Source organism: Apis florea, unplaced genomic scaffold, assembly GCF_048593485.1.
Source record: "Apis florea isolate Af1SG1 unplaced genomic scaffold, ASM4859348v1 contig_3203_pilon, whole genome shotgun sequence".
Classification (NCBI taxonomy): domain Eukaryota; kingdom Metazoa; phylum Arthropoda; class Insecta; order Hymenoptera; family Apidae; genus Apis; species Apis florea.
Window position 1 is genome coordinate 3140336 of NW_028256723.1, and position 144179 is coordinate 3284514.

The following is a 144179-nucleotide window of genomic DNA, read 5'->3' on the forward strand; positions in this document are numbered from 1 at the left end:
TCTATGATAATTCATTATAAGTAGCTTGGTAAAAAATTGAATTAATCCGAATTGAAGTTATATATGGTACACGTACCAAACATAAATCCATGAATCTCTAATTATAACAACTACGTTAACATCTCGCTTTATTATGTTCTTCTTGATGATATTACGTCAGGTTAACCCAACACATTCCAGACCAGTGACTCTCTGTTCGAGGAATTTCGGAACGTTAAATTTCCCGCTCCTCGTAATGGAAACAGAACAATTTCCTGGAATAAGTTCAACATAATCAAACATTAAACATTGAAAAATTGCTAGAAATCTTATAAGATTAAATATCTCTTTTCTAAATATCTATTTTCCCGAATAAACTGTGTCTCACACACACACACATACAATTGAAAATATAATTTCCAAAAATTCAATAAATTATATTACAATATACCAAAGAAAAAGAATTATTACTACGCTTTAATTTTCTATTTTTCCAATATTCTTTTTCTAAATTGTTGATCAATAATTTCAAAACAATTCCCCTTCTCCATCCCCAGAAATATCCCTATTTAAAGATCGAAATTGAACACGAAATACACCTTTGCACCCTCTTTGACTCGAGGGAAGAAAGTCGTGAAAAGTCGCACCCTCGCAAGGTGGTTGGAGGAGTCACGTGAGAGCCGGTGGCACGTGCAAGTGTACCGTGGCTCGTTAGCGGGGTCAGGTGAGGGGGTGAGTTAGAGGATTAATAACGCCTGGCACGAGCCTAATCAGCCGGTGTAGGGTTCACGGGTGCCTGGTACATCGCACCCCCTCTCCGCAGCGCTCCAACCCCCCATAACAATATCATATTCGGCCCTCCCCTGAGTTATTAACCTCTAAGGTTACCGCAGCCACCCTCGCAACGCCGACATAAGCCGCACTTAATTACCAGAAAAGCTTAACCACCGTCTGTTAAGCCGCGTTCACAATGGAAACGAGCCGAGGGGGTCAGTTTTCGAGGTGGTCGGCCTTAGTGACGGACGATTGATCCTTACCTATTCGAATTCTTATACCGAAATTATACCGTGTGTCTCAAATATTATTTATATTTTTATCTAACAACAATTTGATGTAGAATATCATAGTTATCTTTCTGTTTTAAACGAATGTTTCTATTTAAGATATATATCGTTTACACGATGCGTTGAAGGTAATACGTATTTAGATTATATATATATATATAGCAAAAGAAGAAGGATGGCTCGGGTATGATCCATAACGGAAAATAAGGTCATGGTTGAAACGCAACAAAAGTAAGGAAGAGGCATGCCCCGTGAAAAATGAGAACGTAGACTTGTTGCGGCTGCCTTATGAGGCTCAATGAAAACTACGCTTTCAACGTGTTAGCCTCGTTTTTCTTCTTTAACAGCAAGGAAGGAACAGAAATACCTGCGGAGAATTATGAAACTGTAGATTGCACGACAAACTTTTTTTTCGCCTTCCTACAACACAACTTTTCTTACTTGTCGGCTTTCAGTGTACACGATTTCTCATATCTCTTTATTATCATTGGGTATAATGGCAGATGTAACGAATTATTAATATCGAATACCATACCGAACGACCCACTTTGCTCGAATCTCATAAATAAGTTACGAGCTCCCGTTCGTTTCCCATCGTTCGCCACGAAAAACTCGTTCTCTTACCAACTCACTCGTGTAATTGAAATTTCATTACATATAATGAATCGCAATAACTACTTTTATAAGCAATATCGAAACAATCTGAAACTCCTTCGATCGATCGAAATTCACATAGGATATTACGAATTTCGCAATTCTTCCTTCCATCGAATCCAGAATTCGCCATTTGTTTCGCCTTAAATTCAGAAAACCTCCTGAAAATATCGAAACCGATCTTTCCAACGCCCCTTCCAAAGTCCGTGTGTCGAGAGCTAAAAAGCAAAACTTGGAAAGCTATTCGGCCGGACAAACACAGGAAGAAGCTTTTCGAAAAGCAACGCGTTTCGGTGTCCAACGAGAGACGTCGTTCTGTATATATCTGAAACCCCGTTTGCCAAGTTTCGCGAAAGTTAATTAATAGCCGGTTGGGTGGTAGTTCGGAGGAGATTAGGGAGGGGAGGTTTACCTGTTGACAGTAACGACGCCCGGCGAAAAGGGGTTCGAAAGAAAAACGCCGATAGGACGTGTGTTTACGAAAGCTGAAATTCTAGCGGGTGGAAAAAGGGGGTGGAGGGGGGGGGCTGGTTGGACAAGGAAACCCCCACCCCGTCCCCTGCGCTCGTCGTCGTCGAGTGGCCGCAGCGGGGGCAACGTTGTCGAGCGCAATAAAGACACCCCCTCCCCTCTGTGCGGGGGTGTAGTTGCAGCGCGAAAGTCGGCCCGGAAGGAAACTTTAAATTGGAAAAGTTTCGGCCGGGCCGTCTCGGGGCAAAGCTGCAGAATGCTAAAAAATAAGCGCGCAACCCTCCTCCTTCTCCCCTCCCCTCGGCCATTATCCCCGGCGTTTTAAATTTTTTACCCGCATTATTTTTTTCACCGTTATCCTCTTCGATTCTTCGCGCCTTCTCGCGATTTCAAACGCGATTTGGATCGCTTCGACGCTCGATCGGAGTTTTAAAATTTTTTCTTTCGAAATTTTGTGGTTGCCTTCGCAGCGCGATCTATCGACGAGACGATAGAATTTTTAAGACGAGGAATTTCTTGAATTTTTTTCGTTCGAGATCACTCGGATAGAGATATTGTATCCGATTCCTGATTAACTTGTGAATTTTTTAATTTATTAGTTGGAATTTCTATTTAAATTTCGTACTAATTATTTCGTACGTATTTTGGCGCCGTTATTAATTCATTATATAATTAGGCTGATTCGAATAAAAATGATGAATGCTGGGAGAAACGAGTTAGATAAGTATCTCTGAAACCTATCTGTCTGCCAAATCTATCCGGCATGGCACACCGGTTTTGCTATTATTCACAGATCCAGTCTGTAAATTTAACGTTTTAATTTTACAAAATTTCACTTATTCACTTCCTAAACTCTCTCTCTCTCTCTCTCTCTCTCTCTCTCTCTCTCTCTCTCTCTCTCTCTCTCTCTCTCTCTCTCTCTCTTTCTTTAAAAGAATATAAAACTATTATTATTTTGTGATAATTAATATATATATATATAACAATATCCATTATTACACAATTTCTTTTTTTCAATCTTTGTAAAATATCGCGTGACAATTCTTGTCGGATTATCGGAAAGGAAACAACAATATATAGTGAACGTGGAATTTAATTCCCCCGTTTCGCAAGTCGGTATTCATCGAGTATCGGTATATCAGCCAGGTGAAAGTAATGAACATAAGTCATACACCGGACGATCATAAATAGCCGATATTAACGTTGATACGCGAATTAGCATAACCATGCGCCGGCAACCGATCGACGTCTAACCGGGAGCCAATCGTCAGATCGTTTATATCATTTTCTTCCATCGACTTTGTTGTTCATATGACTTCATGACTCTGTACGGGTTCGCAAATCAATCGTTTCCGTCTGCGATACCGGCTCTAAAGCTCGATCCACAACGAAAATATTTTCACTTTTCGTCTCGACACTTTGTTGAAAATAAAAAATTTAATTCACCAGGATTTTAAACGCGTAGAAAATTTGATTAAATTTTAGTATATATGATTAATGTAAAAAAAATATATATATATATATATATTAAAGAGAGAAGTAACATGTATGTATTATTTTGTTATTGTATCGTTATATATTGAATGAATTTATCTTGCAAGTTAAATATTTTTAATAATAGCGAAAATTGGAGATATTAACTTTTGGTTTGTTGAATACTGCCGCACAATACGAATTTATTCAGTTTAAATTCGGTTACGTAGTCGATACGCCATTTGAGTACAAACAAATGGCTCTATTATGTTCAAATGGCGATTGCTAAAATAACTTAATGTACAGGGTGTCGCAAAATTGTAGATACGAAAAATGTGAGACGAGCAATGAAATTTAAAAGGAAAAGGAAATGAAAATGCATGTTATAGATAATTAATCATCACGTATTAAATTATGTGTACACTTTCAGAAGAATATTTTGCAAAGCATAAATATTTCGATGATTTCAGCTCAGCTAATGATCAATTATTGTGCTCGATACGATTCTTGTAAATAATTGTAAATAATTGTAAGAAAAGAAAAAAGTATCAAGGATTTATATTTTATTAATCGATGCATAAAAATTACTCTTTCGAAAATTCAGCTAGAATCATATTGCAAAATTATTTGATAAAACTGTAACAAATCGATAATATATTATTCGAATGTTTTTACTAAATCATAGAAGGGAATAAAAATTCAGTCGGCGTCCTCGAAATGAAAAACAATTCTCCGCCAACATAATTTCCACCGTGGCTATTTATTACCGAATATATCATTTCGTAGCAGGCTTTATTTCCTCCGATTTAACTACGCCGCGGCTTAACAAAGTAGCTTACGGTTATAATAAACAAGATTTATAATAAAGCATTGACTCCTGGGGCTTGAATTCCATTAAAAAATATTGGTTTTTCTTTTTAAAGATCTCGTAATAAAGATTTTTGTTTCGACCAAAAAAAAATAAATTTAAATTATTGGAAATATATTTTTTCATAAATTAAATTACAAAAATTCAAATTTTATTTTCATTTAAAGCGTTTCTTTTTTTTTTTTTTTTTTTTATCTAAAAGTCAAATTGTAATTTAATTATTAGTATGTATACATATATATAATACATTTATAATGAGCAGAATATTAGTATTTATATTTTAATTTATGCATAAACAATTATCGTATCTAATATGCAATTTATTATATAAAAAAATTAGTTATATAAGTTCTTCTTCCTATCTGTATTAAATTATTATTCATATATAATTATGCTGTTTGTTTATTATAATAAGAACGGAAAAATTTTACATGATTATAAATTCATCTCGTTTCCTTTGTGACTATGATTATTCAAATCGTAAGTGGAATGAATTTTTTTTTTTTTTTATTACAAGAACTTTATATTCAATAGTATCGTAAGAAATTAAAAAAAAATACTTTTGGAATCAAATAAGAAGAAAAATTTAAGGCACGCATCATATATAAAATATTGAAAATATTTCTTCTTCGATTAAATTGAATAGTTTTCAAGATAATAGAATTTAAAAAATTAATATGTTTCTATATTTTAAAAAATTTTATATTTTGATATCTCTCTTTTTCTCCTATATTTCTTAAATATATTTTATAAATTGTGATACAAAATTTTAATGCAATTCAATGATAAAATAATAAAATATAATAATTGAACAATAATTTTTTAAATCAATTTATGATTGATTGAAAAATGAATTAATACAAAAAATGTATGTAATGTACGTAAGCTGAATGATGCATTAATCGATGTGCTTAATATACGCACAGTACATTAATCCATTATTACACGGATATTGAATCCATTCGTCACTTGGCACCTCACAGTAGCCAATTGTCAGCGAAATATCGATTATGATGGATTCATAATGCGTTAGGAATTTTCCTTCCTTAAGAACTAAATGATATCTAAGTACTTCTTCATACTATTATAAATAAACACCTCCTCTCGCGAATGATCAATTCTTCATACGTAACAACATGTTGTATTAATTCACATAACATATACATCATTGATAATCTAATTCTTCCGAGAATATCTTGCACAACATCATCGACAATAATATTATCACAATAATATTACTACGCCGTTCATTTTCAAATTCTTCGAACCAATGATCATTATATAATTTTTAAATTATATTTTATTAATCGAATTGCTGTTTGAATTTAATGATGATTACATTTTATTAAGTTACACCTACGTAAATCATTGTGATTTTTGCATAAAATTAAATAACAAATTTAAAAGGCAAATACAAAATTGAAAAATTAATACTTGAAGAAATTCGATATCGAGTCGACAAATGATTAAACGCTGATTGTCGCCGTAAATCATGTAACGTGATTTTCTTCAAAGAAAATAAATATGTATATACATAAAGAGATATATATATATATATAAAATACATTTGCAAAGTCTGATATATGAAAATGGGATAATATTAAAAAACGAAATATCAGCTATCTATAAAACCATTTAAACCTAAATTTTCCACATATATATCCTCTTCCATTATTATTTACCTCTGCACACGTATCATAAGTATATCTGATAAATATAATTTTTTCACCATCAATTATCCCGATTCGATAAATCACGGTGAGATTAGATCGGATTATTCATAAATCTTGCCCTTCTCTTTCACAATTTCATATCAAATCGTAAAAAAGAAAAAAAAAAAAAAAAGGAAAAAATTTACTTGTGAAACTTAATTCCTTTTATTACCAAACCTCACGCTCTTACGCAACTATCCAACAACTCTTGTAACTTGTCTACATATAGTACCTCGTAGTGATATTATTTATTAATCCCAGGATACGTAAAAAGAAAAAAAAAAAAATATTACACGGTTGATCTTTAGCCGACGATCCGAGAAGCGAAGTAAACGTGTCAAGTATATTCGCTGCGAGCATTTGATATTTTCACGTGTCACGTGATCGCCTCGCGTTATCAAGCGAGCTGCATCGAAACTATCGGGGATGCAGGGGCCCTCTCCGATACTTACAAAACGTTTAAAGCGGCAGACGTTCGCAATGCCGGCGACGCTCGGCCGGCCATTACGAAATCACGAACGATGGGATGATATATGTGTTTTCCGTCATAGTTTATGAAGCCGATAAACGCGTCCGATGCCGCATGAATTGCTAATGGAAAATGCTATTGACAAACGCGGCTGTGTAAATCACGAGGCCAGAGTGGAATTCGCGATGTGGGCTGTGCACGGTTGAAAACTTTCGTTCCTTCTCGGGTTCGGCGCGGCGTGCGGAGGCGGAGGTGCAGCAATAATTGTTGATGTTTCACTCCAACGCCACCGCGTTGGAAAATCTTCGTCACGCGAACCAATCTGACTCACGCCTCCTCCTCCTCCTCCTCCTCCTCTTCTCGTGCCTCTCGATCGGTTATTCGATCGATAATAATTGATTATTCGATTGTTTTGAATTTTCTTCTTTTTCACGTTAACGTTAATATGGCAACTAAGAAATTTATAAGTGTAGATTTGAGGCAGATTGTGAGATTGTTATGTAGTCGTATTAGCAAGTATTATAGGCTTTATAATTATACGATATACTTTTTCTGTACAATGGTACACGTGCTCTTGAGAAAGAAATACCGCTTTTAATTATAAATCTTTTTTATCCAGCATGAACGTTTTATCAATCTCTTTTTATTCCTTATATATATATATCGTGTTTATTATGACGGAAAGTATATCTTTTTACAATTCTAGCTTTTATCCCTGTTCTCATTTCTATCCATCAGTTCGATATTTCTCGTTCGCACAGAGACTCGTGTAGATTATAAATCTCACCCTCTTCTCTCCTAACTCAACGATTTTTATATATCTTTTCCCCCCTAGTTCTACTTCCAATTGAACGAATCGAGAAAAAAAACACCAGACTTCCTATCCTTTCCAAATTTTTCCAAAACCTTCGAATCAGACACAAGGAAGGGAGGGAGAATCGTCCGTCGTGCGGTCAAAAATCCCAAGAATCGTGATTTTTTTCCGGTGCAGAGTTGGAACCGGTGCAACACCTGCAGCATTCCTGCACGCCGCGCTACAACATAATTCGATAACACTCTATTAGACACGCGATAATTGCATATTTCCCGGGCTGCGCCCCATTCCCGCGACGACATAATAATTTCAGCTTACGCGCCGACTGTTAATCGCGTCGTTTATATTCCACGGTTTCGCGCGCACGGCCGCCGCTGCGTGTCTCACGAATATCGGTCAGGGCATCGGGCTGTGCACTCTCCCCCCGTTTCACCGGCCGATACGCATCGGGGGAAATAAAGAAAGCTCGATGGAGAAAGAGGGAGGGCCGTTATCGAGAGGCCGATACCACCGAGACCGGTCGAACGATAATTAAAAGTAGCGCTTTATACGCTTGTGCGTGATAAAGAGAAAAAAAGAAAAATAGCCGAACTTATCGTTCCGATAATCTCCCCTTTTTTTTTTTTTTTTTATAATACTCGCTCTCGATTATCCGATCCAAGTTGTGGAATGGAATCGAATTTAAATCTCTCGACCATGATTTTTCATTGAAAAATATGATGTATTGATCGAACGATAGCGATAGAAATATATCTCCTCGAGATATATTTTTCCAATCTCGTTCCAACCGATTCGCAAAAATTGAATCTCATCGAATTGTTTCTCTCATCGATTAGAGAGAAAGGTTAGAAATTCGTTCGAGAGAGAGAGAGAGAAGAAAGAAAGAAGAGAATGTTTCGAAAGATCGTTTATATAACGGAAAATAGACGCGATATTCCACGGACGATTGATTTAACTCGATATTCGAATGATCGGATATAGGTGATCCCCTAATTGGCTTGTGCGAGTAGGTATCATTGACGCATTCGCAGAGCGAGTCGAGCGGGTTTGCCCGACCCATCGGCATCGGCCGGTCAATTAATGCATCGGCAAATAAACGGATGATTCTTCAGTTCGAGTCGTTCCGCGGCCAGCTGTCTCAAGAGGCCTCATTAACTGCAAGTCCGCCAATTATATAATAATAAGCTAATAATAATTGCATTGCCGTTGCATCAGCCCACCGTCCCGGCCGGAGTGGTACGAATAAATTAAGGACTAACTTCCCTCTTACGACGCCCTCGTCCAGACTGCGCGTCAGGCTGCATCGAGGCCCGGTCTTAAGTGCATTTTTAAGCATCTCGGCGGCCGTCCCCGGCCGCCGGATATGACAAAATGCCACGAGAGCTTCTGGGGTGATTAAAAGCCCGCGCCCCCCGCGATTGATTCTGCAAACATTCGGGCTAATTCGGTAGTATCGGACGCCCCGGGTCACGCTGGGGGGCGCTCACAGATCCGTTTCGTTGTCACGTTTTCGACCGGATGTTCCAACAACGCCTTCTTTACGTGTCTCTTGTTTTTTTTTTTTTTTTTTTTTTTTTCAAACTCGCAGAAGAGGATCTATGAAATTATTTCGTGAACGAAAAAAATTCCTCTTCTTCCAATTCAGCTTGTGAGAAAGTTTGAATCCGGTGTTCGTAGTTTCGGGATTTTTATAATTTTCAATTTTTCAAGAGGGATTTAAAAAAAAAGAATTGAAAGATTGGATAAACTTCCGTCACGTTCAATGCATCCATAATCCATAAACGCTCGATAACCTTTAAGAAACGTCAACGCGTACCTTGATACACCTCGATAGGCAACAAATCACCGGGTGTCCTAAAAGAACGATCAAAGCCGGAACTGAGCCGCCAGAACACCCACCTTTTGCATCCATGGAACGACGTGCTCTCGTGATTGTCGCAACGTGTCTCCCCCTCTCCCCCCATTTTTTTACTCGCCGATTGTCGGCAGGATGAATATTTATTGGGAATTCAGATTTTTCCTCGAGATCTGGGGGACGGTGGAGGCCGTTGGAGTGCAACCAACGTTCAGATATTCCTCGGGTCTCTCTTATGAAACTCATAAACGTGGACGAGCGTGACCTTAAAGACTTGCGATCGATTCGATTGTGCCGCGGGATCGGTTGCATAAATAGACGCGGTTTGATTTACAGGTGTAACGCGGCGCGTTCCCGCGCATTGTGATTTTTAATGCGGCTGGCCGCGTTGATTTATCTGGCCGCCGATGGCATTTCCATAATTTATGGGAAAATACGACGGATTTATGGATTTCGATGAGCGCGCCTTCGATAAATAACACAACCGCGGCTTCAACTATGCGTGCAAGTATATTTCATCGTGGATAGATACGGCCGAGGACCCGAGCACCTTGTTAGACGGCTAATTATTTTTAACGATCGTCACCATGATCGATTTTCCCCTGTCCCACGTGAAATCTTTTCGCGTTCCGGGATACCATACCGTTTTCCTATTTTCTGTTCCATTTTCCATCTATTATTAAGAATTGTTAAGAACGTCGGTTAGAGCTCTATTAGGATTGTTTTTCTTTTTTTTTTTTTTGGAATTATTCTCTAGTAAATATCAAGCGAGTAATTGCTATCAATTTTACTCGTTAAATATACCATATACGAATATCTAATTCGAATTCTTTATAATTTGGCTATTTAACTTATTACACATTGATTAATATAAAGATACTCGAGCAGCCTTTCTCAAAATCAAAATTTATTACCTCTGATTTCTTTCGAAAAGAAAATTTTTCTCCAAAGATGTATCTCCACGTTGGTCTTGGCTTGGCTTGAATTCGGAAGATGTTAAAAAACGACGTTTAATAGTGTTTTCACTTTGTGCACCGCGCGTATATAAATGACATTATACACGGCAAAAGGAGGCTGCGCTCGTTCGAGAACGGTAACATTGAGAGTTTGCATATGAATAGGTGATTAAAATTTACCACGCATGATTTAATGTAGTAACTCATCGGACGTGATAGATCTTTCTATTGAATCTGACTATCGTGAAACGTGCCTCTCCTTCTCCCTATCATTTTATCTCTCCGCGTCTTTAACGTTTGCCAAACATTAACTTTTATAATTTATCGCGGGATAGACGCGGCTGCATTACACACACACACACACACACACACACACAGTTGACCTCGTAGCTTTTACGTATTAGTTATTTCGCTCCTTCTCGGAGTTTGCTTTCCCTCGATTCATATCGCACCGCTCGCGCTCACTTTCCAACACGGTATAACGTTCGAACACATGGTCCACATGCTCCCCGTGCAAGTAGTAACGTATAGTATACGTACACATGGCACAGTGCAACGACTCGAGATGTTCCCGATTTTACGATTTTGTCCATTCGTTTGCCGCCGATTAAATCGTTTATTTATCTTTACAGCGTGCAAAAATTGATGCAAGATGCATTCGAAATTTATATTAGGATGAAAACGAAGAGGGAAACGTACAAAGGTTACCCTGGATGGATCGAAGATGACGCGAGATTAAACGGAGATTAAACATTAATTGTTATATCTACATTTAATTATTCGTAATTATTCTTATTGATAAGGTTAAAGAAGTTTGAATAAAATGTGTAATCTGACCGCGGTGTAATCTTATTGCGAAACAAGATCGAGGAAATTGCCTACCCCTCTTCATCACCTCTCGCATCAAAGATCAGTTTCAAAAACCACGGTCACCGCCACCCGACCATTTGTCGATGGGACGAATACTCTCCGGCGAGCAAAAAGCGAACGGTGACGTTTTACGCATTTTACGAATCCCTCCCTCCCTCCCCCCCCCTTTTTTCGCGTTGTAAAAAGGAAGGGACGATCGAGGTTGATACGGCGACGGCGAGGTTTCGCGGGGACGAAATTTTTCCCCCGCGGTTTGCGCGCAGGTGCGCGCTCGAGGAGAAATATGACGGTGAATTTTTCCCGGATCCACCGGGCCGAGCGAATGGAATGCCCGTTTATTGTTAGCAAAAGGGCCGCGTCCACGGCAAAAACCGTGGACGAGGATTCCGTTTCTAAGGCCCAATTACTCGTGTCATTACACTTCTGGATTCCTGGAGCGCGCGCACTCGCTCCGCTCGCGGGTAAGCGTCGAGCCGCGCGACCTGCTGCCTGCCGGATTCGTGCCTCTCCTTTTCTTTTTCTTTTTTCCTCTCCTTTTTCCCTTTTTCTTCCTCCCTTTCTTTCGTCTCGTCTCGTTTCTTTTCTCCTCTCTTCTTTCCCCCCCCCCCCCTCCTTTTTCCTCCGTTTCAAGCACGTTGGCGCGCTTATGTAGAAGCGGTTTTCAAATCTGGTTAGGCTCGGGGCTGCAATTTTGTAATCCATAAACGTCCTCTCATACGGCGCGTGCTCCAGTTCCATGTATGGCGAAAAACCGCGGCTGCCCTTGTTGCCGCTTGATGCCTTCGCGAGCCGTTCAGCCGTTGCGACAGCCGCGTTTCTCCGGGTTTCTATCATATCTGCAACGCGCCGATTACCTTATACAACCGTGCTCGAACATTCGCAGAAAAGTGGCAATTAATAAGGGCAGGCGACCGACCGGTCGATCGATCTCTCCTGCGTGCCCGGCTATTCCGATCGATTCGGTTTCAGGTTAATTAGGGAGGGAAGGGAAATTATTTTAATTACGCGTTCGCTCTTTTACGTTACGTAACCCAAACGTTCTACGTTTTATAAGCCATTAGGAAGTAACTTTTGTCTTTTTGCGTTTATCAGCGACGTTGTACCGTCGAGACATTTTTTTTTTTTTTTTTTTTTTTTTAGAAATTCGAAGATATTCTTACGCTAGTGGAACGGAGCGCACAAATCTGCCCGCATATACAACGTGGAGGAGGAGGAGGAGGGAGGAGATAGTCGGTTCGATACATTCTAATTGTCATCTTTGTCTTCGATAGACGCGGATCCCTTGGCCGCTCCCCCTCCACCCTGTCCCTCCGAAATTCGGGCCAGCGGCATTCCTGCGGACCGAGGCGGACCCGCGGAATCCCTGCTCCGGGCCCCTGCTATTATTTTTAATGCCCCGACGTATCCCGCGGGGACGAAATAAAACGGAGGGAATGTCGGGTGTCGAAGCTGGCGCGGATTTACGGGGCGCTTTGTAACACCGCCTTCCTCAATTCACCAATATACTCTGTGGCCCCTCCACCTACCACACGACTCTCTCGCACGAGGCAGAGAGAGGGGGGGAGGGGACCAGGGGCCCGCGTGTAGGGACCTCTGAGAGCTACCTTCGTGCTCATTAACCCTCTGTGTCCTAAGGATTAAATACTTGCCGGAGAGGAGACCCAGGTGTCCTCGTGTTTTTCGTGAGAAATTGCTTCCACGGGGGTGGGAGATTTGACGAGGTTTATGCGGGGTTAACGAGAGAATTCGGGAGGAAGGGGATAACAAGGCTTTGGCCGTCCACGATTCAACCGATTTCGAATTGTGTGTATGTGTGTGTGTGTGTGTGTGTATGTCAGGATGTATAGGATGATTCTGATGATGATGCGTGAATGATGATGTTTGTATGAGATTTTGCTCTTGGAAAAAGTATTGGTTTGTTGATTCGTCAATTCTCGATGATAATTGTTTAGGATAACGTGGATGAATGTTGGAACATTTTTTTTTTTTTTAAGAAGTTGGGAAACGATAGTTTAGTCTAGTTTCTTATTCTCGTTGGAATGGATAAATTAGACTTGGATATTTGAAAAATACCAAGTATTTTATGTTCTTGAGAGAGAGAGAGAGAGAAAAAAGGGGAAAACTTCAAATATTATATTTGATAGAATATTTTAACGTGGGAAGGTAGTCCTTGAATTAGGATGAATTGATCAACTATTTTTCGCCGTTCAATTTCTCTTTTTCCGGTTGCAGGGCAACGTATATAAAACGTATAAAACACTCGGTGAACCGCGGTGGAACTAATTAACGGTGCGATTTCCGATGGAAGACGAAACAGCAAAACGTTTCGAGTGAATTTTATCGAACGAATCGATTGTTTTTGAATCGGGGATAATTGCAAAGATTCCAACTTTGAGCCAGTGATTACCGTGTAATTATTTGACACGTATGCAGGGGTGAGTCATTTGAATACCTTGACGAGATCAGATTACTTGGAAATTCATTGTCGCGTGGAAAAATTATTGAAACAATAGTTATTATTAAATTGAACGTGTAATGTGATCACTTGATACATTTGAGTAATCGTTGAATGATGAAATAGAGATGTTAAATATAAGCAACGTTGAATTTTTCTCAAAGTTTTTTTTTTTTTGAATGTTCGAAAAAATTTGAAAATGAATTCATAGAGGGTTTAATTAATATCAATTCATTTCTGAATTCCAACGTGAGGGAATAATATATTATATTCTGTGTAAAAATTATATACGAAAGAAAAAGAAAGATATTTAATTTTATAATTTCAATATACTACTTTTAATTTTAAATTTTGTCCCAATTGAAAATATTGTTTAAAAAAAATCGTCGATCGCATTATTTTTATAGATTTCTTTTTACATAAATTGTTATTTTTTTCTCGAGGCGATACGTTACGAACGAAATTAGTTCTCGCAAATATTACTTGGAATCTTTTGCAATAACAGATTTACGATTATACACATGGAACCCACGCTCTTTGAATAATAGTTTGTTCGACTGACAAAATGTTTGCATAATGACGTATTCAACTGCTGTTGATTCCATTGCTCAAAGTCCTACTGTGTACAGAAAGTAAAATTAAATATACTATGAGCAAAATTCCAAGACGATAAGAATATATATAACACAAAAGTACTTTGTAAGTAAATTACGACTTATAACGTTATATACAGAGACAGAGAGACAGAGAAAGAGAGAGAGAGAGATGAACAATGGCTCTAGATCGTTTCAGATTATTTATTAAAATAGCACAGGCTTGTATAAATTTTAAATACTATTTGAAGAAGCCTAACAATATCAAGCAAGATAGGCGAATGTGGAAACCTTATCATTGCTATTATGCTCGATCACATATGAAGTATCATCGTTAATCCATCGTGACGCATACATTTAAATAATTATCTCTTCTGAATAAAAACGAATAACCGTTAATACGATTAATTATATAAAAAGTTATTAAAACAAAATTCATTTCCCATTCAGATTAAAATGTTCCAATAAAATTTTCCTATTTAACTATAACATTTGAAACTATATAAATATTCTTTCCAATTTTTCTCTCAATAACGAAATACTCTTCTTTAACTTTTCTTTTTTATTTTACAATCCTTGTAAATTCACGATCGAGTAGTTGTCACGCGTACACGTGTAATTCTTCCAGCACAGATCGAGAGTTGGGATTTCGATAGGAATCGCGAAAAGAGCTGTCCGGATCCGCCAAGCGGAGGAGAAAAGTTTGCACTTAATTTGGTGCTACTGTTCGCCGGCAAATTGCATCGTCCGGTGGAGAACAGAGGAGGAATCCAACGGATGTGGCAGACGGCGCGCTAGAATTTCGCATTGTGCTCGCTACGTTATCACCCACTATGGCTTTCTGCCAAGTGGCCACGTGGGCTAACTTACAGGAGCACGCTATTTCCAACTTGGAGTGTAACACGCTAATAACTGCGCGTTGCGCCGTCGACGCGTGTCTCGAATCGATAGCTGCCAATGCGAATATATGGAATGCATATATTTGAAATAGAATTATATCTCCTTTCCTCCTTTCGATCGTGGAAACGCCCAAGAGAACAATAATAAATTATCCACATAATAAAAAGAATATTACGACTCTCGATAATGATTAAATTTATTCATTGGATAATTATCCGTGAGAGGACGTTAAAATAAGATTATTCCAACGAAAGATAATGATTCGCGGTAAGTGAAAAAAAGAGAAGAAAGAAAAAAAAGAGCAATCAATTTCGTGGAAAAAAAAAAAAAAACACAAAAAATCTCGACAAATCGACGCCGATTTCAACGCTCGAGCACCACCATCGAATAGCCCTCACCCCTCTAGCTTTTGCATTTTCCACTCACGAAACAATCTCTCCCCTTGTCACCATTATGCCTCATAGCTAGCCACAGGCGTCGCTATTATAAACATATACAAATTCGTCAGTAGGCCGTCGCGAACAATGGACCGTTTAACGGCGCGGAGATATATCATCCGTGCGGCGGATTCGTCGGTCGAATCCGGGGCCCCGAGAGCGGTAAAAGGAAGCGAAAACCGTGCGCAGAAAGGAGAGGAGAGAAGTCTAACCGCGGTTGGATTTACGGTGATCGCGTGCAACCGGTCGTTTTTTTATCCGCGGCCATACATCATCTTTACCAGGTGAGAGGATTAACCTTCGACCAAGTGGCCGTTTAATAGTCGCTACCGGCTTCTATGCCGCTCGCCTGCCCGACTCACGAGCCTCGATGAAAAGATACCCGAGGATTTCTCTTATAAACGTCCCGTTTCTATTACGAGACCTCGAAATAATGCCGCTTAACCTTCTCAAAACAGCCTCTTCTACGATCCATTCTCCAGAAATTCTGCTTACATCCGTTTAAACTTTATCAAATAGAAATTTAATCAAGATTCGAATTAGGATCGTGGAATGCTCATAATATCCCTAAACCGAAAATGAATAAATCAATGTCCGTTAGGTTTTCGAAAAAGCCTCGAAATATTTATAACTCTTCTTCTTTGGAATTAGATTCTTTGATCTCGGTTCGTCAATTCAAGTAATCGTCTCGAACAACGTCCAACGTCAAATCAAAAGCTTCGAGCAGCATGCTTACGAAACTTATTATAAATTAGATAACCCAACATATCTACACCTATCAAAAGCTTACAAATTAATAACCTATTCCTAAATACAAAATAATCGTCGCTCCAAAAGCTTATAGATGATCCAATCCACATTTTAAAAATTCCTAATAATCGTGATCGAAGGAAACGGTCGTCTCGACGATACGTCCGTCGACTTTCCTCGTCATCCCCTCTCCCCAACGACCGATCGATCGATCGATCGACGGGCAGGCGAAAAACTCGCGGCGGCCAATATGTCATCCCCGTGGCCGGGTTCTAGGCGAGCGTTGGGGGGAGGGGCGCGAAGAGGGGAGAGAGAAGAAAGGGTCTCGCGAGGAGAGGATCGGGAGCGTGGAACGGGTCGGGGAACCGGCGGCGAACTGGGCTGTCGCCGGATCGGGGATACAAATGGGCAAAACAGCGCTCTGTGCGGATGCCGCGGGCCCGGTTGCAGGTGGCGTGGCCGCCGATAAATATGTCAGCCGGCAACACCATGCCGCGGCATACCACGCCGCTCTCGCACCCTCCATCTCCGTCCGGTCCCTCCTCCTCCTCCTCCTCCCGCCGAATATATCTCTCTGTTCCCCACGGCACACACAGTTTCTCGCCTCTGTTTCACCCTCGCCGCGCATTTGAATATTATGGAAATGTCGACGCGAGATCGCCGCCCCGGGACTCCCCGAACACTCCGCATCTGTCATACACCCTAATGAGCAGCCGGGGGTTGGCTGAACACCTCGGCCTGCGTTCTCTACCTGCCGCAACAGGTGAACCTTGGGATCCTTCGGTCTTGGTGCTCTTTTGGGTGCTGCTGGTCACGATTTCTTTTTTCCCTCTCGAGAAGCGAATTCGAAATATATATATATTATATTTTTTTTTTTGTAATATTGGAATATTCGAAGATTAGGATTTTTGAAATTGATCGCAGTTTCATTGTCTCTTCGTGATGAACATTTTGTGAATCGAATTGAAGATGGAGGAGAGGGAAGAAGTGGAATTTATCCGACTCGATTTCTTTAATAAACAGTTCTAGCCGTAACCATAAGTATCACGCTGAGATTATATTATATAGGCTTATTGCACTTCTTACAGCAGCCGCTTGCTGCAAGTGAACGTGACCCAGACGGCAGGCCGGCCAATATCAAGGACTGACGTTCTCCTGTTTAAAAGTTCCATTACGTATATCTAATATGCTCGGTTATGATTTTTCTTCCTCGTACGAAGCGAGGTGAAACCGAGTAATTTCAATTTCCGCGCGATTACCGTGCGAAAGGAGAATAAATAATACTTAAAAGGGACGAACGAGTGTATCGAGGACTACTATTATTTTCATCAAATTTTCAAATTATCATGCACACGACGCGCTCCTTAACTAGCGTTTTCCGTCGCTAGAGAAGTAGGACAGAGCCCGGTTGGAATACCAACGACTGTCAACTCGCCATACTCGCGACTCGTATATGCGACACGTATATGTATCTACACTTTAATCGTGATGAAACGGCTTGATATGTGACAACGAAGCCGTATCTTATCTCTTTAAGACGGACTTAATTCTCTTTTTAAATAATTTTACCAAGATCTCTTTAAACTCTTATTATTATCAATTATTCAAAACTATATACATGTAATAAGACGGAAATTGAATAAATTCCGAAAAGTCTCAAAACATCTTGACATTCGTGTTGCAAATCTGCGTGTAATCGTCGGGGCAAAAGTAAATAGAATAGGCGTGTCGATCTCGAACCGATTCATAAGCACGATTCGATCGACGAGAGATGACAGAGTTGGTAAAAAGAGGGGGCGGGAATCGAACGAGGATCTCGTTCAAAGCGTCGCGGCGTCGAATTCACGGAGCGCTGGGGGTGAACAGGATCGTGTCCGGTCTCTCTGTTGGCACGGCCTTTGGTTCCATGGCTTGCAGGCCGTTGTTTTCACTCTGTTATGCAGCGACTGAAGCACCGTTGCACCGGAGTGCGGTCGGTTTATACACCGCGCGCGTTCCACGGCAATCGAGGCCAGGAGCCGTGCGATTCGACGTCGAGATGATTGTAGTTGCAAATGGGCAGTTTGCATCAAGAAGCGGCCGCCCCATGGCCGACAGGACATGCACGGCCAATGCAAACAAAGTTGACCCGGCTCTCCGCTCCCAACCCCCGCTTTCCGCCCTCCCCATTCTACACCCCTGATCCCCCCTCTCTCTCTCTCTCTCTCTTCCTATGGCTCTGTAGGGCCAAGGTACACACGGCTAAGGTATACAAATAGCCATCTTTGACGCAACTCCAGCCTGCCGCCCCAGGAACCGGCGTAATTGTCGGCCGTGCTCCATCACAAAAATTCGATTACGAACGAGAACTCTTCGAGCCAGCCGTTCGAAGCGTGACTATGGCAAGATGAGAATCGAAGTTGAATTGAATGGAATTTTGATGGAAATCCTCTCGTCGCGTTTTCTGTTGTTTAAATTCCGATCAATCCCCTTCGATCGATTGGATATAATATTTTAATCGAACGAGCGTATTACAATATTATCGATCTCTGTCGAATACAATTATTCTGATAATTCGCGATCCCTCCTCTCAATATAAATATTCTCGATGATAAGAGTGACGAAATACACTTGCAGATAGAATAAAACGTTAAAACAATTTCGAGCACAACGCTTTAGCCCCGAATCGAAATCATGCAGGGGTGTAAACTGAAAGACGGAAGCAGGGAAGGTGGAAAGGAAGTTGGAAGTTGGAGCGTATCGAGCGTTGTTTACACGGGAGCACATTTCGCAGCCGGTTGGCCAGCCTGGCCGCGCCAGTCGTCGCCGGATTGGAGTGCGGTGTATAAATAAAGCGGGAGTTCCGAGGCAGCCTTTTCTAACCGGTCCCTTTGCTGCACCGAGCGTTTCTGCACACTCTATTCCACAGGCCCACGATACAGAGCTCTTTGGTCAGTTAAACATGCGCATATTGCATGAAACTGGTACCCGGGAGTCGGGAGAGATCGACCTCTGTATTAACACCTCCGACGCTGTCCTCCACCCCCTCCCCTTCCAGCCGCCATCGACACCGCGAGGGCCTGCTCCTCCTCCTCCTCCTCCTCCTCCTCGTGCCTGTTCCCAGGCGTCGAATAGTTAAACCATTATTTTCGGCCGGACAGCCGGACAAAAGGAGAGAGGACGCGTTTCTTTTTTCCTTCTTTCTTTTGCTCGTGCTCCCTGCGACTCGACTCGTGACCGGTTCCCGCGGATGGAGCTTTCCGTCGCCCGGAAAATGTTGCTCCTTCGGGGATGGAGACGTTACTACTCGCGAGGAGGAACTTTTTCGATTGGAATAGAACGAGGCAAGGTGTAAGTATCTATGTATGGATGATATTGTATGTTAGAGGTCGTGAAACGGGTATAGTTTCGTGTAATTGGAATTAGAAAAGAGCGTGTTATTTAAACGCATGATTAAATTTGATAGCTGCTAAGAAAAAATAACTGGTCCAGAAATTTCAGACGACGTCTTTTCATAGAAGTATTAATAATTCTAAAATTGCCAATTGCTTTTTTAACATAATCGAAATGAAATTTTTAGTAAATAGAATCATATCCATCCAAAATTCTACGGTATAAGAGGGAAAGGGACAATGATTTAAAATTGCTATTATAACGGTTCAATCGAGAACATTTGTCGAAGATTAAATTGGAAATTGGAGAAAATGAAGTGAAACGGGCGTACGAAATTTCAATCCGTCGATGCGTGACGCGCGCGCGAGAGGAGAAAGGAAAGCGGAAATGTCCGGAAGCGGAGAGATGTTAATAAAAGCAAAGCTTGGCAAGCTACATCAGTAGCCGTAACCGATATCGCTGTAAACAATTATAAACACCGAGGCCCCGGCCTCATTATTGCGTTTAAAATCGCGAAACGTTTGTGTAGTCATTTACATAGGCGGTCGCCGATCGCCGGCCGCGATTATGCGTAAAATCGGCGGCCGATGCGCCGCGCAAATTTGTACCCATAATTCTTTCCTCGTCGAATCTGCGAACAGCGACGGCCTCGGTGCATTTAAGCCCGGCCACTGCACCCGCAGACACGCACACCACCTATACACACCGACACACGCCGTCAGCTCATACCAATTGCAACGACATGCCGCATCATTACGCCCCGCTAATTAATTGTGATTTATCGACTTCAAAATCCCCGATCGGACCTGCCTCGAGGAAATACAATGGCCGCCGCTCCGCCACGACGCCGCTGCGAACACGATGACGCTTCATACGATCCTCGACGCAGACCTCTTTCTTTTTATTTTTCATCCATTTGTTTATTTGTTTCTTCTTTCTTCGTTTCTTTCTTTCTTTCTTTCTTTCTTTCGCATCTCTGCGTTTTCGTTCACCGAAAGAATCGTTTCTTGTCGTCCTTCCTCTTTCTTCTTATTTCGTTTCGTTTCTTTTCTCTTCCCCCCTCCCCCCCCCCCCGCCCCCGTTTTGGTTGATGATGGAGAAGGGAAAGGAATTAAAAGGATTGATTGATGATTTTTGGATAATACGTAGTGTGGTATGTATATATATATATGTGTGTGTGTGTGTATAGATTTTAAAGAATTTAAATCAGAAAAGATGGGTTAATTTCTTTCTTTAAAATTCCAGTTATAGTGATGGCAAATTCTACATTTTTATTTATCGCGAATTGTATTTATTTCGAGTATTTCCAAATCTATTATACACCTTTCTATTCTTATACACGCTATGCATTTTTCACTGCTTCGAGCAAATTTGTATCGAGTCCTAAATTTAAAATTCAGCAAATTAAGAAATACTGACTTTTCAAATGTAAGAAATTAAGATTATTTTTACACTCTTCCAAAAAAACTTTTTAAAACCCAATGCAGTTCTATACCGAAGAAATTATCAAACTCCGTTTTAAAAATTCCTTCCAAATTCATACACGCACTCGTAATCAAAATTAACTCATCGATTCTCCTCGATTCGACTCTGCAAATATATCGACGTAGAGAGAAGAAGAGTCTCGAAGAAAATCTTCCACAACGTCGAGTCCCGTTGAAAGCGATTCCACTTAAAACGCGACCCCAGCCGGATTTGCGCGAGAACGAGCATCATCTACGGGGGCCACCACGATCATCCCTTGCGCGACAGATTATATTCACATCGGTTGAAACGTTACAGCTGCGCCTACGACAATTAACCGGTGGAGCGCCGCGAAGCATGAATTTTTGTCGTGCAACAAGTTGGCCCACAATGACGGTTGCCTCGCCGCGTGACGTCTTACAAGAGGGGGGAGGGTCTCGCCCCCGTAAGAATTACGGTAAACCGTTTACTAACGGATCGATGGATCGCTCAAAATATTTGTCGCGCTTGTCAGACCTTTGTCGAAACGACGAAAGCACACGGCCAAATCCGGTTGCCGCGTATACAACCGGATCATCTTCCGGGAACGAGCTTGTTGGGGACAGTTTTGGATTAGTCTCTCTCTCTCTCTCTCTGTCTTTCCTCTGGTTTTTCTTTTTTTTGTCGGGGTAGCAAGTGGTATATGGAACGTTTCTCGGTTTGATCTGCACGTGGAAAGGACAATTGTTGTTGAACATCGCTTGTTCGATTGCTTTTGAGAGGTCGCGGTTGAAATCTTCTTACATTCCTTCGAGATGTTTGACAAAGAGGAATCGATACGTAACACTGTGAATTGTGTATTCTGAATTAGTTAAGCGATATGTCGGGAATATTATTCTTTTTAATTTTATAAATTCGAAATAAAATTTCGAACGACACCCGAGAGGAAATTTCCCCTCTCGTTCTACAATTGCTTAAATCCAATCCGCATTGCGAATTGATTTTCTCGTTTTTCCTTTTTTTTTTTTTTTTTTTACAAATTATCCAAGTTTGAAGGATCGTTCGTTCCGGGTATCGACACGCGCCGCCTCGTTAAAAATCATTTCTCATGGCGGGGAACGCGTGCAGCCCTCCGGGTTAGATCTATTTACGGGAAGCGGAGACGTTGTTGCACCTGGCATGGCCGGTCCACGGATTAACCCCCTTATGCGGAATGGACGAGTCTCGATGAAACGTTGTTCGTCTATGTTATTAGAATAGCACCGCGTTTAATGAGTAATGAGACGATTTACTACGGGCATGCGGGAATGTTGCTCGCTTCGATGCTTGGTAATTTCGTAGCGAGCTCGGCGAATGCGGGACGTTTTACTCGTGGAGGGGAAAATGCTCGCTAAAAAAAAGAAGAAAAAAAGAACCGACTCTTCCTTTCTTTCGTTTCTTTGAATGTAAATATAATTACATTACATGTAGATTAATAAATTGGTATGTTCGTCTTTTTAGAGATAAAATTAATCAAGTTCGCTTAAAGTTTTTTCTTTTCGTTTCAGTGATATTTAATTTTCAATTTTCGTGGAAACGCGATAATATTATCGCTTGCTGCTAATTTCTGAAAGAAACTAGTTTAAGGCTACCAGCAGGCCGGTAAAATATATGTGCATTTAATTAAATAACGAATTCTGAATTGGTTTGGTCGAACTGGCAATTAAGAATTACGTAGGCAGGTATACTTTGCGTATATGGTTGGCAAAAAGTAATTGGAATCAAATTATCCGTAAAAACGGATATCTTTCGTTCTGCCAACACCTTTTCTTTCTTTCTTTCTTTCTTTCTTTCTTTCTTTCTTTTTTTTTATTACAAATACATTTTCCTCTCCTCGATTGAATAAAAATTTTCAATCCGATAATAAAAGCAAAATTTAATCGTGACGAAACGAAGGAAGAGAGTTAGAGAGTTATAACTTCTGCCCCGGCTCTATTATATTATATTATATAGCATTTTCCGATACTTCGCACGTAATACCCCGAATTTATCGATGCAATACATCGCGATTACGATGCAATTTGTAACAATAACGGTAGTGTTAATTACAGCCATTCTGATAATTGGTTTAAATTGCTCGAATGATCTTTCGTGGAAACCAATGAGCTATGAGAAAAAAATAAAAAAATGTGTACATGAAACGCCATATATATTATTATTATTATTCACTTATTTCCCACCCTCCATTTCAGAAAATATCGAGAGCAATACTCTACTCAACGAGAAGAATATTACTAACTACTCGGATCGATTAGTCGACTACTTTTCATTTTTCATCCATTAAGAAAAAAAGGGGGGGTAAAATGCATTCGTAAGGAAAAATGATGATCAATCGATACGATCATTCGTATAATCGATGAAATACGAGTTTCGACGAAAAATCGCTCCAGTCGAGGACGGATCGTTCGAAACGCGAGCTTGCCTCTTTCTTTTCGTTTTTTCGCGTCTGTGTACACTTGTTGCCCCCATTATCGAAGGCAGAGAGCAACAACATTTTCCCTGGATCCGCGCCGTCTCGTTTTCGATACGTATAGGAATGTTTTATCGCGTGCGCATCAAGCCTTCGCAGGGGCACGCAATTGCTAAACAACGAAATTGTCGATGAATTATTTATGTCAGCGGCGTTTTCAACGGCTTCTTGGAAACGGTGGTGGAACCGATCCCCATTAGAATCCCCATTAACAATTCAAATCGGATATATATATATAGAATATTTATTAAAAAAAGAAAAGAAACGATTCTCTCTCTGTTACATCTCACGGCGATATTTATCTTCTTCTTGGAAAAAATGATTTTGCAAATATCAGTTGTACGAAATTTAATAAATGATATACCCGAAAATTGTCACGAGTGAGTGCAAATATTCGTCGCATATCATTTTCGTATTTTACGAGCTAAACTTGGCGCGATGCCAATAAAAGTTCGACGAGAAAAGTAACGATTAGAAAAGAATTCGCCTAACCTAAAATTCAACCCTTCGAAACCGGCCATTTCATTAAAAAAAAAGCAGCATATATATGAAAAACATCGATCGATAATCTCGCGCGACAATTTCCATTCCCGGCGAAATGAGACTTCGGGAAAGATCTCGAACAACTAACGCGAGATATACGTCGAATCGGGATCGACACAACTTTCCCGTCCTGCGGGCCTCGCCAGCCGGACAAATTGCGTTGCACTCTAATTATACAACCCTGCACGCACGTACACACCCGGGGCCCCTACCACTTTTACCCGCCGGCATCCCGAGAAGACTCGTTCTCTCCAAGATTCCCTAAACGGCGCTCGTTCCCCTGAAAAATCCCCGCTGAATGGGCGGAATGGGAGAGGGTGAAGGAAAAACGCCACGCTCGGGACAAAGACGGAAAGACTCGTGCCCGTTTACGCATAAGCGTCCGCCTCTTTTTTGCCCCGTCTCACCTTGTCTCGACGGAAAAAGGCCGAGCCTCTGGAGGAGGGGGAGGAGGAGGAGGAGGAGGAGGAGGAGGAGGAGGCCGGTGCAAAAGGGGATACGAATCCCCCATAGGGCAGAAGCCGTTTCTCCACGTTTCTTCCGTCGTGTTTCCATCGAAAGGATTTTTCTCCCTTCGAGGGGAGGGGGGGAGGGAGAGGATACTCCAGAGGGGGAGGAGGAGACACGTGCGCGAGGCCATTCGTGGAAGAATAAATCGCTGCATGAGTTCCTCGAACGTCGTCACGGTTGGTCTTCATTAACCCTCGCGCGACGATCCTGTTTCGCTCGCCGGGGCTAATGAGTCCGGCGGGCCCCAGACGTTATTGTAACGCCAATCGCTGATTACTGCTGGATTACTTCTCCTCCTATGGCCCCCCGCCGATCGATTTTAGAACGGTCGAGGGAAGAAGGGGAGGGAGGGGATCCTTTCTTTCTCTGTCTCGCAAAATTTGTGATTTTGCTCGGATAAGAGTGAGGAACTGCGGCAGGAGTGAAAGATTTAAGTGAAAGCGTTAGAACGAGTGGAGAAAATCGTTTTGAAAATCAAAAAAGATAGTTTCGAGATAAGGAAGAAGAGAAAGATCGTTCGTTTTCGAGAAGGATATTATTATTTCGAGATGTACATTTTGAAGAGGGATATTTCTACGTCCCATCGTAAATCCTGTTTCTTTATTACTGGAATAAAAATAGTCGTTATTAACGTTTCAAGAAGCATACTTTAATTCATTCATTCGAGTCCTTCGAGATAAGAAAGTGCGCGTAAATGCATTTTATCTTCGAAATGACCCTATACAGGATGTACCGCCTGAAACGTTACAAGGTGTCCTCTTCCCCGAAACTATTAAAAGGGGACAAATTTTGTTTATATTAGAACTCCCCGATGTCGTTTACATAACTTACAGTGATGGTACCAGCATCTACTATATAAAGGGAAACGGAGCGTATTATGATTCATAAATATTTATGTATTTAAACATGGTGTTTCTCTTCGCGTTCGATAATAATCGTCTCGTATACCGTCATTAAACAATGAACAATTAAACAGTTACTGGTTAAACAAGTTTCGCATAATAACAAGTATTGAAAGATATGAACACATAATAATACACATTGTGTGTAATATTACGAAGCAAAGACTGTGAGAATAAATTATCGGGGGGGGAGACGGAGTTGAATTATTTATCGTAATTCTTTTCAAAAATCGTTAAATTATATCTATAATATTGATTATTTTTCATGTACTACGGATTAATTTAATTTATCTCTCTTTCTTCTAACGTTCTAAAATTTCTTTGTAAAATCAACAGATGAATAAAGAACAGATGAAAAAAAAGGAAAACTCTTTTTACGAAATTACAAAGATACTCTAGAAGATAGTTGATCGATATTTGTCGAGGCTTTTCGAGAGACACGTACGCAAAAATGGTATCGCGAGTGTATCATTAGCGTATTCTCCGCATCGAGCAGAGGCAACAATCAGAAAGGTTGGCGGCCCTGTTCAAATAGACAAACGCGCGGAAGGCGTCGTGCGACTGCGAAATGCGTCGCGACGCCTTGCTGGCGTGTATCTGACCGTCATAATATTTGGAATTGTCCGAGGTCTGGTTGAACGGGGTCGGTTTCCCGGGTTACAATCGGCCGTTGTGAATGCAAATGCAGCGTCCCGACGTCGATCCGCGACGCTGCGCATCCGTCAGACATTCTGGTGCTGCTTATTAACGTACATACGTAGAATCTGTATATTTCCTCTTTCTCTTATATTTTCTCTCCTCGCTGTCGAAATTTTTCTTTTCTTTTCTTTTTTTTTTTTTTTTTTTTTTTTTTATGGAAGAAAGTCCGTTGAGACGTACGTCTGATCATCAATGAAACATTAAAACGAATAATACTCTGTTTTTACCCTTGTTTCTTAATTATCGTGTAATTATTGTTAAAGAAGGGAAGATTTTGGATGAAGAAATTGGTGGACAACGAACAACAACGTAAACTCGTAATTTCTTCCCTGTGATTAATTGTCGTAATTCGATGAAAAGAGGAGAATGGCTCTAATATTATAATTAATTTGAAATGGAATCGATTTCACAGGAAAACCGGACTCCAGGACACGATTTCATTCACCAGGCCAGATTTCCACGAACGAATATCACGGTGCCGTGATCTGGCACGCGGCGTTTATTATCTTAACGCGAGAACAAATCAACGTACGATGATGGAAGATCGTTTACCGAGGAAGTTAATGAATAATCTGCGGTTTCGGATTCTCGAAACGGAACCATTAATCTTTTAATATCACTGGCAACATTAACGATCGACCACGAAGGCTGCCACCACGACGCCCAGAAACAATTTCGACTATAAATTCTCCGTTGTTTTGACTGATCTGTCGCAAAATGTTATAAATGGCGTGTATATCAATTATGATACGTAGCATCGCGTCACGATGTTACGAAATTCTTTCTCAATTTATCTTCGTATACAAGATTCTCAAGCAACGATGTAAAATCAAAATTTATCCCAGTTACTTCTATCCTAAAGAAAATTCCTCCTCGATCTCCCTATTATATCGAAATTACCCTCAAATCGAACTCGTTTCACCAGCAAATTATCCTTCTTTATCCCAAACTTTAACTTTAACTTTTACTCGTCTCCCTTCTTCAAAGAAACTTCTTTAAGTCGTACGAAATTCCTCTATCTCCCCTCCAAAAAAAAAAAACAAGAAATTCCAAACGAACTCGCTTCACGAGCAAATTATTACTTCCTTACTCGAAACGATGCTGATAAAAAGAAAAGAAGGAAGAAAGGATATATATATATCGATAGCGAAATATAATATATATAATGTAAAATTTCGAGCAGTAAATCGAAAATTTTACAGCGCCGCCTGGTCGAAGGAGGACGAGGGGTATATTGTCCGGGCGAGTTCTCGCGGGCAAGATAGGATCGGCGCGCAAATTTACGGCCGTCTTCCATCAGATACGCGGAAATCCCTCAAACTTTGATGACGGCTATTCGAAGCTTTTTAAATGTTCATGCTTACAAACTGGTTCACCGGTGTAAGGACCATAAAAGCCAATATGGGGATGGGGATCCCGGTGTGCCGGAACACCCTTTACGCTCACCCGTGCCTTTATCTTTATCGTTATGCGTCGTTGTTTCAAGCTCTTTATGTCTGACAGGGGGCTCCCATTAACGTTTGATTTACAACTTTCTACAAATCTATAAAGGAGCCCTATACCCTTCTCTTTCGAGGGTATAGATTTCTTTCTTCGATGATACCCGCAAGATTTTCTTCCTTCGGCCCGAGATTCGTTAATTATATTTTCGCGATGGTTTAACGATCGCTTCGATCGCTCGAATTACGACGTTACGTCTTATCAGCCGAGCAAGAAAAAATCTTCTAATCTTTTGCGAGAGGGGAAAAAGCTTCTTCTTAATTCTTCCTACATCTTCTTCGAAATTCGATAATTTAACAATAAAAAAGAAACTATATATCGGGCTCTGAGAATAGGATTAAAGAGAAGAATTTATTGGATGTAAATAATAATCTAGTTACTAAATCTTAAGTTTGTGATAAAGATCGTGACCGTTTAAATTTCTCGCCTTTGCCACAATATGCAAATCTCTCCCGTCGTAAAATATTCACACCTACGTGAAACGTGGTAAATTTCAAGATAACATATTGTTTTCCTTTTGAGTCTCGTAAAATTATAATTATTGCTCCTCGATATTTAAACAATTCTTTTTCCTCCAATAATCCCCCCCCCCTTTTTTCCCGTCTAATAATAGGAAGAAGAAGGGAGAAAAGTTTAGAAAATTTCATCAGATCGGTTTAAAAAGGTGGTGGTGCACCAGCCGCTGTCGAAAGTAAAAGTATCTTTAACCGATCCCTGTAGGATCGGTTCCCCCCTTGCTCTGTTGTCACCTCCGTTCCACAGGCGGAGAACAATATTTGGCCTGGAGGGCCGTGGCCAGATCGGCAGACACGATAAAATTATACATCGAGGCCCATAAACGGGCCCGAAAGTTGGCCGTTAAAATTAAAATCTGCCGTAAGACGTTGTCCACCGATGAATTACGAGCAACGTGTATCTTACGAGGACCACCCTTGCATTATTCGCTTCGTCACCTCCGACGATTAAGTTTTTCCCCTATAATTTTCACTATTTTGAAAACTATCTCGTGAACGTGCATTATTTTTCTTCAATTATTATATTTAGGGAACATCTTGACAAAAATTTAGACAAACTGGGTTTTCTTTTAATAAAACATATCTTAGATTTTTATTATTTATAGCAATATTTCTTTCTCTCGATTAATTCTCAACAATGCATAAGATACCGATCTGATGAAATTTTCTAAGCTTTTTTTCCTTCTTTTTCCTATTATTTTATATATATATATATATTTTATTTTACGAATTTTACGAAATTCGAAAGGATAACGGTATATTATCTCGAAATTTAGTACGTTTCACGTAGGAACTATTATTATTTACATCCGATACATAAATTTTCAAATTTTACATAAATATATAAATATCCGTTTGACGATAAGATAGGTCAAACCTTACCTCGCCCCACCATACCTTCCTCGAGCGAAATATTCTCCATCCTAGCATCGTAACAAAATAACAAGAAGGATGATCTCGATCCACGATCTACGATCATCTTTCCTTCGCTCACTCTCGTGCGAAAAATCAGAGGAGGAGGGACGACGAGGCGCTGATAAACTGGACTCTATCTACGCGTCGAATCGTCCCTACCTTTATCGACTATAAACCGAAGGGGAGACGTGGCAGAAGGTTGCAAGGAATAAAGGCCTCATTGCCGTTTACCCATAAAATCAACGGCACCGCGTTCGCTGCCTCGTTGCTTGCATATAATATGCCAGCTAGTAATAAACTCCCTGTGGCGTGTCTGCGAGACGATTGGGCATTGCTTTTCGTTTTATTATCACTTTATTATTACCGCGGCTTGGCCTTTATAGCCGTATTAAGGCCGGAACGCGCGCGGGGCCGTTTCTCGGGGCCCCTTCCTGTGTGCGTGCGTGCGTGCGTGCGTGCGAGCCGGCCAGTGATTCATTTCTGCCGATCGTTCGTGGGACGCGGCTCTTTACCACTCTATCAATTATAGCACGCCAATGAACCCGAGTCGAGTTTTTAAAGACTCGAGACATCGGGTCGGCCGGTAGCGCCTCGAGGTGTTCGTTCTACGGGTTAATGACGCGGTTCGTGGCGATTTTGTCGGTGCTGCCAACCGGAATCGTTATGCGTCACATTGTGCGCGGATATAAGTTTTGGATCGAGGGAATCGATCGAGCGGTGATTTTATTAAACTTGTGAGTTTTAACCTCGTTTTCAATTTTATTCTTACTCCCATTCGCAGATATTTGATATCGTTTGAAAAGTTTTGAACGTTGTTTCGATTGAGTTTTGAGGGTTGGGAGAGAGTTGATGGAATTGTGCTTTTTGATTTTGCAAGGTATAGATTATCAATATTGCGATAGTTTTGAGGAGGAGTGAAGATTTATTATAATTCAATATATTTATTTTAGAACTTTAAATATTCGTTGTTCTAACTATAATTCTACGGTGGCTGCAGCAGCACTTCGATGGCATGCATTAAATCTACAACCTACCCCTGATAATGGTGTAACTGTATTTGGTGATATTTTCTATTTTATTTATTTATTTAAACTCTTTTCCTTTCCAATAATATCGACTCTGCCATCGATGCCATCACAAACACGCCGTAATATAATTTCATCGATTATCAAAAACACCTGCTCTCCATTACACCAATTTACCAACCAAAGAGCGAAAAGAGAGAAAGGAGGGGCAGGAAGAGAGAGAAAAGAAAAAGAGAGGAAAGAGATCAGTGACTCTCGAAATTAATTTCCCGTAGGTATTCCCCAAGGCGACTGTGTGGTGCCGGCTAAGAACGGCAACGGCACCAGAAACAGCGTGAAATCGATAGAATAAGAATGAGATGAATATGAGAGCGAGGAACAGGACCCGGAGGCTACCGAGAGATCGAACGAGAGAGGAACGAGTTGGCGAAGGGTAGGAAGGATAAAACGAAAACGTGGAGCAGGGGTCAAAGGTGAGGCCCAGCCTCTCACACTGGCCGGCCTCAGAGATCCAATCAGGTTGCTTGCTAAGCTCCTTCATCCTTAGCCCTCGACTGGCGTCATGCTCTCATTATACTCGTATCGCGAGGTGCGATTAGAGGTGCAAATTTGTTGGAATCGTCGCTGAGCTCGCTCTCTCAGGCTTCCTCCCCTGGCCGTGTCGTGAGTCCTCCTCTCTGTGTGGATCGTTCCTTCGAACACGCTCCAATGTTATTTGTAGCTCGGAATTGTTGCCAGGAATCGATGAAATTGGTGGAGAGGATTAATTCGCTGTTTTAACTAAGGTATTTCTAACTATCGTGTGCTCGGAAATTTGAAAAGAAAGAAAGAAAGGATGAAGAAAGGAGGATATCTTGATTGCAATAATTTAGAAAATATCTAAAGCTTGTATTTATTGATTGATATATATAATAAATTAGAGATCTGTCGCTATTTTTAATAATTATAACTAGCACGATTAATATATTTTATTGGAAAGGATTCGTTTATAGCGAAAACAACGAGTAAAAGTAAAAATTTAAATCGAACAACGATGTAAAATGAATTAAAATAAATATGAATGGAAATAAACGTGGAAATAGAAAAAAAAGATAGAAATGTTACCGCGTACCATTCGCAGATTCTTTCTCTTTTCATTAATTCCTCGCGTTAAAATTCTGAAATGCGTTTAATAATTCGTATAGAGATATCTACGTAATATGCTGCAGCTTTTCGCGAGGAGGAGGAACGCGAAAAGCGACGATGTGAGCGCCGATCCATCGAAGAAAGGGGTCCCTCTCTCGCGTGTTAAACGTTGGTTCACGTTGAAAAACGAACAACCGCGCGCGGATAAAGATCTTTATGCAGAGCGGAGGGAGCTGGAGTAAGAGCGGGTCGTTAGAGAGTCTGAATCGAGCAGCCACGGGCATTTATAATTTTCAGTCTGTATTTGATGAAATGAATTTACATTCGGCCGCAACCGCACGCGCCATAAATACCCGATTTTATTTCGCGGCAAGGATTTTACGAATCCTTGGTTGATTCTAAAGCAAGATAGCTCGCTCGATCATGCGAGCTTATTATAACACTGGCGTTTGCTTGTTTTCTCGGGACCCGCGGTAGCCAGATGCCGTTTTCCTTGTTTCAAAATTTCGATCGCGAATTGTCGCAGATGGAATCTATCGAAAATCGTCCCGCTCGTCGTGGAAAAGGGCAAACCAGTTTTTTTAATGGGCGCGTAAAAGAAGATTCGAAAGGAATAATTAAAATAATAAGATCGAGGTAAAAAAGAGAAAAATCTTAATAGCCAGTCTCTTAAAACTCTCTCTATTTTTAACTTCCTATCGGAATAATCGATCAACGAAAATAAATAAATAAATAAACTCTTCCATATTTTCTCCTTACGTATTAATCCTCGCTTCCAACTTCCAATTCTTCGGAAGAAAACATCGGCAAAATAAAATCGATAAAGAAATTCGATAAAGGATTCATCCTCGAACGAGGATGTATATAGGCAAGTTCAATTTGCAGAATTCCATAAAAATGATCATCATCCAGTTTTACATGGAAGGCATCGGTCACTCCTTATCCGCGATCCCGGCCGCTTCCGCGAAAAAGTCGTCGTCTGCCGCGGCGGCGGACCGGTGTCCGCTTCAATTTTTCCATTTTCTTGCGGCGCGCGTCCGGCGAGGAGGCCGGCGCGAAGAGGGAGGAGGCGGGTGGTGGAAGGTGAGGGGCGCACGGTAGCAGCCGTATCGACGCTCGGGATCGATGAGGATCGATAGCGACGCGGCCGAGACACGATCGAAGCTTCCTGGGTCGCCGCGTCCCGCGGCAGGACCACCGGCATCGAGCCGGTTGCATACGTTTAAAAGAACGTTGGACGGCCCGTTGTTGTTTTTAATTATGTTTATAATCAACGCGCGGCGTGTCTATGGTAATCGGTGCCCGCCTATTCGAGATTTACGGCTCGCCCCTCGCCCCTCCACTCCGCACGAAAAACTCATCCCTTCTCCCCCCCCTCTCTCTCTCTCGTTGCTATAATTGTTGCTCTTTTTAAAGTGGGTGAGTTGTTTCCTTCTCTCTCTCTCTCTCTCTCTCTCTCTCTCTCTCTCTCTCTCTCTCTCTCTCTCTCTCTCTCTCGAAATCCTTGAAATTGATCGAGTACGACACGATTGCACTGTGAATTTTTAATTTTAATCCAGATCTTCTTAATGCGAAAATTAAGTTAAGTGAAAATACGAATTTTTAAAAGGATTACTTTAACGAGCGGGAACGAAGTGTAATTGGACGTTTCTTGTAATTCTAATCTTTGGATAAAAATATCGTCACGAAAACCATAAAATATGATATTTCACTCATGTTATACTCATGTTGTCTTGACAACAAAACAAAACATTTACAATTAAAAAAATCCGCAAATTAATCCCGAAAATATCGAAAAACACGAAACTCCAAAATTATCTCCGAATGAAGCAGAGAATAAAAATCGAAAAAAGCTAAAAAAAAAAAAAAACGTTCTCCGATCCGTTGTAAAAAAAAAAAAAAAAACGTCGAGCAATCCCTTCCACGGGAACTGGACGAATTTCCTCTCCTCCGTGGGTCCACGTCCGATCGTCCAAATTTTAATTCCGTTTTTTTTCCAAATTACATCTTGTTGATTTAAACCCGCGCCGACTGCGACAAGCAACTGACCCGCGTAAATTGGACGTCACCGGCACGCAACGGGCGGCCAGCCCCGTGAAAAAATGAATCATGCCCGCCCCCCTCCCCCCCTCTCGCAGGGAGGAAGGGAGGCGGAGGTAACGCCGTGGGGGGAAGGGTGGCGAGATTCGCCTAAGGGGTCCCGGTCATGCGAGGTTACACACGTGTACCCCGCCAGCAACGACAGCGACGCCCGCTAATGACGCCCGGAGATACCAGCGATACCTCTAATTAATTCTTCCTATCTTCTCGATATACAAATGCCCACTGTTCATGCCGATTGCCAGGCCGGTGTCGATGGAAGAGATTTATCGCGTTCCGTGACCGAAGGGTTGCCGGGGGAAGGCAACCCGCGTTTTGTTGCAAGTTTCGCTGATTTTTCTGACGGATACGTTCCGGGATCCTGGTTCGAAACTGGTGGTGGTTTGGGAAAGGATTTATCGGGGAATAATACGCGTTCGATTGTAATTTCTTATTTTCTTCTTCTTCTTCTTCTTCTTCTTCTTAAAGTTGAGGATAATATAGTGGAAATGATGGTCGATGTTGGAGAGATTTTTCTCTGTAAAAAGGTTTGGACGGAATTTCGTCTCATTTTGAAATCGCAGATGTCTCGAAAATTTATAAATACAAGTTTGATACAAGTTGAGCGTGTAAAAATTCCACGTTCTATCTTCCTTCTTTTTAAACAAAAAGAAAAAAATTATAGATATCTCGTACGTAAGGTAAAAAAGAAAAAAAGAAAACTCGTTTCATCGTCCACTTACATCCTCGTTCAACGAAAGAGCGAGCGAGAGAAAGAGAGGTGTGGCAATTTTCACGAGACCGAGAGAAGAAATAAAAATTCACGTGGCGCGGTGTAAAGAAAAGCTTCGATCCGCAATCGTGAATAGTGAACGAGCGCGATATATCGTAAATCGATAAATTCGTACCATCAAATTTCCTTAGGCGGGCGAAAGTCCGCCAACCGGATATGTTTCGAACGGGTTTGCTGGCCACAGACATGCTGGATAAAATTCACGTGTCCCGCTTGGCCGGGCAGGCATACAGGCGACAACGTGTGCCGACATTAAAGCATAAAGTATCGCGCGACAGCCGTGTAAACGAGACATTGCTTTGATGCCCGTGACGACAGAGAAAGGGCGAGAAAAAGAGGGGACGAGCGGCCGAGCGCGAGAGCGAGAGAAAGAGACACGGTGTGGGTAGAGGGAGAGAGAGAGAGAGAGAAAGAAAGAGAGTGAAAGGGAGAAGGAGAGTGGAACGAAGAGGAAGAGAGAAAAAGGGATAGGGCGCTGGTTGAGGACAGATGGAGACGAAGGAAGGTGAAACACCGATAGAGGTGCTCAGTCAGGGCAATGGAGTTTGAAACAACGTCCTTGCATCCTGAATCGACCAAAGTGGAGTAGTAGAGGCTGCAAGTTTTGTCCGTTCAAGGTTATTCAGGGGCAAGCTCCGCTTATACTTGTTCGACATTTCGGCGTTTCTTCTCTCCGCCGATCTCTCTTTAACGAACGATATTTAAACGGCACGTTTACCGGGTGTATATAACCAGTGTTTCTAATTGATATCATCATATAATGATATAATTATCATATGGAACATTTATGATAATCGATACTATCCATTTTGCTCTATCGGTAATTATCGGTAATTAATCGAGTATCGAGAAACAAAAAAGAAAAAAAAAAAAAAAAGAATGTATCGCAATACGAGTCAAGGATAAGAAAATATGGAAGAGGAGAAAAATAATTTCTTGGGTTGGGTTACTAATAAGATTCATAATGCAAATATTGGAATATCATTAACAGTTTAATTACGAATAATCGGGAATATTTATACGATTCGAATCTGCGATATCGTCATTTATTACATATTAATTTAATAACTCGATCGAGTTGTATAGAAAAAAAAAAAAAAGAAAAAAAAAAATTAATCTGTCACATCGAAGAGAGTGAAGAAAAGCGCAAAATTTTAGCTAGAGAAATATCCTGGTTCTCTCGATCGCGTTTACTCGGCGTTCGCTCTCCGTTCGTTTCCTTTCAACCGGTTCGTCCAGAGAGTCGAGGCGCCGACCTTAACAACAATTTAATCACGCCGTCATCGAGAATAGGCGGGAATCGTTTGTTTGGCCCCCTATTAGGCAATAATAACCGGGGTGCGGCGGCTCGTGCCCGCGAGATAATTTATTCCCGTCGGAGGCGCCCTGGGGCCCCGCCACGCCCAGAAGCACGTTCTGCAGCTCCATCGGCTCGTGCCGCCGCTTCTTTATGACGGCGGGGCCCTGGAACGAGCGCGTCATAAACACACCCCCTTGTTCGGACAGATTTTGTCAAGAAAACGGGGAAGGAAGCGTGGCAGACCTGTTTCCTTTCCCCCCAAAAATACTCTCGTTATATATTCTTAATAGCGCGTGTCTTTTTTAAGAAACGAAAAAAAAAAAAAAAAAGAAAACAAGTTTCGTCTCGCGAATTTCTAAGTTTCTAAGTAAGTAAGAAAGTAAGTTGAATCGAAATATCCTGCTAATCTTTTCGAGAAATCCGTATAAATGAACGAAAAATTCGATTCAAAACTTCTGAAAAAAAAAAAAAAAAAAGAAAAGAAGAAGAAGAAGAAGAGGAATTTTCTACCGCCTATTCGCCCTTTCAATTTTCAACACCGATTCCGTTCTAAGGATTCGTCAAAGGCCAATCACTCGTTCGAACACCTCGACTCGAAAGGCTCTCCTCCACGAGGCGATCCACCCTGCGAGTCTAGCAATCAAACGCAGCACGCACAGCCATCAGAAACGTCTTCGTCACTGATGTAAGCTGCCCCGTCCACTCCCGAGGGATCGATCGGAAAAAAAGGTCTGTTCGATGAGGAGGGGCCCGGGAGCCACGAAGACTGACTTGGTTCGCTCTTTGATTCGGCTTGAGCCGCGGTTCTCGTCGCCAAGGCCGCCTCGAATCTGGACGCATAAACATGCCAGGATCGTGGGACGTCACTCCCCATAATAACAATAAGAATCTGTCGGTCCCGTTCCCGCCGCAACCGGCCCCGATAAGGCCCTCTCGCTCCCTCGGGAGCCCGGAGATCCCACGTGATTACGACCGCGGGAGCGTCTTCACAAATCACTCCGACCGCTTCCAGACCTCTCCTTCCGTTCCTTCCGCCCCTCCGACCCCTTGCGCAGATATTCCTCTCTCTCCTTCCTTCCTTCCTTCCCTCCCTCCCTCGAGAGAGAGAGAGGGGGAGGAGGGGGGGCTTCGCTCGTTCCCTCGATGTCGCGAGCTATTCCATTTGCGGTGCGCTCCTGCGCAACTTGCCAATAAGTTACGTCCGGTAGCCTCGTTTCGCTTATCGGAGGACACTTAACCGCGCCGCCGAGGAATGCGTGGGCCGCGGATTGATGGGGGGCAGAAAACGGAATGTCAAGAGTTTTTGAGCTCGCTCGCGTAACCCGCGAATTCACCGACCATTTCGAGGCGAGTACCGAGCTTTTCTATCCTACGGAGGGGTGGAGTCGAGAGGTCAACGACACTGAGCTCGTTTTGGAGGATGGGTGGGACGTTTAAAGGAGGGGAAATTTGCTCGTCTTTTTATCGATTAATCGAATCGATTAATCTCTCGAGAGATGGATGTTACGTATTTTCGAAGGGAACGAGGTAACTTCTGCTACTTTCAATTTCAGATAAATATTTTCGAACGGTTTCGAACGTGTTGGAATCGTTCCGTGCGATAACGAGCGATTTCTTGAGATCGGCTCGGATAAAACGTATATGTGCATTACTTTAAACGGAGAGAGAGAGAAAGAGAGAGATAACATTATACGCGCATTTAATGCAAAATATCCTTTTCGGGTATTACTATCGGGCACGGGAGACGCGAAATCGGAAGAATGCAAAGGATCGGCCTCCCTGTCCTGCGCCGCCTAATAAAACATTCACTCACTTTATCCACTTAAAAAAGTCCGGGCCCCGAAGGAAACGGAGAGGGATGAGACGGGCCGATTATAGCCGATCGCTTTGCCAACGAACGCTGAGACACGTTCGAAGATAATATTGGGAGGGGGAGAGAGAGGGCACCGTCGTCCCCCTTTCGGAGGGAGAGGAGAGGATGGAGATCGCCCCCGCATAACACAGCGGCAGCGTTCGACGTCGCGCCGCCGCGGAGCCAATTAAATAAATATTCGTTGACATCACGGCCGCGTCGCTTCTACAAACTGGCCCTCTTCGCTCTCGTCCGAAAGGAGCTCTCCCTGTTCATCCTCCACCTCCCTCCCCCACACCTTTCGATCCCGGTAAGATCTGCTTCCGAGGAGGCAGAAGAAGCATCTCGAAACTTTTCGACGATTCCCTCGAAATTTTTGCGATTTCGCGTGAATCGCGAGAAGAGACGATATTTGAAAAGTGTTTGTATACAGGGAACGATACGAGAAGTTTCGATGTCTTGGGATATTCGCCAAAGTCTGTTCAACGATTCGTTTGAAGTTTTGCGAAAGAACCTGAGATCGAAATGTAAATATGTAATGCAAGTGAAGGAGGAATCGGAAAGAAGAAAGATTTTAGAGATGAGGAATAAGAAGAAATCTTCTTTATGATTGTAAACTAAATTGAGATTAAAACAGAAAATTTTTTTTCACCTTACAATAATAGAGCCCCATACATTTTCCCGCGAAACAAGTGTGACAAGATCTGTAAACGTAATTTAACTTCACAGATTAATACCGTTGGATTATATTTGAACAATTCCATCAGATATTGAAATAACCCGGATAGCGGCAATAAAACAAGTCTTACCGCGTAAAAATATAAAATCACTCGTTCAAATTCACGTAATTGCAACACTGTTGTTAACCCTCGAAACAAGTAACGTGTGCTCAAACATCCTCGCTTGAACACGCGATCGATCCGAGATCGATCCCCTTATTATCCCCATCTCCCAAAAATCCCCCCTCCTCCCTCCCTCTCGTGTCTAAAAATCCCAATCACCAGGGCCCAATCGTTTAAGACCATTGCCCTGGGATCGCGTTCGAGGAGTCCTCGAGGAGGAAAAATGTTACCCCAAACCGTCCGTGGGCGTGCGCGCGCGTTGTCCAACTCCTCTATGACACCCTGTCCTTTCCCGAAGGTGTCGGTAGATGTTCCAGGAGGCCGTGCGGCGGGGACAACCGAGATATATCGTCCGGCCGGCTGTTAATAAGACGAGACAATGCCGGGGCCCCGTTGTTGTGTGTGTGTGTGTGTGTGTGTGCGCGCGCGCGCGCGTGCGTGTGTGCTTGGCCTGGTCTCACGAGAGAGGCCACGGGCGTTCATATGTTTATTAGCCGGACCCCGCATAAATAACGCGGCTATAAGAACGAGAGAAGAAAGGGTGAAAGGAGGAGGAGGTGGAGGAGGAGGAGGAGGAGGAGGAGGAGGGGAGGGGAGGGCGGGCCGGGCGAGGGCCCTCGAAGAGATCGGCCGAGTAAATTGTCACACGCTCTCTCCGTTCTGAGGGAACAGGGAATTGGGGTGGTGGCGGGCCCGGGGGAGAGGAGGAAGGAGGAGGAGGAGGCCCCGGATCGGCCGGGAAGAAAGAGGAGCGGGTGGAGAAAGATCCTATCCCGGTGGAGCCCGCAGAAAACGGGGCCTAGTGATGAGCTCAAGACGCTTCGAGTTGGTTCTGCGACCGGTTCAATCTGCGAGACATTTCGACGAGTAGTTTCGATGAAATATCGTCGAGATACCTGTATCGATTTCATCGATCAGGCTCAACGATACCATGCTTATTGATACGGGATTAAATTAATTCCGATAGGGGAGAGAGAGAGAGAGAAAGAGAAAGAGAGAGATATATATATAGTACAGTTGTTTCCCGCATTGAAATCCATCGTTTTAACGATGATCGATGAGCTTTTTTGCAAGCTTTATCAATATAATAGCGATAATTTCTCGCGTCGTGTTTCACATGAGAATGATATATATATATATATATGTTTATGGAGTGATACAAATATACGCGTTTAAATTAATGAAACGTACACATACGAGCGAGATACTACGATTGCTTTACGAAATTAATTTACCGCTGTACCGTTCGGATCGTTCTAAAAATAATATTTTTTAGAAATTTTAGAAGTACTCGAAAGTTTTCGTGTGAACGAGGAATTGCACGAGGCAAGAGCAGGAAGGAATCGAATGCCCATCACTAGAAGCGAACTGTCCCCGGGACAGGGGACAGTGAGGGCCGAAGGGCCTCGGGAAGGGATGGGGGGAAAAGACGGGAGGGGAAGATGGACCGAGAGCCGGGCCTACCTAATTTACCTCCCAGATAATGCGGCATAATTAAAGCAAAATGTAACGTCGCTGGCAATTAAAACAAATTTATGCGACCGAGATCCGCGATCGGCCGACCTGGGCCCCTTTCTGCCGGCCTTGGCCGCGTCCCTGCCTCCCGTCGCCGCCATCGCGAGTCCCCGACGGGCATTATTATTGTTATTGCCCCGGAGAATGGGGAGGGGGATATTGGCAGACGAGAAATGTCCGGGAAATGTTGAATCGGGTTGGGGGTGAAAAGATCGAACGGGCGGGGTGAAGGCAGGAGGAAAGGAATCGTGACGAATGCGATGGAACTTGTAATTTGGATTGGAGACAAAGAGAGATATTTTCATTGTATTTCTTTATGAGATTTTAAGTAGCATAATACGGATAATGAGACACGTAGTATATAAAAACGTAATTTTTTTTCTTAATAAAAAAAAAAAGGAATTAAGAAAATGATCTGGGTTATTATATTCTGTTAGAATTATATATATTTTTTTTTCTTTTTTAAGATTGTCGTCTAGCTATATATATATATCGGCGACTTTGTTCTGGAATACGGAAGATTCAAGATAAGCATTGGACATTATAAAAAGGTAGGCTATTGAGCCTACAAGCTATATTTCATTGGTATACCGGATACGTAGTAGTTGACATTCCTTTAACACCTTTTCTCGGAATGCGTTAGAATAGAACCATTTGATTTAAATCTTATGTAATTTGAATGGATTCCTATTTAACGAATCAAATCTTAACCGTTTGTTATAATTTTTCTTCTTTTTTAATCTTCTCACGATATCGATACTTTTTTTTTCTTTTTTTTTTTTTTTTCAACTTCATAAATATTTAAAAGTGTCTTAATCGAACACGCGCGATAGTTCAACAGTCTTTGAAAATTAACATTTTCGAGAATAAAATTAAAAGGATAGACAAGTAGGATGGGATAAAGAATTAATATAGAAACGGCGAGTGTAAATATATGAGAGGTCCATAATCTTGATCCTTGATCAGAAAAAATGAACGAAATAATTTCTCGCTTCTTCTCTCCTCTCGATCGAGAAAGCCCTCCGCGAAACCAGGAATCGCATGATTTCGCGGTACTCGATGGGCAGAACGGCAAAAGGAGCGGCAGGTATTCTCGCAGCGACCTTCATGGGCAAAAAGTCGAAGTGCGCGAGAAAGAACGAAGAAGGAGGCAAAGAAGAGGAGCGGGAGAGCTCGAAGTCGCGTAAGAAAGCGATCTGACGTAGCCCGCTCCTCGGAAGACACGATCTACCATTTCGCCGCGACCATTTCGAACCAAAATTTGCTCGAGGAAACCGGTTTGTCGGGCATTAATCTTTCCCCCATTTCAAAATTAATTTATAATCCACGATTTGACCGAATCGAGTCGAAACAGTCGGGATATTACGAATTTTTCTGTTCAGTAAGTTCCTTTCTTTCAAATTTAACACCCATGAAACTTCGATGAATGATAAACCGATAAACTCTGATAAATAATAATATAAATAACTCTATCTAAAGTTGACTTCATCTCAACAACATTGACAAAGAAATATCTCCAAAATATCTTCCAAAAAAAAAAAAAATGTAAATCACAAGCAAGCATTGGAGAAGTTTACTTCTGGAACTTCTGGCCGGCAGACTCGAATCCAAAAGCAATTTCGAACGCATAGGGGAATTCACGATCGTTTTTTGCCGCGACACTTTCGAGTAACGACTGTTACCTAAATGATCGAAGCATCAGGGAGTCCAGAACAAAGTCCCCTCATACAGGGAATTCTCGGCTTTACGACCGTATTTGTTGGCCGTACCAGGCTTTTGATCCCGTCAGCATGCGAGATGTCCACGCGGACAGCGTATCCACCTTTACACCTGTATTTGTATATATGGAGGTTACCGCCTAACGTATATGGGGAGACCGGTGGAACCAGGCCGGTCGTGCTCGTCATATCCAGTAAACCGGCGACTAGTAATGGGACTAGTCCCATGACACACCTATTAATATTGATGCCTATCAATTCTCGTCTATCATGTTTGAAGAAAACAAACGGATTTATTGATATCCTTTCATTAATTAGCGAGGGCCACCAGCCACACGAAACGTATTTCTAATACATCTCTTACATATGATATACCCGTAAGTGTTGGGGACATTTATGGTTTGCACGAGGTAAACCTCGTCCGATCATTAGGAAGTTATTAAAATTTCTAAGAATTATTATCTCGTCTGAAATCTCGTGATTGTTGGATACCCCATGTAGGGTATCCATTAAAATTTCTCAGAATTATTATCCCATTTGAAACTTTAAATTACAAAACTACGAGCCCCTATATACGGAATATACGTATTAGATAAAAATTTATAATATTTTCCCTCGCTTCGTTTGACCATTCGTTATCATTTGCAATTCTTTCGTAATATTTATTGTGTAAAAAAAAAAAAAAAATCCTAATTTTCCTATTCACCCATATAAGAACTCAACCTCGAATCCTCTCTCTTTCCCCCTCTCCCCAAAAAAAAGAATAAAACGAAAGAGAAACCTGCAATTTGAGTAGAATGCAAAAATTAATATCGAGCAACGTTAAGATCGTCGAGCGATTGTTGGGCTCGCCGAACGATACCGGCGCCCATTTCCCCGCCGCGAGGGAGGGAAGAAACGGCCAATAAATCCGATTCTCAATATCTCGATCCCTAACGATCCAGATCGGTAACTGCACGATCTTATTAGCGACGCAAGTCCCTGGGCAAAAAGAGGGGGGGAGCCCCTCGGAGCCGGTTGCCTCGGAGCGAAATTCATGCGCGACGCTCCCCGCCGGAGAAGGGGGGAGGGGAAGGATGGGGGGAGGGGAGAAAGAAAGAAGAAAAGGGGGCCGCCGCCTTCGGTCGCTGAAATATCCGTAGATAAATTGACGTCAAATCGGATTTTATTGCGGGGCGGAGGGGGATGGGGAGCCGGACGCGAAGAAAGGTGATAGAAAACAGGTCCGGTCTCGCCTCGAGCGAGCCGCAACTATTTCGTGTTTTTCTTCGGGGGTATCCGACGCGCCGCTATCGCTGCGCCATCTGCCTGACAAACCCCGCGTCCTCCGCCGTGCCCTCATGAATACGTCATATCTATTCTTTTCGTGTATATAAGGGAACGCGGCCACCATAAACCCGTGCGCCTCCTCCCCTCCTCCCCCTTCGTATTTCTACCAATTCGGAATTTCGAAGGGACCAGGGCCGTGAGACTTGGTCGACCCGCTGTAACCCCATCGGCGTCGAGATCTCGTCGCCGAAGGGGTCCACGGCTACCGGGCCCCCGATTCTACTACGAAACGAAAGGGCTAATTTATTCGACGTTCGCCTTCGATCCCGGCGTGTCGTGGCCACCACCGCTCTCGTCTTTTGTTTCGCCGTTTCGATGATCCCTCGAAAGTTGGCTGGCTGGCCGGATACGCGACCGGCTACTCTAAAGAAGACTCCGGGGATTCTTTGCCCGTTCGTCTCTCGTGAAATTGACCCGAAGATCGATGAGATTAGCTACTTGGTTTCGCTGCTGGGGATATTATTCCCGCTAATTTCGGAGTTTCCATCGGTTTGTGAAGGTGTTAGTTTTAAATGGAAAACGAGCTGGATTAATTTATCATATATAAAACTGGATTGAATCTGGAAATTTTCACGAGGGTTTATATTTATCGTGGGGATTTGATGATTGAGAGAAAGAGAGAGAGAAAGAGAGAGAGAGAGAGAGAGAGAGAGAGAGATTGTCGTTGCAGGTGTTATATGTGCAACGGGGAGAGATTGAATTGGTTTTTCTTTGAATATTGATTTAGTTAGAGATTATTTTTTTGTTACGGAATTTAATTTTAGATATTATAGTACGGATCTGTTGATCGGGTTGATACTCGTTTTCGGAGATAAATTGGTACTTTGCAGACGATCATTAATTAAATTAGAATTATTTGATGAAATTATTCTTTCAAAAGGAAAACCATTATTAGTTCGGATTATTTATTCGGATATATATTTGCCATTTGATATTGCATCATTTGTTACCCGAATTTGTTAAAAGAATATAAGATTAAATATATTTGATTCATGAACGTTATTTTCTGAAAAAAAAAATATCTTAATTTTAACAATTAATGTTACGATTAATGTTTATCTTCGAACATCTCTGGTGATCCGTATATATTGCTCAATATGGTAAATTTTTAGTTCATTTTTATTATGAAAGTCTATATTACAAATATAACATGATATTGCAAATCTGACATAATTCTAAATTCAAACGCAGAGAAAAGCATTAAGTATCTTACGAAAATTCTTGAAAATTTTTAAGCTTTTGTGTTTATAATAAGAACAAAAATCAAATAAATTTCTATTATCACGTCTTTTCAACCAAAAAAGTCTAAAAAAAGATACACAGTTTGACACGACACGATTGACACGTAAAAATATTATTTTTCGAAGAAAGCGAACCGGGCATCCTCGCAGGAGCAAATGAACAATCGAAACCGACGTAAGAAAGGAGGAGAGAACGGAAGATTATCGGCGAAAGCACGACTCTTTATCCAGCGGCCTAATTGAATGCAGCGCAATTCTAAACGAGGTCGATTTGCCGGGCCTCCACCCCTTCGAGGGGTGTTAACACCCTAGGCAGAGACCCGCCACCTGCTGCAGCGAATTTTCTGCGCTCCTTTAACAACTTGTCGAAATGTTCAGAAAGGATAAAACGCAAGTTCATACGCCATTGTTTTACAAATCGCATCTGAAACAGTAAACAAAAACAGAGTCTCGCCAGAAACAGTTTCGAAGATGAAAGATTCGTGTGAGGCGACTGGAGCGTGATTTTCTTTCCAATTTTTATAAAATTGAAATACTCTCACTAAATAATTGTGAAGCATACAGCTTTTTTTTAAATTCGAACACCTCTTTTTTTTAGAATGTAAATCTTACTTAACATTAACTTTATACTTTATATTTGTTTACTTATAAATTATTCTAGAAATATACTGTTATAAATTACTATATTTTATTATTAATATATTGATATTACACATTATTTTCACGCAAATGAAAAATCCTAGCAATTGATTTCAACGAAAGATTTCAATCAAAAGACACTTGCACACCCCTGGCCATTGCTTTTTCGATCCCCAGGGACCACGATTCTACAAGTTCGTTTACAAAGAATATTTGCACCGAAGTCAAAATGTAAACGCACCGTAACCGTAAGGTCTATCTTCTTCCAAATCAACTTTCTATCCCTCCATAGAATTCGAGGCGAGAAAAACTTCAATACCAAATTATTTATTGCAACAGAGTTTGCAGGGGAAACTTGGAGGAAAAGAAGAAAAGGCGATGTTTGGGAAAGACACGTGGAACAGGTAGTAGGCGAGGGTCGAGAACTCACCAGCGCAGGTGTCAAAATCTAGCGCCGGCGCCTATTCGACCACCCTTTCCCCTATTTTTGTACCTGCAAGCTGCAGGTTGCCTCGTGGTTGCGCAAAAATTACGGGCCGTAAACTGATCCTGAACAAAAGAAGTGGCGTTCGAGTGTTAATGCTTTAACCGTGTTCCGTGGGGGTGAGTTTGTCGTTCGTTTAACGCATCCGCACCTGAATTTTACAATCTCGCGCATACAAATACAGTTCCCCTGGCGTACATTTGTATGCCAGGAAAATGCGCGTTTTGTGAACTGACTCGTGCTGATTTCAGCGAGTGTTGCTCTTCTTTCGAGCTTTGAATAAGAATTGGGCTTCGAATTTTGGACGAATGGAGGAACGATCGTTCTTTACACAAGTGTAGCTCGCGTATACGTGTGAGCAAGCATTTCGAGAAAATTTTCAGAGAGAAATAAAAAAATGATTTTCGATGCAAACTTTTGAGCAAATGGAAAAATAATCGCTCTCGAGAAAACGATTGCACGTATAATAATATAGAATTAGTAATGAGAAAGGAAGATAGCGAATAGACATCAGATAATAGAAATCAAATAGACGTAGTACAAAAGAATAGATCTCATTATGACATCATAATGTGGTATGCTATATTAAAATGCCATTGCGGATGAACGATTATACTTCTAAAAATGTCTCATTTCTAAACATAGAATCGTATTCATTGTAATACAAAATATACATTGTGAAATCCACGAAATTATAGTGCAATAATATAATATAATGTGGTATTAATCTTAACTATATTCTAAAATAATTATTTGCGCACACGTACTCTCTTCATTGGAATATACTAAACTATGTTAAAGTATTAACCTTTACACTTTTAAATTTAAGTCACGCAATCAGGCTAATTCATAGCTCGCTGCAGATCGTGGATAAAAAGAAGCGAAAGAGAAGGTAGAACGGTTTAAGGAAATTTAACCGTTTTTACGTTCAATTCTACGAGGTACAATTTTCTATCTTGTTCCTTGTTCGCGAAGACAATTCGATCGAAGACTTTCCATCGTTAAGAAACACAAACGTATCGTCGGATACCATACCTACTATCGATCACCACCAACTTTCCAATTATAAAATAAAATTGCTATAGATACGACGTGAACACATCTCGTCAAATTTCAAATCGAAATCGACAACTAAACGATCCTACGCGAGACATTTCAAGTTCCTTCAACCCTTACTCAATCTTTTCAAAGCTCGAACGAACCTTCCACCACCATCCACGTAACCGACCATCCCGTTCATCATTCCATCATCGACTCTCTCTATGACCGAATATCTCGTAGCCACGAAACGCTCGGCTCAAAGATCCGGGGAGCATCGTCACCGCAAAGAAGCTTGAATCGCACAAAAGCGTGAACCCCCAAAGAAACCCCCGGTTGCTCCCTCCGTGAGGGAGGGCCACGCCACCACACCAGGATTCAAGGTGCAGCACGGAAGGATCGCACACACAACGAGAAAGAAGGGAGGATGGAGCGTGTATATACTTTTCAGCGATAAAAGTGCACGCAACCGGCGGATCCTCGCCCAACACTTGGACCTTCTCGCCTTACACCCGCCCTCTTCCTTCTTCGAATCGTCGATACTCCTACGATCCACCTGTTCTCCCCCTCCGGGATCGCATGATAGAGTATAACCGGCCGCCTTCAAAGCGGAACGGAGCCGGGTAAAAGAGGGAGCCGGGGGGAGGGGAGAGGCTCTCGAAGATTAAAGCGCGCTGACACCTTAAAGACGAGGCCAGAATGGGCTGTGCCGAGCCGCTGGCAGGGGCGAGTCGGCTTTTTTAGCAGCCAACGTTAAGGGTTGAATATACCCGCCAGGGCCTCTGGTGTCCGCCAGCCACGGAAATTCGGATTCGAACGGAACGATTGTGGACTTTTGGTATCGGCTCTGTTAAAAACCTGTCTCTCTCTCTCTCTCTCTCTCTCTCTCGTTGTTAAGTTTTTGTCATTAGGTAAATGGAATCGTGATGAGGATCGTTTATCGTGAAAGTGGTGTAGGTGTATATTTTTATTTGTACCGTGTTATTTAAAAGTTGATAGATAGATTGGAAAATCAGATTTGGTAATGATCAAATTATCGATCAAAGTGTAATAAATAATACTGTATTAACGACCTCATATAATTACCTCATATATCACGCTGGCCTTATAAATATTATACGTTTGATTCTCATTTTCAAATCGAAAAATCATTTATTTATTCGCGCATCGGGAACAAGAGAAGATTAATAACCGAATTAAGAACGAAAAGATAATTTTAAAAAGCACGTTCATAAAAAAAAAAACATCGATTACAAGTGTTCCGTAAGTGATCGGTCAATTTCCAAGGTTAGGGTTTCCCGGCGCTGAAAGGTAACGCGAAGCAACGGGTGAAACGTAAGCAAAACATCAATACTTCCGTCCGATAATGCCGAACGAAAGCGGATCGCGGAAAGGCCGACGCCGCTTCGAACGCCGGTAAGCTCGCAACGTTTCCCCGGCGTTGCTATAAAAACCGCGTCAGCGCGACGAGAATACAATCGGCACGCGCGGTGGGGAAGCCGTGGAATATTCACGCGGCATATAAAATCATAGAGACACGAGTGGCTCGCTATAATAATGCATAAGGGGGCGGGGCCTGGTCTGACGCAGGCCACGCCCCGCGCAGCCGACCGCGTGGTGGGGGAACACACGCCGGAAGGGGAACCGGCCGCCACCGGGCTCGAGTGGGGAGTTACAGAAACACAACCGAAGCTGAGGCAGAAAATCATCCGAACCCGTCACGCGGAAATTCTCTCGCTTTTCCTTCGGCCTCCCGCTGCACTTAACGAAAACTGTCGATAAGTAATGAACGTGTACGATCGGTGCTTCGGATCGATGATACGAGAAACGAAAATTGTTCGCACTCTTCTCTTCTTATTATTCGTGTGGGTTTGTTATACGTGTCGATACGTCTGACAATGAATTCCTAAACCATTTGCAATTAAGCTCCTACTTGTTAGAATGAAAATTTTTCGTCGAATGCGATGATCTGTGATGTTTGAGAAGATTGTTTTGGTTGTGTTAGTGTCGGATAGAATTCATCAACTTACGATTCTTATGAATTCGTTATCCGAAGCAATAATTTATACTCCTCTTGGCTCTTTTTCCTTCACAATTATTTATACCATATACTTCTCGCTCCGAGTTTCATTCTTACTTATGACACTGATGGAACAGCGAATCCTCCCAATAACCGCATAGATTTCTCCGATCCGATTTCCCCCCTTTCGATACGTTCGAATCCCCACCGAATGCTGCCTCGTTATGCCGTAATAACGGTGATGGCAGGCGAACAAACGGCGAAGCCGGAGATGGTAACGAAATCGTTAAAACAAATACGCTTTATATACAGCATATATAAAATTACCTCGATTCCGCGAAGTAGAGCGCGCGATTCACGCGGTGGATAGACGGCGTGGCCTGGCCTGTTCTCTCGGTGGTCGTAGTCCAGCCAGTCAAGAGAGAACTTTCGGAATCAGAGAATTTTCATAGTTAAACGCGTGGTCCCGCATAGGCTGCATCAAGTTCCCACGTTCCGAGGCAAGAAGCGATTAATTTACCATCACATATATATTTATATATATATATACGTAAGCTGAATAGGAACGGAAGTCGAGCGCTTCACGGTGTACGAATACTTTTTTTCGGCCACTACTTATCGAATTGATTCAGATTCATGAGTACACATTGAACTTGATCCCACCCCTGGCGAGCGGCGGGCGCGTTGGAGAGGGCTCGGGGCGGTGGTGGGGGCGTCGGTCGCCGCGGTGGTGGGGAGGAAAGCGCGCGCAGGCCTCTCCCCTCCGCTCCCCACCAGGGCGCGACGGTCAGCGCAGGAGAGGGGCGCCGCGACGTCAGGCCCAGAGCTGGTCCGTCCGTCGTCCGGCCGACTCGAGGCACCAGAGCCGCGGATTTCGCGCGAGATATAGAACCATAAACACACACACACACACACATACACATATATATATATACACACACTATATATATATATATATACACAGGTTCGCACACGTACGTAGGCCACGCACGCACGCACGCACGCACGCACGCACGTACGCACGCAGCCAGGCAACTACGTACTACTCGGGCAGGCACGAACGAACGAACGCACGCACGCACGACGCACGCACGGACGCGGTGTCCCGCGTGGACAGACGGACAGAGTCGCTCGGTGGTACACGTGCGCACACACACCCGGTGTGTGTCTCGTCGATGGTATATACACGGTATGGTATAAAGAAAGGAAAAGGGGAAAAAAAGTTCAGTGTGTGACACGAAATAGTGTGGAACAGAAAGAGAGTCGCGTCGTGCCGTTTTCTCGGAGAAACTCGTAAGAGAGAGAGATTTATTGAAAGTGGCCGCGGTGTTTCCGGCGATGATGATGGCTCGAGTGTGTTATTACTGGCCAAGTTGAAACCGCCCCGTCTCTTCCGCATGGGATCGTTCAGGAAGTGGATTAGCGCGCGCGGGGAGGTGTGGCTCCCTGACAGTGTCGATGGTGAAGTACTACAGAACCAGTGATTCGGTTAAACCGCGACCGGAATCGCCGAGTGCGGAACCGACGAGGTCCTCGCCGTGGCGTGGACCGATCGCGCGTCGGACCGTCTGAGCGAGATTTTTTTTTTTTTTTACCTGCCCCCCGACACACACAAACCTCCTCCCCCCGGCAAACCGGATCACCGATCGCCAACAATCGACCAGAGATCAACAGGCAAGAAGGGATGTCACGGAGAAAGCAAGCCCGACCGAGCCGTGCCCACCTCGAGGAGGATCTTGTCCAGGGCCCACTGCTGATCAATCCTGTTGGAAACGTGAACGTAACCCGTAAGTGCAAACATCATCGGTGCAAAATTCGGTAGGGAAGTAAAGAAAAGAAAAGAAAAACGGGAGGAAAAGACGGGGACAGAAAGGGAAGAGAAATTACGGGTGTGTGCGCGCGCTCTCTCTCTATCGCGCCCGCTTTCCAGTGCTCTTGTGAGTTAGGTTAGGCGAGAAAAAGGGCCGGTCGAGTACACTTCTTCTCGAGTAGTGTCGAGCCGTTTCTCGTTAATTTCACCGTATGTTGCCGGGTAATAGGCGAAATTGAAACAGTGAATCGAATTGTACGAATGTATTCGATTTTGTCTGTCCTACTTCTGGAATCATTGTGAGATCTGTTACCGGTTAGAGAGAGATGTGTCATGAAGAACGTTTCCTATTTATTTATTTTTTTTTTTTGTTTTTTTTTCTTTTGTTTTTCTTTTTCGCGATTAAAAGTGACAGAATCCTGATAAATGATTACACGAGTATTATGAACAGTTTCGATGTTGTAAGGCTTCTACGAACGACATGTGGCGCGTTCAAAGTTCGTTTGGAAATATTTTGAAAATTGAAAATTGATAGCATAGTGTTTTGGTGTTATCCGTCAGAGTTCGATTCGTTATTAATCGAAGAGATTCTATATTTCTTGTGAGTTTTAGAGTTTCTGAAGGCTAAACAAACGTGTTTCGAATGTGTTCGAATGTTTGATCTTTGCTAGTAACGTTACTAGTGATGTCTAGTGAAAACTTTATAACGTTTGTTATAGATTCTTTTTGTTTTTCCTTTTTTCAATGTAACGTAAAAAAAAATTTCTTCCACATCAATACTTTCAAATTAACACCAGTTTTTTTTTTCTCCTCGAGTGAATTTTTCCATGAATTACAAATTACTTATTTTGCAATAATAATTCTTGAGAGTATTCTTTTTCCCCTTTTTCAATGATATCTATCCGAGATTTTTTTCTATTATCATCCCCGATCTAAGATTCATTCGATCTCTCGAAAACTTTCTAAAAGATCTTCCATCCGGATAAGCAAGACATTTTCCATCAGGTATTGAATTTTACATTGGAGTTCGGGTAGATCATCCAATTGACGTCACAAAAAAAAAGTTATGGACGAAACGTCCTTTTTTTAAATTACCTTCTTCTACGTATTCCTCGATTTAGATAAGAACCAACATCAAATTCCACTAGTCACATCTGTTAAATACTTTTCTAATAAAGATTAAAAATTATCTATCGAAATACCTGTCACAACTCGCACGAAAACAACCGTTATTACCAAATAAATTAATAAATAAATACTCTAGTATAAAAATACATCATCAAGCGTTTCCACCGAAACATCCATTTTTAAACGTTAAATAAAACAGGTGAATAAAGCAATGTGAAGAGATACGAAACGGAGGCAATGCAATGGTAGCCGTCGGCGGCAATCAACCGCGAGTGTCATCGAAACTCGTTTCACAGAAGCTCTCCGTCGGATTTCTCGCGTCGCGACACGTGAACCGATCTCCCGTTCCCGTGCTCGCATTCAAAATTCGCGAGGGATCATCGCTCCTCTCGAACAGCCACCGAGCGAAAGAAATTTTTTCGGATCGAAGGGGGCAAGCAGCCAGACTTAACCAGAGGGGAAGTTTTCCGCGAGGCAGAAAATCGGTAAGAGTAGAGATTTCGATCCGCCACGCGGGGCTCGTTTTGAACAGTGGCAGTGGCGCGACTCCGGGCTGAGAAAACGCGAGCCGAGGACAGGTTTCTCGTTTCTCGGGTGCGATGACCCGCTCGAAAACGCAACGAGCGCTAAAGCCACTTGTCACTTATGTCCACGCGCGCTGCGGCCGTTATTAGACGCGTACGAGGCGCGGGATTAACGCGTGGGATTCGTTGGTAAATCGGAAAACCATTGGGACGCTTTATCCTTGACTTTTAAAAAAGAGGCGAGTTTTTATGAATCGATATACGAATTAATTTACGTTTAATAATTTGCTTTCGTGGGCGGATCTAGAGATTGTTGATTCAATTGCAACTCGATATTGAAAATTGTTTTCTCAAAGAAAACGAAGAGGTTTCTATAGAGGTTTACGTAGCTGATTTAGAGACGATTATTCGAATTGCTTTGTTTTTAATGAGAATTCTCCATTGTAGGATAGTTTTTCGATACCCCAATTGCGTGAAGATGTTTCGAAAGATGTTTAATTCTTATTTATCACATTTTCATAATTGATTCCATCGTTGTCTAAAGATAATTGTTATAATTAGAGAAAATTGTTCTTCTTTTTATAGAAAGTGAAGAAAATTCGAATTATTTTGTTTCGATATTCAATAGACTTTTAATTTTTATTTTTTAGCAAATAGAACTTCTCCTTCGCAATGGATCGTCCGATTTAGGAATATGATATTTTTCTTCCCTAATTGAAATGCAGAGGAAATCGTTCCCGTATTTTTAGAAAGAAGACGAATGTGGATTTTCTTAAAAGTTATCTTTATAATTTTCCTTCTCTTTATTTAACGTAATAGATTAGTTTCTTCTCAACGTTACATCTCGTCTCGTCTTCACGATAGATTTTTGATTGTTTAAGGTTAATTTATCGAGCGCTCCAATTACGATGAAAATAAATAATAATTCGAATTATTTTGTATCGTTATTTGATAGAATTTCTCCGTGAAATTTGTAATACTCTCTCCTTTTCCTTGTTTGTAAGCTTCGATTGATCGTCTCCTCATATTCCCTTTTCGTTTTTCACGGTAAATTTCTGATTATTTAGGGTTAGTTTTTCGAACACTCTAATTGTGATAGCGTTTACGAGAGCAAAGGAAAGCATTCTACAAAGAAAATGATTTCGAATTCGGAATTTCCAATATAAATTCTCTGCGAGTTTCGAGCGTTCTTTTTCCTTTGACGCGGTTACTCGTCGCATCTTAATTCTATAGTTTAAGTGTTGATTGAACGTAAACTACGATGAAAATCTTAAATACGCGTTAGATCGATAAATTAGGATTTGCTCGTAATTGTTGATAAATATTGTTCGTCTTTCTTGATCTCGACGAAGAAAATTTACTAAATATAAAAGGATATAAATATTGTTGAGACATGAGAAATTTTCTCACGTCAATTTTCGTACACAATAAAGAAAAGACTTTTGAACGAGTAGTGTAAACGGAAAAAAAGAAAAAAAAAAGAGGAAGAAAAAAGCAAAATTAACATATGCCCGATAATATTTATGTCAAATAGAATAATATTATAGAAATAAATTTCACTCTCCAAATTAACTTCACCGTTCAATAACATTATCAATTCAATTCCTTTGTTTCGTTCCACCTCTATTCTTCATTCATTATCGATAAAATTGCGAACTTCTTAGAAGCCATCGAAAATATTCTTTTCGAATAATAATATATTCTTCTTTTCTTTCAAATCGTACGATTCTTATTCCATAGGCTATTTTAATACCGTAGTATTTCACCCGATAATAGATGTTCATCGTATTTCCTCGCATCGAACGAGGCTTCGAATAATAAAGATGGTCGTTCGCACAATCGTGGAGATTTGCAGCAGCCAACTCGATGAAATTATTAGGCTGTTTTGCGTTCTCCTTGGATTTGGCGAAGTTTAGGCGGCCTTGACTCCTAAACAGCAATTTTCCAGTCACGAAGAAGTTGAGGATTCGTGAATAACAACGATACGCTCTTTAGCTCGTACGAAGATGGTTTCTGGTGATATTTTTTTAATTTGGCATAACATCCAGTGTTAGCGAAAGTTTTCAATAACGCCATTTTACAGAAATAAGACGAGAGACGTTTTGCACGAGGAGAAAATTGAAAATTGCATAATGCAAATTTAATCAAATTTTAATTTTAATCGGATTCCTTAATAATAATAATAAAATTTTAATCGTCGAAATGGCTACAATTCCAATTACAATTTTTTCGAATATTTTTCTTATTTCACTCTTTGAACAGTATTCGCTTTTAATTAGAAGAAACACGCCCCCTTAAAGTTTTCTCCAATTGTCTCGACACGACTTTTCAACTGGATTTCGTATTTCTTCTGATGGAAAGTTATTTGTTACTGAGTACAGAGTTTCATCGAAATTAGTGTCTTCAATTTTGTCGTATTCTTTAAAAGTAATTTCCAACTAGTTCGTTATTCAGTTTTTGCAAATACAAACTTTTCATTCTTTTCGCGGGGTCCGAAGACTTCGACTAGTTTCACGCTCAGTTCATATTGCACGGGACTAACTTCTCTCGATGATTTTACGGATTTCTCACATCGATTTCTCTTCTTTATGAACCGTAATTACGCCAATTTTTCTTTCTTTTTTTTTTTTTCATTCAATTCTTTTTGTATTCGTTTCAATAAATATCGGCTGGATAAACAAATGAGCAAATGAAACGAGATCAGTTGGAATAGAAAAGGTTTCAACGACAAGTCGCAGGAAAGTCTTCATGAATCGAATATGAACAAATATGAATAAATTTAAAATAAATTTTAACCTAATTTAAATTTAATAAATAGAAAATATTTTTTCTACAATTCCTTGATAAATGAAATCTTTCATTCGCAATACAATTCTTTCATCAATTATATTCTATTCTCACTTTATGGAAAGGAATTAATGAATTTGATAAATAAAATACGAAAATGAAAATATAAATATTCTTTTCATTTTTCTATAAGAATAATTAAATTTAACTTTTATTTATTTTTTTGTAAAACAATTTTATATGCTTGATCTTCTAAAATACTAAATAATGTATATATTTTTATTATTATAACGATAAATTTAATTTGAAGATCTTATATATATATATATCAATTTTCTTTTATAATTTTAAAAACATCGATATAATAGCAGCTAATGGGTTAATACTTGGTTGAGAATTTCTTCAAACTGATTGTTTGCATTTCTCACGCTGAAGGTTTCATAAGTCATCAGAAGAAGCTTCTTCGTGTTTCGCAAACAAATAATTCTTCACTTTCTTCATTTTCAAAAAAAATTGAAAGAAATAATCTGGAACACGATTTGTTTCAACGTACGAGAATATATTGATTAAATTCTATAACAAGTATATTTTTGAAATCTTTCAAATAAATTTTAATTTCAAAATAAGTTTTGCATATTCATTTTAATTGAATTGTCCAATTTCAACGTTTCTTTTCGACATTTCTTTTCGCTCTTTCATTTCGTTTTAACGCGTTCAGGGTAGATTTTTTCGAAAAGAACGAAACAACTGTTTCGAACAATATTTACAGAACAATTACTTTTACTTTCCTTTTGTTAATTAAATCCAACGATGATAAACTGAATTACTTTTTTTACAATGTAAGAAAGCAGTAAGTCCAAGCAGTTTTTGTCCAAGAAGAAGGAAAGTAAAAGATTTTGCAGAATGACAATGCAGACTGCGCAGTTTTTTAAAGGCTTCGATCAGCTTTAATAAAATTAGAAGGCGACAAGGATTTTAGCCTAGAAGTTAACTGTTTAGCTGCGACGGCATAAGTCACTCCGCTCCCGTTGAAAACGGCGACGATTTAAAAATTCGCCATTTTAGAATAACAGACACGCCATTTGAACAGTGATCGTAATTTCAAAATCGTTCCATTATCTATCATTGATAACAACGTACTAAAAATTTCAAGAAAACATTAACATTAGAAATAAATATTTCAGTTAAAATTGATGTGACCTAATACGAAGAAAATTAAACCGACTATTATAACCGAGTATTTTTTAAAACTCTTTTATACTAAGTAAATATTTTTTCAACAACAAATAAACGATCCTGTCAATAACAATGCAAAATAGATAATAGATTTAAAAAAAAAAAAAAAGAAAAATGAATTTAATTTTCAACAAGTTAGATTAATCTCACCTCCACGATAGAATTCCACGTGTTTGTCGATTGTTCTCTCCTTATAAAATTTAGAACGTGTTTATAATAACCATTTTCGATAACAATTGCCCGACCACCAGCAAAAACTTTTTATTAAAGCTTCTCGAACAAAATTTTTCCTTTCAACGAGTAGTAAATATCATAATCGTATACCAATTATCGAAGCAACAGATTCGAAGGAGAATGTTTTTAAATAATAACACTTTCTCAGATACTACTTGTGCACACAGTGGCATCCACACTCGTTGTTGGGAACGTGTATCACGATCTATTACGAAACTATCAACTTCAATACTATTGTACGCAATATACAAACACGATTAACATATAACCACGAGAGTCACAATCTCGTGCAATATCGAAACTATATACCGGTGGTGCCGGTGAATAGAGTTTCCCCAGGAATTTTTATTCGATAAAGTCGACCGGCTAATTGATTACTCGTACGTGTACCGTACGAAGCGGTGAAATTCCTTTGAGATCGAATTCTGCGCGGGCGGGGGGTGGGTAGAGGAGGATAAAAAAAAAGGGAGAAGAGAAGAGAAGAGAAGGGAAGGGAAGGGAAGGGAAGGGAAGAAAAAAAAAGAATCGTTCGCGTGAAATTTCACGGAACCCTCGTGAATCTCTCGCGGCACGCAGTTCGAAAAGAAACGCAGATAAGAAGCGCACCGGTGAATGGCGCGATGATAGGCTTTGCTGGATCCTCGTATTTTTTGCCCCTAGCTGGTTCCAGTATTTGTAATGCTAAACTGTGCGATGGAGGGGGTGGATATCGCGAGGAATTTGATGGAACGACGACACCGAAACCGGATTCGACGGGGAGAGAGAGAGAGAAAAAAAAAAGAAAGTAAAAAAGAAAATTGGAAATTGCGGCGTTATGTTGGACCGAATTCGAATTTGTCGAAATCGTTAATCGAGCCACTATTTGGACCGGTGGCGTGAATTGAGAAGTTACAAATTTTTTGAGAATGCATTTCTTTTTTTTTTTTTTTTTTTTTTTCTTTTCACCACCCGTGTGACTCGTATTTCGAAGTTTTGCCAAGCTCCTTCATTTTTATTATCATAGTCGTCGATATCGGATATTTATTGGTATTGTAAAAACTTGTGACTTAACTAACGATAGGGAAACGATGGGTGGATTTTCTAATTGGATTTTCTAAAATTTACAAATCTCATTAATTTAATGTAAATTTTGTTTGATTTATTATTAGTGTCTTTAGGAGCAACCATACATTTTTATATTATACGGTATTTGAAATGATAATGAAACGATGAGAACTGTAACTTCATTAATAAGAGTTTGATAATTAGAAACTCCTGCGTATACTTCATTAATAATCAAGCAATAGTGATTTAATGATGAGACAATAGTAATAGGAATTTCTTTTTAACTTAATAATAATTAATAATTAAGCGAAGAGTATTGGCGACTTGTAAAATTTCGTTACTTAATTAAATAATAAAATTGTATAATGTTATATATATAATTAATGCAAAGAGATCGAATTCTTGGCCTCTTTTATTAAATTTAACGTTTTATGCTTAAGTGCAGGCTAAATATAAATTTAGTCGAGATTAGAGCAGTGAGGTCAAACGTAATTTCCTATTTTAGAAATTAATTCCTTCTTCGTGTGAAATGAAAATTATCTTATCTTATGCTGCGCAATTTATCAAATTATATAGGTACATTTGAATTATTCGATTTACGAGGAATAAGAAATATTTTACTTATTGCAACGTAGTAGAATTTTCTTTTCAAAGTAGTTATTCGAGAAAGAATTCAAGTTTCGTTTGATTTTGTTTTGACGTGTATAGAAATTATTTTATTTACAAAAAGAAGTCGGATTATATGTAGTTTATTTCAGTTCTTGTGATAAAAAATTGCTTTGTCCCGTCGAGCTATTATCGTCGCATTGAATTTTTTGTTTCTCCACGAAAAAACTGCAATGAAAATTTCGCGTAACAAAGAAATTTCGCGGTATTATATTAAACATTATAAACTTTACGATCATCGTTACAATGTGAAATTTACGTTCGACAATAAATTCGAGAAAAGTGTGTAACGACGAATTCAAATCAGCGCATTTTTGACATTCGAAACTGAAGCAACTTCTTAATACTCTTTAAAATATCATTTTAAACATTGAAAATTCCTCAAGATTCTATTCTTTATCCAAAAATAAATTTTTCCTAAAATCGTTTCACATTCCTGATTTCGATAATTTTCGAGAGACACGGTCTCAAAAATAGATTTTGTGCGTATGAAGAAAACGCGACAATGAGTCACGAGAAAAAAGTTTCGATGATAAACACGCCTTTCCAAAGTTTCCGCAAACATTTGTAAGTTATTAGTTTTCCATCGATAAGTGATATCGCCGATCATAGTGCACATTGATGATTTTTCGTGGAAAAATTTTATCGTTTTTTTTTTTTTTTTTTTTTTTTTTTTTTTTTAGAACATATCGAAGGACCGACGTCGAGGACTTTTTTGACGATGATTACATCCGTTAATCTCCACCCAACTTAACCTAAGAATCTTTTTCCAACGACACGAAATTCAAGTGAAATGAAAAGAATTAAAAATTCAAAATTGTCACAATCTCTCATCGCGTATGGAAATTTTGTTTTAAACGAGAAGGAAGACATTCCACGACTTTTGAACGTGACTGTCCGACTCCATTACGTGCACTATCGTAATACCGTACAACAGTGTTGAAGGTAATCCTCGACACGACTCTAAATTATAGCAAATACGTTTTACGATCATTCCAAGCTACATTGAATCAACTTACACCACGTTCCAACGAAACTTTTCCAATCATAATATCCCAATAACCGTCCGACTTAACACCGGTTGCAAATCTATCAGTAGCAATGAATATTACAGCCCGACTGATATTACCGGTTTATCTAGCAAATTGCTGTTACAACAATGCTCTACTTTCCACCAATCGAATTTGCAAAATCACCATTACTATCGCTCTGCCCACCTACTACGACTTATACTACCCATTTGCCGGCTCCACTGATAATAAACACGTTCATTCACGTTCAAATTGATTCGTCACGAGTGAAAATTTTTTCCCTTCCCCCACACACGAGCATATTATATAGATATCTTTTTTTTTTTTTTACGAATCATCCAAGTTTATTATCTTTCTAAATTTCTCGAATTGTCGAAACTCGATCAACCGTCGTAGAGCGAAAATGTGTCTGGTATAAGGATAAGGATCGCGGATACGATTCTGCGCGCCGATCCAGATGTCCAGTTTTCCAGGGCGAGGCAAACGCGTGGATTATTTATTTCACGCAAATTGGCCGGCGCTTATGCGTTCTTCAATTAAACGATAAACAGAGATATCGCCGGGATACGAATTGCCGAACGTCCAGAAGTCCGTGTTTCTCGATTAATCCTTGGACCGCGGCGCGCAGCATCCTTTCCAGCTTTTTCTTTTTTAAACCAACCGCCGCCATTCGTAATGACAAATTGTCGCGGAACTATTGCGCGCGACGCAAACGGTTTAATCATAATTCACGGCCGATTAAGCGTTATTTCGACGTCATTCGAAATACATTATCACGGGCACGAGTGTTGGCAATGTTTAATGTATGTGTGGTAATTAATGATTAGGGATTAAAGTCGAAGCATGTGATCATTAATCTTGATCGGCTATGAAATTTTTATTTAGACGTATTAGGCCGGTGGTTAATGGTTCAAATACGTGTTTATCTAGCGGTTCTAGTTGATTAAGAATTAAGTTATTTATTTAATCCTCGAGTAGATTAATTCTCGATGGAGATAAAAATTCTCTCTCTCTCTCTCTCTTTCTCTAATCGTGAAATTAAGAATTGTTTGTTATTGCATCTAACGAGACTTAGTTTCCTTTCGTTACCAAATTTGTTAGCGTTGTTACAAGTGGAGTTTGGTTAATTAATATTAGTTCAATTGTTTTAAGAATATACGGTGGTGTATGTACGGTTGAAAGGTGAAAGGTTTTTCGATGCAAACAGGTGTGTTCAAATGTTATTTCATTATTTATTAGCAGTGAACGATAAAAACAAAGTGAAACAGTGTAAACAAAAAAAAATATATATATATATATATATGCTCTTCTCCTTGAATACAAAATGGAGTCTACTCTACTCATTAGGAGATTTTAAATACAAATTTCTAAATTTTTACATAATAACGGGTCTGTTAAGAAATCAATTAAAAGAGATTATCTGATTTATCATCGTTTTTATGTTAATGAGATATGACGATGTTAAATCAGTCAAAACCAATTTAATCAATCCCGGGTCTCGGCCTCGGTTGAAATTGTTGCATTTTTCGAGTTCAACTTTTGAAAAGTTTTTTTTTAAAAATTTTTATCTCGATCGTAAAAATTAAATATGAGGAATATTAATCGTTGTACATTATTATTTTATTGATCGAGCAACAAATTCCACTTTGATTACACAATTAGCTATTCCTGCATCATATAAAGTATAATAAATATTTATATTTATATAAATATAAATCCTAAGTAAAATCGAATTATATTTTTTTGTAAATTCATCTTTTTTAATTTTTTCCAACTGTGATAAAAAAAACTATCTTTTTTCCCCGTATTCAATTCTTGCAAATGATGCTGATTACTAATCGAGGAACTCATAGTATAAACAAATTCTTGAACATATCACGAACTTAACAATTTCATTATTCAAATTGTACAATGACAAATTACAAATTCACAATTATTTTGCAACGAACGAATATTCTATCTATTGGAATAAATTTTCAAGATTTAAAAAAAAGAAACCTCACTTTACACTCTTACTATTCATTTCTCGTTCTTACTTCGTTCAAACTAACATGATTAAAAACTCTACGCGCATCCGTTTCCTATCCCCCTTCGATATCGAACGAAATTAATTAAACGAAATTATTAAAAAAAAAAAAGAAATTGAACACAATATCCCCTCTTCTCCCCCCCCCCTCCGTTTCCTCGAGCGTAAATAGTTTTTGACGATTGTTACGTCATCGCGCGTAACAATTCCCTTTCCCCGCCAATCGCGAACTCTCGTTGTACCCTCGATTGAATTCAAATCGCGGTGAACACAGCGATGTGTAAGCGCGGCTTGGTCACGATTAAATCGACGGATCGAGGAATCGAAGCCCGTCGACAGCAAAGAAAGAAAGAAGGAAAGAAAGAAACTTGTAAATGCCAAAGAATTGGGGAGACTTTCTTCCCCGCTAATTGAACGATCCCCCTTGTGACATTATATTAGGTGAGAACCGCGAATAATACGGGTAATAACGGCGGAGAATACGGTGCGAACACTCGTCATAAAATCTTCTCGACGATATCGACGATATATATATTTACTTGCTACACCGTTTGCGCGATTGCGCTTGTGCGATTATCGAATATTTGTATTTATTATTCAAATTTATATCGGATCGAATTGAGTCGCTCGATAACTTATTGAAAGAAAGTTATTCCACAGGTGATAAATAAAATTTGTGTTCCTTTTATATCGTTATTGCAACGACTCCTTCCTATATTCTGGTTTCCACTTTTTGAATTTGATACAGTGAAACTTGTATCATATTATATTCCTTTTTTTTTTTTTTTTTTTTCTTATTTTTATCGTAAATATCTTAAACGTATCGTAAATTGAAATTTCTCAGAGGGAGATAACTTATAATTTTTTTCACAGCGATTGCTCATCTTCTGGAGATAAAAATGGAAGCAAAGCACGGTAAATTGACAAGTAACAGTCGTTCGCTTTCTGTAATTGTTATGTATCTAATTTATAAAGAAGAGATTGATTGTGAGATATGCTCGACAATCTTTTTTTTAAATGTATATCATCATCATCGAGCGTAGAAAAATTAGCGATACCGAGAGCATCGGTTTCTAAGGAAACGTTTATTATAGCATTGAAAAATAAATTTTTACAATCACATCGGACAAATTGCGGAATAATGCGAGCCCGGGCATGTGTTAAACTCACGGTTAAATACATAATATGAAATTTACATAGATATTGAACCTGGACTACTAAAAATTCTCGAAAGAGGCTGGACAGCTTTTATTTCCAAGTTTCATTTTATTATGCCATAAATTAAACAAGTTATAAAATTTTTATTCAAGGCACGCGGAGAGCATCGGCCAAACCGATTGGTGAAGCGTTAATATTTTTTCCACGATGGGTGGAAGCATCGTCCGTCCATGCGTTTACACCGAATTTTTTGATTTCTTAAAACGTGAAAAAGAAAAAAAAAAAAAAAAAAGAAAAGAAAAAGGAGCATAATACAAATTATCGCACGAATTATTAATTTGTTAAAAGAAGAATTGAATTAAATTAAATTCAATTCAATCCTTTAAAATAATTGCTATACATATGTATATATATATATATATATGGATACACGTTTTGATTGTTACGTACAATTATCCAAAGATAAAGTAAACTTTCGTTTCTCGCATTATGGATTATCCTTTAACATCTTAATTCTATATCGCGTTCGCGATATAAAAAACAAATTACTGATTAATAGCTCTAACTATAACGAAACACGCAATTTGAACTACTATAGCTATAAATCACTATAGAAAACGGAGAAAGTCAATTCTTCACAAGGAACAATCTTCGAAAGTAATTCGAAGAATTATGTGGAAAGAGAGAGAAAAAAAAAAAAAAGAATGATTTTGTAAGTACAAGTTTCCTATCTAGTTTCCAAGATAAGAAAGCGTGAAATGGTATACGATGAACGCGAAAGATCATGTTGTTATAACGAGCTTAACGTTACAGCAAATAGTTTTTATCGTCAATCAGATCAAAATTCTGAAAAATATATAATTTACGGTTTATTATATCCGCATCCATCTTTTTCTTTTATTCCTAATCTTTGCCAGAGATATTACAGTTCCAGATGGATTATTAGTTTTAAACATACATATATGTAAATGTATTTTAAAATATGCTATAGCGAATGAAATTCTAGAGCCAATTAGTCCATTGTACCATGCTCTATCGCATATTTTAAAGCAGGCCTGTACATGCAACGAAGAGGCCTAGATTGGATACGATACGGGGGGAGGGGAAATAAATAAATAAATAAATAAAAAAAAAAAAGGAAAAAGAAAAATAAATCTCGACTAAACGCTGCGTTGCGCTCCAACAAGGTATAAATTCCGGTCGTAAATTTCCGGCGGTGTTGCACGGTTAACAAACAATATACCGTGTGTTATAAGATAACGATGTCAATTGGATTTCAGGAGTAAACCTATCCATCCTGAAATTCTTTTTTTTTTTTTTTTCTCCCCTCTCCAAAAAAATTCTTTCACTCCCATTATTGGCGAAGTTGACGCGTTCGAGGACGCAAGAAGCGGAAGTGGCCGTTGAGCGCCATTGTGTGGACCAAGGAGAGGAGACGCCATTTAGAGTATGCTAATACGGACGATTTGTATTGGAAAAATTTACGGGTCTGTTAGCCGCACGGTAGCGGTCCTTTTCCGATCCTTTGGACGAATCATTAGTTGACGACAGTTTTGTTAAACAGTTTTGCCGTTACGGACGACAGACCACGGACAGACGAATGGTGGAGCAATCGTGTCGAGTGGCACGGTGTTGACAACGCATTAAGGGGGTGTGCCGGGTGTGTAATACGCGTGACAAGCGACTAAGCACCTAGTCTAATGTCGAGGTTGACTGCATATTAATAGATCCCAATATAAGTGTCGCTCGGCATCGTTACGTTCGCCGTTTGTTCCGCGAGTTGCGCGGGCCATTCGAGCTTGGCTCGTTCGTTTGGTCGTGTACTACCTTTCTTTTCTTCCTCTTCTTTTTTTTTCTTTTCCTTCTTTCTTATTTCCTTCCTCCTCTCTTGGTTTTGAAAAATGGAATGTGGAGAAGGACACGGCGATCAATATATTGCAATATTGTTGCACACTCTTCTATCCGCGTTTATAATTGAGAAATAGAAAGTGGAAACGCAAATACTTTCCGCAAATAACATTATAAACTTTCGAAACGTAAAAATACAAATATTTAATCTTTCGAGCGTTTTAATGGCAGCGATATATATTTTTTTTTTCTTTTTTTTCTTTTTTTTTTTTGTGAATTAAACGACTCGGTTGGTAAACCGATAACTATCAATTTACGTTGCAAATCTATCGACTGTAGTAACAACTTCAACATACTCGTATTAAACGGTAACAAGGATCTACTTACTACCACAGTCCGATTATGATTTAATTTGCAATTCGAGTGATACTAGTTCTACTCGCGTAGGGACTAGATAATAATAATATAAGTATAGTCTGTTTTACGAATCGGCTTACGATAATGGTCTACTTTGTGTATCGGCGCATGAAGTAATCTAATTTGCAAATTGGCCGTTAGCAGTCCAGTTTCCAAATTGACTTATAGTAATAATCTAATTTGCATGTCCGACCGATACCATTGTTCGTGCGATGAATCATCGGGATTGATAAATAATCATCGAGAACTTTTACGTGTAATCGAAAAATTATTATAACAATTTCATTCCTCGTATCGTCTTAATCCAGCGCAACGTTCACCCACAATTTCACGCGCAAAATGTCCCTGAATCGTTCACGGACGAATTAACGATCAGATTTCTAAAATTTCCCTTCCATAACGATCGCTCGCCTGGCGATATTCCACGGAAAATTCCTAAAATTCTGACGGGGTGGCGGCCTTACGCGAAGAAGAAGGAAAGCGCCACCCCTGTGAGAAACGATTCGCGATGGTTAAAACCATGGAAAACCAGTTCCAAGATCGCAAATTAATCGGCCGGATTCCGGGCGTTTTTCATCGGGCCGCGAAATATACGCCCGCCCGATATTTTCGTTCGTATTTGCGGCCGTGGTTCGCACGGCGATGCCGCTATTTCGGAGCCGCAATAGGTATTTCGCGAGAAATATGCAAATGCGGGGAGGAAACAGGCGCTCACGAATTCTCACGGATCAACAAACCGGTGGCGATCATCGTTAGTGGCTGTCGGTCGACGATCCCAAAGGTGGCTATTGATAGACCGATCTATCGTGTCACGGAACGTGCACGAACCGCTTATGCATTTGGGAGAGGGGGTACTCTATGCAAGAAGCGCGTGTGTATGAAGAGGGGAAACGGTGATTCGGAGGATCCAACCGCGTTTTTTATTTTATTTTCGAATCTGTGTTTCGAAGTTGTTTAATTTAATCGAGGAGATCTCGATGGGAGATTTCTATTTGGGAGAAGAGGTGTGAAAAGAATGATATTCTTTTTTTTTTCTTTTTTTTTTGGTTTAAAGAGTATGTGTGTAGGTTCTTTTGGAATTGTATAAAAATTGTATAAGAAATTAATAACCGGAGAAATTTAATTTTTTTCATTTTTTTATTTCGCATCAATATCATCTCAATTCATACAGTTCGTTTCTGAACGTAATAGGCGAGAGATTTTTTTATTTAAATGAAATATAAATAAATCTCGAATTTAATTTAATTTATCGAATTCCTTTGGAAAGGACTACTAATGTATTTTACATCTGCATCGATTTTATATATTATCCTTATAATATTAGCATAATTATTCGTGGAATTGGAATATCTCGTGTCAGTCCAACCAATAATCCGACAACAAAACGAGAAACAACAGGAACGAGGTGACACGAATACCGAGTAGTTCCCCGATAAAATTTCATTCGAAACTCTGGGGGGAAAAATATTCGTTCGATTGGCTACGTGAAAGCGGATGGAATAAGAAAATAATAATATCTTGAATCTTCTACAAAGGAATCTAATTACCGTGTATCGAATTAACCAATCGCTCGAAAATGCCATCGTAACACGGCTCGTTCTCCGTTTCTAACACGATACGCGTGTGGGGTGAACTTCCAAGTTTCGAGAAAACTCGCCGCTGTGAAAATGGCCGGAGAAACGAGGGACGACGGCAGTGACGACGTTCCAAGACGATCGATATCGATCGAGCCGGAAAAATGGTGGAAAAATGCGCAATCGAGGGGGGAAAGGTGGGAGGAGGGAGAGGAGTGGAAGAAAGAGAAGAAAGAAGAGATCGGTGGCGGAGGACCGATAAAAAGAGGGAGAGAAAGAAGGAGGATGAATGGCAGAGCGGTATGGAATCTGGGAAATGCACACTCGCTTCTTTTTTCTTTTTTTCCTCTTTCTTTCTTTTTTTTGTTCCCCCCCCCCCTCCCCCCGGTCGACAAAGCCGACTTACCGGTTTCTTGACCTCCGTCGGGAATATTTTCGGTGTCATTATCGCATGATTCTCCGATTCTCCGTACTCCCAGCTATTGTGGATGATCAGGAGAATGAAGGAGAGTGACGAGAGGAGAGGGGACTGGAAAAACGTGTCGTGCGATTTATGATCGATGGTGAATTGGTCGACGATAAAACGATATGATTTACTTATTATCCGGTGTAGTGCCTTTGTACTACGTTTGTTAAGAAGGATATATATTTAAAAGAATATTAGAAAATGAATGCGGTGGAAATTCAAATTGCTTTCCCTTTGCGAATTTTGTTTGGATGTAATTGTACGGAGATCGAATTAAGAGTTAAATTGTTAAGCCAAAGTCTCGCTGTTTTTAAAAATCGTAAATCTTGATCCGACGTATACGCGCTTGCAAATTTCTTCGAAAGTTCCGCCGCGATAAAAGTCATCGCGGAGAATGATTGAAAACTTTTTTTACAATTTTTATTAAGGATTTATATTATCTTCATTTTTATTAACCCTAATAAAATTGTACGGTAGTTTCCAGTTATAATAAAATTGTATCTCATTCTAAGGAAAATTGAGTTAAGAATTTTAAAAATCCAGTTTTTCCCTTTTCCTTAATTATATCTTCGCTTGAAGAATTGTCGTCTGAAAATTCGAAAAAATTCAAAATGGAAACGGTTTATACTTTTGAATATACCTTTATAACAAGTATGTTACGTAATTCCCACAATTTTTATTCGTCGAATAATTCTATTTGGAATGCCAAATTATTCCAAATTATTAATTATTCTCTCGAGTTTACATTTTCCCATTCTCGATTTCAATTCTTTATTTCCTTTCGAAACGAACGAGCACAGGAATCGAACATTTTACACGGAAACGCGCAATTTTAATTATAAATTGATTTTATCGAGTTATGACTTTATTAGACGATAGGCATTATAATTTCACCGACGTGTGCTTCACCGTAAAATGTTTTCGCTGATCGTGGCCCGATAAATCCACGGTTCCAGTATAGAGACATCGAAAGTTATGACGTTCTTCGGCTGCAATTAGCGGAATCACGTTCTGAAAAGAGGCCTTTACGACTCCGTGTTACGCGAAATTTATGATCGAGCCCTCTCGCTACCCAGCAGAGTTCGATCCACCTTATTAATTACGATTTCCAATCGATTCGACGACGGATCATCGAATATTTTAAAACCGAATTAAAATATTTCGATAGAAGAGTACGATCTTTCATTTGGAATATTTTTTTATTTTTTCCCCTTCGATGATCGAGCGATGTTTTTTAACGGTATTGAACAGCTTGATGATCACTTGCGATTGTAAATTTTCACTCGTGCCAAGAAACACGATGCTGTTCCTCTCTGTCCAAAAAAGAAGAATTTTTATATCGAATTAAAAAATTGTTGCGTTATATTTTAAGCAAGAATGAAAGGATACGCAGAAAGGAAGGAATAATTCTTCGTTGAAAAGAAGAAAAAATGGGAATAAAAGTTTCGCGCGATACACGTCACTCGTTGAGCATCAAGTTACAATCAAGTTGGATGATCACTCGCTACGTGAGAAAGTTTCCCAGCCTCGGAAGGGTACGTGGAATAGTGGAACAAGCCTGATACTGTCCATGTCGAATCGCGATCAATTTGTTCACGAAAATCTGCCTGTCAATCTCGGCCGTTCCTGACGCATGCAAGAAGGAGCAATCACGATAACCAAACGAAACGAGGATTATCCCGTCCCTAATGTCTGTTTTCTTTTATTCTCTCGAATCCTTCTGCTACTTTTCTACAAAATATATAATCTCAGAGACACAGGAGCGAGGACAATAATCTTTCACGCGATGCAACGTGATATTTATCGAAATTTATAAATAAAATTGAGCCCAAATCCATTTCTTCTTTCAATGTAACTAATGAAAAAATTGAAAAAAAAAAAAAAAAAAGACACAGGATATCTCTTTGAAAGAATAAATACGCGAGAAAAATAAAAATCTAAAAAAAAGGGGAGTGGAAAAGAAGTAAAAAGAATCGTGTGAAAAATAGAATCTAATGCCCGGCGTGGAAATAAAGCGCGGATCTTTACTCGCGGAAGAACGGTAGAACGGTAACGAGGTTGAAGGAAGGGGAGCGAGGGGTGGTTGGAAAGCCGCTCCGGAGGATTTACGAAGCGGCCGGTACACTTTGACGCCGCGCCTCGAATCGAGCAAAAAGGGGGCTGAATATGACCCGTCATAGTGGCTCGCATTAAGCCGCCTTCGATAATTGGCGACCTTCGCCTCTTCCGCGAAGGAATGCCGCGCGGAAGGTTTTGCGCGAAACCGCCAAAGCGGAGCCGGCCCTTCCTTCCCTCGCCGCGACTCCTTTTCCTCCACCGGCCCCGTGATATAACCGCGGACAGATATAAATAATATTAGTGGATAATTACCGTGGCTTCGCCACGTCGAAGGTGCTGTCCTGTTGGACGAGTGGAATTCCTGGAGGGCGGTTTCCTTTTTTGCCATTTAATAAATCGCCATTTCGCCGGATACGGGAAAGAAATCGCTCCCTCAGTTTCTTCTCTATCTCGTTCTTTGAATTTTTAACGATTATTATTCTTATTGTTGTTGTTGTTGTTGTTGTTATCTCTGCGATACGTGTATTTTTTTTTTTTTTTTTTGCGATACACGATAGTAAAATTACCGATTATTATATTTTTTTTTGAATTCTTTGATAAAATTCGGTTCACGGATATTGTTTTTTTTCTTCTTTTTCTTCGATCGATCAAATAATCGATGAAGTTTTGTGTGATTCGATCATGTTCGATTATTTATGAGGTATCATGGATTTAAATAGAGCTATCCTTGAACCGAACCGATGAATAATTTTAGTAAAATTACTAGATATTCGGTATAATAATTTCTATGAGATTATGATAAATAATGCAATCATTTGTATAATGTGACACGATATTGATATAATTTATGATAACGAAATTGATAATTATCGATTCATAAGATTGATTAACCTCAGGTTAATGAGATATGATGATATTATTTTTATTTTTATTATTATATATATTTATTTATTTCTAATTTATTTATTTAATACAATTTCGTGTATATAATAAATAAAGAGATCTCTTGAAGATTTTATATGAACCATTTATTTATCATAAAGATAATAAAAGTATCAATGAGAAATATTTCAGTTTAAAAATAGGAAATGTAGAAATATACGCGGGATATGAATCTTCTTTAAATATATAGCAAACTTGTGAATACAAGACAAAACAAATTCATAAAGAAAGAAATAAAGTAAAAAATGAAAAAAAAAAAAAAATATAAGAAACTTATTTCACATTTAAAATAATAAATTACGACCTATCGCTAATCAATATGAAAATGGGTAACATTTATCATTCTATTTATTGATCTACTCTGAGTCAAAGTAAACGATCAATAACAGGAAAAGCGATAACTTATGCATATACGTTTTAAAATATTTATCTTCGTTGATGATTAATTGTCAAACTATATTCGAAATCAAAGACAGTGAAATAAATAAAAAGATTAAAAAGAAAAAAAAAATGCGTTTTAAAGTAAAAATAAAATGAGTAAACTTTAATTACAAAAATAAGTATATATTTATTTAGAGAGAAGGGGGGGAAAAAAAGGGCAGATTTGGTTGGAACGTATAAAGCTATCCCCTTTTTTCGAAAGCAAATTGGTATGTGTTTCGTAGCGAGTGAAAGAATACAATGATTACTGGACGATATGGCGCTGAACGAGATATGAAAAGCCTGGTACAAGTGAAGCTTTTCACAATTTAAAAGCGAGCTGAAACGTGCATTGCCGAAAGGCTTTTTGAATAGCTTTTAAATTTTCGATTTTTCGTTGATATCGTCGTTTCACCTCTCTTTCATTTCTAAGTTACTAGTCTATTGAATCTATTATCTTCTCGTGCCAGAAAAATTGTTATCAAATGTTGATAGAAATGAAGAACACTATTAAAAAATGGAAATACAATATATACATTTTGTATACCCGGTGGAATAAAAGTGATAAATGAGAATAAAAAATGATAAAATGTCGAATAATTATATTAATTAAAATTATTTTTTAAAAAAATGATGCAAAGAATATTGAATTATTCAATCGTCAATATCCATAAAATTCCAAAGAACAATTGTATAAAACTAACAAAGAACGATATAAGAAATGATAATTTTCCATTTATTCATCGCAGAATATTTAAATATAAATGAGAAAATTTTATCATACATTAATAAAAATTTATATTATCATAATTTGATTCGTTTTACAATTCAAATACAATTTAAATTCAGCTTCGAAAGAAAATTAATAAAAATGTTTACGCGTCAATAGACACCCTATAATATTATTTTTATAAAATAGATAACATAAAATAGATTTACGAGCTTTTGGTGTAGAACGCCAATTCAATCGCAGAACAATTATATAGCATTTACTGTCCAACAACTATAGTAAGAGTGTAACACATCTGCTGCGGAATAATTATAGAATAGAGAAGAAGAATATAGAATAACTATTGTAGAGCAATTACGTAGTAAATCTTGCGAAAATAATTATGCGAATTATCAACGAAATTTAGAATGAAATCACTGGAATATGGCCGTGTACAAATTAATCATATAACAAGAGAAGGGAGCTGCGTTCTCGAATCATTATTAGACATCTTGTTAATCATCTTTTTCGAGTGATTCATGTGTATGAAATATTCTTGCCTCGACTATCGTGATTATAATAGTACTCCTCTCTATAAGTAATATCGCTATTATTAACTTACTTCTCTGCTTGTAACATTGGTTATTATTTGTGCGTCATTGGCATCATTATATTTATTATATATTTTTAAACCTCTTTTCGAATATTAATCATTATTCGTTTTTTTTTTAAATTAAATTAAATGTGATTTTTTTCAATTAACAATTTCTTGAATTTCAAATGAATTCAAAAGTATATCGTTTAAAAGAGACAGCAAATAGAGAAATAAAAATAGAGAATTCAAAATATTTTCATCCTTTAAATATCACTACATTTTGATATTTTGTATCTTTTACACGATATATTACACAATAATTTTCCATAAATATGATATAAACATTCACAGTTTAGATACAACTATTATCTTCGAAAGCAAAGTAATTACGAAAATCCATTATATTATGAGCAGAATAATAAAGACTTGAGAACAATTGCTAAATAACGGACCATCAATCATCTTTCTCGAGCAATTCCGTATATGCATGCGTATACGAAGAATAGTATTTATCTGGCCTAAATCTACCCACTGCGGCACGGCCATAGTGTCGCTTGTAAGTGGATACGCCTGGGACGATGGGAGCTCAGACTCTCGCCTCTTCATCCTCCATTCTTTTTCGTTCAACGCTGCTCTCCCCCGCCTCTCTCTCTCTACCTCTTAACCAGATTCATCCTCATAACTTTCATTCAGAACCCGACCGAAGGAATTGCGGCCTGGCGACTCTCCTTCTCGAAGAGAACCAGACGCTGGTCTTCTCTCAATGCACAGAAATCTGACGATGACTCGGTCCCATCTTCGATTGCCTCGAAGACGATTCTTTCTGTTTTCGATCCATGACAATTGTGTCGCCGATCGTAGAAATTGAAGTTTCAAATGGAAATTTTTTCCAATCAGAGGGGAAAAGAGGCGTCGAAATTTCTTTTTCCCTTGTTTCACTAACTAAAATTCTTCTCGTAAACGTCGCTTAACAACGTAGAAAGCGGTAAAATTGGACTTCGTTTTGTACTTCGTTATTTAAATTAGAGCCAAAAAATATTTGGCTTACTTGTTTTTCGCAATTTGTCCATGAACCAGCATTTGAAGCAAGGTCACTTGAACGGTATCTACTCGTTTTGACCAATCGTACGAACGGTTCAATAATACCAATATCAGAAATATTCTTAATCAGCATAATAGAAAATTCGTCAAGGATCTTATACTCTCCCGAAATCATGCAACGTTCTCTTCTCGTGAAAATCCTCCATCTTCATAAAAATGTCCAATTTTTAGCGGAAGTTTTTAAGATATTAAGTCGGCCGATTCTGAATCTCGCGCGCGAGGAACTTTTCACAGGGAAACCAATTTCGTACATCGTTCACTGGCATAGGTGAAGGGCAGCAGCCCAATTGGCTTGGCGCCAAGCGAGCGTTTTCAACGCGCGAACAGAGCCGGGACAACTTGTTTCAGGCCTTCGTCCAATGATCATAATATCGGTGCAATTGTGATTGCCGTAAATAACCATTGCTGATCGCGAAAGAATGACTCAGATTAGGTCCAGTCGACGATCCTTCGTCCGAGATCTCGTTCCCGATTTCTTCAAACTCTCATCTCATTAAATAGAGCTTGTTATCAGATTGTTTCGGGATGACAATTCTTAATATTCGACACTTGTTTGCTTTATTATTGAAAATAAAAATGTAACAAAGTTTTGTTTCAGTACAAAATTAATATCTTGATGTTGAGTATAGTTTATCAATTTGTTTCTTTATAACAATATAATAAAGATAATTAATAAAATAATATTGAAGTTGTATTCGCTCAGTTTTCGAGCATATTCTATCTATTCTTCGAATAGAAGTTGTTTCTGACATTCCAATAATCTAATATATATATATATATATACATATACGAGATTTTATTTATATTTATTTTGTGATGTTATTTATGAGCGACAGATTTGTTTTTTCTTTAGAAGAAGAATCATTTCTTTTCTTAAGAATTATTTAGTCCTCTAAGCGTTTGTAAAATAAATGAAACGAAAGTACTTATGTAAACTCATGTTCATTATATTCTTCCACGTGTCAGTTTCGCGATTTAAAATTCAAAGTTTATTATGCATACCGTAGAAATGAAACGAGGTGTTGAACGATTGTCGCGGGGAAAAAGGGAAAAAAAAAAGACAAAATCGAGGCATAAATTGTTTTTTAAATTGGTTAACAAGCAACAATAATATCGTATAATTACACCGATGATGTAAGTATACCATCGTAATAACCGCTTCTCTGAATTCTCTGAGCATAGGAATTCTTCCGTGAACATTTTATTCCAATTTTTTTTTCTTTCTTCGCTTCTTCTTACTTCATACGTATTCATATACATATTTACTCGTTACTCGTTATCCCTATTGTGACATTTATTTATAATCGTATAAATAAATAAATAAATAAATAAATAAAATAAAATAAAAAAATCGCACGTGCAGTTAGAAATCAAACTTCCTCAAAACGCTTATACACGTGTCGACGTATAATTATATTTGTCGTATTAATTATGCAACATGCAGACGTAATTTGTTTTCAAAAATTTTTTTTCAAAAAGGGAAAATCGATTAACCGATTACGCGGAACGGTTTCACAATATTCCAGGCGAAAAAACGGCGCGGATTCGCGGATCCGGAAGATTAGAGGACCGGCGAGGGTGCGATTATGACACGCGAGGGAGGGGAAGGGAGGAGGGGTTGCGTGGCGCGAGGACGAAATTGGCTGGGACGCGCGGCGTCACATCAAACGCCGCTCGTTTAAGGGTGCTATATTATTCAGCCCCAAGCGAAAGGGTTATCATCGACGAGGCCGTATTTGCCTAATAACCGGCGGCGAGGCGGAACTCGAACCGCGTGCCTCCGAGGCTGCGCTCCTTTCTTCCATTTCGCTTCACCCCAGCTTCCACCAGCGGCGGCGCTCGACTTTCCACCTTTTTTCCTCTTCCCCCGTCGAAATGGTTAAGCAGCGATAACGACATTGATCGTACGTTATTGCAATTTCGTGTAATTGTAACGAAAATATAACGAAACGATTCATGAAATTTATGAAAGATAGAAAGGAAATTGAATCAATGCCGGGCTCTGGAAACAGTAATTTGGAATCAAGCATAATGGAATAAAATGATAAAATACTTAAATTTAAATACATTTGTAAACAATGTATATATGACGTAATAAATATTCAATAAATATTCAGATTACCCTTTTACATTTACATTTTTTAAATCTCCATATTGAAATATAGTGAATAATTGGCTGAAAAAATTTATACGTAGATATTATGTATTCGATACATAACAACTATTTCGAAACCGTGTGAACTTAAAAAATTCGTTACACGTGTAAATCCGGTACCACCACCGATGACCCTCGAAAATTCATCCTGTCAAAATATACCGGAATATTCAACGAGTCGAAATCTTCTCTCCCTTTCTACATTTAAACCATCTTCCATCATAATCGTTGCACACACGGAAGAGTGTAAAAATTACGTCGAATAAATCGGCCCAGAATTCTTGTCCCTCTAAAGAAGAAGAAGAAGGATGAAAAAAAAAAAAAAAGAAAAAAAGAAATCACCGAATTCGATTCACAGGGTGGAACGAAAAGCCTCTTAGCGGCCGAAATCTATCGTTTAAAAAGGGAGAAAAGGGGAAAGAAAGAAAGAAAGAAAAAAAAAAAAAACGCGTGTCCCCTTTCGACAATGGACCTCATAATCATGAACTCGCTGCGCGTCCACTGTGCGTGTGCGTTGCGGGAATGATTCTTCATAAACATTGGGCGGAAAGGGAAAGAGGAATAGAAGAGGGAGAAAATGGAATATCGCGAGAGGCAATGCACAATATGTTCAAATGTTTCCGATTGAGCGGATATCGCGAAATAATGACAATCCTCGAGCCGCAACATCGACAACGGCCGGAGGCCGACTAATGGGGAGGAGAGCATCCCCCCGTGTTTCGTGCGCATCGTGGGCTGGGGCGCTCTCTTTGCACCGTTTTCCAGCTGACTTGGCTAAACTGGATCGCATTAGCACACAGTTTCCACCCTTCGACGCGAATGGCAGAGATTAGCATCTCTGGTTTTTTCTCCTTCCCTTCCCCCACCGTTGACCCCCCCTCCCCCCACTCCGCGCGATCCAAAATCACCCCTCGGAGCGGGGATCGGTACCAGGTGCTTACGAGCGTGTCGCGAATATGCGAATATTCTCTTGGGATTCTTTTTTCTTTCTCTTTTCCTCTCTCTCTCTCTCTCTCTCTTCTTTCGAGCGGAGCGTTTAACGAACCCGTGATGGGATTTCGATGCTTTTCTGCTTGGATAGTTTTATATCGTCGTTGAAGATCGGACGTTGGAAATATGGATGTTCGAGAGACGTTCAATTCTGTAAATTATCGCGAAGAAATTTCTGCGATAATTGACTTTTACGATGACTCGTGAATAAGTGTCTTGAAATGATCGGAAATATTGGTTTTAATTACAATCTCGATAAGTTAAAGCGAACTTAGGGAAGAAATAATCGTACAACGATTATGGATTTCTTTCCCTACGGGTAAAAGTAAATTAGGAAAAATGAAGCTTAATTGAGTATTTCGAGATAACGTAAATTCACGTAATTTCTTATTAGAGTGCCAGCTTAATAAATTGACCAATAACATCTCATCTATCCTAATGATCTTTTCATCCGACTATCTCTAATAAACTCAATAATAATAATTACATTTACACGTTTACTTAAATCATTCATTTCAAGCAACGAAAATTTCAAATATTGAATTTCATCTTGTTTCACAAAATTCTCCGCACCAACGAATCGAAATCGTTTCCCAGACGACATCTGTCGTCGATGAATTTTCATTCGACTACTCTTGCAGTATATATACACTCGCTTCGAAGATACAGAATGGAACAACTGATGGTCGCTATGCAGACCCGCTCAATGAAAACTATAAGAATCGTGAGAGGCTCTCTTTTCTCCGTATGTAATCTATATTGCTTCATTTCACCAGTATTAACCTAAAACCAAATACACGATCGTATCTACTGCCAAACACAAAACTTTCAAGATCCATCCTCCAGGAACAAAATATCAACGTCAAAAAAATACAAATTACGTTCGACAGATTTTCTATATATATATATATATATATCTTCTCTCCTCGAACAGAAGAAAAGATCATCCAAGAGACATTGTTCATCGCGCAAAGCGAAATATCATCGAACAATCGTCGAAATATATTCAAAACTCGGGCAAACGCATCCACCCCTAGACGACGGAAGAGCTGGACGAGGATGGTCGGTGGTGCCCGTCAGTCCCACGGATCACGAGATTTCCGTAATCGGAGAAGTAACGGGGCAAGTAGAGAGGGGAGAGAGGGAGGAAGAGGAGGAAGAAAAAAAAATGGCGTCCACCAAGCGGCGGAACGCTTTGAGCTGTCCGACCATTGGACAGACAAATAAACGGGCCATGCGGAGGAAAGCCGAATGCGAATTGTAATACAGGATGCTGGAAGGGGTATGGAGGACCGAGAGGAGCCAGCCGACAGGCCAAAATGGATTGTTATTGGCCGAGGATTCAACCCTTCGGGCCCCGCCACTCGCATGATATGCTAACGAGCGCGTGAACGCGTTCCGGGGGGATGAAACCCTTTGCGCGAAAGGGGTTGGAAGGGTGGCCGAAAATCCAATCCCTTGGCGTATCTGCCGCCACCATGCGAAGCCGTACCGTGTCCGATTCTCTTCCAGCTTTCGATTCTGATCGTCCATCGAAGTCGAGGTTGGATTTCCTACGTTCGAATTTCGGTGCTTCCGTTTCTTCTTACGAACGAACGGGAAAAAGAATTTATGATGAATTTGAGATCTCACAGATCAATACGGGTAGCTACTTGAATCGCAATTGGGGATAATTGTACGAGAGGGAAAGAAGGGACAGCGATTTGCATTGAAAGAATCGGCTCGTTTAAAATCATGCGCTTTTTTTTAACGAGGTTGTAGAATTATTCTCATTAAAGAGGACATACGTGAAAACTTTATTGAATTAACTGAGATTTGAGATCTGCCAATTGTTACATAACGGAACAGGAGATTAGGATTAAATTTTCGCGAATTAGTTCGCAATATAGAACGCTTTTTATTTATCACTTATTTATCAGACTCCCTCTCCCCTCTCGTGCATAACGTTCGATCAATTTGGCGTCGCAAAGATCCCGCGTTTGAAGTGCGTGTAACGCGGCGCGAAACGAGGCTCGAAACAAGGCTCGAGAACAAGCGCGAAACACAGTCCATGCACCTCGAGGAGAGATCGTCGAACGCGATTTGGCTTGGATCCAAGGTCAAACGGATTCAGATATTTCCAGGCAACCGTTCCCTCTCTTATCAGCGTTGCAAGCGCGATATACGATAAGCTTATGCCCCCCAAATCACCTGTAAAATATCATAATTGTCCCGGGACCGGCGTAAAATCTTGATTGGCGACCGCGGCGTCGTCGAGCCGTTTTAATGCCGTGACTTTACAACGGCACTGAGTCACTTAACACGGACACCACGGTTGAATCGCCGCCGCGTCTTTCTCGAGATAGCCACGAGGTAGTTCTCTCCGGGCGAAAATTCCACCGACTTCGAAGGGGAGGGGGGGAGGCATCGCGCGGTGGCAGTTCCTCTTATCTCTAAGCGGCCGGGACATCCAATTTTTCTTTTAACGCGACGCGACGCGTCATTGCGCTTTCCACGTAATAAAACGGGATTTAGATGTAACGGGCCACTTTCGATTACGCGAAGCTTGTTTAGAGAAGATTTAATTGTTTCTAGTTTTTTCAAGATTTATTGAGGAAATGGAGGTTGAATAAAAAAAAAAAAATTGGTAAAATTGGCAAAATGGAATAATTAGGAATTTATAATTTTTAAAGCCTACGATGATCTTGCATTGAATTCAGTTATATACGATTATGTACAATGAATAATATTCGCAGAATTTAGTATAGCGACAAGTATCTTTTTTAAGGACGATTTAAATTTATTATAAAATAAATTTTTTCGAAAGATAAAAGATACGACATTGAAAATTGTTCAAAGATTTGATTGCTCGAACGATCGAAGAACGCTACATGTTTATTGGACACACGTTGTGATAACGTATACATATTTGATTCTTTCTAATTGATCTGATAATATAATATAAAACTGTCTGTTCGAGAAACGTGCACGTTACACGCCGTGTAATTTAACCAACAATTAGAATAAAAAAAAAACTAGACGGCTATCACTGATCCTCGACAAAGATTTTATTATCAAATATAACTTTTCTCAACTGTTATCTATAGAATGCGATTCTATGCGGCTTAGCAAAACAGACTACACTCGAGATCAATGTTATCCAGCAGTCATCAACCCTGCACATCGCCAACCGAATAACCCAAATTTCCATCCAATTTGCAACAAACTTTCCCTCCTTTCTTCCAACATCAAATATTCCATTCGTCCTTGCTCGATCAACCGAGGATACCGTCGTTTCGATCAACTCGCAAGACGGACAGAACAATAAACCCCCCTCCCCTTCCTCGATCGTCTCACCCCCACCATCCGCCCTTCTTAATCCACTCATATGCCCCATAACCGGCTCCACGGCATAACAAGCTTCGAACGTTCTGTAACGAGTACCGAATTAAACATCAGTACCTGGCTCCTGCAAGTATCTCGAGAGGAGAAGGGTCGCGATCAGATAACGCGACCGATCGCTCTACCCCCTCCCCCCCCAAATAGAAAGAGGGGGAGGGAGTTTCAAGGGAGTCTGACTCAGGATTGACAGGATGTCGCGGTGAACTCTGTGTTTACACACCGGTTTTCGCCAGGATGCACCGATATTGGATGCACGTTTTCGAGGGCACCCCATATTATCCCCCATTATTAGCCGGGCCTTCTTTTTGTCGTTTTAAAATGTAATACGTTCCTTGCCCCCGGCTGCCTGCGATCGCTGGGTGTCGCGATCGCTTTTCCCATTCGAAATTTCTGTGCCGGAAAATTTGTCGTTCCCCGATTTTGTCCTCGTCCTTGTCGTTTTCGGTTCGGATCCTCTCTCTTCCTCGCTCTCTCACTGGCGTCCTGTCCGCGTACAGGATTACCTTGGCAAACAACGACGAGGACAATGAGGCCGAGGAGAGGACTTGAATGGAGCCGCGGCCCGCTTAGAAGGGAGAGGTGGGGTGGCACACAGTTAAAATTGTCATCCACGGTGTGCCCAGAGAGGTTTTTTTTTTTTTTGCTTGTCATCAGCCGCGTAGTAGGTATCGAATTTTCTATCCGTCCTAATGTTTGTGCATGTGTGTGCGTATGTACGTGGCCCTCCTTCCTTCCAAGGAGGAATTTTGCTTGGTTTCGTGGTAGAAAGAAGGAGGGTGGGATAAAAGGGACAAGGGGGTTGAAAATGGTGATTTAGGTTTTGGGATGATTCCGGGAGGGGCGGGCTTTGTCTTTATTCCTTTTCGACGAGAGGATGTGTGCGCGATGGCGTACCACCGAGGGTGGAGAGATGTTTATTTATGAAGGAGGAGCGGGATATATGCGTTTTTTCGAAGGAACGTTGATCGCCATTGTGCGAACATATGTTATTGTATACGCGTTTTAGAAGAGAAAGCCTCGAGGCTTGGTTAGATTATTTTGCTCGGGATTTTTAAACCGAGTGATGATATTATTGCGTATTGCGGATGTTATCGAACGAATTGAGAGTAAGTCCAGAGAGCGTTTCATACCTTTTTTTAGTTGGCAATAAAATTGTTTAATATGCATTTACGTTATGTACCAAAAATGAAACGCGAGTGGATATTGATCGAGCGATCGTCAATTCCTATAGATAGATCCTGTCATTATAGGATACGTGACGGTAACCTCGAAAATAGATTACCATTAATAAGAATTTATATATGCAACCGGACAAAATTAGTCATTGTTGTCGTTACGTATATACACGTCATCCGTAAATAGAACATCATTTGTTACATAAATAGAACGATCTCTTGTTCTCCACTTTTAATTTAAGAAGCGAGATAAATTCATCGGGAAGAAGTGTTAATTATAACAATTCGATGTTACAACAATGCTTTATTTATGCGTGTATATAAAAATTTTTCCTCCATCCGTCCGAGGTAGCAATATCTCATCGCCTCGAATCTTTTTCCTTCCCCTCCCCACGTGTCACGTGTATTATACGTACTTCATTCAACATCTCCTCGCCGGGATACTTATTCGCAACATTCTTATTTACAACGAGATCCCTCAAGATTATCTCGTAGCTCATGCGAGACACCATAAAGCGTGGAACGTAGGGGATCGGCCGATCGTTTAACAAGAAAGTCAGTCACCGACCCCCTCGTTGTGTGTCATTATCAGAACGCGAAAACGTGTCTCGCACGGAACGCACTATTTCACGTCGCTGCGTTGAATCGAATTTACCATCGGATAATGAGAAAAATCAGCGTTTCAACCGCGTTCGTTAACTCGCCGTTCCTTTTCAATTTATAATCTTCGCGATTATTTACCGGTGCGTCATCTCGTTTAATTGAGTTGCCGGTCCCTCGAAGCCGATGCGAAAAGCCTGGTCGCCGTGATTTACATGTCTCTCGCCGATCGATCGCCTCCATAATCTATAATTGACCGGCGCGCAACCTGATCGATGCAAGATACCGATTGCTTTTGCGCAACGCACGGATCTTACAGAGGTAGCGTGCAAAAAATTTTACTCTTATTTTCTTTCTTTCGTTCTTTCTTTCTTTCCGTTCTATTCTATCTCTCGAGTAGATGCAAGAATATCGGTATAGAAACGTGGCGATTCGAAGCGTTTTCTCTGATCGTAGCTCGGTCGGTGACGCAGAAATTGACTGTTAATGATTTTAAGAATAATTAAAATAATTAAATATTGTAAATCGTAGTTGATCGAATAATTTTTTACGCCGATGAAATATTTATCTGTGTGTGTGTGTGTGACGGCTTTATATGTACATATAATAAATCTTTCTTTATTGGATTTCGAATTTACAAAATTATTCCAATGAATGGTGTTGCAAATTAAGATGTAAAAGAAATATAGCGTCGAAATGTATTCACAATTGCTTCTTCCAATTTACATCGCAAACAAAGTGATAAGCTCTACCTTAAGAAATAAATATGGAAATTGTTTGCTTCAACATGAATATGAATACTGTACGTTGTATGGCTCGTTTCCTTCCGAGTTATCTTAAATATTAAATATTATCCAGTTTCTATCTATACGCACAAGCTATCCCGGATATCCTTCTTTTCCTAAAGAGTTCCGTCGCTAAATAAAAAGTATTTAACAATTTTTCAAATAAAAAAGTTATTGAAATTCGGTTGATTCCTTATTATATAATAAAAATATCAAGAAATTGTATTTTCAAAACTCCAATTTTCCCTTTATTCAAAATACATTCCGTATTTTTCGCTTACATAATTCATTCGGTATTTAACAGTCGGGAAATAGTCCATTTTTCGATTTATTAGAATTTCAAATTTGATTCAAAAAAAAATATCATTCTTTCTTTCCTTTTCGCCTCACACCAATATGATTTCGTGATGCGCCAAATATAAACCACTATACAATGCAATCGTTATCATTGAAAAAAAAAAAAAAAAAAAAAAAAAAAAAAAAACTCCAAACGTATTACACGACTATTTATCCATCAGACATTCGTCTAGGCCCGCATTCCATCGAAATTCGCATAGTAAAGTAAAAGGAGCGTGTACCCTTAATTCCCGCGAGAGAGCTTATCCGCTCGCGTGACAGGGAACAGGAGAGGGGGAGGAAAAGAAAAAAAGGAAAAAGAAAGAAAAAGAAAGGAAAGAGAAAAAGGTGGACGGGAATTTTCGAAAGTGACGGTGAAAATTGGCGTCGGTCGGCGGAGGCCGGCATCCGCGAAATTGTCGCGGCTGCACGCGTAGCTACGCGTGTACCAACAACTCTGTGCCCCGTGTATTTCCGGCACACCGCGCACGCGAGCCACGTACGCGCACGCAGGTGTCGCGCGTTCAAGCGCGTGCAAATCTGATTCCGCTGTCACCGATAGCGTTGGAATGGCCTGCCCCCTGCGCTTGTCCAACGCCCGCCTAGGCCTTCTCCTGGCCTTCGAATACCGGGCGAAACATTTTCCATTAAGGATAGCAGCAAACGGTTAACAAACAATAAGTGTATATAGGCAGTAATTGCGTTAGAGCGGACTATTGTCGCGCATTCCTCCCGCGGCAAATGTTCGAGAGACTTGGTGCTTTGAAATTTTAAATTAAATATATATTATTGTGACTATTATTATCTTTTTTTTTTTTTTTTGTAAGATACGTATCTGCGTTGTAAGTTAAGATTTGAATCGTACGATGATTTAGTCCATTAATGATACTCAATGATCGAAAATTATGAATTATTTATAGGTTGCAGATTTTTTTAAAGAGCCGCAAAGATCGAGCAAGTTTCATCTAATTTTGACTCGATCCCTTTATGAATCTAGACAATTTTTGCGCCAAGATCTTCAATTTTATATTAATAAGAACGATCGGATGAATAATTAAAACGATAACGGGTTCGGATGTTAATAATTGAAATTAATAGTGAGTATGGCGATATATCTGATCGATCTCGAAACGAATGAAATATTGGAACAGAAAGGATAAACAAAAACGGAGCAATCGAACAATTGAACGGATGATTCACAGCTCGTTACCGAAGCAGCAACAAAGTGCCAAGAGTCGCGAACAAAGCGGCTTCCCGTCTCGACAATCCGACGGGACAAAAGGGAAGTCGAATGAAACGAAGAACGGGTAAGTTGCAACGATTGCAACACCAGTTTCCAATTGAACGCGACACCTCGTTCGAGGAATATTGCCGTGACCAATAACTTCCCGGCCAGCTTGAACGTCGACCTTTAAACTCGAGCGTTGCTTGTTTTTTCTTTCCTTTTTTTTTTTTTTTCAAAGGCAGACACGAGAGCAACGAGCAAGAGAGAGAGAGAGAAGGGAAAACGAGGAGAGAAACTGGCGTCGATCACGGCGACGCGACAGTCGCAGCTAAAGCCGAAGCACGACGAGCCGTGGCTAATTGCCGCGTGCAACAAAAAGCTCGCTCGCTCGCTCCTCTTCGGCACACGCGTGCGTCACGCTCGCGTATTTTCATCGGCACGCACGCGGTTCGTCCCCTCTTTCCTCCGCTCTCGCTGTTTTTCCCCAATTTTCTTACTCTCTTTACCTTAATTCCCACAGAGATATTTTTCTATCTATTTTTCGAATCCTCTCCCCCTCTCTCCTCTTTTCCCAATTCTCCTATTCTCTATCGAGATATCTTTCCATTTATTTTCCAATCCTCCCCTCCTTCGACTCTTTTCTGCTATTTGCTCCAATCGAAAGAAATTCTTTTTATTTACTTTCGTTCGTTATTTCGGATATCGCGTATGATATCGTTGAAGGTGAAGGAGAAAAGTGTGACGAACCGAAGGTTTATGAGTTTATAGAAATTCTTTCCGTCCCTCCTCTTGTTTCTTTACTCTTCTTTGGCGGGGGCGAGATCGATTTATCATAGCATAGGATGGACGAAACCGACCTTCTACGGAGAAGTTTCGTGGGTGGTTGGCGCGAATCGTGTTACCTTAACGAGGTTAACGAGCAATGTGACTATAAGCTTAATTTGCTTATTGTTACGTGGCAATTTTAATCGAGTATCAACGAAAATCAATGGAATCAAAAAAAAAAAAAAAAAACGAATAAAATATTACGTAAGACTCGAAAAGTATAAATCTATAAAAAGCAACGAGACGGAAGAATCCAAAAAGAAAAAGAAAAAAGGAACAGAAAATTATTTAAAAAAAGATTTAGCAAACGTTGAATCATCGAAATGATCGAGTAGTACAGGAATGAATATAAAAAAGAAAAGCGTAACTAAGCAAATGCGAATATATAATCTCGGAGAGCTGCACATAAATAGCGCAGGAAACGTTTAAAATACCAGGATAAATAATAATGAAAAATAGAGAGATATACCTATAATAAATAAAAGAAGAAGAAAAAACTGGACGAGAATAGGAATTCTTACTACGAACGCGGAATCATGGAAAATTGGTTGTTTCTCGAAGATCGTAACGCCTCGTGCGCCTACTCTATCCATGTCTCTCTCACGCTTGTGCACGCCTCGCTATCCTTCGCATTCTTTCTTCGATAGGACACCCGAATGGTTTGTAACGCGTTATGGTGGTCGATGCTTCGATCATTCCCCGTGGGAAGCATAGTAGACCGTCGCAGAAGAGACTCACGCGATGTTGGGAAGAAAAAAATAAACCGGGAGGAAAAAGGAGGACAGTTCTCTTTTATTTACAGGAATGAAGTGAAAAACTTGATGGACTCGAGATCTCGGTTTTATTGTCGCGGATTGGAAGGAAATTGATATCGAGGGAATGAATGAATCGTGCTTTCTTTCTGAAATAGGGTCAGTCAGGCTGCTTGCGTTCTTCTTTTCGCTTCGTTATTATTAGGCTGTTGCATACGAGATGATGTATCGCGTAGTATTTCCAATATGTGTCTCTTTTTATCTATGACATATTTATTCTTTTCTTTTCTTTTTTTTTTCTTCTTTCTTACGTTCAATCCTCGGCGTTGATGTCTAACTGCACACGGGGAATTGTTCGATCTTTGTTCTACAAAGATCCTGCATTACTCACCATTAATTTTCCAACACCCAATGATATTTTTATCTTCGATGAACAATCTTGTGCCTTTATTGCGAGTAATTATCTTCTTTGTGGGAATAAATATGGCGTGCATAACAAGTTAAACCGCGTTCGTTAAAACGAACAATCGATTTAGCAAAATTCTCAAACTAAGTAAATTACTCGTAAAGCAAAGTAGCAAAAGTTCTAATTTCAAACTCAAGGATACACGATCGAGACACGGTAAAAATCGGAAGAAAATTCGCTGTCAATGACAATCGCGCTCAACGCGTGGCACGAGAAATAACTCTCCGCATAAAGTGTTCTTTTCTTCTTTTTCGCTCCAAAATGTCGAGACCGAAACTTCGTGGACTCGTCCACGGCGAGAGATAAGATTGACCCGTTTACTCGACCCATCGTCAGGACGCACCCTTCGAGAGGGAGGGTGTCCCTCTAACGAGAGCAAGGAGACTCGGCGTCTATTTATAAAAGTGCATTTCGGATGGGTGCACGCACAATAGTGACGCGTTCGATGCGACGCGACGGGGCGAGCGGCCGATAAATCAGAGCGGCGCGGCGCGCGTAGATCACGAACGCGCGCTCTTTTATTTTCATTTCGCGTGTTGAAAACGAAAATAGCGCGAGATACGAGGCCCGCTCCCTCGAATTCTTGCCCCGGCCACCCTTCACGGCAGCGGCCCGACTCCACGAGCCGCATCCTCGACATTCTGACCGATTTATTAAAACTGCATTCAAGCCCGCAATTAACTTGATCCATTCGTTCCGCCGTTTATTCGAAATTGAGAAGGTCCTTACAATGTACCCCTCTGATACCTGCGATAATTTCCCGCCGGTTGCCGGAAGATCTATGCGACTATGCGGAAAGGGCATGAATTTTCTCCCCTTCCCTTCCTTTTCAAATTTAACGTTGAGATGCTTTTCGTGACATTAAGATGTTACACGCGTAACGCGTTGCTTTCCTTTTTTTTTTTTTTCTTTATAATTATTTCTCGGTCGAGTTATAATTTACCTAGATAATTTTTCCTAAAGCCTCCTGGAATTTCGAGGAAAGATCTTTCCTCTCGAAGCGAACGGTACAATTAAAAAGCTGGAATATCGACGCCGACCTACGTGTTCCCGACACCGACGCCGATATTAGTTCCCATCCGCAGAATTGCCTAATATCCCGCCGCCTGAAGGTGAAAAACAGGGCGAAGGGGGAAGATTGAAAGGTTCGGGGGCGGCGGAGTGTTTGCCGAGTAACGCGAGACCTGAAACGGACTGCCATCCGTTTCCCGCGGCACCCCTGATTTTTCAAACCCTTATTGATATAATGTAATATTAATGCTCGAAACGCCAGTCCCGGCACGCTTACTCTCGATAAATATTGGAGTGTATCCGCGGCAAGGAAAATAGCGGGATACCAGCCGGGAAAATTGTATTCCCACTCGTTGGGAAAACAACTCGACTGCCGTTGCTTTTTCTATAACCAACTGGACGGATATTATTTTATATGATTATGTGAATGGAATCTTTATTATAATTTTGCGTACAATTTCTTTTTTATTTTAAATTGGAAAATCTTCTCGACGCGTTTTAATAAAATATTGTAAGATGCAGAAAATAATTTATATATATGGAATAATTTTTAAATATTTTGGATAATTTAGGATCGAGTTATCCATGATTATTTAATGATTGCTTTTTTATTTCTACTTTTTTTTTTTTTCTAAGTAGTTTTCTCTAAAATAAAATCAATCTTAATTAGAAAACTTTGTTTAACGAAATGAAGGATCTGCATAAAAATATTTTATTGAATTTGTCGAGATTTTTACGAATTAAAATTCCGGATAGGATTAAAATCTGTTTCTTTTTTTTTTTATCACTCGTCGTAACTCTCGTTTATCCCGTGAGCCGTAAAATAAGTTAAGTATATTTAAAATAGATTTAAAACATTTCATTAAATTTTACTACTTCTCCACCGGATTCTAAATAATATATGAGCTTAGCCGGAAAATCCTCTCGTCGATATGACACTTATACTGCGATACGTGAGTAAACTTATCCACAGGATCGTTGGAGTTAAGGATGCATCAAACTTTACGATCGTAGATAAAATCTGAATATCGATATCTTTCAACGCGTCCTCGCCTATGAAAAATGTATAAAAGACCGGTTCCATTTATCATTCTCGGCAAAATCTTAATTTCGAGATAATGAATGTATACTTTCTTTTCCTTTTTTTTTTCTTCTTTTTTTTTTTTTCCCCTCTCTAAATACCATAAGAAATTCCTCGAAATTACGAGATGTAATAATAATAATAATAATACGAGACCAGTTCAAAACAGTTGAGTATGTTATAAATAACTTTGAACTGTCGTCAAAAAAAAGAAAAAAAAAAGGAAACGTGTTACCGTGAGATAAAAAGTATATACGAGATAAAGCTAGGATATGTATTATATTGCAACAAAATATATTACCATACGATGAAAGGCAATAAAAACTAGGATATCAAATTTTACAGCAAATCTGGGGATAGACGGTAATAATCGTAAAAGAAAATTACACGCGAAATACAGTGGAAAAAAAAAAAGTGTAATAAATGCAAAAGTAATTCTTGTTTATTCAAAAAGTTGGCCGCCAGCTCGATTTCATCTTCCATCGTGAAAATTCAGAAGGGTGCGTGCCGCCACCCCTATCGGGAAGATTGTTAAGTTTCTTATGCAAAGGCGGATCGCCTCCCCCTATGACTTAATGGGCTGGAAAATTATTATGATGAAATCTCAGCTGGCCCAACCCTCTCGTGTAACCGAGCCGGAGTTAACCACCCCTCAACCTCCTTCTCCACGTTCCAAAGGGGTTGTTCTCGATCGGCCGGCTTCGATCCTTTACGCAACTTCTTCACGACGCGTGTTAAGCTTCCCCGAGGCAAGGATGCAACGAAATTATGGCGTTTTTTACCGGCAACATCGCTATGCCGGAAATTGTGCAAGTTTTTTTATAGTTTAGAGAAGAGTTGCCCGATCTTCTCTTTAATTAGTTTCGTTACGTGTATAACAAATGTTTTGATATTTTTATTATTTCTAAAAGAATCGTTGTTTCCGTAAATCGATTCCTAATAATGAGAAAAATGGATTATAAATCGATACGTAAATTATTAAAGGAGCACGAAAAAAGTGACGAGTGGAATGAAAATTATGCTTTCAACGGTTCCCGAATTTCGTTATCAAGATATTCCACCATGTAAATCTGATCTTAACAAAGCCAATCATCGTCGTATTTCACTGTCGCAAAACTGTCACATAAAAGTCGCATCTATCTCTCCAAACAGAATACATTTCCACCGACAGAGTTCCCCCAAAGAAAAGCATGATTTCTCCCATATAGCGGTTCTCAACCACGATATATCAAATATACCACAAAATATCCAATTATTTTTATACTTTTACCATCTAAACGATCCGTCCTAATTAATTTACCGATTCATTACCTTTCACTTCTCCAAATATCGACGATAATTTCCTAAAAAAAAAATATTCTACCTTCCATTCCCCTCCTTTTTCTCCTCCTTTTCCAAATTTCCAAACGTCGTCATCGAGGCGTATTCGTATCGGCCTCGACGCGAGATCATTGGAGGAGGCATCGGTGGAAACGTCAGGAGAGACGTGAATGCGGGTATCGAAAATGCGACTCCCGTCAAACCGTGCGCGATATCTGGCCGTCGCTTGTATATTTCCCTATACGTGTGTAGAGAGGCGCGCTATGTGTGGCGGGCTACAGACAGGGTGAAGCCGGGTTGCGCGATGAATTACGACCGCTGGGCCGGCGAGCTAGCTGCACCACTAAAATCCCGACTGATATATTATTACGTATTATTGCTCCTGTTCGGTTATTTATACCCATATAACATAATGCCACGCGAGATTCCGGGAAGTCGGCGATACGTTACCGCGTCGCGGTTCCCCAGGGATCGGGACCTCATTTTCCGCATCGGTCATAACTTAGAATCGAGCACCCGTCGAATATCGTCATTTCTAACCCCTTCTTATCTCGTCGAACGGAGTTTTCGAGCTCCCTTACGTTCGATGTGTCGATTGTTCGGGCCGCGCTAAGAATCGCGGATTATTATTCCGCTTCGTGGTTGAAAATTGAAATGTATCTTAAAATACGATATAGCAGGGATCGTGAACTTTGTTGATTAAATTTGTATCGTAAGTAAGTTAAAATTAAATTCTTTGCGCAATTTTAAAATTCCTTGGAATTATATATTTACAATTATTTTATATTTTATAATAAGATTTGTTCGTTTAATTAAATTGTAATCATTGTAAATCTTACGTTTCCTTATAGATAGATTTATTTACAGGAGGGGAAAAAAATTTGATGCGCGGGATTAATCTCGCGAACGATCACGAAATTCCCTCCCTAGGATCTTTATTACACGAATCGTGTACACGCGCGCGAAGAAAGGAACGGCCGTTTACGCGGGGGCCACGCGTATACACCGTGTAAAAACAAACCGCGCATCCGTGAATAACTCTAGCCACTTCATAGCTAACTTTTAAAATCCGTATTATCGCTACTTCAGGTATGCAAACGTAAACAAATCTCGGATCGGAAGGAAACTTCATTTCCTCCGAGAATAGATGGAAACGAGAATAAAACACGTCGTCGTCCTCCTCCCTGGCGACCAATTACCGAATCCAAAGCGAGGATTCGAAGAACGTGTATATATAACGGAATATAAAGTATATTTTCTCGCGATTCCATTAGAGAACCATGAGAAAATAAATGAGAGAGAGAGAGAGAGGAAGAGAAATAAAAATCCGTCGAAACCAATTATCCAATAGCAACGATCCCTTGTTCCCTTTGCAAGTTCCCTCGCGAAATATAATCACGAGGCTGGTGGAAAGATCTCGTGCACGAATCGAAGAGATGGAGAGAAACAGATATATGTATGCCATATATATATATATGTATATATATGGCAGAGGGGGATTTCGTAGGAGGCCAGGGAACGCACACGTCGATCCCGCGGTTTTTATGAGGAGAGGATCTCCGGCGTTACGACTGGAGATCTTCAAATATTTACTCGAAACGCGGACGTCCTTCCGTCGTCGAGTAGCGGGCCGATAAACGTCGAGGTCTGGCCGCCTCCAGACGACTTCTGGATTTGTTTTGTGACTTCGTTTTAACCGCACGTGCTATGGAATTTCGTCATCTGGCAACGGGCTGCCGGTCCTTTTTCCACAAGAATGGCCGGTTTCTTGCACAGGCCCTCCCCCCCCCCCGCACTACCACGGTGTCTTTATCCCCGGCATCGCGAGAACTTGAATTTCTCGGCCAGGAAACGATTTTCTCATTCTCGATTTTATCTCCCTTCCTCGTTCCTTTTTCTCTATTCCCTCTATCTCTTCCCTTTCTTTCTTTCTTTCTTTCTTCTAATATATATATACGTATTTGGATCGTTACGTTCGATCGATTATTGGGTTATTTAAAAAAAATAATTTAATTTCACACCAAATTCCTAAAGATACCGCCAACGAGATTCGAGTGTCAATCGCGCGTTAAAAAGAACTCGTCCCGGAGAAACGAAGAATCGAGAAGGGGAAAAAAAAAAAAAAAAAGAAAAAAATCACGGATCGATTCCGTTTGCTCGAATCAAATTTCCCGTTCGTCCGATTCGAAGTCTTCGTTTAAAACTTTCGTAGGGAAATCCTCCGTTTCTCGAAAGGATTAAGTCGAATTCGCGACGACGAGGGAGAGAGAGAGAAAAGGAGGGAGGGAGAAGAAGAAGAAGAAGAAAAAAGAAAGAGAGAGAGAGAGAGAGAGAGAGAGAGAGAGAAGGGAGAGAAGATCGGTGGAATTTCGCGCATAATCGTTTTCTGCAATTCAAAGACGCGCCGCGATGAATAATGATAATCCCCGGTCGGTGCTTCGCGAACTATTTAAGCGTCCCGAAGTAGAATCTAATTCTACCCGGCCACAATTTGCATTAACTACGCCCGGCCGTAACATTGTTCTCATTTCCCCGGGAACGCATAATTTATACATCGGCTATTTTTGAGCGGCCGTGTCGCGGACCGTGTCGATGAACTTGTTCCAAGTCCAACCGGGGGGGAGGGGGGGAGGGGGGGGGGGAGAATCGGCCACCAGATATTCATTTGGGTGACGAGTTCCCTATTTTTCGAACGAACCTAGACCTAGTCGTTCAACTATCCTCCGGTTACGTGGATACTTTTTCTCGTTTCTTTCTTCTTCTTCTTTTTTTTTTTTTTTTTTTTCTTTTCCTCGTGTGTTCGGCCCTCGATCCTTTCGACAGCTCGCCTCGATCTTGCCTGCGATTAGAAAATTTGTACAGAGGGACTGGAACAACGGATCTGCGAGATTTTAAGAGTTTATAAATTTTTTAATTCGTTTGGAAAAAAATGGATTTGGATGGTGTATTTCGTCGTGCAAGAAATTCTGAAAAAATTCATTGTTGTATCTTCAATTATTTATTTTTAGATTTATACGCTTGGATATTTCCAGTTAACTAATTTTCCTTTTTCGTCGAATTAAGAAAATCTTCTAAATACACATTTTTATAGGTATTTTTAGTATTCTAATAGATTCTTTTTTTTTTTTTTTTTTTTTGAAGTTTTTATCAATTTTTTACGAAATACGATAGTTTAATAATAGGAATTAAAATTCTAATAACAAACGAAAAATCTATTGAAGAGAAATTATATTCTACATATAGAGAGATTGTTTTTTTTTAGAAAAATCTTTAAAAATCTGTCGAATTGTCTCTTTTTTCTTTTCGTTCTTCGAGAATCGAAGAGGAGGAAAAGAACGTCGTCTAAAAATATGCAATTTTTTTAGGAAAAAAAAAAAAAGAAAGAAAGAAAGGAAGAAAGAAAGAAAAGAAAAGAAAAAAAGAAAAGAAAAAACAGGGCGACATATATCGAAAGCAAAGTTTCGTTGATCGCGAACGACGTTTTTCCAGGGTAAAATGAACGTTCTCGACGCTGGAAAAAAATACTGCCACGATTCCGGGCGTATTGTGCGATCTTTACGGTCGATTTTCGTCAAAACTTTCGTCCGGTAATCCGTCCGATCGTAAAATCCTGCGACGCATGTCACAACAGAACTGTAATCGCAGGTAGTCCCATTTTCAGTTTGCTTTCCCCGCGACAACCATGAATTACGATGATACTTTGGTTTCAAGGATGCTTCTTACTATGTGATACTCTTAATTTTGTATTATATCCAATTGCACTTTCGTTCCTGCATTATCGGAACGAAACATTTTAACATTCGGATTATTAAATAAAGTACAAATTCAAAATTAAAGATTAATTTATTTCAAACGATTCTTAAGATTAAAATAAATATTTGTATTATATACTCGTATTAATTTTTAGATTATTATAAAATGGAAAAAAAAATTTAACGTTTTCGGATTACAGATATTGTGACTTGTACAGATACATTAATATGATTGCATTGATAATATGATGCTATCGATCCGACAACATTTACTTTAATTTCCTGCAAAAGCAATTTACATTCTTCCTTTTTTCCCTCCCATCGTCGTGATTTTAAACACTTTGTAATAATTGGTAAATATTATCGTTATTTTAATCGGCCTTTATTCTCGTACGAGATATATAAATGTTATATTTGTTACGTTGTTATCGAGAAATTTCGATTAATTAAAAGTATTGAGGTATCATCAAAACGATAAGGATATCCTCGGAAAATAATATTTTATAGATTGAAAGATCCGATAAGCGAAAAAAAGTCGAACGAAACGAGTAGTAATTTCGATAAGGAGGGAGAGAGGTAAAGGATGATTACGAAAAAGCATTGGAACATTCGATAAGCGAATATTTTTTTATTCGAACAAATGGGATCGTCAATTCGTGTCGCAATTAACGCCGCGCTTTTTACGAGTTGATAAAAAGCAGAAAAAGCGCGCCACCGGCTTGGAGCATTTTTTTCTTCGCGGTCAACCCCCTTTGAGCTCACCAGTCTGGGATATTTACATCGGTATATTTAGTCCGACGCCCACGTTCATAACAGTTTATGTCCGCTATCGCTTTTGTCGCGAGGGAGAAAAAAAAGTACAAGCGCGTAAGAAAGGACGACGATGACATGAGAACCGATTTTCGCCATTACCAGTCGATTCTTAAAATCGAACGAGCACCGAGTGTCGTTCGACTTTTTTTTTTTTTTTTCTTTTTCTAATTTAATAAAAATCATTCAAGAACGATACGGTTTTCAAAAATCACGAAGAAATTACGATTACGCGTACGTATTGTATTGTACGACGATACTAGTTTTTTCAAATATAAAAGTATGGAGTAATCGACCGAAAGATTTTCTCTGCGTTTAAAATATATTTAAATAGATTAATTTGTTTTTCTTTTTTTTTTTTTTTTTTTTTGTCTTCGATTCTTGATTCTTCCTTTCAACAAAGAAGTTGTACGTAAAGAAGAGTTGTTCAATTCGTATATCATTTATTAATATAATAATAGAAGAGGCGAACGTCTTAAACAAATAGGCATAATTCCAGTGCAGTCCGCGACGTACAACACCTGTCCGTGACCGGCATACGTACACTCGCAATTATCAAGCTCAGCTCACCGTTTTATATCATGAGAAATCGCGTCACGTACATCCGCATCGTGTTACGTATTGCCGTCGGCCCAACCAGAGAGCGTCATTAGAGGCGATCATAAACCCATAAGAATCATCAGGATGCATCTACGAATGAAATGATTTAAAAATAAAAATAAAGGGAAAGAGAAAAAACAATTATTGTCTCTGGATGGAGGAAATATGACTGTGTGTCTAACAATGAAACACCATCCGGCAGCGGAATATTCATTCGAGTTCGATACTTCGAAATATTCACTCTTTAACAGGAATAAAATTTATTTTTAAGAATCATTAAGAATACTCCTCTCGAATATCCCTCTTCGTTATTTTCTTAATGCGTTGAGTCGAACGACGAACATAAAAATCGTGAGATTTTTATTATTTTTTATTTTGTCGTTATTAAGTAGGCTCTGTGTATTTTATTTTAAAAATAAGGTATTATTAATTATTCTTCAATTGCAAGAACGGAAATAAATCAGGTAATTAACAACAAGGATATTACATTCTTTCGTAAATTTCATTTTTCACGTAAAACGGGATATCTTTCGAACGAACCAATTTGCGTACGAAAAACCTTCTCTGTTTCGCGTATTCTTCTTCGCAAGTGTGTCTTACAACATTGTCGATGAAATTAGCAACTTCCGCGAGACTTCCGGCGGACACCGATAACGCACACTTGCACCACGGTTGCACGCTAATTTTTCTGCTAGACGAATCTTTACACGATCTCCCCATTCAATGAAAATCTCAGACAGATTTATCTCGGGAAAAGCAAGCCGCGCTTTCCTTCCTCTTCGCTTCCTTACTAATTTTAACCACGCTGGATAAGAGGACAGGGGTGGCAAGTGGTTTGTTGCCAACGCGTATCGTTGCCAATGATGTTCCTCGAATATTCACCGATTTTTTTCTAATTCTCAATTCCTATTTTTATTTTCATCTATTGTCAAGTGTCTGATAATAATAATGCTGCGATCCCTCTTTTATCTAATCATTCTCTGCTATTTTTTTTTTTTTAATTCTTCTTCTTCCGTTAACAAGTTTTATAGAAAAATGTTAATTTCAACTTGTTTAAAATGTATTCATTTTTCTTGCAACTCGAGCAATGTTGGATTAATTTCCATTATTTTACCTTCGACCGTATATAAATTGCACATTAAATTTAAATCATGCAATGGAAATCGGCTTTTTTCAAAGTTGTTCGACAATTTCCAATCTTGAACCAGTTGAACGATCCTTATAAAAACAGCGTGTCCTTATACGAAGCAATGTTTGATCCTTGATATCGGTTCGACTCCAAAAGACAAATTAAGCATTCGTTGTTTTTCTCTACGCCATAAGTAGACATTTGTTTTGTTCTCCTACGATCTCTCCTTCTGCTTTTTTCATTCCTTTTTTCTTTCTTTCTTTCTTCCTTTTTTTATTTTGAACTCTACAAGTTTTCTTTCTTTGATTGATTTATCGACAGCTACCATGTCCATCTATTGCGAAGACAAATAAAAATTTCATCGACAAAAATATCATTCGTAAATTATCGAAATTGTTTAAACAAATAAGTATTTAACTTAAAAAGCACAATTCATCTGCTGCTTAAAAGCGACATTCAAAAATAGATTAAGCTTGCACAACGATATTAAATGCACAAAAATGTTAACATATAAGTGAACTCAAGTTTCTTTCTCTAAAGGATCAATTTCAATCTTCGCATCACGCAGATGATTCTTATCTTCGATATATATATATATATATATATATATATATATCTGCAAATTAATGTAACAGCAAATAATCTCTAAGCAAAATAGCATTAAGATGAAGTAAAACTGCAATTATCAAATGCAACGAAAAGTAAAAAAAAAAAAAACAAAAAATAATTTCAATACTCCATACAACAATACTTGCATGAAGAAAAAGAAGAAGAAAAAAAAGAAAAGAAAATAAAGGAAATTCGGTGCAAACGAGAGCAAACCGCGTTACTCAAAAACCCATCAATTAAAACACCATAAAGTGTCGCGGAGATCGTTTCCAAGACAGTTCGGTCGGCGGGAAAATAAGTCAAGAGGGAAATAAGGGAAAGGAAGGCTAACGTTTCCTCGAGGGCTCATCGTGAAAGCGATTCCACAACGAATCTCTCGCTATTGATAGAACCCCATAGACAACGGGCGCGGCTGGTTTTTCCTGAAACATGTAAAAGTTCCACCGTCCAGAAATAGGCGCCCGCGCGCCCACAACCGAAAAACGAGATGGCCCGATTTTATTTATGGCCTTGTTACACCCCTGAAACCGAACCGGCCACGCGCCACCCCCGATATCCACCTCCCCTTCCTCCTCTCCTCCTCCGTGACCTCCGGGTTCAAAGCAGTTTGTGAAGCAATCCTGCCACGAAAGGGCTCGCGTTCGGCGAATTTGATCCCTTGCACAGGGTTTTCTGACAGGCTTCGGCAGGGTCAATTGACCGAACGGATCCTCGCCAATGTCGGTGTATCGTTGACACGTGGCTTCGAGCGTTAAGATTGCATTTCCTAATTGCAGGATAATTTTTGCAGAATGGTCGAATACACGTGTCAATACGATTAATTATCGTGGACGGGGAAAATATTGTAAATTACATTTTCTCCAATAATCGTGTTATTAATCGTCCATTTTGGGATTATCTGTTCATTAATGTCCAACTTGTATATAATAACTTTTTCTGTAACATTTTACCTATTTTGAATCTGAAACAGGTTGTCAAACGATGACTTTTATAAATGAATACAAAAGTTACGGACGTGATTGCTCGAAATAAAGGATGGTTATTATAAAACCATACGTTTCAAAAATCTATAAATTCTCTCGATAAGTTCTCTACTCGAAGTTTGACGAGGAACGACACAAAATTCTGACGGAGTCCTTAAGGCAGCGCCTCTTATCCCTCGTACTTCGTAACATAAACAGGGAAAAATCCGAGGAACGCATACCAAGGGGTATCACTCATCAACCGGGCTTTATAAATAACTTTTCCCCGTGAAAACATTTAAAAATAATCGAGCGTAATCGAAAGCAAAACCCGGCTGAGGGGATTCCGGGCAGAAGTCGCGTGGCTGAATTTCGGGAACAGGGAAAACAGAGACGACGAAGACAGCTGCTGCTTCCCTTCTCACCCTCTTCGCTCACTTTTCGAGGATAAACGCGCGGAAATGACGAGAAATCCTGCGTGGCCTGTCTATTAGACACACTGTTTCCTCTTCGACATCGCGTCGATTCCTCTAACCGGAATGAAATTCCTCTTTCTAAATCCTCTCCTCTTTTTCAGACTTCCCCAATCTTTCTCCACTTCGTGGCTCTAATTTCTAATATTTTTATATTCTTACTCGATCAAACTTTTACAACAACTCAAGTGAAAAGTAACAACATCAACATCGCCATTTGGAAGAAATACCTTCAATCTTTCAAATACGCTCGCTTCAACTTCGATAAGAACGATCTTACTCGCTCTCCATTCTTTCAACTACTGTTCGTCGTCCAATTCGAAAAATTCGAAAAATTTCTTCCATCTCTTTCTTCTTCCACCTTCTTTTCGAAATCCGACCCGTCAAATGAAAATCCGATCCGTCAACAAAGCGTGCAAATTTTCCTTCCACGCAAATAATAGAAGAAACGAAGGGTAAATAGGTTTTCGCAATCAAGCGGCGATTCCTGTCGCAGCCGCGATCGTCGGCCGCACAATGCAGCGGCCGATCCCATAGGTGCAGCTTGCGTGGGCGTTGATTAGCCCCGCAAAAGGAGAGAGAGAGAGAGAGAGAGGAGGAGGAGGGGAGGTAGAGGAATCGGCCCCGTTTTCTCTACTACTCCCTTGGCCGATTATAAAATATTCCGCAGGTAGAGAGAGAGAGAGAGACGGGAGCCAGGCTGAGAATAATGGGGGATAATGGTGAAAGGAGCGGAGGACTTTATCAATGGGAATTGGCGTGGTTCTAATGGGCACGAGACCGGACAATGGTCCGCGCAGGGCGGATGGTCAACGTTGGCCTCGTGTCGCCCCCACTTTTTGTTTCTCGTCGTCCTAGTCGATGGTCAGCTGCGAACACCCCCGCAGCTGCTCCGTTTGTCCGACAATTTTCGAACCCTGACCGATTCTATGCCTCTTCTCCATGGTTATTCCTCCTCCTGCTCGACAATCGCTCTCGAACGATATATACGTGCTCTCGGGCCATTAGCCACGGGGGGGAGGGTGGGGGTTAAGGATGATTTTTTCTTCGTGCGAAAATGGCCTCGTTGACCCCCACGTGAAAAGTAGTGGAAGGATTTTCGAAAGGTTTTTGGAAAATAAATGAATGCCAGGATGCGTAGGAAGGATTGAAATGCATTATTTTTGCCCTACTGTGAATAATGGAAGGTTTGGGCACAGTTTTTGGAAGTAAATGTTAGAAAGGGTCGAGATGTATATATATAGAGCATAATTCATTATTTTTCTGCCATTTTACACAATGAAAGTTGAAAGTGGAACGTATTGATCGAGGAAGATTTTTTTTTTTTTTTTTGGTACGAGTTAAAGTGATAAATAAAATTTGTCACGGTTATTCAACTCTGATCTTTCTCGTGACATTGTATTTCACTTACCAAAAAGAGGTTCTTTTCGTTCGAGAAACGACCAGACTCTGAGAAAGGTGGAAAATTTGACGTGGACGACTCAATCGAATATTTCAACCATCACGATTCTCGTGTCTAACAGCTTTTCAAGCGTAGTCCGTGCATTCGGAGAATTAATCACACCCTGGAGGAAGGGTTGGTCATCAAGGGGAGCGGGGACGGGGGAGTTGTACGGAGACAGATAGCCCGGGAGTTCCTCTTAGACCGCATCAACCCTTTGCATAATATCTGACTTGAATATCTGCTCGGCCGAAGTTAATTTTTAGAACCTTCCTTGGTCTCGTGTGCGAGATAGAAAACGACATGGATTTCGAATTTCCCGTCGTTTATTTATTTATCTATCGGCCATTTAGTATGAATTATTTCGATGTGCGAATATTTGAGAAAATTTTAAAGGACTATTTTCCAAAGAATTTTCGCGATTGTTAAAAATATAACTGTGTATATATTTATATAAAAACGTTTCATAAATTCTTTGATAAAATCATTGCAATAATTTTATGTATAGATGTGATTTTAGATATTGGTTGAACTAAGAAATTCTTTGATTACCATTAAAATTATTAAAATGGAATTAGAAATTTTCGATTTTAGAAATTTTTCGATAATTAATTATCGTTGATTAAATCGATATTCATTGATAAATGAAAATATTTGAAAAGGTTATTATAGTTTATGCTTATAAGTAGATTATAAATCTGGTTTCATTTGGGAAGGAAAACAGATGTAGGTATTAGTTTAGAAATACAGATGATTTGTTTAGATTCAAGCAATGTTAAACATGTCGAGAAAAAATAAATATTGAAATTTTTGAAATGAATAAAGCGTGTTTTCGAATTTCTAAATATTTATTTTAGTTAATATATGCAATAAATGAATGTTAGAATTTTTAGTCACGTTCCACTTTCGTTTTAACGACGTATATAACAAGACTATTAACACCTGAATTTAATTACACATGATTACACGTGAATATATGCGTAATTTTAAAGGAAATTTAGTACAGAATTTATGATACCGTGATTGCAATATTTTACTCTATTCTTGTCTGTAATAACCGAGCTTAATATCCTCCATTTAAATAAACAAGATTTTATATCAATCCCAACGGAATAACAGTAATACTGTTTCAAAGATGAAACATTTCACCAATTAAAAGCAAAAGGTAAATAACTCGGACGAAAATAATGGTCGAATCATTAACCGTCATTTTAGCCCGTGAAAATAATTTAATTGCTGTTCTTCAACCATCATGAAAAGTTTTCAGGGTTTTGAATATAAGGTGATATTCAAGAATAGACTCAAATTTTAATGCATTCTGCCAATTTTGAAAAAAAATATCGCGCTCCTTTTTGGCCGAGAAAATAATTAGAATATTATTTTATTCAAAGAATAATTCCCATCATAAAAGTAATGTTTACGCTGACCGATGATAATTTCGTATATTTTTAAATTTTAATAATTATTATTAGAAGAAGAAAAAAAATAATAAATTAATTTGTACGAGTGTTGTTTCTTGATTGAATTCTAAAATTTACGAAAATATTATTATTAAATTTAGCAAATTAGTAAATTTAGGAGTTGTTGCCAAATCTTAATGTCAGCAATTTTCATCTAACATTTATCTATCATAGTGTTAATCGTGTGCAATCTTGTCTAATCCTAAAATTAACTTGCACGTAACTTGCTTTATACTTTCAACATTTGCATACGCGTTGAATGGACATTGTGGCATGAATTCTATTCTTTATTATATTAAATTATGTAAATCTTTTATTAGACCGTTTTAAATATTCATACTTCCTCGAATTCGACGCTTTAAATTTCACTCGATAAGAAGAAATATTTCTAGAAGGAAAGAATTTTCTTATGACAATATCGACGTGAAAGCAGCACTTTATTCATTCCCATACTTTTTTCCTCAACAGTAATACAGGATATTTTAGAATCACCGTGTATATCGTAGCATGTAAAGTAATGGCTTTCTGTTCTGATGGCTGTACGTCGATAACAGTAAATCTCTTAGCGCAGCTGGTAGTGAGACATCGTCGTGAAATTCGCTTTGCATTGCATCGTGAAATTAATATCATTCCGCTTTCTGCGCTTGTTCCTTCTTTTTACATCGAACAGTACTAGCTATGAAAATACCAAATTATAGCTTATTAACAGTTGAACAACTAGCTCTAAAAATCTTCTCAGAATTTTTCTCGAAATCCGAGACGATTAAAAATTTCCCCGAGAAATTTATACGCGTGTTTCGATACGTGTGTAAAAATTTTTGCTAGAGATCGTTAGAGAATGGTTAACAACCGTATCGAAATTTAATAATTCGTCTCGACGAATTTCCAATTTTTTTTTTTTTTTTTCGATACGACATATCAAAATATTTTCACACGCGATCATCAAGGATTATTCGAAATGACAAAATGGAAAGTGGACGGACGGCGTTAATGAGGTGTCGGAAGAGCATGTAAAAACCACGAATCACGCCAGTTCTCGCGATTTAAAATCGTTCCGCGAATACCTGGCTGTAAATCATCGAGGGGAGTGATCCTGAATGACGTCCGAGAATTTCGTTCACGTGCATAACTCAGTTTTCAAATGGTGAGTTAAAGCCAATGGCAATTATCGCGAACCGACTAAACGAGTGGCATTAATCGTCGCTCATTGGACATTGCCAATCGAGCGGATAAAACTTGGCCTGGTCAAAGCGTAAATCTTACTAATCGACCGAATGCACGCGCCTCTATGAAACAAGAAAACTTACCTCGTTAATTCGTCCTTTGTTTCGTATCGAAACTGTGAATCTGCGGATTTTAATAAACTCGGAAAAGGGAGAATGGTCGAAAGATTAGAATAGATAGTTGGTGATGAAGCGAAGCGAAGCGTTTTTCACCGAGGAAGAATGGGATCGAGAAATTTTAATTTTAAGAAATTAAAGGCGGTGTAATTTTTCTGTTTTTCGTCGCGATTTAAACTTTAACAAATGATCCGATCTCTTCTTATAATTGTAACATTGATTTATTTTAATTAAACGTACTGTGTTAATTTATAAACAAACACGAGCTAAATTTTAACGCTAAAAATAAATTAAATAGTAATAAACCTTAATTAACCGAACTTAAAAACTTTTGCTCGAAACAAGCATTAATTATGCATACATGCAAGGCATTTCCCGAGTTGTATTCATTAATTTTTACCGTTTACATTTTAAGTTTATATTTTATGCATACTTACGATAACGTGAAAAATGATAATATAATTTAGTCAAACGTGATAAAAAAAGATATTGCAAATGCATCGATAAACTCAACGAGAGAGGAATTGAAATTGTCGGAGAGGAATCGATGAAATAAACCGTCTAACCGATATCTGTGCCGATCGATGTCGAAACTTTTTCTAATTTAAATTTCTTCTTAATCGAATAGGATAAATCTTTGAAAAGATTTCTGAAATATGTTCCCAAGATCAAACGTTTCGATCGGCAATTTATTCAAAAAAAAAAAAAAAAAAAAAAAAAAAAAAGAAAAAAAAAAGATCCTCGTTAATGAATCGTTAGCAAAGTTGAAGAAAACAGATTGAAATATTTCATTCCGCGCGAGATACTTCACACGAAGATAATAATCTCGAAACAGTCGTGTGTCGTTAAAATTTTTCACCCGAGTTCATAAACGACAACTTAAAACCTCGCGTAAATCGTATCTCTATATATCCTTATTTCCAGACCAGATCATCACTGCTTGAAAAAACAAAGAGAGAAAGAGAGAGAGAGAGACGAGAAGGAGAGAAAAGAAGAAGCAATCTCGTTTCATCTCTCTTGCACACTTTCACGCTCGAAGAAGCGACAGAATAATCCCAGTCTGGTTATACACGATCAACTCATTGAGCATCCAATTAATACTATCCCCAACGATTCTCGAAATATCGAATAACCTGCCGATCAACTCGTTCGAAAAACAAGTGGCCCGATTTTTTTCCAAACGGAACCGTGTTTCGACCGGTTTTCCAACCGTGCAATAGATTTGTACAGCTTCTCGTCACGTTTTCTCGCCGTCGTCGTCTCGCCAGAACGATCGAACGCCAGAGGACGGGGGCAGGGGGAGGGAGGCACGCTTAATTACCATGTATCGTTGTAAAATCGCGAACCGTCCACGCGATCGTTCATGTGCGAGAGAGCCAAAGTCACGGGGCCCGGATGACGATGAAAGAAAACGGAGACGAGTCGCAATCTCATCTTATATATACACCTGGTAAACGGGAGGGGAGGGTGAGGAAGAGAGAAGAAGGAGGGGGGCAATAGAGAAAAAGAAACGGTTCTCTCGTTCTGTTATAACTTTGCCCGATCTGTTACAGAGGTATGAGTGAATTAGTGCCGGCAGATTGACCCGTTGGTCAAACGACGTTTAAATTATGGCCAGAACGATATTCAAGCGCGTTGCCACGCAATGATGAACCAACTCACGAGTGGTGGGTTCTTCATCCCCTTTGACCTGCACGCTCCTTCGGGAGTTCTACCACCGGGCCGGATGAAGATTAGGTTAACTAAATGGTTCAATTATGGGTTTCCGAGATGCGTAACTGATCGGTGCATTTCGTGAGTCCTCTTTTCTTTTGTCTTTGCTCGAAACATGTTTGACGAGTTAAGGTGCTATCGCGACTCTTACACCGTAAAATCTTTTTTTTTTTTTTTTTTTAATATCGTTGACGCGCGTCGATCAATTTTTTCTTTTTAACATTTTCTAGAAACGTTTAAATTTAAATTTATCGATCACGATAGACACTTGCCGATCTATCTATCTTTGAAAAAGTGTTATTTTAATTTTGATCGAGAACGAGAGAGAAGAAAGAAATTCGAAGGATCGTTCGAGGATATACTTAAGTAGCCCCGTGAAATTGCGAGCAGGTTGCAGGTGTCCAAGTTAATACTCTTTTTTTCCTTCCTTCCAATTTATATGATTCGATCGGGCCTCCGCGGAGAGCATTTAAATAATAATCCGTCTCGTAAAAAGGCCCCTTCTCGATCCTAACGCGAGCACGCACGTCAGCAATTTAACACGCACGCCCTCTTTCCTCGTGTTCCCTCACGTGCCACGCCTTTTGCTCGTTGTTGCCGCGATGATTATTACGATTATTACGCCGCGGTTTCCAAGCCAAACAACGATGACAACACGTTACCGTACCGTATTTTATCAACTTAAAAATCCATTCCCCCTTCTCTCCTTATTAAAAATTATAAAATTACGTATTTTTTTTACGAAGAATCCATCGAATCCATCTATCCACGTATATTACGTTCCACACCGAATTTCAAATAAACCTCGCGAAACTCGATCCCTAAACAAGTCCTCTCCCATTCTCGACGCAACACCACTCTCCCGCTCGCTCGCGCATCGATCGAAAAGCAAAGAGTACTCTTCCTCCTCGGAGAGGATTAGATCGGAATTGATTCCTCCTCTTCCCAGATAAACCGCGCGTTAACCACAGCTCCGTGTACGTCGCTGATACCTTCGCGATTTTTCACGCGGGCCCATCCCGCGGCGAGTATACCGGATCCACACACGTACGCGATCGACAGGGGAAAGAGGATATACGGGAAAGGGTGGTATATACGCCCGCGGAGGGGCGCCGCCGAAAGGCGAACCGCCAAGAAACTCGACCGGCCGCGATTACAAATAACGATAAATTCCCCGGGACCAAGCACCGGTAACATTAAAACCCTCTCACACTCCGTGTTCCGGCCGTGAATTGGTGTAGCTCGCTGTCCCACGGGGAAGTTCGCGCGAGGAACGATCATGATTTCGCCCGGGACGAGATAAGGGTTTCGCGTATGACATGACCGGAGAGAGGGAGAGGGAGGGGACCCTCGCCGTGCCAGAAACTTCTCTACCGCTAGATTGGAATCCATAGGTGGACTTGTACCCGTTGGCCCGCGCTCTCCGCTCTTGGTCCGCGAGCATCGATCGGCCTTCTTTATTCATTTGCAAACGAATAAATAAGCGCGCACACCGAGGGACGGTGTACGAGGCCGGTCGATAAGATAGAGCCCTGTAAATCTGCTGGTTACTTAACAGGTCGCCGAACGATCTTCGCCCTCCTCCGTTCCTCCGGCCCAACCTCATCGCCGCCGCCTCCACCTTCCCCTCCTCCCCCCTCCCCAACCCTCCCCCTCCCGGTCTAAGCCCGGTCGTCGCGCCGGCCCGCCGCGAGGTTCTTTATTACTTCATGCTCGGCGGACGGTGTTTTTGTTTCTGAGCTGCCTTCGTTTAAAGATAACAAAGGCTGGACACGGTTAACGCGTTACTGATCGCCTAACAAACACCGCGGATTCCTATAACTCCTGCCACACCGATGAAAATGTTCGAGATTTGAACTAGGGGAGGAAAGTGTATTTAGCCGGAGAACCGGGTATCGAGGTTTGCTATACGTGTACGGAGGGGGGAGATGGGGGAATAGGAGATGTCGAAGAGTGTTGCTGCGCGAATGGTCTCGCGGGCAAGATAGTCGTCTGTCTGTCGTGGGTTTGTCCTCGTTGTTGGGTAAATTTTAAGTAGTGTTTTTTTTTTTTTTTTTTGGATTTCTCATCTTTGAACGAAATGATAGCCATTTTACGATCTGGCGTGTTACGCGATTTATGTGCCTTCATCTTTTAAAGCTCGAAGCGTGTAACTATACTGTTACGTTTTTTCACAAAATTCCACGACTATCTTATCTTATCTACGTTGAAAAATCTGAAGGAAAATATGATCATTTTACAAAGTTTATTTAAATTAAAAATAAAAATTTCGAATTATATTTGAAGCCAAATTCGATACGTCCATTTGTCAAGATTGAATAAAATGAAGCAAGGGATACATCTCTTATCCATTCCCACCATAATTCTTCTAAACTGCCTCCTCCCTTACTCGAATAAACTTCTCAACAACAACAACTCTAATATCTCCGTCAAAACCTGAAACCACTCCAATAAACAAAATATGCCATTATTTCCATTCACACGTCTCCATGATCGAGGGGAGTATGAATACTCGTGTAAAGGGTACGTTCACGTTTACCCTCCGTCGACGACCCACCTTACTTCCACTTCTCCTCCTCGAGAGGGGCCCCCCAGCGAAGAAGAAAAACGATCCGGCCGTAACTCATCGAGCGGACAGCAGTCACTCGCGAACAAAGGGAGGCCGGTCGCGAAGATCGCGAGCTCGGGGTGTTGAACGGGTGGGGAGGGGGAGGAGGGGGCCTAGGTTGCAAATATGGCAATCGTAATGGAAGGAGACTTCCATCTTGCGCTTTAGTGTCTACCCGGAGATAGATTAACCGTGTGCAACCGCGCGGCTATGCCTGGCTACCGCCCCCACCGCCCCTCGCGCGGCCCATACAAAAGTATAATATGTACTACTATATATCGTCTGTCCTTTCCTCACCGCCGCCGGCGTGGAGAACCTTCCGTACCCCTTCCACTTTGTTCCGGTACCCCACTCGGCCGGGGCCGGCGACTGCGACGGATCGGCGGCGGAGTGGGAGGAGGCGGAGGAGGCAAAGCCGGCGGGCGGTGGTGGTTCATTACACGGCACGAACACCTTGGCCCCGGTGAGAAAGTGTGCATCCACATGCACGCGGTGCAAGGCAGCCGCGTATGCAACGAGTAAGAAAGCGTATTAGGTACGCAGGCATGCGATCCCGGGTAAAGGAGGGCGGTCCGAGGAGACAGGTGCGAGCCAATCGCGGCCCGCCACGTGCAATTTCCCTCGGCGTCTCTCTTTCCCCGTTCATTTCTCATTCCTCCTCTGCTATCTCTTCCCTGCCTGCCTGCCTCCCTTCTGCCTCTTGCCTCCGCCGCCACCGCCACCGCCGCTGCCGCCGCCGCCACACCGAGCCGCGCTGCTAACTTATTTAAACGAGACTCGACCCCGTCACTACGAGTACGAATCCCTTTCGTATTCGGCACCGATGCGCCGTGACTCGAGAAAGAGAGAGAGAGAGAGAGAGAGAGAGAGAGCAACGACCCCCGCAACGATTCTTCGCCCGCTGCCTTTTATCGATCGGCCTCCTTTGTCCCGCGACCTTGTACTCCACGGGATGCAACCTCTATGCCTCTTGGAAAAACCTAGTTCAATCGCACGACGGTTGTCCGTGTCGTTGGTCCATGCGCTCTCTTTGTCGTTGGTGCCCTTTGCGCTCTGCGCCCAGGGGCCTAGTCCAGTCGGAGTCCTCTTGATCCAATTATGCTCTACGTTCGAACCTGCTGCTTTCGGCCGAGAGTAGAATCGTTTCCGAAATTTTGGCAACTCGCTCGATGATTCTTTGAGCGCACAGCTAGAGAAATCTACCTTGGATAAGGTAAAGGAATAGGAGAACTTTTTTTCCTCTTTTCGATTTTATTCTCCTTCCAGCAAATAGATGGCGCCATTATCTATCGCTAGTTTCGTGGGAATTAAGCGATCAGAGAAACTTCACGATCGATGTACGCATGTAAACTATGGACTTAGATGTAGAAACGAGAAGTGCATCACGAGTCCAAGAAATTGAGAAATTGGTACGCTTACTCACTTTTTTTATGCTAATGTATTCTCGAATAATCCATCGACGAATCTCATCAGCGGAGATCGAAGATTTTTCCGAAAGGAAATTGCCTTCCAGATATCGTAGCCGTGAAAGTGAAAGAGTAACTCTATCAGCGTAGCGTGTCTCTCCTGGCAAATTCGTAGCTTCTTCCAAACGAAATGTTTATACTCTTCCTGAGCAGGAAACAGGCTGTAGCCGTTGCTTGCTGCTCCTCGGACGTGAATTATGACTTCCGACCTATTTTCGCATTGTCGCGGAGTCCGGGGGCCTCGTTAACCTCCGTTGGAGCGCGGCTTTCTTCCAGTTTATGATTTACTGGCGTGTATAAATCATCCGCCGGGGTCCCAAGGCTGTATTTTCGACAAAAGTCGCTCGGGTTGCTTGTGCCACGAGCCGGGACAGTTGGCCAGGACGTTACGCAACCAACCACTGAATGCCAGCACGAGCTTTTGACCTGCAGGAAGTCGGCCGTCCGACAAAAGGAACCACGCGGATTATTGCCTTGTATCTGAATCCCTACCGCAACCACCTGCGTACTGGTAGTTGCATTACATTGGCCGTTTATGATTTGGTCTTTTAATTTTTAATATTAACGACTGGTAATAAATTTTAAAATGAATTGCGAGATTCATCCTCTTGTTAGCTTGATAATGAATGGTGATAAATGGCTTTTCAAGAATTTTACATCTCGATGATCGTTCGAGGATTTTTGTTCTACGATTGAAGAAGTGAAGAAGAAATTTTTTTCGTTTCTTTTTTTTTTGAAGGGGAGAAGATAAATTAAAACTTTAGGAGATAATTTTTTTATTCGTGGACAATATTCATTTTATTGAAAAATTTCATAAAAGAGAATATATTATTTGATAGTTTTATGTGGTAATTTTAATCGATTGAATAAAAAGTGAAATTTTGCTGGAAAATCGAACGTTTCTACGGTAAGATGAAATGGATAGTCTTGAAGAGGTCAAAAGCTGATCGCGAAGCCGTATGAAATACAGTGTTCGCACTCGATAACATGTAATCGAATTAAAGCTATTTTATGCCCAGTATAGATAATCCGGTAAGGCTTTATTCAGCTACTGCGTTCGACACGCCCAGCTGTTTCTTTGTTTGAAAAGTTACGTTCTAGTCAGTGCTGTATTTGTGCTCTGCGAAGCCTGTTACCAACCGATTAATTGGCAGCGAATTAAGATAGTCTTTTGATAAACTGTCGATCTTTATTTTTACCATGATTTTATAATCAGTCGTTGGTTTTAACGTTACGTGAAATTTCATTTTTTGTCAGCAAATTTCATCAGAGATCTTTGAAAGAATCCTTTTAATCCTTTCCTAAGATGAAATTAAAATTTCTTAGAATATAGAATAATAAGAAAATTTTTTGAAAAATTTAACCATCATTTCTTCCAGATATTATAGTAGATATAACAAACGTCACGTTAGATTTATGTTTGGAGTACGTTTTTTCTTTTCTTTTTTTTTTTTTTTTTGAAAAAAGATACCTATATACTAGTTTAGAAAGTACACGAGCCTAATGGCATTTATCTTGTCCTAACATTTCCAGGGACAGAGAGAATTTGTGAAATCTTTTTTGTCCTGAATCTTGGGATACACAGGAAGCAATACATCAACAATTTTGTAACTTTTCCAAAAAAAATGCTTCTTGGAAATTTTAACAAAAAAGAAACAAATATTTCATTTAAACTGTTAATTCCTTTGATTGATATATACAATTCTTCGATTAAACTATTTCTTATTTCTAAAACTCTTTAGAAAATGGTATTGTATTTCAAGAATACCGATATAAGAATATCATGGTAAATAAAACGCTAAAACGAACAGCTGTGAACGGAAATTTAGATCCCATAAAGAAGGCGTCAATAAGAAACAATTTATCTTTCCTGCTTATTTTAAGCACCACTGTCTTCCAACTATTTCCACAAGCTCGCTATGCATACCTCTTTCACCGTCAGATTCTTAAATCTCCATTCTCCTTTCCGAATTAAGAATTCCCTCCAAAAAAAAAAAAAGAAAGAAAAAAAAGAAAAGGAAAGAAAAGAAAAGAGAAGAGAAGAGAAGAAAGAAAGAAGCAAGAGATGTCTAGACGCATTCCAGAGAGAACCAAAGGAACTCTATCCTCGAATTCACGCTTTCATGCCCCCCAACGCTAGCCGAGTAGCGCGTCGCGTGGAACAAAATCGAAAGCCGGGTACGCTTTGGAGCGCGCGTCACTCCAGCGCACAGCAGCGCCGTGAATCCGGAAGTTGGTCGGCGTAGGTGGAACCTAAGGAGAGGGGTTTCCCTCCGTATAATAATTAATAACCGGTCGGTGAGTGGTTCGCGCAGGCCCCGCCCCTTACCCCCTGATTTATGAACCGCGCCGCCTTTCTTGTCATAACCGTGTGTACAGGCTTGCGCGCGGTGGAGGGAGGGCAGGTGGTGGTGGTGGGGTGGTGGGTGGCGAGGTGGGGGAAAGGGTGACGCGTGACGTTGCGCGACGGTACCTACGCCCAGGCCGGCTCTTTACCAAGCGATCAGTCGGTTCTCGTCCTTGCCGGATGACACCGGTCGACACGCGGGCGTTTGGCCGAAACTTAATCGTAAGTTTTGCGCGCCACCGCGAGTCGGCGCCACGCACGAGACTCCTTTTTCTCCGCGGATACGTGGAGAAACATGCAGCTCATGAGATGGAGCATCACGCGCCGCCTCGAGTGCAGGGGGATCAAGCAGGGGACATCCAGGCTGTCGTGCCCCCGATTTTCCGGTACGCAACGATGACCTTGAACCGCGGTATCACGACACGTCACGCTTCCCGCGAATTCTCCCGCCCCTCCCCCTCCTTGCCTCTCTCTCTCTCTCTCTCTCTCTCTTTGTAACACGTTTTACCGGTCGACAGAACACTTTTGTCTCGCGCGCGCGCGCAAAAAAAAAAAGGAAAAAAAAATAAAAAAAAAGAGTGACGCGCGAAGTTTTGGAATACGATTTCAGAGTCTTTTTTAGTGGATTAGTGGCGAGGTCAACTCAGGTGGCGAGTGAAACGTTAAATGGTGCGATTCGAACGGGTCTTGGATGCCTCGATGGGAATAGTAATTGCGCGATTTCCATTTTTCATTGGCCCCGGTGCGCGTATTAAAAAGTTTCCATCGGTACGGGTTTCACGCGTTGCGCCGCGGAATACTAATCGCGGTGCCGCCGTTTCTTATCATTGACACGAATGGGGACGATGATCCTCATCACGGTGGCCTTTGTTGCGTTTTTTTTTTTTCTTTTATCGTGAATTCGTATTTTTTTACGTGGTGTAAAGTTAAATGTGGACGGATTGTTATTTAGTTTCTGAAGGAATTATAGGCACGTAGATTCCGTGATCAGTGTCGGTAAGCCTGGGTGGTAAATAAAATCGGAGCGACTTCGATTAACGATTCTGACTCGGTTTCACCGGCACATTGTACATTCTAACTATTACAAGCCGACCTGCCAAGCGTTCGACCCGTTCCAGCCTTGGCGACTGGTTGCCTTAATCGTGAAGCGAAATTTTATGAGCTTTCATCTTCGCGTGGTGAACTGTTTCCTCGGAGTGATGTTCTTTTCGATGTTATTTAGACAGTCCTGAAATGTTATTCTTTCGATCCCAGATGATTCAGAGAATTGTATTTAAACTTGTTGCACGGTGTATATATTTTTCTCATTCTTTTTGTTATATATATATATATATTTTTTTAATATTTTTTTCTTTATTACATCGAATGTTTTAATTTAATGCATTTTTAATTTTTTTTTTTCTTTTTAAATAAAATTTCCATAAAATTTAAAAAAAGTTTGAATTATATAAGGCTACAAAGTGGAATGGAATTCATGTAAATTTTTATTTTTTGCATTATTTCCTATCTTAATTGTTTGTTTGTCAGAATTGCAGGATAATTAGTTTCGTAGACTAGTTTTATACATTGTTCAAAATAATGTTACCGTTGTAACGCGAAGCTAGTTGAGGAATACTTAAAACTTTAAATACATTTTTATTATTGAACATAGCGTTATTTTATCGATTCAACAACGATTGAATTGTAATCTCTTCATCATATTTGTCACGTACAAATAATAAAATGCTTCGCTTGATCTAACAACATGTTCATACATTTTAATTACAAAATATTAAGATCCAGGTCTTGGATTATTACCAACGAAAACCATGCATACTTATATTTTTTAACTTTCATATTATATATCGAACGAAATAATTATTATTACTTTTTTTTTTGTTTCTCTCTCAATATATATGAAATAAAAAAACAAATGCATTGGATTTCTTATATTGAATATTCAATATGTTACTTTTAATCTTATCAATACGTTAATCTTATCGATAATATGTACGTTATTTATTATAAATTAAACGCGATAGTTATTTTGAAATATTGATTTCTCGAATTGTGTAATATGAATATATTTTTCACACAGTTGGAAAATTAAAAAAAAAAAAAAAAAAAAAAAATCACTTCAGAAAATATTTAACGCATATAAAATTTAATATCATTATCCGATTATCGTTATCGAAAAAAAGAAAAAAATATTTATCGTTTTATTTCGAGTTTATTTTTCTCAAATTTAATATTCTTAACGCGTTATAAAAAACTCTCGGATCGATGATTAGATTTAGGATAACGAACGAGAATAACATCCGTAGAGCGTTTCCAATCGTGCCATTTACTCCTCTTAATATGTAAAGTCCGTTCGTCGAATGCTTCTTGTTGCATCGGTAACGTGATTAACTGTTTGAAATTCATAGAACATACAGTATCTCAAACGAGCAACGCTCTTTATACATTTTTTTTTCGTCATTAGTGCGATACATACAAATGATTTAAACATTGAATACAGATGAAACTGGCATGGCTTCTTCGCGTAGATGGTTGTTCTCCCTACCACAGGAAACAACGCGTACCTCAAACAGGCTTCTATCCTCGTATCGCGATTAAAACATAGAAAAAAAGAAAAGAAAAAAAAGAAAAAAAAAATGAATAATTTAATAAGATTCAAGTTTGTCAGTCTTCACTCGGATGAACACTGTTGTATATCCTTATAAACGAATACTATGAAATGCTATGGAAATGCTTCCTCTTCCATCGAAATCTTTTAATAAACATTCGGATGTGGCGTAACTTATAATTCATTATATTTTCAATTTTTACGTTAACGCGTTTAGATTTACGCTTACTAAAATGATTCACTTTTAATATTCGTGAAACCTTTCTATTTTGCGTATGATGAAATAAGTATTTTCGACTCGATAGAGGATAAACGTGAATAATCGAGTAATTAATTACATGTTACAGGAGAGGAAAATGACTTTACGTCGGATGGAGAAGAGAGTGGCGGTGCAGGAGCTGGCGGAGACGAAGCCGTGGACCTCACGGCTGCCAGGTCTCATCAAGGTGACGAGGATGACAAGGATCAGGAAGACGTTTTGGAGGAGGATGAGGAGGAAGGGGTGGACGAGCAGGACGATCAAGAGGACGACGAGGAAGGATCGAGGAAGCAAATGCATCACAGGCAGGATGCTGAGAACAACAATAATTTCGTGGAAGGTGGGACACCGGCCAGCTTATTCCCACCGGCTGGAACTAGTCACGTCACCTTGGAAGCCCTTCAGAACACGAAAGTGGCGGTTGCTCAGTTCGCAGCGACAGCGTTGGCCGGTGGCGCGGACACCGAGGCTGCTCTCCAAGATTTGGCGTTGCTGCAAAGCACCCTGTACACCTTGCAGCATCAACAAGTGTTCCAGTTGCAGTTGATCAGTCAACTCCAGCAACAACTCTCCATAACGCATAATCAAACGGTGCAACAGCAACCGCCGGGCGAGCCGCCGGACAGCAAAGAAATATCACCGTCACCGATCATTCAGCCCAAACCTTTGTCGAGCCTTACTTCGCCTCCCTCGTCGCGTCCGCCGAGCCATCAGCAAACCTCGCCAGCTCCGATGACGCCCAACCTCGCCCAGGAACGGCCCACACCGACCAGCAGCGCGTCCCCGTTGAATCTTCCCCTGGCTTCGACGAACGCGACAGGCACGACCGCGACCACCAGCACCAGCAGCCAGGTGCCTATGTCTCATCAGATTCCGCCTCTCTGCTCGATCAGTTCTTCCTTAGCTTCGTCGATAATAACCAACACCGATCCCCCACCGTTGCACGAGCCGAACACCCTGGAGATGCTGCAGAAGAGAGCCCAGGAAGTTCTGGACAACGCCAGCCAAGGACTGCTGGCGAACAACCTGGCCGACGAGTTGGCGTTCAGGGGAGGGAAAGGCTCCCGCCTCTCCCCGTACGACTCAAAGTCCGGAAGCGGTCGCGGGGAGCCGTTCTTCAAGCATCGTTGCCGGTATTGCGGCAAGGTGTTCGGCAGCGACTCGGCGCTTCAGATCCACATACGATCGCACACAGGTGAGCGACCCTTTAAATGCAACGTCTGCGGCAGCCGCTTCACCACGAAAGGGAACCTCAAGGTCCACTTCCAGAGGCATACGGCCAAGTTTCCACATGTTAAGATGAACCCGAATCCCGTTCCGGAACACCTGGACAAGTACCATCCACCCCTGCTACAGCAAATCGCCTCTGGTCAGAGACCGATGCCGTCCCCGCCACCGCCACCACCCTCTCACCATCCCACCTTCCACCCGGCGGCGGCCCACGGTTTTTTACCCCCCCAACCTCCCCTGCCGCTCAGCCTAGCCCTTCCCGGTATGCCACCCCTGTACAGATCGCCGGTTGTTGCTCATCGAGACGATCAGGACGTGCCGGAGAACTTGAGTAAACCCGTTACCACTGCCCCGACCACGTCCCCACATTCCCCCGCGGTTGTGTCCAACTCTCGTCATTCCTTTCACGACAATCACCTCCACCATCATCACCACCACCACCACCAACAACAACAACAACAACAACAACAACATCAACATCAACAACAACAGCAGCAGCAGCAACAAAAGCAGCAACAACTCGAGCAAAGGGACGAGATCAAGCTCGAGCACCGGTCGCCTATGCAAGACCAGTATCAACAACACCAACGGCCCACGAGTCACGAGCCCGGCGAGAGGATAACGCCTAAGAAAGAGCCGGAGGAGGCCGAGGAGCCGACGGAGGAGGATAGCGAGGATTTCGAAGAGACGACCAGACGGTATTTGAATTCACCCCAATCCTCTGTCAATCCACCCTCTCAACCGCAGACTTACGAAGACTGTAGCATGGACAGTAAGATCAGCGGCCGGCTCGAAGGCGACGCCGACATGGAAGTAGACGAGGAGATCGAGGAACAGCCGGAAAATTTGTCCGGTCGGGGAACGATTAATCGTTTGCCGCAGCATATTGTCGCGTATCCCGGGGCATCCCCGGCGAGCAGTAGCGCGAGCAGCGGAAGCCTTCAAACATCCTTCGCGGGGATTCTGTTCCCAGGGCCGCCCGCGCATCATCAAATCCCGCACCATCCCGCCCCAACTACCGTGAACACGTCCGCCGTCAATACGAGCGAGATGATCGATCCGGCCAAGGATCCAGCCATCTATTCCAGCCTGTTGCCACGGCCGGGCAGCAACGACAACTCGTGGGAAAGTTTGATCGAGATCACCAAGACCTCGGAAACGTCCAAATTGCAGCAACTGGTGGACAACATCGAGCACAAATTGACCGATCCGAACCAGTGCGTGATTTGCCACAGAGTGCTGTCCTGCAAAAGCGCGTTGCAGATGCATTACAGGACCCACACGGGCGAGCGGCCGTTCAAGTGCAAGATCTGCGGCCGGGCGTTCACCACAAAGGGTAACTTGAAGACTCACATGGGCGTGCACAGGGCGAAGCCGCCGCTCAGGGTGTTGCATCAGTGCCCCGTTTGCCACAAGAAATTCACGAACGCGCTGGTGTTGCAGCAACACATACGGCTGCACACCGGCGAGCCAACGGAGCTCAGCCCGGAGCAGATTCAAGCCGGCGAGGTGAACGAGTTCCCGCCCGGTTATCCGCACCACCCGCTGGCATCCTTCCTCCCGCAGGGCTTTCCACCCATTCACCCTGCCGGAGCCGGCTTCCCCTTGAGTTTCCCCCCGACGCGGCAACAGGCGTTGGAAAGACAGGCTCAGGAGAACGACGTGGACGGGAAGGACGAGGCGCAGCAGCAGCACCAGCATCAGCATCAGCATCAACATCAACACCAGCATCAGCATCAACACCAGCAACAGCAACAACAGCAGAGGTACACGGGGGAGGAGCACAGCGAGGAAGCGGATGATCAGGATGACGAGGAGGATGATCGTAGGGAGGAAGACGAGAGGTGTGCCATGAATCGCGATGGTCGTGGCGACGTGGAGGACGAGCAGGATCGCGAGAGCGAGGAAAACGAGCACAAAGAGATGTCTCTACCGAGTTTCTCCACTTCTTTGGCAGCTCTGGAGAACCAAGTTCGAACGATCACCACGACGGCCACGTCGACGGTGGGGAACATGGCCAGATCGCCCCCGTTTCACCGGTACAACGGGAGCGAGAAGAGCAACAGCCCGATGAATTCGGGCGCCCCGTTGGACTTGACACCCCGGGCATCGTCCACTCCCGCTTCGGTGGCTTCCGTGCCAACGCCACCTCCGCAAACCACGACCCAACACCCGCACCCGTTCGGCATGTTCGCAGGCCTGCTGCAAGCGGTCTCATCGTCGCCGTCTACCAGCAGCATCGGTTCGTCGAGCATAAACAGCGTGAGCTCGATGAACGCCGTGACTCCTGGAAGCGGCGCCGCCGGACCCTTGGCTTCCCTGACCACGTCAGCCGTGTTGGCTGCCACGTCGACCTACAACCCGCTCGGCCTGGCTGTCGGAGGGCCAGCAGGTAGGCGCTGCTAGCATCAGGGCGAGCTGCAGTTCCTGCTACACCTCCCGATCGATCTGACACGATTCACTGATCCTGACCAACTGCCAGTCTGACTGATTCGTCCACCTTTATCCAAACTCTGTATATCGACGTATCCTGTTTGTGGTGTAGCCGGACCTAGCACTCCCACCCTCCCGCTTGACTCTTTTTATTATCTGTTCGAACACCTCTGTTTCGATATTTCTCTATGTTTCTATTTCTCTCTCTCTCTCTTTTTCTCTCTCTCTATCTTTCTACCTCTGTCGTTCTTGTTCTCTCTCTTTCTCTCTCTCTCTCTCTCTCTCTCTCTGTCTGTCTGTCTCTCTCTCTCTCTATCTTTCAATTCGAATCACTCTTCGACATAGAAAAGAACAGTTATATATATATATATATATACGGATATAGATACAGAGTTTGCGTGCACAAATATCAATTTTGTATCCCTTTTTTTTGCGCAAAGAAAAAATCGAAACTATGGATATTTGATATATAAATAAATAAATTTCTTTGGAAAAACGGATTGCTGCCTGTACGATTCATTTCAATCCTTCCGTTCAAACTGCCAACAACGTCAACGTTGACTGTAACGTTGTTTTCGAGCTAGCTTGGATAACGATCAGGTTCGGGTTCCGGAGGCCTCGCGTTGACCAGCGTCTCGGCTCTAAACGTTTCAGGCCGCGTGTCCTAAACGATTAGATTAAAACCTCTCTCTCTCTCTCCTCTCGCGTTCGTGACGGATAGTTTACGCTCGAATCGCGGGTTACAAATTGCTTTCACGGACGGTAGAAGCGTGTGAAAGTGTCGGGAAGCAATTGTAAAGAGGTACGATCTGTTACAGTGCGTGGAAACACCACATGTAATATCTGCTACAAGACATTTGCGTGCAACTCCGCGCTGGAGATCCATTACCGGAGCCATACGAAGGAACGACCTTTCAAATGCACCATATGCGACAGAGGATTTTCGACCAAGGTACAGTGAATTTGAATGCGTTCGATGGATCGGGAGGATCGAATTGGACGCGTCCATCCCTCAGAATTGTTTGCTGCTCACCGAACGAATCTCGGAAGGGGGATCGTGCAGCGAGTGGATCGATGGGAATTTCGATTCGAGCGACAAGAAATTTTGTTCTAATCCTTATCGCACGAATTGTTAAGATTCTTTAATTTCTTGGATCGTTGTTAAGGATAGATTTGAAAGTTTCGAAAAGGTAGTAATAATTTTGACAGAGATCATTAGAGGTGTGTAAATTTGTTCCTCTTCACGTAGATATTTTTATTTCTTTTTTTATGGTTATGGTATTTAATTACTTTTTACGTTTAATTTTAAGTAATAATTTTTCGTTACGTAAGCTGTTGCAACTGCTTACGTATGGCATACGAAGTTTTCAAGTTCGAGATTTAAAAATTTTTGAACCGATTTTATGGCGTTTCGAATTTTACCTGATAATTTCATACAGATTGAAGTATCGAGAAAATTCAAGGGTTATTAAAAATATTGTAATTCCGTTTTCTAAACTTTCTTAATCGTCCACTTACTCTCCTCTCCTCCTTAATAAAATAATAAAATGTTTACAACAAACAAATCTGTTTAATTATACTACTAGAACTGAAATTTCATCCATCGACCATTTCAAGAATACCAAATACAACATTATTAAGAGAAGAATATTTATAAATATTTATTAAAAAAAAAAAAAAGGTACATTATAAATCGTTGCACGATTCTTTCACGAGAAACATTCATCGCTTCGTCGCTTTTAGAAACGGAAACTAGTATTTTTAACTAGAGCAATACTAACGCAAAAGCACCTTTTTAATTTTTTCCAAAAATTCATCACAATTCGCTCATCGATCATTGCAAGAATAAATAAATAAATAAATAAATAATTAAATAAAAAATCATTGGATCACGATGAACACGAAGCCTATAGGCTCAGCTCTGTATCTTTGTTTTTTTCTACGATAATTTCAGAACGATGGTTCCGGGCAGCAAGCATGCGTCTGTGCGTCTCAACCGTTGCCCGCTAACAGTTCGATCACTTCACCCGATCCTCAATTCGGATCACCGTGCGCCAGTAGTCGAGAAAAAGCGAAACGCAGGCGGCGGCGGCGACCTGAGGATCGGAAGAACCGGGGGCGGAAAGGAGCCGGAGGGGGGCGGGGGCTTACGCCTGTCTATCCTGCCATCCGCCTACCCCCGCTGATGTCGCCCGCCCTCGGACTTCTACCCTCGGCGCACAGCCTCCTGGTAAGAGCCTGCTGAATTTTGACACATGAACACAATGATAACTATGATCACACCACTATGCATCTTTATTTCCGCTTTCGCATCCAATCTCCATATATAATTTTCATTCGAAGAATGCAACAAGATGAATTTTTGTCCATTGAAAATTGAGATTATTAAACAAGATTATTAATAAAAAAAAAAAAGGAGAAATAAAAAAGAAATCTAAATTAACGTTTATAAATACAAATATAATAGCCAATAATGATGCGAAACAGCGAGAAATGGTGCAAAGTGGTGTAATCGACGAAGTGATTGAACTCGACGCAAGTCCGGCCTGCTTATAAATGTAACCAATCGTTATTTTCTCTCCCGCAGGGGAACATGAAGCAGCACATGCTGACCCACAAGATCCGGGATATGCCGCCCCATCTGTTCAGCGACTCGAAGCAACAGCAACAGCAGCAGCAACACCAACACAGTCTCAGGAGCACGAGACCTCGAGAAGTCCTATGTGCGCCGAGGACTCGAGCTTACCGCCGCCTCCGCCACCTCCGCCACCTCCTCCCCCGATGCCTCCTACCTCGATAGAGCAGAGCATCGCCGTGAAGAGATCTCCGCCCGAGGGAGAGCTGCCAGCGCCAAAGAGACCAGCCAGTAAGTAAGCTTGGGAACTGATTCTGAAAAGCGTTCTGTTCGGTCTGCTTCTTCATCGAGCACAATTCGAGAAACGGTCCAAGAGAAGCTTGGCTTGGCAGAATTGTACCGTTTGTTTCGCTAGAACGGAAATATCGCATTCGAGCTTGAGAAGCCGATAGTCGCGAGAATCGACGAGCGTTGTTTTGTTTTCAATATGTTTCAGCTTCGCTTATACTTGTGCACCACGCCTGTGCTTTTCTCCGCACCACCGCTCTTTCTTTATATATTACGCCCCCCCCTCCCTCTCTTTCTCTCTCTCTTTCTCTCTTTCTCTTCTGTCTTTCCTTGGTGGCAGGTTACGCTCTCTCTCCTCTTCTCTCATCTCTCTCGATTATTTCGTCTTTTCCGTGTGACGAATATCTTTCTCTGATCTACATATATATATATATATATATTTCGTAACGAATCATCGATCTCGATCCAACGATCGAAACCACACCACCGTCATCACTTTTTCTCCCACACATACATACACACATATACACATACATACACACAGACACATCTCGAAGAAAAGAGACAAGCTTGAAGAACTACCTCGCTCTACTTGTGTCAGGGTCTGTTCAGAGAAAATGTGTATGTATTTCCAGGCGTGCCGAGCAAACATTTGTGCCAGATTTGCAATAAGAATTTCTCCTCATCTTCGGCGCTCCAGATCCATATGAGAACTCACACGGGCGACAAACCGTTCCGATGCACCGTCTGCCAGAAGGCCTTCACCACCAAGGGCAATCTCAAGGTATACACCGCCATTTTCTCCCCTTTTCTCTCTTCTTTCTATATCTATCTCTGTCTTTATCTCTCCTTCGTATTCTCTCTCTCTTCTCTCTCTCTCTCTCTCTCTGTCTCATTCTCTCTTCTATCTGTCTCTTTCTCTTTTGTCTGTCTTCTATCTCTCTATTTCTCTCTCTCCCTCTCCCTCTCTGTCTCTCCGCTGTATCCCCCGTGTCTCTGGATTCTTCGAGTTTTATTCACTAACACCAGCTAGCTGCTACCGCTTGTACTAACGCTAATGCGTAACGTACAAAACGTGAAGGTATTAGAAAGAATAATCGCAAGCTCGATGAAAGATCAGCGACACATACGTACGACACCGTACACCAGGTGGAGCCGAGTTGACCAAACGGACACGGTTCTTTTGATCCGCAGGTGCACATGGGCACGCATATGTGGACCAACGGAGCTTCCCGACGAGGCCGTCGAATGTCCCTGGATCTGCCTCCCCTACCCATCACCCCCAAGGACTCGGAATTCCTCCAGCGACGGCCGGATCTTTTCTATCCCTATCTACCCGCGCCATTCCTTAACGGAGTACAGCAGAAAGTGAGTGGTTGTGCATCTTGAAATGTACGAGCCGTTTCCTCGATTAATTTCATATTTATTTCCTTTGTATTGTTTAGTCGTTTCACACAGTCGTTTTGTCAAAAACAAAGTTGAGGTTTAATTGAGTCGAAATTGATCCCAAGGAAAATACGCGTTGTTACGCATTTTCGATTTTATAAATTTTGAGATATCGAGATTTCGATACCGAGATTCAGAATTCAATTATGTACTTTTATTTATTGCATATATTCGATTATATATATATATATTTTTGTTTTTATAAATATTATTTTTTCTTTTCAAGTAAATATTGTTTACGATGATTTGAAGTATGCTTCTTTCAAAGTAATGTCAATATATTTGCTAATCTCTGACCCAATTTTTAAACTGATATAATTTTAATTGTTTCAGTTTCGACTAAAAAGAATAGAGTTTAAAATTTTGTCAAGTTCGAGATAAAATGAGTATTTTGAAAAAAGTGAAGTCGGGTATATAATCAATTTAATTGGTTTTAAAATAATATTTGATTATTTCAATTATCTATTTTCTCAGAGAATTATATATATTAATATATAATATATTAAAATACTTATTAATAATGCTTTATTAGACGAATAAAAATATTGTTCAAACAAGAATTACGTTGCTATTCTATATCTAATTTATACTTATCACATGAATAATACATTCTCTTCAAAAAAACGAATAAAAACACCTAAAATTATGGCGACGATCAACTTTTATCATCTCCCGCATATTACCCAAACCCATCTAAACAAAGACAAAGACGAACAATTCAAGTCTCAGTTTACACAAATCGTCAAATCCAATCAGACAGATAAGGCCCCTCCCTCTCCCCCACGAGGTGTCGAAAGGTGGTTAGCCCTTATCAGGCAGAGCTGGAAAAGTCCAGCACACCCACGCCCTTAACGATTTATTCTTTTCTTTCGTTTTTGTAGGTAATTGCCTCCGAATAAACCTAACCAGTCGGCGTGCATTACTTACAGCTGAACGAGATCTCGGTGATACAGAGTAACAACGGGTTACCGGGCCACTCGGTGGCCGCAGGCAAATACGCGGGATTGTTCGGCTCTGTGTACGCTGCTGGCGCCGGATTCCCCCTGGACAAGCAGCCAATGGCGGCGTCCAGCAACGGGCCGTTGCTCGACGGCAAATCCTCCATTCCATCCGGATCCATGCTCTTCCAGACACCGTCGCCCTCCCACTCGCCCGGCACGCCAGGCTCCAACGGGAGCAATCAGAACAGCGCCAACGTGTCCTCGTGGACGGGAGACGCTCTTCAACACCACTTCGACAGAGAACCGCCCGCCAGGTCGGAAGGGAACTCGACACCGCCATCCGCTCGACTTCCGCCACCCCCCGCGGCCAGGGGTGAGGGACTGGCCACGTGAACCTCGTTAAACACCACCGATAACGCATACCCTTCTTTCTCGGGGCTTCACGTTTTCGGCGATTGAACTCCGTCCTGGCTGTATTACAGACGAGACATAAGTAGACAGAAAGAGAGAGAGAGAGAGAGAGAGAGAGAAATAATAGAGAGAGAGAGAGAAGAGAGTATAAAAGGAAGGGAAACGTTTGATGAAGGAGCCGGAGGCAGTAGTAGTGTTGGTTTCAGTGCATTTCGCGAGCCCAAAGACTCGGGTACCGAACGTCCGACGACATATCCTTCTTGATCCCCGCCAGAGCCAGAGCAGACACCATGTTCCTATTGTCACACTAGTCTTAAACGCGTTCGAGAGAGGACTCTCCTCCCCCCCCCTCCCCTCCTCCCCGCCACACCACCCCAGAGCAAGAGACGGTCGGTCTGTTCGCCGTGTTCCGTACCGCTTGTTTCTGGCGAATATGTGGTCCGTTTTCGGAACTCTCCTCCCCCTCCCCGCCCCCGCGCGACACGTGCTTTCGCACGAGGTACCGGCGGATGTGACGCCTAGACTGAGCCCCCCCCCCTTTCACGGCCGCAAGACACGTGGCGCCACAACGCCGGCCCTCCATAACTCTGACCGTCCATGCGCGACAGTGATGGTCACCTCACTCCTAGGTATATCGTACATTATTATTATTATTATTATTATTATTATTATTATTATTATTATTATTATTATTACTATTATTATTATTACTATTATTATTATTATTATTATTATCATTATTATTATTATTATCATTATTATTATTTGGACGGAGTATACCGTGTGATCGGATAATCTCGGACCTCTCTCGGTTCTCCTCTCGTCCGGGATCCCGGAGGCGATTATATTTATACTTACTTTCGGTGGCGGCATGCATCGTTTGTTAAGATGCTTGATGCCGCTTTTAAAAATTTACACCTCGGATCCGACCACTTTTGGCATTTAACTACTTGGCATTTGTCTCCGCGTCGTCATTGATGAGAACGAGAAGAACGTTTTTCGAGGTAAACACGATCGTACGTTATATTTCGTGCACGAGAGATATAAATATATAAATAAATAAAGAAAGAAAGAAAGAAAGAAAGAAAGAAAGAAAGAAAGAAAGAAAGAAAGATGAATATATATATTATATTGATGGCGAAGGGTGAATGACGCGAGTTGTATACACGTGCGAGTACATGCGTCGCTTTCTTTTTTTTTTTTTTTGTTTTTTCTCCAAGAAGAAGAAGAAGAAGAAGAAGAAGAAGGTTTTTTTTTAAATTTTTCAAGCGGGCCCGGCAGCGCCCTCGCTGTGATATGAGAGGAGCAGCCTGCAATCATTTAAACCAATGTACTTATACTTTGTATCATAGTATTATTATTTACACTCGATGTACAGCACGCACCGTGTCCCGTCGTTATTTTATACGGAAAGACAGCCAACGTCTATTTGTGTTCCCCGATATACCCATCGATCTCGTGTCTCTTCCCAGATCGAATCCTCGATTTATTTTCAAATGCATCGTTGTTCGTTTAACTCTCGATGCGATGTTAATCCGACGTATGTACGTATGTTGTGTATGGAGTGGAGGAAATTTTTCTTTCTTCTGTTTCTTTTATGTTTTTCCTTCTGTCTATGTTTTTTTTTTTCTTTTTTTTTTTCTATAGTAAATTTTCCTCATCGACAGAAAGATCGACTTCCCTCGCGTTTGTTTCTAAATTACGATGAACGTAGAATTTGTTCGTTGATCTTCGCGAAATCTTCCTTTGAATTTTGCGAAAATTTTTATATCTCGTGTATAAAAATTTGCATTTATTAATTTTTCAAATAATAAAGTTAAACTCAATCGAATGAATAAAATTCAATGAATCGTATGATAAACTGAAGCGAGGGAAGTCGAAATAAAATCATTCGTTTAAACATTTATTCGTAATTATTATGAATTGATGGAAATCGAAATCAAAAGTAAACACGGGTTCGAATACGATAATACATCCGTTATTATCGATTTTATAAAAAAATTTTATTCTTAACGAGCATTCTAAACGGATAATATCTCGAAGGAATGATTTGAATCGCATTATCGTTGTCGTGCGTTTGAGAATCTGAATAACGGTGATTGAAGGTGCATGCATCGTGGACTGTGCAATCGATCACATTCGTTCATACTCGAAAAAGTAATACTCTCGTGTAATAATGGCTTTCCTGTATGTTCTTCTCACGTTTAATCATGAAATGCGAACGAAGGATAAGTAAATACATAAATAAATAAATAGAAATAAATAAAAATAATAATAGACGAGATACGATACGCATGTGTAAAAAGAAATCGTGTAAAAAGTAACAGATAGCAGCATACGTGTGTCCAGTAAGCACTTTACCGTAATTTATCTAATTTTTAACTTTAGCTTAGGGGTAAATAACTAAAGAGCTCCGTCGATTCGAGGACTCTCATGCGAAAAATGACAGAAACCACGGTGTTTTTCGATCTCGACGGTGGCTTTATGTCAATCAAAAAGTGTCGAAAAAAGGATTCATCTTAACGATCGAAGACGTCAGATATAGATGATCAAACGATCAAACGAAAGTAAAACATAAATAAATAAATTTTGCCACAAACGCCTGTTTTGATTCAATGAAAATATAAAAATTGGTAATAATATTAACAGTTGTAATTTAAAAATTGATAATTTTTATTTTGAAACGAAGGATTATAAAAAAAATTCATGCCGTTTAAGTTTTCGATATTGAAAAAAAAAAAAAAAAATAGAATCGATACGATTAATCGATATCAAAGATAAGAGAAAAAAAAAGGATGAAATTCGAAGTTTGTCGATGGATTGAATGGAAAGAAAAAGGTATCTGATGTCTTCAATCGCAAGAAACAAAGTGAACAATTTTGTACGACGAGTGTGCAAAATAGATAGCTCAATGTGATGTACACATCGAAAAATAAAGGGTACGAATATTTTTAAGCATTCGTACATATACGTCTTAAAAATATACCGTACGAGAATAAAGTTTGATCACAATAGCGATTCAAGAGAAATTGAATCCACACCAATAGCGGTATTTCTTTTTTTACGAATCGATTCATCGAGATGCATATCGACAAACATATTGTTATATCTGTGCGGCGGTTCATTTTGTAAAAGTAAACCAGAACTGAAACAGGAACAATAAGGGAAAAAAAAGAAGAAAAAAAAAAAAAAAAAAAAATGTTGCGACAATTACAATCTTTTAAAAGAGGTGGAACAGTTCGATTTTTGATTCAGCCAAGAGATGAGAAATGAAAAGAGAAATGGGAGAGAAAGCGAAGAAATTGAAATTGTACGTGTAAATCCAACGTATAAAAAAAAAAAAAGGAAAGAGAGAAAAAAATAAGAGAAAAGGAAGAAAAGAAGAGACGCATCCAATGCTAGGAGAGAGCGTTCGAGAGTCTAAAAGGTAGTAGTTTTTAGAAGAAAAAAAAGAAAAAAAGAAAAAAAAAAAATCAAAAGTTTCCTCCAAAAGCGACGATCGTATACATATATGTATGCGTGTATATAAATACTGTTGTAAATAACAAACATGCGATTAAGTATAATGGCGAATGATGTCGGGATAGAGAAATCGATGTAAATCGTTAGTGTGCTATTAAAAAAAAAAAAAAAAATGTTTCGTAAGTTAAGTGGAACGTTTACATACGTTCGAAAAGCGCGGGTTTTTCGCGCTCAGATGCGCAATGATCGTTTTTAACTATAGAATAGACGAAAAAGATGGGAAAGGGAGCACGGAAAGGCTGGCAGCTATTCCCCGATTGCAAGTCCTGTGAAGTTGTCCAAAACAAAGTATTGCTTGTACGATCTTAGGTTTTTCTGTACATATTGTATAATCTATGTATAAACATGATTCTTGCTAGTTGCGAAACCTGTCTCATTGTAGTTAAATTACGTTACGGATCATTATATCTATATCACTTCAACAATAAACAATTATTATGAGGACGAGTTGCATTGGCTGTTTTCATTTTCGTTCACAGGTAAATGAAGTATATTATATTAATTTATTCTGTTAAATGTAATTTTCGTTGAATTATATAAATATTCTTGAAACATAATAATTAATATTATATTATAGGTTTATATTAAGAAATTTAGAAAAGTGTGTCTTTCATTGTTCAGTAATTTTAATCTCGAACGAATGTGTTAAATCACGCGATGAAATATTTAAATATTATAATTTTTCAATAATTTCCATTCAGAGATGATTTATTAATTTTAACAACAATGTACTGACATCATATGTACATGTAAATATAAAAATATAAAAATTTACACATATAAAATATATGAAATACATACTTAATATACGTAAAAATCGAATTAAATAAATTCTGTTAAGATTTTTAATCAATGAATTGAATAACGATGCGAATAAAGTTAATTAGAAATCAATAGAATCTTTTGAGCGCATAAATTCATCGAGTAAATATAGACAAGAAAAGCAAATAATGAAAGGAGGATAGAGATAGCTTAAAAATTGTACAATAAGCGCCATCTCTGGAGTGCCGTAGATACTATAGACAAAGTGAACAAACAGTGGAAAAAGGACAGAGAAATATAATAAAATTTAGTTACTGGCGCCATCTCTCGAGTGTTTTTGGACTCAATAATACCTTTGGCGTTCAAGAGATGGCGCTAATAGTCCTTTTTATTCTATTTCTATCTTCCTCGCATTATTTGCTTTCCTTGTCAATATGTGTTTCATCTCCGGCACACTAGAGATGGCGCTGATTTCACAATTTTTATCCTATTTCCATCCTTCTTTCGTTATTTGCTTTCCTTGTCAATGTGTTTCATCTGCGGCACTAGAGATGGCGCTGATTTCGCAATTTTTATCCTATTTCCATCCTTCTTCTATTACTTGCTTTCCTTGTCTATATGTTTCATTTGCGGCACACAAGAGATGGCGCTGATTTCGCAATTTTTATCCTATTTCCATCCTTCTTTTATTATTTGCTTTCCTTGTTTCTTTCAATGTACACGTTACAAATCAAGCGTTTAAAATTAATATTAATTTCTGATTAGTCATTATTATTCAACGTATTGACTAAAAATCTTAATAAATTTTATTTATCATACTATTTTCATCATAAATATACATATTTTAATAATTTAAAATAAATATTAAACGATAATAACGATATAAAATTTACTTTCTACATTCTTAAAGTTTAATTAAAATTTTATAGTTTCGATTCATTTATTTTAGATTAATACCTTTAGAAAGTAACTAATTTATTCCAAAAAATATGTGATTTATCGTTTACAGATAACATACTGACACAGCAACTTTCCATCTGCCCATAATAATGATAAAATATAACGACACCAGCAAATAAAATGAAGCGTGAATAAATATATTTTAAACATTTACGAATAAAATATATTTTTTAAACACGAAATTCGTAAATGCAATTTTAAATTATACAATTGAATATGTATAACTTCTATATTTTTAGAGAATAAAATTAAAAGTATATTCCTATAGTATCGATTTTCAATTTACAGTTAATATATTCTAAATATTATATAAAAATGATTATAAAGTAATCACAGTTTATTTTGTACATACTCATCTAAAATATTAATTCTGCATATTCCGTCTATAGATCTATTTCACTCGATAATATTTTACGCTTGCAATTACGATATCGTCTGAAGATATAATAAACGAAGCATTTATCTTTTGAGTTTAAATTAGAATACAATGTAAAAAGTACGAAATCTTGCCACAAAAAAGACATACAAATGTAGGAAAATAAAATAAATTTAATAGTTTAATCTAATTTTAATCAGATCACTCTTCTCGAATCACTCTTATTGAATTTATTGCTCGTTGTGTATATTTGAAAGATGAATATTAATGATATAGTCGATATGTTTTAAAATTAAAAATTGCAATTAAATTTAGACAAAAATTTATATTAGAAATGAAGAACAATTGTCAAATATCAATATCATACTATTTTATTACAAATTATAATTTATATATTTATTTTATAAATTATCCCTCTGGATTTAATTCGATCGAGAAGCAAGAGAAATGATATTTAAAAAATAAATAGAGAAACGACAAAACTTATCTCATCATTCTTTATCGTTCACTCTTTTTTCTCTTTCCTTTCACGAATAATACCGAGATTATCAAATTATTCAACCGCACATAAATCTCGAAAAAAACGTATCCTATACAAATCAATCTGATTCAATTAAAATAAATTGCCGAAATACCTTATATATCCCCAAGTCGAGCTATACGAAGACAAACGACACGACTTAATCATATAGAAAGGATATTTCAATTTCGTATCGATAAAAACGTTCCATATTATTTCAATTCGAACGAGGTCGGGAATGAAACGATTCGACAAGCGAAGACAAGAGATTTCCTCGTTGCACCGCAATTCAGAACGCTCGAACAAGCCGAACGAAGGCATTACAGACCCGTTTCAACGACGCGACAAGTAATATAAAAGCGCGCCAATTTCGAAAGCCGCGCGCGCCCAACGATCCTTTTGACTGACAGCTCTCTTACCATTCGTTTGATTGACAGTCGTATCGCGATTCGAAAGTTTCGATTCGATCGCAAGTGCACGCGTGTTCTGTTTGTTGAACCGGAACCGGTACGTGTTGTCGCCCGTGATCCCGACTTCCACTCATGCTTAAAATTATCCAATTTCTCTATTATCGTTGTATATAACCAGGCTATGTGCGGGAATGCTTATTATTTGCCACACCTTGCCACAGCACAAGAAGAAAATACTTTAACGATCGCAACGCCACGCGGCCACCGCGTGCCTCCACGTTTCGTTTTAAAGCTTTAAAAGCGTAAAAACGACGCTCGTCGTTCCATCATCGACCTTTTCAACTCGACGCTGAACGATGTCACGTTGATTTATCTGCGATTTATCTACACCAACGGAACGAAGAACGATGCCCGCTTCCCGACGAGTTTCCCTTAATAGACCAGAGTTATAATAATAGAGTTTCTTTTGTCGAGGAAGAAAACATTTATGTAAGTTGGTTAAAAATGAGTGACGGTGTTAAATTAAGTTTGAAAATTTATTACGAGTGAAATTAAAGAAAATATTTGATTCTCTGTTACACGCTATTCAATTATCCAAGCGACAATGCGGACGATCACGAAAGTGTGTTCACATTTTCCATGGTTTTATTATACTTTTGTTTTCGAGTCTTCTCTCGAAAGATAAAGAAATATCTTTTCTCTCTTTCGTCAATTAAATATAATAAATGTCAACGATAGATGAAAATAGAAAATCCTTCCTTTAAAGGAAGAATTTGTCGGGAAGCTCGAATTATTCGACACGATGTATTGATAGATAATACGAAGAATTCGATAAGAGGAGAATCTATTTTGGAACGATGACGGCGTAGTAAACTGTCTCAAACGATCTATCTCCGTCAGGGGCGGCGATTTACATACAACAAGGCACCGCAATGATTGCTTTCAGAATACATTAGCTCGTGTGCTCTGGATACAAGGGAACAGGCAAACAAAGTACAATCGAACACTGGACCGTGTACCAGCGGCGAAGACATATCGAAGGAGTAACAATCGAATTCAAATCGTCGTCGTCGTCGTCGTCGTCGTCGTCGTCGTCGCGGGGTTCAATTGCGGGGGTCCGGTTGGAAACAGCGCAAGGCTTTCAGGATCGGTTTTCTTGCGCAATGTTTTACTACAAAGCGGCATCACACGCCTGTTATACATAGATAAATTTCCTCTTTGAGGTTGTAAGTGCGCGTCGATTTCGGTTCAATTTGTTGGAATTTAAATTCACTTCCTTTCCTACACGTTCGTGGTGAGCGCAAAAGATTGGAATTTTCACCGATAAGGGAACAAACAACGCGTTGGCATACACATTCAAGAAACGCATTCAAGATATCCGTATTTAAAACACAATAAAAAAAAAAAAAAAAAAAAAGGAAACTTAACTTTCACGTTCGATTTCACGATCGGACGAAATATTTCACCCGATGTTTAATATAATAAAAACGCGAAGAGAAGAAATTTCAACTTTCATCGGAGGAAAGACGAACAAATCTATCTATCCTCCATATTTAATACACAATGAACTCAACTTTCACGAATCGAACGAAATGTTGTCGCGTGATATTTAATTCAAAGAAATTTTAATTTCAACTTTCATCAGGGAGGAATTTTGCAAAAAAAAATCAATTAAACCACGTATTACCTTGGCATCCACCAAATAATTCTACGTTGCGTCGCGTACATAAGCGTTCGGTATCTACGCGTGACTAAGTTTCCGCGGCCGTAGATTAAGCCTTGAAACGGCCTATCGCGGGGGCCCTATTAGAATTACTTTCAAGCACCCATTGTGATCCCCTCGTTTCCATAGATTGCCCCGGCACAAAAGAAATATAGCGTAGGACACGGGCGATAGGGGCCTTGGGCTATTGCCACACACGTGGCTGATAACCCGTACGATCTTCGGCCGAGGCAAAGACGATGTAATTGCACGGCCTCCGCATTTTTCCACCCGCAGCCCAGCTCCGCTATCTCTCTGTCCCTTCTTCCTCTCTGTACGAGCCTCGCTCTATCCCTCTCTTTGTGCAGCGCCGTCCTCTCCATTTGCTATTTCGCCTCGTACTACTTATCGGTATCGACTCTGGCCGAGCTTGGACCAACTTGCAACCTCTCCTTTCGCGGTTCATTCATTCTTCCAGCCGGGGTTGGGAGGAGGGCTGCTCCATTGATCGAGAACGGATATATCGTTTATTTCGAAACGAAGCTTCATTGTTTATTTTTTGGGACGAGCAATTGATGCAAATCGATCATCTTTCAGACTTTTCCCCTTCTAGAAGATTTCTTTTAGAAGCTTTATTTCAGAAGTTTAGAAACTGAAAGTGTCGATCAACTTTGATATTAATTTATCGAAATGAAAACACGATACGATTTTTCTAAATCGATTTTCGACGAATTATCTAAGAAAAAAAAAAAAAACGAATCAGCAAGCGAATGAAAAGACAGTAGCTTAAAACTCCCTCCCTGCCTTCTTCCTCCATTTGTCCGCGCTCGATACACGAAATCCTTCGAACTGCTTCGAACTGTTTAACCTCTCCCCGCTTGATAAATTACCCGAACAGTCGAGGGGACAGGATGGGTCTCCCTCTCTCTCTCTCTCTCCCGCAAGATTCACGAAGCGATATTAACGATAAAGCCGTTGCTGAAATTTACGAGTCACGAAAAGTATAAAACAGCGTGTCACTATAAAACCGGGAGGCATTATTACCGATAAAACGTCCTCCGTCACCGGGGCCAGGCCGAATCGTGAGTTCGAATCCTGGTAATCGAAGCAATTTTCTCGTCTAAACGGATACAAATAGTAGCGCGATAATGCAGCGACACGATTGTGTGTATCGGGTGCCTTCATGATTTAATGCAAGTGCAAGTCCCGCGGTGCACAGGTAACGGGTGTTTTACGGTAATATTATACGGAGTTTGCTCGGCCATGCTTACTTCTACGACGGTATTGTATCTCCAATCGGTGGAAATAGGAGGCTTCCCCTCGAGTGGCCGCCGCTATTTTCGACGAGACAACGATTATCCGAGTATAAAAAATCCTTCGTTCGTTTCCAACCTTGTTGTCCGTTTTCTTCACTCGCTTGCTTTCTCGAAAATTCTTAATCACTAAAAGCGATACATCGTTTCGTTTAAATCCATTATCCGTGCAAGATGGTCGAACACATCAGCTCGACTCGTTCGTGAAAAAACTTCCACGGGCAAAAATTACGAAAACGCGTTCGTGGATATCTTCTAAGCGTTTGTCCGTCAGAAAAGGATCGCGTGACCGATATATACGTATATAAAAATTGTTAGTTTCATAGACGTGCCACGAAGGCTCGAAAAGGCATTCGTATTATCAGCAATTTTTCTTATCGAAATCTATTCCTCCCCTTCTCTGGGGCAATAATCGTACGCGAATTTTATGTATTCGAGGTGAAAACGATGGGAGTGGGGAAAGTTTCGGGAACGCTTGATAAAAGCGTGGTGGTAAAGCCCTGTAATCCCGAGCCTCGTGGATGGATCGTTCGAAAAGAATGAAACGAGAATGCACGCATGTAACCGTGGACGAAATTTCCATAATTAGTAGGTGGCAAGGGTACAACTATTAGCACGCGAAAGTTGGCAACTTGCTAACTGATTTGCATGGAAACCGTGGTCCAGGTCGTATCAACACAGGGTCCCCGTCCTACTTTCGTTATTACTTCATCAGAGAGTGTATTTTCTTCTCTCGAGTCTCGGCGAGAAATTAATTCGTGTAATTCGTTGTTGTTGTTCGTTGGGAGGGGGAGAGGAGGGGAGACACGTTTGATCGGTCGATTTATGGGAGGGGAGGGCAATTTATGCGGAACCGAAAGGAGGAAGGAGATCGAAAATAATGATCGAATAAAATATAAATTTGCCCCTCTCGTCCAATATATTCCCTCGTTGGATCGTTATATATTCATTTTCCGGAATTTATATTGGACTAATTTGGCCCGGTTAACGATCCTAAAGTGCGGGAAATCGGGCCGAGAAATGGGAACGTGTTGCCCACTCATCAGATTCTCGCAATTTTGTCTTCTTAACGGCCCTCGGATGACACGAAACAAATTTTATGTCGATGTACCGTCCGATATTTTCGCGTTAAAGGTATCAAGCTCGCCGTTTCATCTTGATTTTTACGAGGTTGATGCAACGAGATCGCCGATACGTTACGTTTTCGATCGGGCGTTACGAAAATGGCCTCTTAAATGGTAAATATTTTTATATAAGACTTATTTTCCTTCTTAGAATTTTAAATATCTTCTTTTTTTTTTTTTTTTCAATTGCAATTTCAACTCCAATTATCTTGAAATTTTCCTAACGGATATTGTAAATATAACGAATTTAATAGATTATTTTTAACTTTCCTCCAGTTAAACAGTAAAATTTTATCCATCTTTCGATAATTTATCACTTAAAATTAAATTCTATATTTTATTCCTCAACGTAGAGAATCGCGTAAGAGAAAGAAGCGATCGAAACGAGTCTTTTAAATATAATTATAAATTTCCAATCCAAATTGTTAAAGAATCTCTCTCGTTTGACCGACTAGTTATCGCGTTTATGGAATATGATTTGAGAGAGGAGGAACGGCCAATGGAAATTATAGCATCTTAGGTTTCCATAATGCCGAGATTTGCCGCTTCTGGAGCCACCTAATCCAACTGCATGCAAGAAGATCCTCTTATCTTGAGGACACGTTCCCTCGCGGAGTAAGACGATTATCTTCGAAACCTCGCGTGAAGGGATATCCCAGCCTCCTTGATGAAATTCGAAGAACCAGGCGATGTTATTTGTACCCCGCTGCAAATTTTTTAATTACTCTTAAGCCTATGTGATCGCGCTGACACGATCCCGGCCAGAACGAGATTCTCGAGTATCGAACAAGACGAATGGAAGATGAAATAATGCTGAACCGCAAAAGAAGAATTTAAGTCAGTTCTAATGACCGACAAAAAAAAATTGATGATGGAATATTGACAAGGGTAGAAAAAGTTTGGACAACGCGTCCGATTCTTCTGTTTTGCAGAAGCAAAAATAGCGTGAGATGCAATGGAAAATTTAAAATTAAATTTCTCTAACCGCATCTTCCTTTACTCTTCTTCCTTAGTGAAAGTTTTTTTCTTTCCTGATGCTTTCGAATCACCTTCGTGATTTCTTTAATTTTAATTCTTCGCGAATTTCGGATCATTCAAGACACTCTTACGTCTTACTTTTGCCTCGTCTTCATCGATTATTCTATCGTTCATTTATCGCACGACATGAAAAATGTGTAAAAACGTTTAAAGTAAGTTTGATGAAGCATTAGAATATGTTAACCTTATATTTAACTGTTTCTACCATATAACAATTCGTGAATAAACGATCCATGAACGAGTGAGCGAGTGTACGAGAATTATTACGTGTTTTTCGTAAATATCTATCATTTCCGGCGAAAATGGCCGGAAGATTGCAGATGCGTGGAAACCGTAACATCGAAAATCATACACACTTGAAGAAGATTGCGTATGAAGTAAAATCGAAGCATGAGATCTTTTTTTTTTTTCGTCGATTTTTGGTCGAAACGAATAGTTGGGATTACGGGTGTTCAAGGTGAACCAGCCGCCACCTGTTCCATTATAATTTTGACTCGGTAATCCGTGGTAATCTATTCCACGTGGACCGACAACATCCATCGCGAAACGCAATCGAAAAACAGATATTGTGATGTGAAGAAAGAACAATCGTTGGATGAATCGAGGTTGGAAAATACTCCAAAATGGAATCGTTTGATGAATATTAAAAATTTTCAATCAGAAAGAAAATTTTAATATACTCGAATCTAGATTTTTCTATATCAAACAATGAAGATGTAACTAATTCTTTTTTTTTTTTTTTCAAGAAGAATAGGAAGATTGCACGCATGGAGAGCAAATTTAAAGCTGAAGTTTGTTGAACACACGTTCCACCCTTCGTCGAACCGAATCAGATCGTTTTACCAATGAGAAATTATTTTCCGGGCTGGGCCGAGTATCGATCTGCGGATTTAATTGCACAGGAGCAGGGTATATCTTACGGTTTATAGGAGAAGGTTAGATTCTGATCCTCCATAATCCCTCTTCAAACTGGTAACCCGAGATGTTTCAGTATTATGAGGGAGGTTTCTTGGACATCGGAGAACCCTTTCAAATTTACATTTGTTTACTTATACGTGTATCTTGGGGGCTATCCTATCGATTGCAAAGATCAGCAAGTCACAGGCTAAATTATGCATACGAAAAAGAAATACGCGGAAGATTATATAAATAGAGGGGAAAGAAAAAGAAAAAAAAAAAATATGCGGTCTGATTGATGCATAGAGAAATTATGCATACAAGAAAGGAATATACGATTTAACCGATGCAAAAATTGCATGCAAATTAAATTAAACACGTAAAGGAGTGTGTATACGGTTTAGTCGATGTATTCATCGATCCCTCTAATAATCTCTTAAAATCGATCGTTTCTTTTTAATTTCTTTAATCTTTAATCGGATATTTAACTCGTTCGAACATTCCACGATTTCAGTTGTATTATATTTGCAACTCTGCCCAAACACAAACAATAATATCCTATCAGCTGCAACTCTCCACCCACAGCGAGCCTGCACCAACATGATAGTTTGAACATCGCGTCCATGCGGGTCGGATCCATGCAACAATCAAAGGACTAAGAGTTTCAGCGGTTCGAAGTTTCGAATCAGAGGTCCACGAGCTGCATATTTACCATTGCACTAAGCTAGATATTAAATAATTAACTCCTTAGACATCGATATAATAAAGATCAGAAAATATATTATTTATACAAAAGGATATTTAAACCACTAATCTCTCTAAAGATTCGTCGAACTTTCGAAACTAATGCATTCTGCAACGAACCACCGCAAATACAAAATCTCGACGTCATCCAACGTCATCTCTTAATCTTCAGAGAGAGAGAGAGACTTGATTTACAATCTCCTCTCGCATCGATTCATCAACGGTGGCAGCAACCACCTATGGCAGGTGTAGCGACTGTGTAGAGAACAGCATCGGACGTTCTCCTCGCCACGGAATTGTGCTGAATTCGTGCCTGCAAGACGACGAGGCACGAGTGATTTGCATCGAACTCGCAATTCAGGGAGGAGCGAGCATAACGGTTAGCCACTCGACGCCGCTTGGTCACCGGTAATTAACAGGCTCTGTGAACCACGTATGAATCGAGTGGCCGCGCGCGACATGCCTCCGAGGCCGTGTCAAGATGTTCTCCCAGTCGGGATGCATCGGCCTTTCTTGCGCCCTCTGCTCCCTGCCGTCTCGTCGACGATTAATCGTCACGGAAACGTTGCTGTTTCATCGAAATCAAATTCACCTCCTCTAAACACCTATACGATACATCGTTCCTATTTTCCGCTCTCTCTAGTTATGAGAAATGTTTTCGAATCGAATTTTACGAGTACGAGGATTGTACGAAACTGTTTATTTCGTGTATCGCTAAAAATAAATTTCCTCGCCTATCGGTAAAAGACATCTTAAACAACTGTTCACGTCGAAGAACATAATCCATATAGTCGTATTATAACAGCGTATCATTCGCAGCAAGTTGAAAGAGAAGAGGATGGCGTTCGAGAAGGTTATATAAATTGCCTTGCCATTTTCCAATTTCGAACAAGTGTCCCCAGTTGCGCTCGCCAGTTTCTGAAACAGAACGCGATTCCACCTGATACTAAGCTATCTTCCCGCGCCACCCAGTATTGTCTTCCTCCCCGTGCGAAATCCATTCGCTTTTTGTTAGAGGGTCCGTGCTGAGGTGGAGAGAAGAGTGGGTCGGAGAGAACGGCGACGACAGCGTTCTATTTAATTAAGTTTGCATTGTATCGAAGTGCATGGCTGCAGGAAAAGATCGTTATCGAACTTTCGCGAGATATGACGCTGCGGCTGGCCCACCACACTTATCAGGCCCGATCTGCCGTAGCAAATGAACGGTCGCGTTCGAACGCTCACTCCTAACGAGATCGAGAGCTTCCACTCCGCGTTCCTCTTCCTCTTCTTCTTCTTCGTTCGTTCTATCAGTGTCCTCGTTCCACAGGATGGAACGTCTTTTCACACGCAGAAATTCCCCCCCCCTCCATTCGTGGGAATAGCCTCGAGTCGAACAGCAACGACATCTGTATGGCGCGCGGGTATAATTAACGTTCCCCGCGAAGCGACATCTGACGTTGTGCTAGGGAATCTCGTTTTCTGGAACAAATGTCCCTTAGTTGCGTGCCTCGTACTTTCCACGTAGATATATTGAAACGATAGAATATAGGAAACGGCGACGATGAGTCCCTGTTACTGGCGGCAACATTGACGGCAACGGAATTGGAGAAGAAACGATGCGCTGGACAAAGAAACGGAATTCTGCTTGTGCGATCCAGTTATACGAGAAAAATCGACGTTGGTTGATTACACGAATATCTGGACGATATATCTGGAGTATTTCACGAGGAATATATTAAAACTTATACACATTCGAAACGATGATCGAGAATAATACACGAAAAATCTAGCGGATTTGAAAAAAAAAAATGGATTTCGAGAAACGTGCTGCCCGATCACGTGCATTACATTAAAAAGGCTGTCGCATACGTGTCGCCTTTTCAGCGGCGCGTATTATTGCGAGTTATTAGCCCGAAGCATCACGTGCGTCGCGTTAAACGCGTGGGTCGGATTATTTGCATTCGTAGAATTGGTGTATGAGTAAAAAAGTAAACCGTTTCACAATGAAACCGTCGTAAAATATTCGAGGAAATATGCAATGTTATGTTTCTCCACGTCCGTTCGAAAAATCTATATTACGGGTAATTAAAACTGATCGTGTGTTACGTGTGTGAAAATTTTTGTATCGCGGGTTAATTGAAACAAGGATCGTGGGGTAATCGTGGAAAAATAGAAAAGTTCTCGTAAACCGCTTTTAATAATCCCTTCAACCATTATGAAGTAAACTTATGCGAAGAATAATATTTCAAGTATAAATCTCGCCAAAGTTTTAAAGATAGCAGATGGTAGGGAAAGTTTTATCGTTCGAGGATGCAAGAAGGAAATTCAAGTTTTGAAGACTATTTATTTGTTATGTATAAGTTCGCTGATATACTGATAATATTATTTTGAAAAGAGTTCGTTCAACGTTTATGAATAATTTACGTATAAGAACACTAAACACTAGATTTGTGTTAAAAATATTTTTATACCTATTCTGGAAAATTTTAAGTACCTTTATCAATATTAGTTAATTAATATTGACAGAAATAAATGAAAAGAAATATCAATCATCAAAAATTTTTTTTACTTCTCATTGATTGGTACGTTTCCATTTTTGATATCTGATTTTGATTATCGTTCGTTGGACAGCGTTTAAACGGAAAAATTCGCAAATTGACAAGGTCAATGTCCATTACTCTCAACGTTAATCTATGATGATACATTCAATTATTTGCATGTTAAATGCTTCGTCAATTGTATATTCCTGTAAAATTCGAACGTCCGTTGTCAAATGCATTTATCGAACACACGTTGAACAAAAAATTAAGCGCGGAAGTGTTGCGCCGAATTTTCTCATTTCAACATTTATGAATTGGATTTATTTTGCAGAAATGCAAGGACGGTCGTTATACATTCTTTATTATGCAAAACTTTATTCAGATAATATTTGGAAGAGAGGATTATGAATGAAATTCGATTTTAACTCTGTTTTCCATTAACGTTATATCTGTAAACGTAATTACAATGGCGAAAGAATAATGGGACTTTTCTTCGTTTAATTCTGTTATTTGATACGTTTCTCTCATCTGACAAATATCGAGTTTGAAATTCAACGTGACGAAAGTAACGTGAAGACGAAGCGTGAAAGATCTTTGTTTTTAAAAAAATTATAAACATAAGATTTGTAAACATTGACTTTTACATTTTATATGAATTAAAAAAAATATATTTTATATATAATATTTTAATAATCTCGTCTTATCAATTATTTCAAATTTTATCTTATTAATATTATTAAAATAGCTACCATAGATCCACTGCATTTGTATGCAAATAACTCTTATTTCATTCGAAATAACCATATGATAAATACACTTTTGATGTCACAAGATGTCAATAATTCACGGATTAGGCGAGTCACGGTTATTATCGATCGTGTTAAGTCCGGATTACAACAATATTATATCTATGATTATCGAAGCAAGCATAAAGGATCCGTCGGTTTATAATTAAATCAGATCATTGACAATAAAATTCAAGTCGAACGTACGAGAAATGCATCTAAATGATTAATTTATCAAAAACGAAACATTACTGTAACGATAAACACGATTAGATTTTAAATTTATATTCTTATACGAGTTTAATTCGATCTAACGTACATATTAAGCAAAATTATCATTATCAACATATCACATTTGACACGTTTCTTTTTTTCAAACTTCAGCTCTTTGATCTTCGTTTCGAAAATAAATTTTCTTACAATTTAAACCGAAACCCAATCGTTTAACTGACACACCATTTTAACAGGATGCTCCAGAATAATAATAAAACTACGTAACTACCATACACGTCGTTCACTTAATAATAACTTGGTTAACGAAAGAAAATTGCTCGAGTTGTTATTATTTGTACAATAGAATTAGTACAAAGGCAAACATTCATACAAATTTGTTTCCATTCGGAATACGCAGCAGCACACAGTAGCTTGCAAAGATCGTCGTAGCTTGTCACATCGTCATAACTGTACGGTTAAATGCCTTTTCATGGCAGTAATGAAATTCTCGAAAGATTAATTCGAAAAATTTTCATGCGTCACGCGATTTAACGAGGACCCAGCAACATGTGTTTCAGTTTCGGGTGTACGTACGTATGTACGTACAACACTCCGTGCAACCACGTGTATTTTATCTACGACTCGAATCGTAAAAAAATACCCTCTAATGAGCCGGTCAGCATCGTTAAACTGGCCCTTTAAAGATTCAGCGATGATAAATCATCGGTGATTACGTGTCAAGATATCAGTTTCTCTTTTTCATCCCCGGCAATCGTCGATAGATACAAATTAAAAGGACATCATCTTCGTATCGCGATGTTATTAATTAGGATATTTATACCATTATCGAATCTTTTCTTTTTTTTTTTTTTTTTTTTTTTTTGCGAATCCTGCCTTTGTATCGAATAATTTTTATATTTTGTGCAATAAAGATTTAGAAAAAACGATATATCTTATTGGTCCGATTATTTTCAAAATTTGATCGGTGAAAAATTACTATTTATACTATAATCATCCACGCTCTATTTAACGCTTCTTCAGCCACTTTTAATGGCCATGTTTCTGACGACGTAAATAAAATTCAGATATATAAATGCAATTCAGATATAAATCGCGAATGACTCGGGTTGATTGTAATGTAAATATAAGCTTTACGTTAATATTCAAAATTTTCAACCTTATTTAATTCAATTCAATGCCTATTAAATCCAAGAGGAAAATATCTCGCTTTAAAATACACCTGAAAAGTTCCACTATCGTCGTAAAATTGGTAAGGTTCCGGCTTATATACTGCCAGCAAATAATCCAGTCGCGTATGTTCTTTCCGCCAGCTGTATCGCGTAGATACGCAAACTAACATCATTCCTGTGAAACGTATCACGTGTATCGTCAGAACGACATTTGCTTTTTAGAAATTTGTGTTTTTACAAACGAAAAAAGACGACGTGTAGAATTTACGCTAGAACACTTGACTGCATTTATGCAATGTCGAGTGAATTGCCACGTAATTTGTAAGATTCCTGTGTGGACCGTATCTTAAGACGAGAATCTTGTAAATTTTATCAAAATAGCTTTGCTATAATTATTACCCCGAAGAATTCAACGTGTATTAATGTTGCCAGTATTAACCGTTAATCGCGTGCTCATCTCCGATTCATTAGTTTCCAGTGACAGAGTTAAAGAAGAAAAGAGTAAGTTATCGATCGTTTTTCGTAAGATTACAATATAAAACGTTCGTTACAGTACAGATTTTGATAATGATTATACATTTAGAGTTCCCATCAAAAGGAATGTTGTGAATTGAAGAATATTCATACATACATACGGTATCAAGAAGAGTTGTGAGAGGAAGAAACCCAAGTAAATATAATTAAATCAATCGTATTAGAAGTTAAAAGACAAAGTGACGAGATAAAAGAGAAAAGAAATTGAGATGTCACGTGATATCAAGCGATTTACAATTGATAGAGGAGATTATCTCGTGTACATTAAACATCCATCGTATTAAGTTAATTCAAATCTTGGGAGATACGAAACGATAAAAACTTTGACGTTTCTTCTCTTCCTACTTGCAATACGACTAAAACAGCCGACACAAGAACATTGAATTCGTACGAATGGAAAACGTACGCGAGAAAAATATTCTCATAAATTCAAAATAAAACCGCGAAACGGAAGAAATTTCCAAGATTCGTAGAACGATCGGAAGGCACGCTACCCACACAAAATTTCCCGGAAGAATCCTTAAAACCGGTAACGATCCATCTTCTCTCTTTACCCGTTCATACCCGCTCGCAAGGCATTCTACAACTTTCAACAACAAAAAATGTCTCGTGTCTTAAAACGTTGTGTATATATGTATACACACCTTGATTAATAGAGCCTCTCGGTTAAGAAGACAAAGTGTTGGTGCTATTCCACACGAAGAATTCCCTCTTTAAACTTCCTCTCAAACGAGACAGACTTTCGGAAGCTCATCGTCGTGTGGATGGAGGATCGATTCGAGTTTACTGGTCCACGTCGAAAAGAGGCGACCAGAGGTTTCCAGAGGTTGGGCCCTATCTCAGCCGGGTTTAAGTAATTTGTCGTCGGCGATGGGTTAATGTTATCCATCACTAAGAGGGAATTTACGATGTAATAAGGCCGAAGACCGACTTCCACGATCTATCTCTATGGGAACCTCTTTCTTCCCGTCCCTCGATTCCGGAGCTTCCTCCACTTCCTTATCACGGCCTCCATCGTGTCCTACGACACCTTACTCGCCCTCTGGTGCGTTACCGGTTTTCAGCCGGTAGGTGTGATTTCGCAGCTCAATCAATACGATCGGGTCACAAACGTTGGTTGGGCGATTAATTAATTTTAATTAATTCTTTTTTGATTGGGAATGAGAAGAATTCTTTTCTTTTCTAATATGATGTAATCGAATTTGTCCGATCGAGAAATTTGCAAGTTTTGTAGAATGTTTCTCAAATCAAAGTAGATTCACAGATCGATTGGACGATTGATTAATTTTAATTAATTCTTTTTTGATTGGGAATGAAAAGAACTCTTTTTTTCTAATATGGTGTAGTCAAATTTGTTCGATCGAGAAATTTGCAAGTTTCGTAAAATGTTCTTCAAATCGAAGTAGGCTTATGTAAATAGATAGTTTAGATAATATTACGAGCAACGGTGAATGAATAGAAACGATTCGCAATTCATGCAAGCCGTTATAAGGATAATTTTAGATTTCCACGGAGTGTGCATCATAGATCTGTGAAATCTTACGTTAAACTTATGATTCAAACTTATTGGAATTGTGCAAAATCGGTATGAACAAAATCCTGAGAGGTTTTTAGATTATAAATGATTCACGAGAAGGATTCCAAGAATCCTAGATCCCAAACGAGAATATCAAGAATATCTTCCAATTATTAAATTTAAGAAACGCAATCCGACAATAATTGAAAATCTCCATCTCGTGTTAATAATTTACTACTAAAAATCGATCGAATCCTCGCCAACCAATTAATCGCAAGGAAAAATTTTTCCTCGAAATTAAAAAAAAAAAAAAAGAAAAATATCAACTCTAAAAGACGAACGGGACGAGCAATTTACACGAACAGTCGGATATTAAAATAAAAATCACCTGTCGTTTCTCCAAACCAAAACCTCGTCGAACCAGGAAGAAGCTGCAAAGTATCGGCGAATCGCTCGATGTTTAAAAAAAAAAAAAAAATGGAATGGAACAGTCACTTCCATCGGTTTGCTGAAAGTTTCTCCGGGACGCCTCTCTCCGACCAACGTGCACGAGTGCAACGACGATCTTCTTCCTCCTTCCGCGAAAGTTTATCGAATTGCGGTGCCTCGAGTCGGCCTCCCTTAAGTATCGTCAAGCGTCGTATCGAAAACATGACGAAACGAGCGAAGGCTGTCGCGCGCAGGAAAAAAGCTGAAAGTTAATTTCCACCGAATAGGAGAGGGGAAAGAGGAGATGGTGGAAAGACACCCGATGGAATAAAGTAAACACGGCTCTCTACGGGCGTTTACGCAATCGGATTTATTCTCGACCCGGGACCGAGGAGGCGAGGAGGATACGCCAGAATCACGATTCGTCACTTCCGTGACGGTGATTTTTACGGTAATTACGCGCGATAGGCGCGCGAATTTTATCGCGAATCCTACGCGTCCCGCGGCGTCAAAAATGAACGCGGCGTCGAAGATAAAGTTGGACGATCGTGTCGTGGCGATTTAAAAAAAAAGAAAAAAAAAGTACGGCTTTATCAACGGGAGATAAAACGCCGTATGTATAAAATCTATGAAGCGTTGCCACAAATTCAGATTAAATCCGATAAGCGTATTATCATTTAATGACTATCGTGACTATCGTCGTTACACACGATGGGTGAGATTTTCTTTCCATGGGTTTTGCATATATTTTCTATATATATACATATACGTGTAATGTAGGGATTTTTTTATATTATGTAAATTTGGTCGATAGTCGACCAATGTATCGTGGAATGTATCGCGTATGCTCGTACGTGTTCGATTCTTTGGAGGAAATTTCACGTAATTTTTTTATCGCGTGAAGTAATATTTATGAAAGATAAGGGCCCGTCGATTTTATGACGCAATAAATATAACAGAATGCGATAAAGAATGAGTCAGTTGGAATTCGCGGTCGGACGATCGGAGAACGTAACGTTACGCGAGCCACGATTTATTCCGTAGATTAAAGATAGAAACGTAATCGACAGGCTATGAACAATACAAGAATCGATAAAAAAGATAATTAAAAATTACCCGCTTTAATCCATAACCCGGTCGGAAAAATATTTCACAAAAATATCCCTTTTTCCATATTTTACTCAAAATCGTTAAAATAACAGGGTCAAATGTTGTAGATTAGAAATAAAAATTTCACAAACCTCGCATATATTAAATTATTTAAACGCACGGCATCGATATATATTATATCGATTACGCACAATCAGCGCCGTTCCAATTCATTTATTCCGCTTTCAATTAGTTGTAGTAATACGCTTTGAAAAACGATCCACACGTGCACAGCCACGTGGTGCTGCCCCCGGTAATCGTAAACAGAGATGAAAGTTACTGAAACTTACTTGCAGGAATTCCGGTTTGTCTTAAAAAAAAAAAAAAAAAAAAAAAGAGTCTCGACACAGGTTGTGCGTTTCTCGAGCTCGCTTCTAATCCCCGAGCGATCGGGTCAACCCTCGTTAAGCACGATATGTCGTAGCTCCTCGAGCCGAGGAGCTGGTTCCACGCGCGTGCACGCATGCGCATACAATAACGCGAGTCGCGTGATGATACCACAATTAATTAGAACCTGGGGGAAGGTTCGATGTTACAGTCGTGTTGCAGACGTTACGTTACGAGGACGAGGTCTCGTTAGTTCTGTTCCATTCCGTGATAACGGAAAACGGGTGGTCGAGCGGTCGAAATAAAAGGAAATCGTGAAAGGAAATCGAATGGTTCGCGGATCGTGCGGTCTGCGACTGATCGCTGGTGGTCAATCGTGCGAGCGGATACGAAACACGACCAAAATGGCGGCGGAGGACTCGTTTCTTCTTCGGTTCGAGTTTCAGATTTAGAGGGTTCGAAGAGTGGAAACGTAGGTCGCGTGACAGGGATAGATTCCGTTTGGAGAAACGTACTCGGAAGCGAGAAGAGTTTGAAAGTTCGAGATTCTTTGATTCGATTGTAAATCGCGTTTGCGTGATAAATAGATACGTTCTATGCGAAATGAAATTCGAATTTATATATATAAAGTTGTTATTGTACGTAATTGGGAGCGGTGTTCGATGTGAAATTGAAAATCATTCGAAGGTTATATTTGAGATTATAAGATTAAAATGTTTACAAGATGCTTCACTTACCGCGCAGTAATGGCCTTCATCCTCATTTTCGATTCTTCGACCTGTTATTTTCATAATTATTCGCTTTCTCGCGGCAACCAGCTCGCAGAAGTCAGCTGTCTTCCTGGTATTTTAGTGGTATTTCTTGATGGCTCGTTATTCTGGCACGAAAAAATTGTTGGATTTTAACACATTTTATTCGGGTGTACATCAATCTTACCGTTTTCATAAATTCCCTGTATTTATGAAAACAACTCTTAAATATTTTTAATTTTATTACCTTATTATGCTTGCGGATAAATTTTTTTTCACAATAAAAACGTCAATATATCTTTAAATTATGTTTCAAATACCTCGTACATTAATAATTAAACAATTTTAATGCATCTTTATCGAGGCTTGTATCCACTTTTCCCCCCTCAATTTTA

The 144179-nt window shown here is 40.1% G+C and overlaps 1 protein-coding gene across 1 annotated transcript; it reads left to right on the forward strand.

The window, feature by feature from the left end:
* The first annotated feature begins 49049 nt into the window (after positions 1–49049).
* On the forward strand, positions 49050–121127 carry salm (spalt major). The gene is given in 9 exon segments (XM_086910929.1): positions 49050–50015; positions 111767–115300; positions 116160–116293; positions 117296–117571; positions 117929–118015; positions 118018–118207; positions 118840–118988; positions 119399–119572; positions 120580–121127. Coding segments are annotated over 9 exon segments (5052 nt in total). The 5' UTR covers positions 49050–49912; the 3' UTR covers positions 120985–121127.
* The last annotated feature ends 23052 nt before the right edge of the window (positions 121128–144179 follow it).